Below are 120,474 nucleotides of genomic sequence, written 5' to 3' on the forward strand. Positions count from 1 at the left end.
ACTTGCATATTAAATGGAAAATTTCATCATTTTCTTGCTGAAAATATTTGTGGATTTGCTCTCGCAGCTCTATCTGTCTGACTAATTAATGGGGCTCGCATTGAGTCATTTCCTAGCTAATTTATAACTATTAGCGAAATTATGTGCTTTAGGCCAAACACTTAACAGCTCAGCGAAATGGCTGAAATCAGTTTAGGGCGTTTTTTTTTTGTGCTATTATTTTGTGGGTCTATTAGCTTAATGGGGTCTAATGTTGCCATGGTTAACATAAATGGAAGCTCAGAAAGGTCAAACGTTTTTTTGCCAACTAGATAATTAGACTAAGTTTTAATTCCAAATTTAAAGACACCCAAAACTATGCAAATCTAAATTTTAAATTCCTAAAAGTATGCTCACATAAGTTTTTAATATTCTAATATTTATATATTTATATAAAATACAAATTCACTTTTATTTATTTATTTTACATTAAAATTTTTACCATTTATATATATACTTTTTTAATATATATTCTTATGTATTTTATTTAATTTTTTAATTGGACTGAATTTCAATTTAATTTTAAATACAATTTAAATTTATATTGTTTATAGACATTTTGCTTACTTTATTATTTTGAAAAACATTAGCTGGTAAAATGTTGTTTAGATAAATGAAACAAATTTTATCTGATAAATTTAAATTAATAAATAATATAATTAATAAATAAAATAACAAATAATAATAATATCATAATTATTCCAAGTTGTTAAATTTATAGTTTAGTACAAAATATATATTTTCACTATTATTCTCAGTATTTCGGTTAAAACGAATTGAAATGAATTTGTGAAATACTTGGAAAGCACGCGAGTTGCCTTATTATTCATTCAGCAAGAACTCTCGTTGGGAGACCACGTAATCAGTAAGTTGAGATTTCTTATGACTAAACGATTTATTTTTGTACATAAATAAATATATATGTTAACAGAATATACATACGTGTATGCCTACTTCTTTGTATGCGCTACGTCATTACACCCTTTATTTTACCATAACGACTTTTATTGCACAAAAGTCTTGCGGCTTGCCAATGAATGTGGAGATTCCCATTGAATCATGATCTTTCCCAATGCATCGAGAATTCGCCAAGTAGCTGAGCAGCGATATATAGGCGCGTGCTTGAAGTGCGCTTAAATTTACATACACATTCATATATTCATATATGTATGTATGTATGTGTGCTTATTGAGTGAATCAGCTTGCTTAAACTATTCTGTAAGCTTTCGAGCTGAAAAGCTGCACTTTTCCTTTCAGCTGTTAAACAGCTGTTAACTGTGATTACGCATGTTAAAGTGTTTCGGCTGCTTCTGTTTACATGATAGCGTCACACTGTTAGCAGAAAGCAAAGACACAAAAAACAGCTGTAGTTCGCTGCCGGCCGATCTTGCTCTCCGCTCTGCGCGCTCTTACTCTTCCGCTCTCACACTCCCTCTCTCTCGCGCTAGTGCTAAGCTTTGTTTAAAGCTTGTGCATTGTCTAGACTTTCAACTTGCCGTTCAGTTGGTTTCTTGTCGCGCGCGACGATAAGCGTGAGTGCTGGCCAGTAAGTTAGTCTCCCACACGAATTACACAAGAATATTTCCCCTTTGGGAAAATACATGAACCAGACCGTGCGCGCACAGCAGAGTAGAGCAGAGCAGACGTAGCGTCGGTTTAAAAGCGCTTGCATCGCAACAACAGGGCTTCATTTTAGGCAAGGTCAAGCACGGCGCAACAACATATCGAATGAAAGAAGAAAAATAAATATATATATGTATATAAAATCAGTAGCATCAGCAAGTGATAAAGTGAAAAACACAGCGACTAGCTCAAGTGTGTTTGCGAGCTGTTGGCCACTGTGCAAAGGAAGCAAACAAAGCGGAATAAACGACACAGCGCAAAGAGGCGGCTGACAACAACTAAAACAAGCAACAGCAGCTTTGACACCAACTACAATAATAAAAAGAAGAAGCAAAGAAAAAAAAACAGCCAAAACAAAAACAACAACAGCAGGCAAATAAAACCCGGCAATAATTTTTAGTCGTGCCAGTTTGTTTATTAAATATACTACGTAAAGCGCATAAGGAAAAGAAATCAGTAACGTGTCGACTCTCAGTTACCCTGTAAAAAGTTTACATTTATTGTGTATATATAACAAATTATAAAAATATTACTACAAAACTACTGATAAACTAAAAAAATTTACAAATTTTAAACAAAACAACTATAAAAAAAATGCCGCCAATGTGGTGGAAAATGATCAAAATTATGTTGCTGCTCTTCGCGCTCTTCGCTACGGTAAGTTTTTATTTCTAATATAGAAATTTTCATAATTATTATGATTTTGCTAAATTTTAAATAAAAAAAAAAACATTTTGGGAATTGGCTAACATTTATAATATATTAAAATCATTGCATTTGTATTTGCACTAGCATTTAGCGTATATAACAATCAATCAATCACTGCATTACAATCTACAGGGTATTCAAGTCAAATTAAACAACTCTCTAAATACCTCTAAACGCCTGTTTAATATGCACGTTGCTATAATATTTTCCATATCCGACAGACAGCACACGATTCATATAGTTTATTGATTTATGCAGCAAATCATGTTCCAACTGGAAACCTAAGTTTATTAAAGTCGAGTCTGGGAACTGTTCTCGAGTCTACGTAGTATATCAGTTCGCGCTTCGAGCCAAAGGGCTGTTAATTAAGCATCTATAGATCATACACTGTGTCTGGAAGGAAGTTAAAACAACACCAATCAGATAAAAAACTAATTGCTGACATTTCTCAGCACAATATAAAATGAAAAATCTAAGCAGAGACAAAAGCATTCATTTGTGGCTTATCTTGAGCCGAGGCTAAAGGGGAGTGGGTCTGATTTCTAACAATCCGAATCCCAACTCAAATTGTATAATAATCAAAAATGTTGTGTACGTGATCTGTGTCTCTCGAAAACATATGTTTTTCAATAGTGTTAGTAATTCTTTTCAGATTATTATTATTTTTTCTCTCTATTTGACATAAGCAAAGCAGCTGAAATATAATTATTAATTTAGAAACGTTCAAGAATTGAAGTAGACGCAACGAATATGGAATACGCTTGCTGAAAGAGGCAAACAGAATTAAAAAATTGAACATGAAATTTAAAATATTAATTTAACTTTAAATAAATATTGAACTTATTTGTTGAAAAATATTAAGAGGCATGCGAGGGTTGCCTTGAGTAGCTATTAAAGTCCTTGAGTAGCTCGCTTTGCAGGTACCAAAACTGTTTTGACAACTGGTTTAGCGAATGCAGATGTTCACTGACTTTTAAGCAGAATATTTTGAATAACAATTGCGAACTTGTAAATATTGTTTTACTGTTTTTTCCTTAATGCTCACAATCGAATAATGTATGCCCTAGAAGCATAGAAAAATTTGATAGCTTTTGTCGAATGCTTTTTGTCTAAAAAGATTTCTCAAATTTTATATAAATATCATATTAAATTATATAAAAAATATATTAAATTGTGTAACAAAATTATAATACCTTTTATAGGGTATACGAAATTGAGAAACTTTTTTATTGCACTTTGTGATGTAAATAGTGTTTCATTCGACTATTTTAGATTGTGGACTTATAGCATCAAAACTATAAACTTGTGCTAATGGATTGATATGAGATGCGCATCACTTTGTAGAATGAGGTGTGACCTAGCTCAATAATCGACTTTGGCTTCAAGGCCTCTAATTTTCTTCTTAATATACAATATTTTATATTTCTTAGCAAATAAGTTGCTTATATAATATAGACGTTACATGCTTCTTCACAAAATTTCAATGCCTCATGGCCAGAGTATTTTTCCAAGTTATTTATAAAAATTTCTATTCAGCTAGAGATCAACCCAGACAGCTGTACAGCTGTTGCAGATTTCTCTATCAAACTGAAATACTCTTTGCTAATTATAAAACTAAGTGGTTTAAAAGGGATTATATAATTATAGATCAAACAATTACATATAACAGTAACTGAGCCCAGTCTAGCATAGCCTTACACAAAATTCAAATAACTTATGTATAGGGTATATATGTGAGTGCTGTATATAGATATGCCAGAGAGGTGTCTATGCATATAAATATGAAAATTTGGTTAAGTAGTGCTGCCCCCCGGCTCTCTTTTATTTACTCGTATACCCTGTACTTGATATGTATATATATAGTATCATATATATCATAAGCTATGTTCACTCTGGCACATTCACACCCATACACACATACACACACACGCTGATTACACAAGCGCGGCTCGGCGGCTGGCAGCTGTTGTTGTTGCTGTAATTGGCAAACGAAATAATGTTTTGGGAAACGATTAGCAGCTCGTTGCGACAATCATCGCTATTTAATACCCTATCCTGTGCGCGTGCGCATTCTCTATCCTCTCTATCCTCTGGGCTTTGTCGATCTCAAAACGCAAAAAAAAAAAAACAAAATGTTCCACATGTATCTTTCAGATAGTTTGTATCAATAGCGAAATGTCGAAGCGACGCAGCGAGGCAGCTGCAGCAGTAGCTGTAGAAACGAACAGCAGCCAGACGGATACGACGTCCTTTCTCTCCCATCAACTAGTGAACGTGGCCTTCAAGGAGCAGCAGGAGGAGCCGCAGCAGCCGCAGCGGGACATCAAAGAGGTGGAGGTGTGCCAAGTTGTGCTTAGTCCAGTTAATGAATGTTAAATGCTCGATTAATAATTATGTTGAATGTTCTTTTCTGTTCTCTTCATTGTTCTTTGGGCTTTTCTTGCTTTTGTTGATAAATTGAAAAATTTATGCGTTTCCCAACTTTTTCGTTTCGACACTTTCGCTGCAGCTGCCCGCCGAGGATATTGACGAGCGCGTTCGTTCCATATTCAAAGTGCACGATGGCCATGGTGTGATGCTTTTCAATGTAAGTCAGAGGATGCACCATGACAGCCAATGCTCTAATATAGTCCTCAATCATCCACATCAATACATTCATCAATCCATCCACTAACAACCCACTCTGTGTTTGTGTGTGCTTCGTTTGTGATTTGGCTTTAAAGATAGTAAAGAGAGAAAAACTAATGCAAAATTTACACACACAGACGACGGCCATGAATGATGATGCATCTCTCATGCCCATATCCACAGTGCTTGGCCAACAGCCAGCAGCCGACCAGTTTACCACCACCAACATAACTCACACCCAAACTTCAATGCAAATTCAAACTCAAACTCAAAGTGAAACTCAGTCTCAGTCGGCGTCTCAGGCCAAGCCCAAGCACTATCATCAATATCAAAGCTTGAATCATCAGCAACAGTCCTTCAAAGTGCAGCGCTCACCGGATGGCAAGCTGAATCTCGTCTTTAATGAACCGATCGTCTCTTTACAGACCACCATACAGCAGCCAACGCAGCAGCAGCAGCCATTGACGCCGCCGCAGCAGCAACCACAGCAGCCACGTCGTCCCATCTCGGATGGTAAGTTGACTAAGTGAAATGCCTGCATATTGCAGTCAGCTGTAGGCGACTGTTAAATGCACTGTTCACAACTGTAAGATAAAGGGCCTGGGTGGTTGTCAAACTTCAAAGCCAAAACAATTGCTTAGATAATGTTCGAATCTGAAGAGCTCAATTTTAATTAATATGACCTCTTCGGCTTCTAAATTGTGTAAATTGTAAATAAAAAAAGAGCTGCTGTATTTAAATATTTATAGCTTCAATTTCGTTGAAGATCAATCCAACTCGCTTAAACTCTATATACAAAATTTGAAGACTTTTACCTGAGCAAAAATTTTTAAATGATCAAAGTCTTCTAATGGATCAACGATTTCTAAAAGTTTAAGTAGACAAGTTGATCCTTTCTCTTTTAGCGTGGTCTTTTAAAAAGGCAAATATATTCTTATACTGGAAAACTGGTGATCAACTGATGTCCCTCTAAAACCAAGCTAGTCCAGCTCTAAATCGTACAATCAGTATATCAATCAATCAATATCTCATGAGTGGCCGTTTACTACTTCAATTACATAACCAATATACCCCTCTAAGCAGCCTGTGAACAGTGTATTAATGTACGTTTTAATTATCCACCCTTATGTATAGCTACAACAAACAGAAAAAAACATTTCTCTAATACAATAATACAATTAACAAATACTAAATCGATATCATGCTGACACAACACGTTCAACTCCCTTGGCGCTTGCCTAACATCCAGTTATCGTGTTTCCCGACTCAATAGATAAATATCGACCCACCCGGCCGACGCCTATCGATACGGGCGATCTGTGCGTGGATGGCTTCAATCAGAGTCGCTCCTTCTGCACCAAGGTCAACAACTATCCGGATCTATCCGGCCTGAAGGGCATTCTATCGCGTCGCTTCGCCAACTTCTTCAGCGACGAGCCGCAGCCCACGGACTTTGGTCTGCGCATGAACGATGATGAGATGTATCTGTGCAACAGTCACGTGAGGTACTTGTACCCTAAGCTGGGCCAGAGGCTGGATCTGTCATGGCAGTATATAGTCAATACGGACGAGTTCAAGCAGGGCATACTTATCGAGGAGTGCGAGTAAGTAGCACGGACAATTTACTGCAGAACATATCTCTAACTCCCTTTCAACTTGCAGTCACGAGGGCGAGAGCTGTCAGTTCTTGGATAGTTTTCCCAACAACTATGTGCCCGTGTGCAAGCAGCACTATGTGATACGGCACTTGGCCACGATTAACAATGCCAGCAGCGGGCAGCCTGAGGTGGCCAACGAGCCCTTCAAGATACCCTCCTGCTGCAAGTGTGTGATCAAGAGCAAATACTCCGTGGAGAGCAAGCCCTAAACAAGACTAAGCCAACGCAAAGAGCCGGATACTACGTACGACAAACTAACGAAAGCGAAACGAAAACAAACCAATGCCAATTTCTGCACATGTGATTTTGATGTAAGCAATATAATTGTTTCATAACACACCAAATTTATTAAATTTATTAGCGATACAGGTCCATTTATTTGAGAAGTTTCCTAAGCGTCCATCCCATCGCATAGAATCCTAGCAGCTTAATGGCCATGCGTTTACCCTCTACATTTTTCAGCTGCTTGAATCGTCCATTCAGATTTCCCAACATACCATCCATTATATAAAATAAGACTTTATTCTTCCAAGTATATATATAAGCATATATACGGAGTATATACAGTTAACAGAGGCAAACAAATATAAAAAAACCAGACCAAATTGATCGGAAACTGACAATAGAAGTTGTTTATTGTTTTCGATAATTTTAACTGACTTTTTCCGAAAATTCTTTTTGTTTGCTTTTATTCATCACAAATATTTACGCTGACTGCTACTACGTTTTAATTTTATAAGCACTGTGGGTACTGCCAATACAAAGCCAACTAGATCGAGCAATTTCTAATTTTTCTTCATTATTTATAATTCTGCAACTACTTGACTAAATTCTTGTCTTAAATAGAGGCGTAACAAGTCTATAAAAGCTGAGCTGGGATCATCAAATATTGCTGTTGGATCATTGATCTATATAATTAAATATTATATATTCGTAACTATTGATATGAAAAGTTTTAAAGTTAAGATCATTATGTTTTGTAGTTGGATCATTGTTGAGCTGCTCTTTAGTTAGATCTGTATTAAGTCTACCCCAATCTTTGATCCCGAAAATGTTTATGCATGCTTATATTTAGCTGTTTTTCATTAATATTCATATATATTATAAGACTCAGCTTGTTTTGCTTAGTAAACTAGTATAAGTCGATGAAAAAGCTTTCTTTAGCATTTATTGAAGCTCAATTTGTTGTTTATAAAACTTGTATACAACAACAATATATATATATATAAATATATAAATATATAAATATATAAATAAATAAATATATATTTAAATATTTTTATAGATTTAAATTTCAAAAATTTAATTAAATTCATTAGTTTTTTGTTTTACTTCGCAGCGACACGTTTCACCCACCACAGAATGGCAGGCCAAACTGTCTAGGGTTTTAATTGTTTATTTTTATTTTATTTCCTTTGTACACTTTGTAGACTAGCTGTTTTATATGCACATAAAACACATTTTAATGTTTAAGTACTAATAATCAATATATATTTTATGTAACTATTGCTAAAGTTATTTGCAAACACTCATCGAATAGCCATAAATGTAAGTCAATTGTTTAGCATTTACAACAAATAATATTTACTGACGCTGCGTTTATGCTCACAAAAACAAAAAAAAATTAAAAAAGAAAAGTAAAGATAAAAATATAAATCATTTGTTTTTCCACTTAATTTTCATGTAAAGTCTAGTATAAGTGCATGTAATTAGTCTAAGTTAAACAAAAAAATAAAATAAATAAAGTAAAAACTTTAAAAGCTATGTTAAAATATCATGCACAAATTAAAATGTTTTCACTAGCTGCAAACGACTACGCAATACTCTGTAAGTGTGATGCAACTTTGTAGAGCTGTATTTTGAAAGATGTTGAAGTTATAGAACAAATTTTGTCATTGAAGTATTTTATGTAACTTGGTTGGGATTAATTAAACTGCATTTATTTATGTATATAAAATTAAATTGATTAGGCTGTATATAAAATTAAATTGATTAGGCTTGACATGGCAATAAGATATGTAGAAAAATCTGAAATCACTTTTATTTGGTTATTCTTATATGTTCTTATATTAATATTCTTCTTAGAAGCAGACTTATCTCTACTCCCCGATCATGTTGTATGCTAGGTATGGTATGGTATGATAAAGAGAACCGAATGAGGTGACCATCAATGCCATGTTTATACTTGAACATTTTTCCGAGTTTCACAAACATCACTGGAGGAATTTCCCTTCTCACTTGAGCTTTTGATTTTAGCATGGAATATCTAGTTCAATGCCTGTTGAAATGTAAGTTAAATTTAATTTTGCCTGAAGAAAATTTTGTTATTTCTATAAACTATTTCTATTGACTCCCATTTAACAGCTGCTCAAAGTCCATAAGTTCATTTTTTTGAACAGAGTATTAGAAATAAGTACACAAAATATAATCGTGCTTCAAGTTACAACAATGGAAACCCATATACTCCTATTAAAATTAAACTAAGCAGAGTATTTAACATGTATTTCTAAAAAATGTGTGCCTCTGTGTCTGTGGGCATAAAGTAAAGCAAAGTTCTTTGAACTCGCATATCAAATGAGCACTAGAACACGATGTCGAAAGTAAACTTTTCTTTTTGGCCAACAAGGCAAATGGCCAATAGTGTGCAGCATGTAAACATGCATTTGCTTATTAATAACAATTCTGTGCGCACGCTGTGTAAACTAATTACAGCTGATGTGTGTAAATACACACAGATACACACACACACACACACACACACGTAGACACAGCCATTCATGGGTCTGGCGCATGGGGCGTATGCGCGTTTTGCCTGTCGACTGCATTCATATAGTTTGGTGTTTGTTAGCTGTGGGCTGTGTCTGTTGCCTGGCGCGCGGCAAATCGATAATATTTATTGATTCCAGGCGCACCATATAGCCCACAAACTATGTCAAAGTTAGGTCGAGTCATGCGAATGCCTTGGCCAAATATCGTTAAGTATTACAAGAATATATATATATATATGTATATATGTATTTCTGGGTACTGAAGTTGGCTTTTAATTATTATTATTTTGTGCTTGAAGGCCAGCTCAAATAGGGTTTGGGGTATTGCCCGCACATTAATCATGGCGCTTACATATATTGGCCATATATCCATATACATACGTTTATCAATTATATGTAGTTGGCCGACCCAAAGTTACAATTCTAATGGACTTTTTCCCCCCGGATTACGAAACTTCGGCCTGGACATTATTTTGATTTGTGCCCACCCCCAGCTTGGCCAACCTAAGCAGCCATAAACTATTGGAAAAATACAAGTTTATATAGTAACGAATTTGAAATACCCTTTGGCTAAGTTATGCATATCGATGCAAATGAATATTAATGGAAAAAATAAATTGTTCCAACCGGTTGGTCGGAAAATTCAAATACTATATGCCTAGTATATATATATTATTTATCTAAGCTCAAAATATTTTTATAAGTTTATTTTTATGCAAAAATACATTTTTTCATTTTTAAATTGTTTGCAGGTTTTTTTTTAATTCTTGATATTTAGGTAATTTAAATTAAATTTAAAATATATTTAGTTTTTTGTAGGAAAGGAAAATTTTGTATGGAGAATGTGTAATATATGCGATTTATAATATATAAATTTTAAATATTTATTAGGCCTTAGGTTCAAGCTAGCCATAACAGGCACTGCTCTATGCTCAATGGCTTTGGCCAACTATCCATAAGAGGCGTTAGTAGTGTCTAGGGCTAACCTTTAACTGTCAATAGTTAGCTATACGGCTTTAGCCAACTATCTATAACAGGCAATAACTTTAGCAGGCAATAGTTCTACGGCTCAAGCCAACTATTTATTCCAGACAATAGCTATAATATTCAATAGCTTTACAGCTTAAGCCAACTATCTATAAAAGGCGTTCGTAGTATATATAGTTTTAGCCAACTATCTATAACAGGCAACAGTTAAGTTAACAATCTATTCCAGAGAATAGCTATAATAGGCAACAGCTCTGTGGCCTAAGCCAACAGGTAAAGTTTATCGCTACAGCTGAAGCCAACTATCTATGTCTTAAAAATAGTAAGTTCTTAAAGCTTTTTAACAAAGTTTGCCCAAATTTAATATCGAAAATTTCATATATTATTGAACGCATTTATAAGTGAGCTACGAATTTGGACTTTGGCAGCCTTCAACTTGTAGCTGGAGCTCATGCACATACTCTACCCGACTGTGCCAATAGCATGCGGAAGCATTCATGCCTCATGTCCTGCGAGTATATTATATTCAGCTGGACAGTCAGACAATCGCATTGTTGCTGTCAGTTGTTGTTGTCGGTTGTTGTTGCCTTGTAATTGCCGCAGCACATTTGCATGGCAAAAGGAGTTAATGGTGGTTGCCTGATTTGTTGTTGCTATTGTCGAATAGTTGTTGCTGTTGTTTGTTATTTGTTTGTTGCTGTGTCGCGCTGGCTCGACGCGGCCTTATAAAAACCTTTGGCTGGCGTCAACACGGCTTCAATACGCCGGCAGTCGGTAGCTCAGTCGTGTACAGGTGTTGCCAGTCCGTGGTTCCTCTTCTAGTTATCCAATGGCTTGTCGGTGGCTTATTTTTCAATTTTACATTATGCACACTTATGCAACGGCCTGAATAGGTCAGAGCTCAAAGAATTTCAAGAATTGAAGCGCTTAGGCATTTGATATAAAGTCTGCGTTAAATCGACTTAATTTGTATGCGCAACATGTGGTGCGCATCCATGTGAACCACATTCAGCGATAGCCAACGCATATTAATAAAACACTTAGCAATTTAACACGACTCGACACGAGAATTAATTACAAAATATAAATAACAAAAAAATCACACGGAAAAAATGAATATACGTTTTAAGATCAACTAAGCGCTGAACGTGTGCTTCGCATTCCAATATGGATGCTGCACCGCCCAATACACGGAATCGCATCTGGACAACCGCCAGCAACCACAATGTCTACTTTGATGAGAATCTGCAGCAGCAGCGACTCCAAACGCCAGGTGAGTCTAGCCGTAGATACCTAAACGAACTCCAATAAGAAAAGAAATTAAATAGAAATCTTAATTGATTTATAACTAAGTATTTATACATAGTTCTTAATGGGTAAAGTTGTATATTAAATTAGATATATATATTTGCTTCTGGTGAGTGTAATTTGGAAACTTGTGAGTTTCAATCAGTTCACTGAATCATTAACTAACCGCATTGCAAATGGCCCGACTGAAAATCTGAGTTCGATTTAACCACAGCGATGCAATTGATTATTCACTGAATGACGAATCTGACTCATTATAATATCGAGTAATAACACTTTAGCTTTCTTCACTCTGACTGGTTATACTTAAAAAATAATCTGAACATTTTTATCAAGTAGCAGATCATATATCTATCCCCTGACTAGCTCCTTAGTTCGACTGGAGCTGTATCATTATCGGGATGAAGTGTCCTAGCATCCTCCTCAGATTTCCGGTCTGGTTTTTGTCCCTCCACAGCATCTTCTGGCAATGGCTCTGCCAATAGCTGTTTATCATCTTGTCTTTTAGTGCGATTTCGCCATTCCGATTTCCCATTGATAATGAGACTTATCAAAAAAATGAGTATAGCTATGGACAGAAAGGCCGCCCAAATTTGCATAATCACTTCCCATGGATTCAATATTAATTTCTTAAGGGACTCAGCATCTTTCATTAAGTCCGATATCTCATGTACGTCCTCAGCCATGGCATAAATATTCACCTCCAGATCAAATGTGTCATAGCCAAATAATGATAGAATTTGGGACATTGTGAAGCTAACGAAAAAAATTTATAAAATTGTATATACATTGACATATAAATGAAAGCCATTTGTTGGCCTAAATTAATTAAGTGGGAATATAGTACAAACTCTGGCCACTAGTGTCTATGGCTGAGATTGAACATGGTATTCGAATTGGGCATGCCTTAGAGTGACTTGAGCTGCTTGAGAATCAATTATAATTTTCAATATATTTTTAATTTATAATGTCTCTATATCTATCTAGAATCGTTGCCTAAGCGTAAAATATAATATAATATAAATAGAAAATTTATAATTTATATAATACGAATACTCTTCTCTGTTTTTTTTAGAGTTACATATGTTTAAATTATAATATAGTAAATAAATATATTTTTAATATCTATGAAACGATTTGACGAGATAGTTAATTTAATGGAATTAATGACTAAATATAGTTTTGGTCATGTGGCCATCAGTGCTGGCGCCAGGCGCTGTCTGGAACACACAATCATCGCCATCAGCGTTTTTGAAGACAGCTCATAAAGCGCAACAACTATTAATTTGCTTTGAATGTAATGGTTTTTAGCTGTCTAAACAGTTTGTAGATTATTTTCACTCTACATGCGACAATTCTGATTCTTTACGTGGCCATTCAACAAAAATTGGTCTTGGACGCAGATCGCTACGAGCTTGACGAATAGAACTATTATTTTGATATAAAATTTCAACAAGTTTCAAGTAAATATATTCATAATAAAAAGTCAAGCCAGTGACTACAAAACTCAACTATCATCTATTAAATATGTCATTAAACAAAGCAGTGTTGCCAACTCAGACTTGTAAGCCTCTAAAAAGATTGCACTATATAATATTTATTTATTATAAAACTTTGTTTTATATACAGGATTATTTCTAAGAATTTTTCTTTCTATCTATATCTATATCCATATCTATATCTATATCTATATATAGTGTTAGATATGTTTGTTTGGTATATAAACATATCGAGGTACGCTTTAAAATTAGTTTAATGTGCCTGGACACGCAAAACATTTGCAGTGCATTGAACCAATGCATAGTTAATGCATGTTGCATTTGGATGTGACAGGTGAATGCATTATGGCACACAATTCTTCGTATAGTCCAGCTCGCCTGACAGCTTGAGGTTGGGGCAGGGGCGACGCATAGCGAGCCAAATGGATCAAGATTAGGCAGCAATATATGGGTAAAGAGCATGACAAATGATGGACATCTAAATAGACAACAGCAAACTAATTAGTTTTAATAAATTTCGTACAAAAAATAAGGCTTAAAGGCTAGAAAAATATTTCCTAAGCTATATTGCAGTCGATTCATATAACTAATGAGCACGTAATGTCTGTCTATTACAGCTAATCGAAATCTTTTGTCTGGCCAACTGGCACCGGTGCGTGCTTTTAGCGAAAACGGCCATGGGGACAGTGCTCAGAGCAAGCAGCTGCCCTACGAGGCCATCAACTCCAATCTAATTGGCGTGCAATCCAAGTAGGTGCTCACTCGAGTGGCGAAATATGTTTTAATCGTTCGCCTTTTGCAGATTTCGGCGCAGATATTATCACAAAGTTGTGCTGGGCGTGTTGGTAGCGCTCGTAGTCATTCTGCTAATAACAATCATAGTCTTAAGCGTAACATGTAAGTAGCTGGGCTGAGCATCAATCGTCAGCAATCATTGAAGCTTCAATCGTGATTTTCAGTTAAGAAATCTAGTCATATATGCCGGAGCAAGGAGTGCATCCGCACAGCGGCTAGCCTCATCTATGCCATGGACGAACAGACTGATCCCTGCGAGGACTTTTACAAATTCACCTGCGGTCGCTGGGCCAACGAGCATCCGCGTCCCGATTCGGCCACATCGAACGATTGGTTTCGCGAGCGGCAGGCGCATATAATGCGCTTGGTTCGCTCCTTTCTGCAGTCGAATATCAGCAGCGCCGAGCCAGCTGCCGTGGGCATGGCCAAGACCATGTACCGGAGCTGCATGGACACGGATCTGCTGGATGAGCGTGATCTGGAGCCGCTTGTTAACTATTTGCAACGCTTCAAGCTGCCGCTGCTGCCCTCAGCCCTGAACCTAACATTTAGCAGTGGCTCGAAATATGCTACAGAGACGAGCAACTATACTTACAACTGGCTGGACACGGTGGTGGCTATAAAGCGCCATCTGAGCCTGGACCTGATAGTGGGCTTCGACGTCTTTCCCGATCCCTTGAATCGAACACTCAATCGCATTGCACTGGGCACGCCCGAAACGGAGTCCGCATTTCCCTTGTGAGTGGCGGAGGCTTAGCTTTAGTTCTAGTTAATAAATGCTCCAATTTGCTTTTAGTAACAATGATGATTCGCATAAGATGCTGCGCAAGATCCATAGACGTACCATCTACTTGCAGTATATGGATGAGAGCGATGACAACGACAATCACGAGACGGAAGAGGAGGAGGAGGAGGCCAGCAAGCAGACCAGTGCAGGCATGTCCGCCTATGTGATGTACGTGCGCAAGGTAATCGAGAAGTACTTGCTCTATGTGGATCCCGATGTCAATCAGGAGGAGGCCACGCTGGGCATTAAGGAGCTGGTGATGCAGGCCGTCAAGGTGGCACGCAAGATTCATACGGTTTGTGGCATGTGTCCCATAAATTGTAGCCAGTAAAGAGATTTGTTTTGCAGCTGAAAGAGGAGGCAGAGAACATAACGAAGCCCTCTAGTAATCCCGTCGAGGATATCATGTACATTTCATTAATGAAACTTCAGAATCAGACAGATAAAAACATTGCGCCGCAAACGATGCCCATTTGGGTGCGCTACATGCAGCTATTGCTCGAGGGCACGAAACACGCATCCACAATGGATATCAAGAATACGACTATAATAACCAGCCAGGCGGATATATACTATCTGCAGAACATCGTCGCATATCTGCACGAAACGCCCGCCATGCACATCGAATCCTATTTGTGGCTAAGTGCACTCGAGGAGCTGGTGCTGCACACGACCAGCGACATGCGTCTGCTGCACGGGGAGTACATGCGCCTTGTCATCGGCACCGAGGGCAGCACTCCGCGCTCCCTTTATTGTGCACACGGCGTGAATACGTTGTTTGGCATGGCCGTGAGCTATGTGCTGGCTGATGAGCGTTTCACGAAGGAGACCTTGCCACGCGTCGAGCGCATGCTGAGCGATATACGACGCTCCTTTGATCGCCTGGTGCGCTCCACTAACTGGATGGATGCGGCCACTAAACGTCAGACCATCCAGAAGTCAGCTGAAATGAAGAGCTTCATTGGCTTTCCCCACTGGCTGACCAATGCGACTGCCCTCAATGCCTACTACGAGGGCGTCAAGGTCAATGTGAGCACTCATCTGGAGAATCTAATGGGCTTTGTGCACTGGCAAATGCTGGCCAAAATCAATGATATGGACAAGCCAGAGCCCATCGGCTGGGCGACTTCGCCGTCAAATGTGAACGCTTTCCATACGTTTCAATCGAATGCCATTAGTAAGTTGAATACATTCGTGCGGTCATTTTAATCATTTCATTGCATTACACTGCGTCCATTAAACATGGTTAATATCGAGTGTAATTGGCCTGTGGAAGTATGTCTGACAGACACATGAAAGTTGAATCTAAAAAAATAAAAAGTCCCATTAGTTTAATCAGTGAACTTTCAACTCTAATTGCAATTGATAATTATCGATTATTTTCACGTTTTTTTGCTTTTGCATTGAATACGTCTGGCAAAAATGTAGAGAGAGTTTCTTAAATATATTTAAAATTAATAATAATTGTCAACTTAATAATTATCGATCATTAATCGTTTTTTATCGATATTTGCATATATGTTTTTTATGGTTACATCGATAGATTAAATGAAATTCAGTATATAGTTCAAGCATCATTTATTGCACCCTTTGACACCAGATACAGGCTATTTAGCAATCAGTCAATACCACATAAAAACTCTTAGTGGTTTCCTGAAACTTTTTACAGCGTATCTACCAATCTGGTAATCTCACATAATTAATTCTGATGCAATTTATAGGATTAAATAATGTCAGATAATTTATTGTAGTTCCTTTTTAAACTATAAATAGGGCATCAACTGGTTAGTCAATATACATTCCAGCTACTTTTATGCATCATTTACAGGATAACTAGCAGTCGGGCAGTGTCGCGCTTCAAGGTGTAATCTCTTTACTGTTTTTCATTGCAGCTGTGCCCATTGCCATTCTGCAATATCCGTTCTACGACCTTGGCCTCGAGTAAGTTGGAGCAGCCACGCCCCTAATCAAGCACGCACTCTCAAGCACTGGTTTCATTTGTCTGCACTTCGCACTTTGCACTCCGCACTCGCCACTGACCGCTGTCCATTCTGCACTCAATCTTGGCGCTTTAATCCCTTAAGATACAAACTCAATTACATTTGTTCAAACGCATCCTTGTTAGAGCTTTGAATTACGGCTCGATTGGTACGATACTGGGGCATGAGCTGACGCATGGCTTCGACGACAGCGGCCGGCGATTCGACAAGGAGGGCAACATGGTCGAGTGGTGGTCGAACCAGACAATCAATGAGTACGTCAATCGCACCGAATGTTTCGTGGAACAATACAGCCGATACTATCTGCCGGATATTGGGGAATACGTAAGCATGGCAACGGATGCGGAGGCGGAGTGCTCCAATCAGTACACACATTTCGGTCTGCTTGCAGATTGATGGCGAGCTAACTCTGGGCGAGAACATTGCGGACAATGGCGGCATGCGGGAGGCCTATCTGGCGTATCGGCTCTATGTGAAGGAGGTGGGCCGCGAGCGTCTAAAGCTGCCCGGGCTGGAGCATTATACGCACGAACAACTCTTCTTCATCGCGTTTGGCAATCTGTGGTGCGAGACCTATACGCCAGCCGCATCGCGGTATGCGCTCGAGGATTCGCACTGTCCCGGTCAGATGCGCCTGAAGGGCGTACTGTCCAACTCCGAGGAGTTTGCGCGCACATTCAAATGCGGCCGTGGCACAGCCATGAACCCAGATCAGCCTAAATGCCGCATCTGGTGATGAGTACACAGCAGACAAGTGATGATTTTTCTACATTGATTTGTATACGTATTACGCATAGACTAGGAGCTAATGCAACTCTGGCGTTTTTTTGATAATGGTATTAGGCCAATAAATGGAATTTTCTGATGTAGTCACAAATTCTGGTAATGCATATTGGCAGCCAGGCGAATTCAATTAAGACCAACATTGCGTATGCGTAATATATAATGAATGCTGCGCTCAAAAGCAGGCAACACATTTTGCGCCTGCATCGTTTGTATTGTTAAAAAGTGCAGCATACTTTTGTGCGTCAAAACAAATTAAATTTAACGTCGCATCGGCCAATCTGTGAGGGACAGAAATTCGAGTCGCTGACAGTTGTTTAATTTATATATCTCTATTTATGTATTTTTGTTTTATATTTTTAATTTTTAATTATTATTTAAATTAGTCAATTTTCAATAATGATTGGAATTTCTATGCACATTTATTTATGATTATTTGTAAATTACATAATTTTTATACATTTACATTGAGTTAACATTTATACAGGAATACACTTAGTCATAGAAGTATGTAGACACTCAACTAGCTTGTTGTTTTTCGAGACGCTTGCACTAGAAATCAATGGAGATTCAGCACATCTTTGGTTTGCAACTTAGTTCAGAACTGTGTGGAGCTCAGGTAGCTGGTGCTGTTCAGGTGAAACGCACCAGCGGGTCGGCGCGGCTGGAGCCGGGGTTGTGGCATCTGTGCGACATCGGGAGCTACCGTAACACTGTGGTCTCCGCACATGAAAATTGGCTCTAAAAAGGAGTTCATTAAATATCAAATAGGTTTGTTGACTGCCAAAGACAACGAAGAGAACAAGCTGAACTCACCATTTGCATAGAATTTGTGCGTAGCTTTCGCCTGGTGCTGATGTAGGTGGTGCAGGTGTTCACACGATGTAGGTGGAATGCATCTTCCGTTCCTTTTCAAGTGGCGTGGAATACACAAAATACAGCAACAACAACAGCAGCAATTAACAAACATTTAATAGAAAGTCTTGTTAAAGTATTTGAAATAAATTTGATATGTAACTTCATTAGCTATGTGCCTACGCATGCGGTTCTGGGATTGTTGTGCGCTGTGTGTGTGCAACATGCTTTAACATTTGCCTGGGATGAAGGAGAAGTTAAGGAACTAACTACTCAGAATGGTAACTATCTAACGAAGTATGCCGTATTATAGTTGTGTGTATAGACTTGTCTCTGCCTAAGATGGTATTCGAGTTATGCCAGCAGGAAGTGAGAGCAGTGACTGAAATAGCTGTGAGCCAATCGGACTACATCGTGATAATAATTATTGGAGCAATTTGTGGCTTATGAAGTCTTGACTCGATTTGAGGTGAGACTTAAGTCATAGTAACTAAATATATATTTATAAATATTATTCTACTATTTTTAATGGAAAAAGTTATGCTTAGTATCAGAAGAATAATAAGCTTTGTAAACTTTGTCTCTTATTCATAATGACTTTAACTTGTGAGCTTATAAGCTTAAGGCATATTTTATATAGAAATAAAATTTAGATAACATCGGACTAGGATATCATAAAGCTTTAAATAAAAGAATAAATCCATATAAAATTTTACTGCAAACAGATTTGCTAATTTTTAAGAAATTTAAGGAACAAAAGCAAGTTAAACTCTTGTAACATAACTTTAATTGTAACTATAACTCCACTTTGTTTACAAGGGTATACACGCTTCGGCTTGCCAAAGCTAATTTGTATATTTTTTATTAATTTTTTTTTATATATTTTTTTGTTTTATGGCATTGAAACGTGAAGACAAACAGATTTGAATAGAAATATTTAGAGTTGTAGAGAATTAGAGAAGGGAGGTGGCACCTAATGCGTATTTTAGGTTTCCTTACTAGACCATCGCCATTTCGGCGATTGTATTTGAAGGTCATCTCACCGGTAGCTTCATAGCTGCGCTCGCCGCGACTGCGCAGATAGCGATGCAGGCAGCAGCAGCGCCGCAGTCCCGGCACTCGGTACATGATCTGTAGGAATCCGCCACGGAAACGGGCGTTCATATAGCAGTAGATGATGGGATTGTAGCAGCTGTGCGACATGGCCAGCCAGTGGAAGGCGAACCAAACATACGGCAAGGGTTTCCAGTTGGCAAACTCCTCATCGTTAAGCATGAGCTGCAAGACAGACAAAGATAGAGAGAGAGAGTAGAATAAAGGGAGACTCCAGCAATTTAAGTAAGATTTGTATGCCCCGTGGCTAAGTTGCTGTCAGAGCAACCGCCGCAGTGTACCCACCTGTAGTATGTTGAACGGTAGCCAGCAGCTTGTGAATACAATTACAACCGTCAGCATCATTTTAATCATCTGTAAGAGCAGAGCATAGAGGGAATTAGAGTGCGACGCCATAAAACCCGTATTTTTATATTAAGGATGCCCTGCTTGAAGGGATGCTTTGACATTAGCTGCGGTTCAAAGTTCATGCACCCACATCCAGCCACATCCTTTTTGTCTTTGCACGCCATTTCAGTGTGCGGCAACAATGGCTACACGTGTGGCAGCATGGCGTCTGTCCATTAAAACGGGGTCAACGCCTAACCTGATTTATGCGCAACGGAAGCACAGGCCAGACGTACACCCAATTTATCAACAACGACGGCTGCAACTTTAATCCACTGCGCACTAAATGTGGCTTAAAGAGTTGCCCCTAGCTGCGTGGCGTGGCTGAGTCGCACACATGCTGGGAGCTCGTCTCATTATGAGTTCATAAAGAAGTTGTATTAGGCACAGCTGATTTCAGTTTGTGACAACTTAAATAAATACTAAATTAAGCACAGTCCACAGGCGGCAGCTAAAGTACCTCGGTGTGTGCATGTCCTTGAGCCGCGTAACTTTTGGCCAGTAAAAGCAATTTTTATGCGATTTTTCATTAGGTAGTTGGTTGACTTTATTTTCTGCACTCCATAAAATTATGATCCATTAAGTGGTTAAACGCTCCTCGCCAAAGTTATGCGTATAAATCTTTTGGCAGTGAATTTGGCTTGAACTTGGGTTAACTGCCTGGCTCGGTCTGCTGCTGTCTACCTAACATTGTCCACTCTTTGGCCAGCAATAAGCGTCGCTGACCTCTGAGCCACTTCAATGCGAGCCTCGATGCGCTTCATTAAGAACCCATAACTCAAATTAGATTATCGCCCTCGATTTTCTTTGCTACGCTTTCAGTCTTTCAACTCAAGCCAAACAATTCGAACATGTAAAAACTTTCGGATCTGCAAGTCCTTAAACTTGCATAAATTTGCTAAAACTTTCTTATCTTAGCTGGTTTCCATTTGTTGTGTGCTTAGCATAGCATGATAGCATGATAGAACTTTATTTTTATAGATTTTAGAACGAGATTTGTATTCTTCACTTATTTTTCTAAGAAATCTTTTACTCAAACTCAATCGGGAGGGTATTTTCTTATCTAAGAAATATTTTGCAATCTACCTAAAATATTTTAAATTTATATTGAAAAAATATATTTTTTTTTTAATTTTGTTGAACAATTTTCATTTCTTGCTTACTGGACAGGTTTTTAAATAATTTTTATTCTCAAAATTTTTTAATTTTTTCAATTTTTTACTTTTAAATTTTTTCTCAAAATTTTTTAATTTTTTATTCATTTTAATCGATTTTCGATATCAACATAAGTAAAAAAATAATTTTTAAAAGTAACTCAAATTGTCTTTTTACATAATTTCATCAAGTAAAGCTTCGACTGTATCAAATTTGACTTAGTTCTTGGCTTAATCAAAGCTAAATTGAAGTTTGTGTCATTTATGATTTCCTTAATACTTTGTTCTCTACACGATTGCTGCATGCAACATTCAGTCGTTGTTGCCCAGCTAATAGAACACTTAAGTGTTCTTAGCCAATTTTGGCCTTTAGCTAATTTCCATTTTAGCAAAGTGCACAAACTTTCGGCCCGAATGGCAGATGATGTAATAAGCCACGTCGACTATAGCAGCTCGTTTCAGCTCAGTTCAGTTCAGTATTATGATGTGCTCATCAAGTGGGGCACATTTGACGTGTTTGTGCGTGTGTGTGTGTGGCAAACCGCTGGCACGACACGGCTGTTAAAGCACATTTGCCAATCAGCTGGCAACAGTTGCAAGCAAATGTGGCAGCCACCAAATGCCCTGGGTAGAGGCGAAGCGCGTGTCACGCTAAACGGCAATAATCGATTCATATGCGAGATTCAATTCAGATGCTGCCCGAATGGCGCACTAAATGTTTATCGCATTATTCCAGCAAATATTACGTCCACATTTACATATGTAACTTGCCAACTGTTTTTGCAGCAACATATGAGCCAACTTGGCAGATGCATAAAAATCTTAGGCCAAATGTTGCCAGAGTCAAGAGTTCATTTGAAATTTGAGCGGATTATTACACTGTTCACATGCAATGTGCCAGCAAAGGGTATTTCATGATTATGTAAGAGCCAGCTGAAGACATAAACACAATATATATTCCGCTACAGCATATGTTTCATATTTGTTTTTATATAGATATAAAATTATATTATTTATAAGCTATATGAATTTCTTATTTTAAGTGAGACTCTGTAAGCGAGGTGAACAGACTTCGTATATAGATTCCAAATTTATATTTGTTTGTCTATGTTGAATCTTGATGCCTGCAAGTGCCTCAAGTATCTTGATCCCATTATAAATATAAATATATTTAATAGAATAAATAACAATAACAATAACATTGACAAAGGTTTGCCAAAAATTATAAAATAAATGTTTATGATAATTTTCTCTCTTTAAAAAAATATCTAAAATAATTAAACAAAATAGTAAAATGTCAAAAAAATACAAAAAAATAAAACAATTTATTTATTATTCTGTGCAGCTATATCTATATGCCTATAAGCCTATATGCCTCTATAGGCATATATACTATATATTTATACCTATGTTTAATGTCCTTCAAGAACTGAACTGAACTGCCTAAAAGTCGTAAATAAAAATTCGAGATACTTTTTGAGCACACCTCGACTACAAATTTATGTTTGTTTACCACTTTCTCTAGAACTCATATATCTTAATATATTTCCTATCACATTTATACACATCACATGTCATACATCAGCTAATCAAGCTCTTGCCTTAGGCTCATTATCAGTTTCTTTTGGTCGATCTCAGCGTAATGGATAATGAATCAGATTCCATGACGACATTCATAACTTTTTATTTAATTAGTTGCTTAGATTTTCATAGAGCTCGCATTGTGTTATTTGCTGCCATTGCACGCGTGTCAAAAATGAGTGCTTAGTTCTGTCTTGCCTTGCGCTGCATTTACAGTTGCGTGCGCAATGCCAACATTAATCATACGCCGCAATGTACACACATTAATATATATATTGCTGTTGCTGGGGCAACTGTGGCGTGTAAATAAAATTGGGTTGAACTATAAATACCTATCAATAGCCATCGACAGCATTTGGACTTACGAATAGGAAATGGTTTTATAGCTCAGACAAAGTTAATAGTTTAGTGTGGCAAATTGTGTTTAATGAAAGTATAATCATGCAACGCCTGGTGGCGAGTTCATTTGCTTTGGCTTAAAGGCTTGGCTCACTCTGCTGTGGAATGTCAGTGGCTTTGTGGTACGTTAAGATAGTTTGCTTCAGATTTAACTTTTGGCAGCAGTTTAATTGTCAGCAGCTGCAACGGCAGCAGCAGCAGCATCAGCAAATCGCATCAACTATTTGACACTTTGACTTTTAGCGCGGTCACCTGAACCGGTTACGTTTAGGTTTACGTTTACGGTTACGGTTATGTTTACGTTTATGCTCACTGTTTGCCATTAGGTCCAGCCATAAAGCTAAATGCCGCGTCTGGCGCTTACATAAAAAAATAAGTTCATTTGTTGCATGTTGTAATTCATTAAAAATTAAGCCCGAAATACGCGCGTCGCACACTCAACAGAGCCCAGAGGTCAGACTGACAAATGACTTGCAATTGCTTGAGCATTGAGAAATGCGAACGGAAAATCTGAGACTGATTTCGATTCTGATGCGATGCGATGTGATGCGAAGGCGCAAAACGTTTGTGTCAAAAATTGTTCGCTAATTAAATTTCTTGGCACGTCGCACAGTTGTAAATGGACTCGACGTCGCGACCTCTTTGCCCGACTTGCCATTCAGCTTTTTTGTTTAATTAATGTGCTGAGTGACGGCTGCCCAGCTTGATTGATATTTAAGTGTTTGCCAATTTGATTATGGACCCTAAGTGTGCACTCTAAGAAATAGAGAAGATTCAACTTAAATCAAGTTAGAAATTTTATTACAGACTTTGATTTGATAGTTTATTTTTGACAAAATTTTATTCTTGGGAATCTTTAAGTATTTATAGTTCATATTCATTAGACAAGTTGACTTTGACAGCAGCATTGAATTGAAGTATGAGGTATGAATTCTGTATTTGATTATGACAGTTTTTATATTTATAAAAATAATTCTTATATAATATTTACTCTAATGCAGTCACGCTCCCATTTATAAAGGAATGTTTTTCGGCGTGTGTGGGTGTTCTGGCCAATTTGTGCGCTGTAAGCTCTTTGGTAAGCCTATTAAATCATGTAAATTGAACGCACTGCATAACCATTGACCATGTGGGCTGGATATCTGCGGTAATCATCGGATAAATGTCAAATTCAAACTATGACGAAACATAGACAATAGGCCGCAACTTTCTTCTTTCCAAAAAATTCAGCGAAAAACAAAACAGTTTCAAATGATTTTGTTATTATTTTTGTACTTTTTTCTGACATTTTTCAGAGGCTTAATTTCTTTGGTCGGCCAACGGGGCAGACATCAAAACTGTCCAATCAGCGAAACGTGAGCCCAACAGCGGCTTCAGCTTCCGCAACGGCTAGCAAAACACTTCGGGTTGGGCTGGAAAGGCGAGCTAAGCGCATTAAGATGCTTGATTGCAATTTTTTATATATTTTTTTGGCAACTGCCGTAAGCTATTGTACGGCTATTATTATTGTTCACGCCGTTTTTGAAGATTTACTTTTTATTTATTTACTGCCTGCGACTGGGAAACTGAGGCTATTGAGAGCGAACAGGTCCAAGACAAACAGTTACAATTAAATTATATTAAGAGCGAGGCAGATCTACAGTTGGCAATAAGTCGACGTTTGAATGCGCTTGTAGTAATGGGGGACATATATTATAGTTTGATCAGGTAAATATCGGGAAGGTTAAATCCTTGGACAGCTTAGAAGCTGATAAAAAATACAAATAAATATATATTCGAATTTTACTCCATTTTATTTTAAAGTAAAATAAAATAGCTTTAAAATTAATAGATTCATTTATTTTTAAATTACAAGAAAAATAAAATGTTTTAAAAAAATATTTATTAAAAATATAGTATTAAAAAAAATTTAGTTATAAATGAAAAGAGTAAATTAAAAAAGTATATTCAAATTTCTATAATAATTATGTGAAAAAATATTTATAAAATTCGCAATTTTTTTTTTATTTAACAACAAAATTCAGAGAAATAAAAAAAAAATATTTCTTAAGATTTAAACTTTAAAAAAAATCATGAAATTAATATTCATTATAACTTATTATTCATAAAAGAACTAATATGCATAAAAAATATTGTTGATAAATGTGAAATATTTACCAAATTTATTTTCTGATATAAATCGAAGCAAATCATTGATTAGTGCCCTAGCTAATGGTAACCCACATATCTGATTTACTAACATTTCGCACGAAAATCAATTTAGTTATGCTAAGAATCAGTTATAATGGGAAAACATGGGAGAGTGTAGATATTTGTAGCTTTGCAGCTTTCTATGTCCGAAGCGAAGAAGAAAACGCTTAATCAAGTCGCAAATTGGTTTATGGAAATGGAGTAAAAAAATAGAGAAATAGTTGCATTAAACAGTTAATCACTGTCAAAATTGGTATCGAAAGCCATTAATCAATTCATTGGACTATCGATTAGCGCGTGCTCCCGGGTCACCCGTTGCCCATGGCACCAAGTAACTTTCTTGTTGAGCTGCGGACACGTCCCACAGGGCACTGAAATGGAGCGCAGTGTTAATTGCCAAACAATTACGAAAGTGTTGCGCCGACGAAATGTGAAAACTTTGCTGGCTTTGATCCACTTAGCAAGGCTTTCCATAAAGTGGTCTAAACGAATTGCAGCCGAGCGTTAAACAATGCCTTTAACTAATCAGCAACTAATTTGAGCTGTGCCAATTTATGGGCAAACTTTGCGGGCCGAATTAACTGTAAAATTCACACAGGTAAGCCCAATGAAAATATTAAGAAATAACAAAATGTGTGGGCAACGCTCGTAAACATCCAAAAGTCATAAAAATAATCATGGAGCAGCAGGAGCTGCAGGAGCAGCGAGAATAAGGAGCAGCAGGGCGCCCATCCTCGTTGCGATGCCAGCAAAGCCTGCATCGTGTCGGTAAACCATATTGGACGATAAAGCCGAATAAAATTAAAGCCAAGTGTGTGCTATATATTTATTTTTTTACTTTCTTGTTGTTGGTGGGCGTGGCAGCGGGAAGTTTGACGAATGTTTGCGCTCCTTGCGGGTCTTCAATGGACGTGACGCGACTTTTACTTTTACGACAAACATACATTATAATTAAGGTTCTCGTGTCTGGGCAGGGCGTGGCCACGCCGCCACGAAAGGGGCTCAAGGAAAACGCGCGCAATTAATTATAACGCCGAAAGTGTCATAAACCTGATGGGAAGCCGGCCAAGAGCCAAGAGCCAAGAGCAATGAGCAAGGAGGCAGGAGCCAGGAGCCAGGCGCTAGCCTGCCAATTTAATTGCCTCAAATCGAAGCCGAAAATCCAGCGCCGATGCTGGGTCTTAGTTGCCACCCAGTGTAAAATAAAAACAGAAGAGAGGCGAACCTCAAGGAATAACCCACTTAAATAAGGGTCAAACACATTTTCATCCATCACGCGATATTTTGCGCACGTTTCGGGTTTCTGTTTGGGCAAAAGCTTCGCTACAAATTTTCCTTATGCACTTGCTCGCGGCATCTCAACTGCGCCATTGACCGTGTCATTGAGTTTTTACTGTAGAAATTTGAAGAAAATATGTGAAATAACAAGTTTGCGCGCTGATTGATGGACTGAATGATAATCGACGTAATCTCCACTCAATGTCTGTCAGGGCATCTACTCTTCGGCTACTTATAGCCATTGATTTCCTATTGTCCTTTCCACATTCATGTTGTCTTTTATCTAACCGCAAATTGAATTTTAAGTATTCCCTTTAAAATTTGTAAATTGCTCGTGCTATTTTATTTCGAATCTTGATTGATTACACCGAGAAGTGTCCAGGCTGGCGGGGCTGCTTTTCGATTCATTTAATGGCACTTGTTATATATTTGAAACTCAATTGTTAGGGCTTAGTCTCAAGCAGCTGGCTGCATATCGAGGCCAAAGGCATGCCAACAGTCTGCTAAATGATTGCGAGTGGCCAGCAAGGTCTCAGGGGGGAACATATAAATTACGAGCACGTGCAGTACAACTATCTATATGCGTTTGGGGCACAGAGGGGCAGAGGAAGAGATAGAAGCACAACATTTTCAAGTGCCAAAAGCATGTAAAGCACTTGCCACAAGTCGAAAAATCGCCTGAGTTATTTGCTGCTGCCGCCCCTATGGAAAAGGCCATATCCATGTATATTGGCCAAGTGCAGACGCTGCTCTGTTGCCAAATGCCACAACAGAGCGTTTGGGAAAGGGCTCCAACGGCGACAACGTTGCGGTCGAAACTTGCCAAATATAGCAGATAGCTAAGCGCGTGGGTGGCCCACTACGTGTGGCCCACACAGGCACCGCTGCATATACAAAGAAGTGCCACCCGTATCTGATTAATGTACGTCCGACTATCTAGCTGCATGCCACCACATGAGCAAGTACCCAAAAATAGTTTGTCCCTTCTCATACTGCTTTACATAAGGAGGGGTATATTGGCTTTTATGTAGTGTACTCTTGCAGCTGAACTGAAATTTGTATTTGTGTTTGTCTGAGGGAAACTTGCATTCGTCTTGCCCTTGGGCAAGCCGCCAAAATTGATAAAGCTTAGCATTTGCCAGGTTTAGCTACATTATTTTGTAGCTAAGCTGAGCTCCTAAATAAATTCTCCCAGCATTTGCGTGCCTCACATATTAGAGTGACCAAATTCTGCAAAAGGAGATCAGCTATGGTCCTCCCATATCTGTGCAAGCTTTTTGCACTATGGGGAAAGAAAGCCTTGATGGCTTCGATAGATTCGAATATACTTAAAACTAGATTTGGTAGATATACTAATATTCTCCTAAAAAAGCGAATATTTCTCTTCTCTTATATTTTGGAGGGAACAAATACTAGATACTGCACATTTTACATTCTTAAGTATAGAACCCAAAGCTGAAAGCCTTTAAGTATCAGAGCTTTATTCTTAGAGCAACCTAATTCTGTAAAAGTATGTGAGATAAGTTAATCTAAGTAAATTTTATGCCCGTTTTCATTAGCATATTAATATTAATTTATAAGTCGAACAGCAAACGAGTATTACACAGTTGTCTGCACCCGTTTGGGCTTGTTTTTTGCTTGCAACTTTATGGCCAGGCGAGGAATACTTGAATTAAAGTGCGGCTGCTGTTATCAATTTAATTGTTGCGTTGTTTTTTTGCCACACTTTACGAGCGTCGCAAGTGTAATTAAAAATGTGTAGCGCATAGTCGACGGGCGCCCACAACAAAACGAATTGAGCTGTGTGTATGACTGATGGCCCATTGATTAGACGTAAAGTTAAAGCAACAACAATAACAGCTTGATTGCTTAGGTCAACATTTAAGGCGTCAACTGAACAGAGAGAAAGAGCTGAAGACAGTGAGAGCGAGTGCGGGAGAGATAGAGTGGAGGAGAGGAAGAGAGATCCGGAAGCCAGGCATGAGTAAGACTACAAAATATATATGTAAATGTGACTGGGAACAGCAGCTCATGGCCCGGGGGCCACCTACAACAACTGCTGATGCCAAAGGTAACAACAACAGCCACACAGGCAAAAGTGAAAGCGACAAAGTGGAGCTCGGAGAAGGAAACTGAAATTCGAGCGACAATGACAATGCGAATCGACGGCGGACAACGCTGTGTATCCAAAGCATTAAAAAGATTACAACAAAAATAAAAATAAAAAGCAAGCAAAATAAACGACGATTGCAATGTTTAAAAAGTGAAACAACAAACCAAACGAAACGTGATAAATGATAAAAAAATAGTCAGCAAAAGTATCTAGAAAGTCCGTTAAGCGACGAAGTTGGAACACCCTTGACTGGGTCGCCAGTTCAGAGTTTCAAATGTGGCTTACCACAGTCATAAATGAAATACCTTTGCTCACAATTTATTAGCAGAACGAACTATATTATTGGCTTTGCAAGTTATATAAATCTGCAGGTCAAACTTTGACTGCAAATTGAAACAGGTCAAGTTTTGACAGTACCTGAGGACGACAAAGTTACCTGAAATTAATATTTGTTGCAACTGGTGTGGCTTTGCGCTAGGTTGCATGTGTCACAAGAGAATATGGCTTGGCTTCGTTTTATATTTCCATGCCAAGAGTCCACTGACTAAATGACTTCACAGTAACACGTTTCACTGTCAATTTAACTTGTAGTCAAATTATTAACAGGCATTCTTTAAAAAACAGTTCATATATATTTATATAAATTCTATTTAAGCAGCTGCCTTTGTGTGATTTACATGAGATGAGAACTAACGCTCTGTTAGGGTATTAAAATGTAAAATTCATGTAAAAAGTTGGTCGACTTGCTAAGTTGGCTTTGCTTTTGGCCTAGAAAAGTGTTTTGCGTCGAGCCAACGGCGGCAGCAGAGATGCGGGCGCCTGCCGCAACTTTGGCTCTAGTTGCGGCTTGTTGCCAGTTGCCATTTGCCAGTTTTTTCCCATTTACCATTTCACAGCACTTTGGCTGGGGCTTCCCCGACCTGGCCTGTCGGGACGGTAAGCGTGGCAAGCGTGGCAATCGTGGTTTGCCCTCTGGGCGACCCCCTCAGCGCTCTGTCTGGCCAAGTTGAGTTCAAACGGAAAACTTTGGGAAAATCATTCACACAAGTCAACTTAATTAAAATGGACTTTTCCGCCTCCCAGCCGCAGCTTAGCCTTGGCTGTGCTGATTTTTTTTCATTTGTTGTCTTCCTGCTTAAGTGGCGAAAACCGTTAATTTGCTCTCCTATGCAAAAGATTAAGAAACGGAAAAAAGATGCCCAAAGACAAATAACTGACTGAGAGAAAAAGCGAAAAAATAACAAACTATAGAATGAACTTGCCGAAGGTTTCCTCAAGTTAAACTTAATGTAAAAATTATGAGACTAATGCTGAGAAATTGCTTTTTAATTTGTTTCCAGTGGGTCTCCAGAACTGGCCCAGGTTCCCGGCACAACATTTTTGCTCGGTTTTGAGTATTTAATTAATTTTGTATTTTTTTTTTTTTTGGCATGCTAAGCAAGTAGGCCAAGTGAATTACGTGAGGATATAGAGGCTGCAGAGGTGGGGCCAAAATGTGACGCGCTTTGTGTAGGAAAAGCCAGTCAGCCGGGAATTGCCTATTGCCGAGTGCCATGCAGAGCTGAGCCCTTAGCTGGCTGCACGTTCTTATCGCCTGGCTGGCAGAGTGAACTCTATTGACGTCAGTAATCCGTATATGGAAGCCAATAGATAGATATTGAGAGGACATACGCACAATCAAAGTGCAAAGGGACGAAAAGCACAAAAATCAATTAGGCTCAGGCTCAGGCATGTGGCGAAACCTGAAAAATTCTGAACTCAACAAAAATTAAATTTAACATTTTGTTGTTTTTTTTTGTAATTTTGTCACCGTTGTTTTTTTTTTATTGTGCATAAAGTACTTAGAGCTAATGATATAATTAAAGTATATTTATATTTATATGTATTATGTATTATGAATGGAGTTATATATCAACTTTCGCATTATCATCATCTACTAGCTTCTTCTTCTTCTTCTTCTTCTTCTTCTTCTTCTTCTTCTTCTTCTTCTTCAATTCTTTTTCTTTTCCTTTGCTCGGATGCCAAGTGGAGTTCCCTACACGGAGAACCCAGCACTTGTCATCTATTAGCTAAATGGATTTGGGTTAGGCAAGTGTGAGAGGAGTAGAGAAACAGACGAGATAGACAGAGATAGAGAGAGAGAGAGAGAGCGAGTGAGTGGAAGAGTTGGAAATGGTGATGTATCAAATGATGTTTGATGAGTGCGGAAAGTCGGAAACATTTTTATATACAAAAGTGTTGGACGACAGTGGCGTCCATTCATGAGGGACTGGAGCGGATGTTGGGTACGTCTTCTCGTCCAGAGTTTTGGGTCAAGTCGCACTTGCAGTGTTGAGTGTGGGCGTGTTTGTTGGAAATAGTTGAGTATTAGCGCGTCAACGACAGGACTAGTCAGCAGCTTGAACCGAGTTTGTGAGTGTCTGTTTGTCCGATTGTGGTTAGATCGAGGTGCGTGTTCTTCGAGTTCTATTCCGGGCTGCTGCTTAGTATGGGCCAGACTTGCCGGGTGGGCCGTAGTTGCTGGATGGCGACGAGATGCCACCACCTGAGATATCACTGCCAGAGAAACCGCCATCGCCTCCGCCAGTTGAGTAGCCGCCGCCAGTGTTGGTCTGGGTGAAGCCACCGCTGCCGCCAGAGATGCCACCGCCGCCGCCGCCTTCCTTCTGGGTCTTGTACTTGATGAAGTAGACTTCGGGCTTGGAGGGCTGCGTGGGTGCTGGCGTGGGAATGACAATGTCTTGCTGATCCTCGGGCTTCTTGACCAACACGTAGACCAGGGTCTTCTCTTCGTTCTGGGGCTGCAGAGGGATGACTGGAGCCTGGTACGAGGGTGGAGATGGCGCCTTAATGAAGATGATTTTGTAGTGCTTCTGGGACTGGCCAATTGGCAGGTTGGGACGCTGACGCACTTCCTCCTGCTCTGGTGGTGGCACATGCACATAGATGTGTTTCTGCACCAGGGTGGTGCCACCGCCGCCGCCGCCGCCGCCTCCGAAACCACCACCGATGCCTGTAAAATTCTCCAAGATTAACTTTGAACTTAATTTAGTTGGGAGATCGACGCACCTCCTCCGAAACCACCGCCGGATCCGCCGCCGAAGCCGCCGCCGCCGCCTCCACCGGAACCGCCGCCGAAGCCGCCTCCTAATCCACCACCGGAACCGCCGCCAAAGCCGCCACCTGAGCCGCCGCCGAATCCACCACCGAAGCCGCTGGAGCCGCCGCCAAATCCACCACCGGAGCTACCGCCAAATCCGCCACCGGAGCTGCCTCCGAATCCACCGCCACCGCCACCGCCAATGCTGCCTCCGTGAGAGCCGCCGCCGCCACCGGGACGATTGTAGTTGTAGCCAGCTTCAGGGCGCGCCGCGGCCAGGGCCAGGCAGGACATTAAGATGAAGGTTTTCATGGCGCGTTCTTCGATTTGGGTATACGTATATGGAGGTGTTTATTCACGGATTGGCACGCACACACTTGCACTGTCACAGTAATCCCGGGTCTGTGCCGTGTATTGGTGTGGGAGTGACAGATGTGGATAGATAGATGTGGGAGAGAGATACGTTGGTTAGGTTGCCTGCCGGGCTAGATGTGGCTAAGGTTCTCACGTTTTGATTTTTTCTTTAACTATTTACAGTTATCCTCGGACTCGGTTCACCGATGTTTATTAGACCAAATCAAATGCTTCACTGACGAACCAATGCAGCCGCATCATCAATTTATACAAAAAATCCAAGCAGCATAGATGCCACAGTCGCACAGCCGAAAACTCAGTCGGCCAGCGGCACACACAGACTCACACACACACACATACACACGCACGCCGAGCTTAGCGATCATGATGATGCGACTGCGCGCATGTGTGGCCCAGGCCCCTAGCTGGCCAGCGAGCTGGCCAATAATGAGCAGCTCCCCTCCCTCTCTCTCGCATCTCTCACGCTCTCGCTCTCGCTCTCGCTCTCGCTCTGGCTCTCGCTCTGTCTCTCACTCTTTCTCTCTTTCTTTGCTGTCTGTGATTTTCGTAGCCAAGTCTCTCGAAGTGTAGGACAGGCGCAAGTGAAACCGAAATTACAGCACAATCAACTTATTACAGCACAGGCAGCGGCAGAGCCACAGAGCTTTACGATTTCCCGCCTGTCGGATGTGGCGCTGAGACCTCTGCCTCAGCTGCTGCTGCTGCTGTTGCTGCATCATCATCATCATCAGCAACGGCGGCTGCCGCAGCAGCTGCTCTCACTCTCCAGGTTGAACCCAATGTCGTGCACTTTCGCTCTCGCTGGCCAAGCAACTAACAGCCAAGAGCTCCCAGCGCCCATCGGCGAGCTGGCACTTGAGCTGCGGCAGGCCGAGCGTACGGCTGCGGCTTTCCTCGGGGGCAATTCGAATTCAAAATGAAAATGAAAATGCGCTCACGATCGTCGGCGTACAAAAGTGAAATTCGTTAGAAAATGCCCTGGAAAACGCTGAACAAAGTCGCAGCCTGAATCACTTCGTTGTTTAACAATGGCAATTTGAATAATTTCGTGCGCGTGTTGTGGATTTTCCTACAATTCGAAACTGGGCTGCCATTGTGCGGCAATTTCTATATAGGTACATACATGCATATATATATGTCTATATATATATATGTTCACATACTTGTATGATAAATGAGAACATGTGCAAATGAGATTTACAATTGGAGCAAGTGTTGTGTGTTTAAATGGAACTCATTGTGATACCTAGCGCGTACTACTCGGAAATATACAGTAGACATTGACTAAAGGCCATTTAAAAAAATATAAAAATATAATTAAATTAACTTATTTTAAAAAAAGAACTAAACTATATATTTGTTTTTAATTTTCAAAATTATTTTTTAAATAAAATATATATCTCAACTTAAGGCTGTCATTTGATCATTTTTAAGTTTTGTTTTTCAAGTTGTCAACAAGATTTTTTTATGCTCTTCATAAAAGTTTTGTTTTACAAATGCTAAAAGATAAAATTTGTCAGTTCTTTTATATATATTTACTTTTATTTATAGCGAATAAAATGAAATATTTTCTTAGTATTCCATTTACTTTTACCCAATAGCTACTGTACCTACATATGCTTGAGCTATAAATCCTATCATCAAACTTGCATAATATATAAGCGTAATCCCTTCCAGCCAGTATTTACTGTAGCATGCCTCAAACTGTTTTAAAGATGCGCAACGCGTCTTACAGATTTTGCAGCCCAGATAGCGAGAGTTCAAGCTCAGTTTCATCAAGAGGCACTTGTGAAATGCAGCTAAAGGGCCTGTTCACAGATTAATCGATAAGTATTTAGTTAAGGGCATTCCCTCATCATAAAAACTTCATATTCTCATCGTTTGATGCGTTTTACAACTTTAGTTTACGCTTTACATGCTTTTATGATCTGTCGAAGCTCACGCTTACGCATCGGAAATTAGCTCATTGCGTAATTTTGTCATAAAAAAAGAAAAAAAAAAAGTAAGTTAAATAAAGCAACAAAAAACATTTCGCAAATTGTCGCCTCTGCGAGCGAATTCACGTAAAATGCATTTTTATTGTGATTGTTGATTGCTTTGCTCCAGCTCCAGCTCCACCTCCACCTCCACTTCCAGCTGCTCCAGCACCATCTTCTCCCGTTGTTAACGATATTAAATCTGTGTTTTTACTTGATTTTTGCGCTTTGCTGTTTGTTGTTTTTACATTTCGCTTTTGTTAATTGCGCTGGGCACTTAGCCGCATAATGAAATGGTTCAATCGATGGTTCGTTCATCGAACTGCGCCGCAGCAAAGGAAATTGTGCAAAGTGACCAAAACGCTCTTTTTTTCAATTTGTCGGCAATTTGGCTGCTCAACGAATTCAATTGTTACTTTTTATCAAAGCGATTCGCTGCGATTTTTAATTTTATTAAATGTTGCTCAATGTAACTCGATTTATATTGTAGCTTGTGGCTTTTCGCAAAAGGTTAACAACAGCTCGTTGAAAATAAATATTAATTGAATATGAGAGCTAACTAAAAATATCACAACAGAACATTTGTTGTGGATAAACCTACTTTACAAATATCATTCCGTTCTAGATAGTTGTTCGTTCAATATTTAAGTGGCAGTTTGCTTCACAAATCAGTTTGAGATTCTTCTTTTTTTTGTCAAATATTTATTATATTTTTCATATAATATTTTATAAAGTTACACAAGTTTAAGTGGGAGTAAAATAAAAAATATATTTTTTGTATTCATAAAGTGGATTTTAACGAATAGAAAATTTGATAACATTAATGTTTAAACATAATTTTGATTGCCAAATCTGGAAGAGCAATTTTCACAGTCATCCCAATCATGACCATTATTGCTTGTTAAGCAATGACTCCGTCAGCCCCAGCCCCAGCCCCAACTCAAACAGTTATTTTTGTGGATGTAATGGTGTTTTTACAAAAGCTTGTGGATTTCCCCCACTCGACAATTTTGCTCCTTTATGTAGCTATTGAACATAAAATGGGTTGCAGCATTAAAGATAAGTTTGACGAACAGAATCAATATTGATATTGATAACAAACTTCAATAAGATGAAATTGCTGCATTTGTAAGTATGTACACAATGAGATGTCAGACTAAAATTAACAAAAAGTAACTATCAGTTATTCAACTTTTCGTCAAGATGTGTTACTAAAGCAAAGATGTGCAATACTAAAAAAAAAATTAATGCTTAAAGAGTGATCCGCTTGCCCATCTAAAGTTCAATTTAAAATATCAAGGCATCAAAGTCAAGATATATAGGGGTAGGTTTATATATATATATATATATATATGTATAAATATATATATATATATAATATAATATAATATAAATTGAAAAAGCTTTTTACAAAACTTCAGCAAGTTGCTTTGCCAAGTGTTAATATGAAATCAATTGTAAGCGCATTAGCGGCATTCCCTGAGCCTTAACTATAGTTCAATAAAAAGTATTATGTAAGCAGTTAGTTATACGCCAGGTAAATGTTAATTATATGCCTGAAATCTATATTAGATATTGCCATACAAATTCAAGTATAACTTGATTGGAAAACACAATTGTTGCCAGAGTCAAGTTTTGTCCATGTTTTGATAGTTTTTATATTATTTATTCATATTTAAAGTCGAGTCGTGACTACACAAATCGCTTTGGGCGTTTGTTTTAATTAATGGGTTAACAGTAAGTGTTTAGTGTATGATAGAGCGGCAGTTAGAGTTATATGTGCTATGATGATAAAAACTAAATGCGTTTGCCATAAACTGTCAATGAAATTTCAATAGTTGTTAACGTGGCAGCTGCATTTCCGGCCTTTTAGCAAAGCCCCCGGCGATTTCACCTTGAAATGCGCTTGCATAACCAGACTCCATGTCCAGTCAGTAGCGAGCTGCTCCTCCTGGCCGAAACCTATGCAAAAAGAAATGCAAACAAACATTTGCTAACGAACATCGAACATTGAGCGAGTTATCGACTTTTTGTCTTTTTTCTTCGTCTTTAAGTGCTTTTGTTGTACGACAATAAATTGTGTTCACATGTGGGAAATGCTGAATTGAATTGAATTTGAATGCCCAACTGCCTGGGAGTAGAGTAGACCAAGTGCAGCCTTGCAGCCATGCAGGCCACCGGGAGATGCAATCGCCGAGGCAACCAGCGACACCTCCAAATGAGCCGCAGTAGCATTCCGATTCAGATTGCGATCGCGATTGCAATTGCGATTTGTGGGGCCATCGAATTTACATTTGCAATTTGCATTCAAGTTCACAGACAACGGCCTAAAATTGCTTGCATTTTTCATGAGCCTAAACGGTTCACGTTCAACTTCCGACCAGACTAAAGCTGGCCGCACTTGAATTTGCTAATAGATGAAACTGATAGTTGCTTGAAGTACAAGAAGAAGTATGGAATAGTTACGGAGGGAATTTTAATTGCTGAAATTTAGTCGAAGGTATATTAAATAAGTGTTGAAGTTTATAACTTTCTAAAGAGCAATTCCTTAGGTCTTTTTTTAAGAAAAAACTTTCTTTAATCTTTTCTTGAGTTATTGTAATTTGGGAATACTTGAAGCATTGTAAGCCAGGTCCTGGGAGTATATAGTTTTCTAGCGTTTGCAATTCACTCCATCAGTTCAACATGTCTGTTAGTTTCATATTTACAATATCTTAATACCCTGAACTCTTTAATAATGAAGCTTGCAGCTAAATGATTTAGTGCATTTGTATGTAACAGTATCCATAAAGTATACATATTTGGAAGGACGATGAGCTGAGTCAATCGCGTCATGCCTCTGTGCGTCCGTCCGTCCGTTCGTTCGTTCGAGCGTCCGTCTGTGCGGCCATGCGTCTGGCTGCCTGTCCGTCCATCCGCATTAGCGCAGCAATTTCATTAGCTACAAAAGCAACAGGCTTGGAATTTTAAATGCATATTCTTGTACACACTACGCAGTAAGAGCTTATCACTTTTTCACTAGATAAATCATCTCATCTTATCTTATCAATAATTTGTCTAAGCTTAGCTTGAAATCCACAAATGCTAGGGACTATACTATTTACTACGTACTATTTACTATATAGATATATGTGCATACTTCGAACATTTCATATTGAGGGCATTCCTTTTTCATTTAGTAAATACTTCTGCTTAGGCTTATGCATACATCTATAAGTCAATTTAACGCTCAGCTATTTCCATTAAAAAAGTGCATCTCGAACAAGTTGAGCAATATTTATTCAACAACAAATTTCTTATAGTAAAGCGCTAGGTTCAAGGTATCCCCCAGTTGATCACTTTCGACCAGACCTCTCTGACTATTTAATACACTGATTTTCAATAACTAATACAAAGTGTTTGCAGCTCATAAAATTTCTGATTATTTAACATAATTTTCATCTTGAAGCATCTCATCGATGTTTATTCTCATTTACATTTTAATATCATGTCAACTTCTGAGAAACTTAATTAGCCAAAGTTGTCTTATCTTAACTTGCAGTTGCTGCATATGCAAATTGCTTGACTAATCTCTCTTGTATTTAATGCATCGCATGACATTTAGTTTACGCCCAAGCCGCTTAGCTTAACTTCTCTCTATAGCCAGTCAATTAGTTGTTAATCCTTAGCCGGGGTGAGCGCAGCTCGCAAATTGCATAAGAAATAAGAGGAAGGCGCCTGAATGCGGCATCCTTTGACACTGAAAGATGAAGATTGCAGCGGCTCACGCAATCAGCGGGTGGCTGGGTTGGCTGCTGGCACAGCCAGCCAGCTGTGGTGGAGTGGGTGCTCTGCAGTAGGAAGTTGCTGGCAATGAAGACGATGACGACGACGACGACAACGACAACGACGACAGCATTTGTTGCTTCCTGCATCTTTTTTGTCGCTGCTTATTGTTGCCCCTGTGTGCGTGAGCGTGTGTGTGTGTGATGAGGCAGTCGCATCTCCAGCAGCCGCGGCGCCACTTCCTGCTTGTTAGGCAAACACAGCGTGCAAATTTTTGAATTGTTGAAGACAGCAAATTTTTCGTATTTCTTTTTCTTTCATTTCTGCAATATTTTTTCGTCGATTTCAGCTTTGCTTTAAAGCTTAAAGCGCGAGCTGTGTTGGTCTCTTGGTCTGTTTCGCTTTTACATTTGACATTTTTGTAGCCCTCCATTGGTGATGCGCGTCGACAGCCCGCCATGCTCCATTCATAGACTCGTTATTTATTGCACTTGACAGCATGTTTGTTATGTTCGAATGTGCTGCACAGTTGCAAGTTGCAGTTGCAGCGCCAACTAAATGCTAATTAGTGTCAACGACTTTTTGCCGCAAAGTCCAAATCGAAATACGAAACGAACACGAAGAAGCAGATGCGAATTCTACAGCGTTTTGGCCATTTGGCAATTGGTAAGAAACCTAAACGCTTATACGGCTCAACATTTACGAATTGAAGTTTTTTATTTTGACTGCAACATTTTGTTGCTGGCAATTAAAAGTTGTTGCCTGCTTGCATTTGCAACATGTTTGCAGCTTTCGACAAACATTTGAATTCTCTCTCGCAGAGTCTTTAACACTACCAAGTTACGGCAATCGATATCCATAGTTAGTTAACAGTTAACACCCTCGCCAAGCGACATTCGATATGCAACAACCACTCAAATCACTCTCAATTTCAGAACTTTTCGCTCGGATTTGCACTGCTTACACGTTGGAGAGTCGAGCGTTTATTTATAAAGCTTCCATCATAAAGTAACTTGATGCTAGTGAATCCTTTTTTCATTTTGAATTTAGCGTTTCCTTACATTTCGCTTTCCTTTGAATTTGACTTCCAGGAACTACACGCAGCTGCCTCGTTAGCTGACAGCCCTAGTAGTTGCTAGCGATGGGCGTGAGTCCAACTAAGTTTAAGCTGTGCTTTACTCAAAATCGGGGCACAAGTTCGCATCGTGAGACGTATTAATAGAAATATTTTATTTACTAATTTGATCTGAGGAAAGCACCTATGACTGCGGCAGTTACACTTAGCCTTTAAACTGCTGACATTAATAAGATATTCGGCAAATGCAGCTTAGCTTGTTGTGACTCAGCTATTGGCTTAGCAAGGAAACTTATTGATTGAGGCTTCTGCTGATGCTCAGGCCTTGGCTTAGCAAGCAAACTCATTCATTGTGGCTGATGCTGATGCTCTGGTCTGGGCCTGACAAGGGAACTTATTGCTTGTGGCTCCTTCTTTCCCTGATCAAGGAATTCTTTTCGTTTAGCTGGCATTTACATTCTTCATATAAATCTTTTTATTAAAATGGATAATAAATATTATATTGTCAACGAATATATATCTCACATGTTGCACACGAAATATGTTTTTGATTTAACATTTATCAAACAGAAATAAATGTGTGTGGCTAAGTTTTTGGCTTGAATCAACTCAGCTGTTCTTGGCTTTGGCTTGTAAATGTAATTTCTTATGAGCAATATGTTCGCTATCCAAAAGAAATATATACAAAATATACTTAAATCATTATTCTTCATGCTTTTTAGCTAAAATCAAATATTGAACTAAAGAAATTTTAGCACAAAGTAAGATTTGAGAAGAAGCTTAGAGACTAGAGTCAAAACAGTTAAGCTCAATACTTTTCGCAAACTTGCCATATTATATCAATCATATATATAACACAGTTACATATTTCTATTTATTTACTTATTTATAGCTGAATTATTTAAGCCTTATATCTCAATTAACTTAAATCAAAAATAGTAACTAAATTAATCCTACTCAAATATCGTTTCATGACAAAGCAAAAGCTTAAAACGCTTCTTATTTTTGATAAACTGTACTGATTCCAAGTCAAGTGGATCCCAAAAGAATATTTTCATATTTTTGCAGCTATTTGATTTGCAGGTGCAAGTGCGAATTAGATCTGTGGCAGGCACGAAATGGGACTTGTTAAAATGCACACTCTGTATATAATTGGTTTTATTAAATGGAAACACGAGCCGCGCCCAGCTCCATGGCTGGCAGCCTGCAACGCTCGCTAACGGCTGTCGGCAGTCGTCCTTTTTAATTTAATTGCAGGAACGTTTCACATTTGTTGCCTCTCGACATGTGCAAATTGTGCATTAAGCTGCTATGACGTTGACATTTAGCAGCAGCAGCAGCAGCAGCAGCTGTGTGGGCGTGGGCCACAAGTACTTATAATCCGCATTTGCATATTAATGTTATTCAACTGTTTCCAAGTATTTCAATTTGCCAAAAGCCCTGCGGTCTATTTAGCATCTAGCCTAATTGTAAAGATGTTCGCTTAACATCTTCCTTGAAGTATTTATGTTGCGGAAGCAGTTTGAGCTCGTGAATGCACGCATTTAACATCAGACAAACTTTCAGCTGCGTTTATTTTTTTTTTAGTTTATTTTTTATCACCCCATTTTAAGTTTGTGTTTTTTTGCTTTGGTTTCTGGCAAACGCACTTTGGTGCAGCTCTTTGTGAAGTCGAAAGTAAATAAATTTCGTACAGCTAAATTGAGGAAGTGAAGAGCTGTGGGTGCAAAAGTGCAAGGCGTTCGCTGGGCCACAGCTGGCTGTGCAACTTTTGACAGGCTGGGAATTGAAGCTGGGTGGGTAGAAACACGTTTTGTGTGCTCCAAATCCAAGAGCGGGCGCTGAATGTGGGCCATGCGTTGTGTTCGCTTGGTTTCAGTTGTCGTCCACGCCGCAACGCTTCCAACTTCAATTAAACGAATTACCAGCCAGTGCAGCGTGTCTGTCAAGGCAACAACAACAGCTACATCAGTAACAAACAGCAGCAAATAACAAACAAAAAACAAAAACAACTGCAAGTGACATAAAACGAGCGAATTACTTGTTCGCGCACAACGCGTCGTATGCGTAATTTTTATAAATGAAGTGCAAAGCGAATGTGAAGTCAGCCCGCATTTGCCTATCGTGTGTGTGACCCGCTCTCTACCAAAAACAAAGAAGAAAGAAAAAAACAGTCTTAACGCCTCTAACAATTGCTGCCTGACTTTACCATTTATTTTTTTTATTCAAATCGTAAAAGTTGATGTAATGAACGCGTAAAAGTCAACGTCGCCTTCAAACATTAAAGTGCTCGAGCGACTGCCGCTTGAGAAACGATGCGAAATCAACGGAAATGTCCAACCTAATGGAAGGCTAATTTAAAATGACGAACCCATTAAGAAGAAGAACAAGGCAGAAAAAACGAAGGACACGCCCGGACAGCAGCTTAAGCAGACGCATTTTTTTACGGCTCCTCCTGAGGCTATCATAAATGTTGTGCGTCAGACATTTTTAATGCCAATTATACACGTATATACTTCGCCCTTAGTATTTCTAGCTGGGCTTTAAAGTGACACGACAGGAAATTTGTTTACTTTGCATTTGAATTTGATCTCAAGTGAACTCAATTTCTTTTTCTAGAAAATATTTTCTTTGAATTTCTGCAGCTTAGCTGGACATAAACAAGCATATTTCAGGCAGAGATAAAAGCACGGCTTATCATATTAATTAAAGAAATGTAAATTAACAGAAGCTCAGAATTTAGAGATTGATGTGCAAAGAAGGTCGACGGCGATTCAACTGCAAATCTTGGCAACTTTAGTTGGGCAACCAGGGAAGGTGGAGCTAGCCAAGCCCCCAGTGGACTTAGTTATACATATATTAATACTCTGAAGCCAATGGCAATATAGGGTATATTGATTTGGTGTATTTTTTTGTGACATACATTCTCTCTATCTATCTTCCGTTAAATGTATATTCAACTAATTAGGCATAGTAAAGCTCATACTGCAGTTCACTTTGCTGCACATACTGAAGCCTAAGCACAGTCGGGTATCTTCTAGTCGGACACTGCCGACTAGAGCACTCTTACTTGATTTATTTATCAATCTGCTTTCTTTCTCTCTCTCTCTCTCTCATTTTCTCTCGTTCTCTCTCTCAATCTCTCTCCCTTACTCTCGCTCCCCGTCTCCGTTAACACTTTTGCCTGCTCTTTATATCCCAAAGTATTGTTGACAAGTTCCAAGTCTTCAGTTTCATTTATATTGTGAAATATATAATAAAACTCAATTTTCCAGCACATCTTCAAATGAAATCAAACAGGTTTTTAAAAAAAAGCAGACTAAACATATTTATGATGGACGTCCAGCACAATCGATTGCACTTAACCAATGCAGTCTTTCCCCTCTCATGACTATAAGTCTAAAGAAATGCACTCAAAATGGATGGGCACTAAGCTGACAATTTCGATTTACTTTTAAAATATATTTATTTTAGCAACCAGAGCGGACTGTTTGCCATTCAGTATTAATAACTCTTTTGTGTGCTTTCAGTTCGCGTGGCAACTGGCATTGGCAGCTTGGCTTCAACCTGGCATCGCCTGCTCTCGACGATTTGGCAAGTTGCTCGGGTTTTCGTTTGTCAAAATTTTATTGCACTTAAAAGTGAATTTTTATTTGTTTTTTTTTCTTTTGGTATTTATTTTTTATTTTTTTCTCTTTTCTCAATTTTTTTGCCCATTGTCGTGCGATTCGTGGTGCAGTTGGTTGGTTTTGGCGTAGCCGTTGGGAATTTTAAATATGTATGTTTCACAGCTGTTGCTTTGGCACTCAATCGAGGCGAGTCAGCGCCGCATCCGCCCCCGTCCGCCGAGTTACGCCCCCTTTTTGGTGCACGTTGCAAATGCTGCGAACAGCAGTGAATAATAAAAGTCGAAGGCAAAGTGAAATCGCGGAATTGGATTTATGCATATATATCTTATACATATAGACATATCGCTGTGTATATAGAGTCAAGCAGTCGTATAATTTATATTTACTGTGGGAATGCAAGAGATGATGAGCCCAGCTAAACTTCATGGAATCGCGGTCACGGAGGCGTTGCCTCCAATCAAAAGTACAAATGCCAAGTGCCAAATGCTAAGTAGAGCTAAGATCAAAACGATTGTGCATATATATATAAACATATAGCATATATATGTATATATTTATATATATAAATAAATTCTCTTTTTTTCGTAACCTAAATATGATTGCAGCACGCACAGTAAAGCTGCACTCATAGCGTATATGTTTTCTTGATTGGAAGCAAAGCACAAATCCATCTGACAGTGTGCATCTATCCATTCACCTATGAACGAGTGGTTTGCCCAGAGCTTTTGCATTATAAATTTGCTTCAAATCATGTTCATGATATGGCTAAGAATTGTTATCAAATTTAAGTTATTTAAAGATATCTCGCATGCTAAATTAGCTTGATAAATATAAATCGAATTATATCGAAGTCTTGATATGTAGCATTCTGCGCTTTGAATGCGTTCTCTGATTACTTTCAAAATGTTCAAAATTTAGGCTCAAAGTGGCGTTAAGGGTATCTCACAGGAACACTGATGAAAAACATTTTAACATTCAAATCAGTTGAGAAGAAATAGAAGTTTCCCTAGGTACATATTTTAATGGATATCAGCTTATCCGCTATAGAGCTATAATCCTATATCATATGTGTGCATAAAAGAAATACTTGTTGTATCATACTGTTACCAAACTAACATAATAATTCATGTACATCAGCACTACTATGCCTACATCTAGAGAGTAATGATATTATGATCAGACACTAGATAACTTTTCTAAGATATATGATGATTACTTTCAAATCATCTCTGGCATAAGAACAATTGCTTAAGTACTAAACCTTTCACTTTTCAAGTCCCTAAATCATAAAGAGTATTTACTGTTCGACGTATTTTAAAGCCCATTCTTCTCCTATAAAATCGCATTTGAATCTTTCGCAAGAGGCCGCATTCATCTTTCGCATAATTGTGGCATTATTTTCACATTTCCTCTGCCCATTTCTTTGAAATTATCTGGTAATTTTTGAGGTGTTTCGTCGTTTGCACGTGCCCAGCGAACGACAGCCAACAACAATGACAATGGCAACAAACATTAACAAAAAATCGACAACATTTGCATATCTGACGAAACAAGTTGTCAAGACAACATCAAGCGCCAGCCCAATCCCCGCTGGTCTACAGTCTGACTACGCTTTAGCGAACAGCCCGCATCCCTCGAGTAGTCGCCGAGCTTTGTGAATATTTCGTGCAATTTGAAGAACTGGCAACAGATGAGCAGCAAGAAGAAGAGGCAACAGATAATGCAAATGGTCATTAGACACAAAGCGAACGTTGCACCAGCAGCCCCCTCTGCGCCGCTCCCCCCATCACGTTATTGTCCAGCGATTGTGTAATCGCATCTGTTGGGGGGCTAGAAGAAACCACAATTATTTACATAAATTGCGTGGCTTGAAGACCTCTTACTTTTTGATTTTTTGCCCAACTGAGCAAAACGTCAATTTGTATCTGTATCTATGCATTTGTATCTTTTATCGGCTGTGCGTGCGCCTTGACATCTGACCGAGCGCTGCGCACAAGAATGACATTTCTGTAAGGCCTCTTTGTAGTTAAGTACTTAATTTATATATATATATATATATATATATATATATTTATATAAATACATATGTATTCCCACTTAACGTAATCTTCTTTGCAATAGCATGCTTTGTCTTATGAAGCTTGTAATTGAATTTGTCCAAGTGAAGTACTTCCGCTTGGTAATAGAAATAAGATTCAATTAGGGACAGCTTCAAAAATCTAAAGGCCACAGACTCTCGGCTCCACTTGATAGTTGTCAAGGAAAGTTTCACAAATTTCATTCGAACTTCAATTGCAGCTAAATTACGTGCCAACTTAATAAATTGCTGTCCAATGAGAAAGATTTCTTCAGGGCTGTTGTTGTAGTTGCTTACATTTTACCAGCTGTGCGAAACGACATTATAATTTACATAAAGACTCAAGAGTTGGGCTACAAATGAGCTCGGGCAGGCGTCTGGCACAACAACGTTCCACAACTTGAGGTCAGAAGATTGATGGTGCATGAAAAGGGTCCAAAACAGCCAACCGAATGGAAAGCTTGACAGCTGGTGTTCAAGGCCATGTAAGATTCGCACGAAATTGGAACCAAAAACGAAAAAAGAACCGGACACGGCAGAAACAAAAGAACAGGAAAAGAGAGTAGGCTAAGAGTGATGGACTAGCAGATGCTCTGTAATTGCATTGTCAATGCAAACGAGAACTTGTCAGGGGCAAACTAAGAACAAAGAGATCGAAGTAAGACTGCTAAGCAAAGAAATACCCTGTAGTTAAAAGGAAAGTGTTGATGTAAGCCTTAGACTTAGCACTGACATCATTCATCATTTGAAATTCATTCTGTAATTATTTCTATTGGTTCTTACGACCTAAGGTGTATACCCAAAAGGATGAGAAGCAACTACCTTATGAGAAGCAACTACATGTCGACACAGGTAAACTCCAGATTGATTGGTTTCCCTTGTGAAATATATACCCTACATAATTGAAATCTCAATATTTACAGGGTATTAAAACATGTGAAAATGAGAAACTTATTAAATTCAATTAGGGTCAACGCCAATGAAATGTGAAGTCAAGATATGACAGTTGGTCACATCAATAGCCAGACTTAGCTCCTCGTCGTGGTCAATCTGTGGTTACGTAAGCCTTGCGGCATGCAAATAAAAGCAGCTGCAGATCAATGTAAGACCGCGTGCGATAATCAATGCAATTTATGGTGTCTGCATGAGAAAAAACGGCAAAAAAATAAAACACGCGTGGCAAACACGTCACAAGGATGCGCACTTACGATGCCGCCCGCAACTAGTTGCCAAGAGCCACTTTCCACTTGGTCCGTACGCCGCAACAATCTTTGATTAGGTAAGCGCAAATTGAGCCAAAAGATAAATGGCCATTCGACGGGCAGATATTCGAGATTCAAGATTCCCAGCACTGTCGAAACGGGCTAAGAAACTTTCGCTTTTTTCAAGCTGCGCAGCGAAGATGTTGCGGTTGCGGCTGGCATGCTCATCCCTCCCCCACCCACACGTCTTCCCCTGCCTCATTGCCTGCAGCTTAAGCCGTTGTCCAAGATTAATTTAAATGTTCGGCACAGGATCCGCTGTCAGCCCAAAGCAAAGCAAATGAGCTGTGACTCTGCTGTGACAGCCGTACGCGATTTATGTTGTTGCCTGGGCCTAAACACTTAACCATGTCTGTCAATGGGGATTTACCAGGCCTGAACAACTTTACTGTCAAAAGCTTATTTATGACACTCTATATCTATATCTATATATATCTATATCTATATCTATATCTATATCTATATCTATATCTATATCTATATCTATATCTATATCTATATCTATATCTATATCTATATCTATATCTATATCTATATCTATATCTATATCTATATCTATATCTATATCTATATCTATATCTATATCTATATCTATATCTATATCTATATCTATATCTATATCTATATCTATATCTATATCTATATCTATATCTATATCTATATATATATATCTATATCTATATATATCTATATCTATATATATCTATATCTATATCTATATCTATATCTATATCTATATCTATATCTATATCTATATCTATATCTATATCTATATCTATATCTATATCTATATCTATATCTATATCTATATCTATATCTATATCTATATCTATATCTATATCTATATCTATATCTATATCTATATCTATATCTATATCTATATCTATATCTATATCTATATCTATATCTATATCTATATCTATATCTATATCTATATCTATATCTATATCTATATCTATATCTATATCTATATCTATATCTATATCTATATCTATATCTATATCTATATCTATATCTATATCTATATCTATATCTATATCTATATCTATATCTATATCTATATCTATATCTATATCTATATCTATATCTATATCTATATCAAGGGTATTTCCAACTCGTTTTACTGCTGCATAAAATGCTTTTTAACTGCCGCAACAGGACCTGTGCTGTGACAAAGGCAACAACAGGTGAAATGCGATATTTGATTTCGTTTTTGTTGCAGCTCATTTCGTATGCAAAATACACACAGTTGTGGTCGTTGTTGTCGTTGTTGCTGCTGTTGTCAACTGCAACTGCAACTGCATCAATTGGCAGCGTAAATATTAATGAGCGAACGTGTTTGAGTTGCAGTAACTGCTGTTGGCCCAACCAAACGAGGCATCTAGTTGGAGTCGTGTGTGTTAAATACAGACGTTGGCTGGCTGGACGGATGGGGTGATAATTATGGCTTAACGAAACGGAGTTCATTAAGTGCCGGAAGAGCGCTGCTTCAATTGACCCGGGCGCCAAAAGGGAAAACGTTCGAGTCACGCCATTAACATGCCAGCTGTGGCAACAAAGCTGTGTGGCAAGGTCGTGCTGTAAACTTTTGCAAAGTTTCAATTTTTCGATTTTTGCATTTATAGAAAATTCACTAAGTTTAGATATTGATAGCTCTGGCTACGCCTCCATAGACGCACGCACCTGACACACGGCTCGATTGCTGCTTTTCGCAACGGATTATGAAAATTGTGTGCATGCTGCACACGAAAAGGTCACTGGCTAAACTGGTTTGCCATCGCACATTTGGCCACAGCTTGCAGTTGTTCACCCTCGCCGGACCAACTCGCTCCTGTGCCTTGCCCCTCCCTCTCAGTCTCTGTCCACTTGACACCCTCCCTGGCCGCAAATAAAACTAAAACAGCAACCACAAGTCGTTGCCGTAACTAGCCGCTTGGCCAACACCAACACACTTAACCTTGTAGGCCTTGCCACAGTTGCAAATGCAACGCAAGCCACATAGAAACAACAAAAACTGCAGCCAGAGCAGATATTGGCAGGCCAAGGCAAAGGAAGGCAATGAAAGCCGCTTGCCGTTTGGCACTTAACCTTTAGACAGGCGCCATGTACATAACATGCCAGGAAATGCACAAATCAAGACGCAAGGCCCAAGGCAAACCCAACTCGAACTCCAACTGAAGCTGGGCAAACTTGGCCAACAGATGCATTTCTGTTTGCCTCGATATAAGATGAAAATGTATCTATAAAATGTAGGAGCACTGGAAATAAAATATATGTACATAATTTATCCACATATAAAACGTATTATCGTTAGCAATCATGTGCGTTTAACAGCTCAGAAATGTATATATGCTTAAGCTAGATGATGTATTCTGAGACTCAGCTACAAGCCAATACTGGCAAGCAGCAATCGGTGTATCTGAAAGATACATTTAAGCGGGATTGGCTGTGACAATGTAAGATATGAAATATCTTACGAAAAAACGTTGCCTCTTGGACAAAATGAACTATTTTTGATATTTAAAATATTAAACAAAAAAATAGCTATAAAATATAAAAAGATCTTTAAGATACTTTTCACAACTCACTTGAAACACTTATTGCTTAAAATATTTGGCACAAAAATATAAATGTTTACTAAATAAAAGTCAGTTTCTTATATATTATTAAGTTGCATTCAAAATGTAAAAGTATCTTAAAGATAGTTGCAATTAAAAAATTGACAAAATTATAATCAAGTAATTTTAAGAATCTTAAGATAAATCTAACAATAAAATGTAATATTTGTTATAATTTATTTTTAATGAAGCGTAGCCTTCTTAGGCTGCCAGAAACGAGGATATATAAGATATATATAGACATAAGATGTCAAAAAAATATCAATAATATTAATAAGTTGTCCGGGATCACAAATTTGTTACTCCAAATCATTAAGATATAAACATATTAAAGAGAGCTATTACTTATTTCTGCAGGCCTCTTAATGATCAAAATATCTTTAAGATACTTGGCAGTTCACCTCAACTAAAACCACAAAGTGGTAAATTTATTTGGAATTTAATGTTACGTCTTTACTTTGCAGTTAGTTAAGTCTTCAAGCTAACGTTTATAAGTATCTTAGAGATATTTCAAGCAAAAAATCAGCTTAGTACGTTGCGTGTGATCTGAGCCAAACTAGGCATAGATGCGTATCTTTAAGACACTTGTAAGCTACAATTGAGGTCTCAATGTCGCTGGCGTAGAATTCGTTTCGGCTGCGCTTTCATGCTGTAACGGAACTTCCTCATTAAGTAAATAAAAAAGGGGCCAAACAAAGCCATTGTCGTGGACGTTACGCAATCTTGGCGGCAACATATTTGTTTTTAAGTCACACAGAAAATGTATCTCATGGATGCAATGGACGCAATGGATGCAGTGGATGGACACAGCATAGTAGCAGCTTATGCAAGTCGACTTATGGCAAGGGACTCGTTGGCATTTCACACAATTATGCTAAATGCTAAGTTTGTTGATGTCGTTAGGGATCCTGGTCTAATTGGCGCCACGAATGCAACAGCCGGGCTCATGGCCGCTCACTGGGGTCATGCGTGCGCATCTACTCCAGCTGCTACCCGTGTTAATTGCAACTCATGCTCGCCTCGACTGCAACACCTTTAATCAGACGTGCAACTCATTACAGCAATTGTTCACAATTTAATTAAATCATTTGCCAGCGAAGGGCTTTGTATCACATGACCATTAAAAATATAAAATGCTTAGCTACGTGTGGAGAAAACAAAATGACAATAATGCAGCAGCAACAATTGAACTAAAAAGCTGTAAGAGTTTATGTCTTTTAAGCTTTTGAATTCATGCTTACAAAAACTTAGATTGTATAGGAAAATTATGAAGTTTACGCATTATGCTCGAATCTACTAGATTATTAAGTGCTTTCGGTGCCTCTATAGATACTAGCAAAACTCTTGAAAATATTCAATATTCAAAGATTAGAAACATATTTTGTACTGTGAAATGAAATAGAAAAGTCCGTTTACGGTTTCTTAATTCTGTACAATTTTGTTGTGATTGCCAGCTATTGCTGCAGTTGTATTGTATGAGGGGGAGGCTGAGAGCATGTATCGAGTACAAATATTAAGCGAGTGATTTCGCCCTTAGTTAAGAGAGAGGGAGAGAGACAAATATAGCTGTTGCTGAACGTTGTCTCGTGTGTTGTTGAGTGAGAGCGAGATGGCTACCTAGGCCCTTCGCACAGGTTCGTTATGCTTGTCAGTGAACATGGTGCAAGGCAGAGCATTCTGAAAAAGCAAAAGTTGGGCACAATTGCACAACAATTAAAATAGCATAAAATGTGAGCAAATATAAACATATATATACATATATATGTTTATATAAACTAATATATAAATTTTACAAAAATATTGAACACATTTGATGTTGAAACACCTTCAACACACGCACATCTTTTGCCTGTGGTGAAAATAAACAGTCGCTGTCAAAATATTAGACACAGTGCGTGGAACGCCATTTCTCTGCAGCTAGGAATGAATAACAATATCTAGTATAATTTTTGCCCAATTCTAGTATAATGTTAATCAAAATGAAATCAATTTCAACCAAGCTTATATTTAGTACATTTAAATCCAAAGCAATCCAGCTATTTGCGTGGCCAAACTGAAAGCCATTTCTAGTTATAGTTGCGCTGCCTGCGTGTTTGGGTATTCAATAGATATACAACTTAAGAGCCAAGTCACTTTAATAGCTCTAATAAAACGTGCCAGCGACAATGCTGGCAAGAAGTGTGACACACACAGATGCAGAAAAAAAGCCAGAAGCTAACAGAGGATGCAAGTTGTTCTGGCGCCGGTAACAATAAAAGGCAAGTGGAACGTCTTGAGGCAGGCAGCGCAGCGATTCGATGCGAGAAAGGTAAAGTTGAGTGAAAGAAAGAGAGGGAGCAAAGGGGAGGAGGGACATTCAAAAGGGCAATAATGATGGCACAATATTATTTCCGTCTGGAGAGCCACTAGCATACCGACACATAGGGCAGGCAGATAATGGAATCGGGGGACGTGTGAGCAGCAGCTGCTAAGGAAACTGCAAACTGAAGCACCCAGAGGGGCAGAGCCATATTTATGCTTTTATATCTAAGGCAAGAAATTATTTTTACTGTTACGTTTAGTTGAAAATAACGTGACGGCTGCGACATTTAATACCGACTTGCGGCCCCAACTCTGACTCTGACTCTCGCTCGGGCTCATTGCTAGTTGCTAGTTGCCTTCACGTTGGGGCCACAAATCATTTTGACTGGAATAAAGTTGCTGCAGTTGGGCGTCTGCATTTCATGTTGGCCAAAGGGACGAGCGAGGTAAATATAACTGTGTCTGTGTGTGTGTTAACTAAAACAAAAAGTCAACACATTAAGTGCCATACTTCTCTTTGTATATGTGTGTGGCTGTGTGTGTATTTGTAGCTGTTTGAGCCTTTAAGAGTATTACGACACATTGCAGCTGAAGATTTATGCCGCAATTACCGCAAGTGTAAACTAATTACGGCTTTCAAGTGGTTGCGGCTTAAATAACAAAACAAAACGAACTCACCTGAGCGTTAACTAAAAACCAATCTTGCGGCTCTTGCTTAACAAGCCCAAAATTAACTTCACAGTTAGATATGCTGTACTGTGCTCTATATAATTTTGCATTACAATTTATGTTTCAATAAACAAATAATAAAATAAATGAACTACTAAAATGTTAACTCTTATTAAGCGTAAGGCTAAGCCTTGGCGTTAGCTCAGATTTAATTTAAAATTTAATCTCAATTTGGTATATGAAATGATGCTTTATAGACGCAGTTGGAATATCGATTTTTATCGATAATGGAACATGAAATATGTTATCGATAAAATATAATAAAGTGCCAATAGAGTCTAAGCAATTGTATATATTTTGAAGTCTATATAATGAAAGACACAAAGTTGAACATACAGACAAATAGGGAGAGAGAAAGATAGACAGAGACAATAGAGAGATGGACAAACAGATCGTTTAACAGGCAGACAGATACATGTATCGACATACAGACATACAGACATACAGACGGCACAGACAGGCATCGATATAGCTACTCAGTTAGCTAGCTTGTATTCTCAACAGCCACGCTTTCTTCCACTTTACACACTCAGCTCCTTACCCTGATCAACAATATATATTCCATATGACATCAGCCACGCCTCCTTCTCTTACATGCAAACAAATTATATCTTCAATCAACATTTTCAAAGGCCACAAACTAATGAGAATTTCAGCCTAGAACTGCTTTGTGGTTTTCTACATATTTCGTTGCAGTTTGATGTTTAATTACAGCTTTCCTTTTGGCTTGGATTAGGCCTTTTATAACAATTCTGAACAAGCTGAATTTGCCATAAATTGTGCAACTTTTTAAGCTTTACTCAAGAAATGAAGCGTGAATTTAGCTGACAAAATTCTTTAATCGCAGCCTAGGCAGACACACGACTGCGCCCAGGAGAGTCTATCAAAGCATGCAACGGCCCAGGTGAGTCCCGCGCGGGCCACGCCCACTGTTTCGACTGCTCTCAATTTAAAAAGTACAGCGATTCGGTAGCCTTTTGTTCATTTCATGGTGTTGTAAACATTTTAATTACAACAACTTTGACCCGGCGCGGCGCGACGTTCGCTGCTATGAATCTCTTGCTATTTCTCTCTCTCTCTCTCTAGCTGTCTCTCGCTTGCTCTTTTCATTGTTTTCTGGGTTTCCTGGGTGTAACGCCCCGAAAAACGAGTTGGCGCCATTTAAGCTGTAACAGCCTTGTCCATAGAGCTAAATCAACAATATAAGCTCTGCTTTATATTGGGCCAAGATGTATTGTTGTATCTTTTTTTGCCGCAACCGCAAAAGTGTAAAAACTTTTGATTACACTTTTAATCAGTTTTTTTCGGTTGCCTCTGATGGCGTTTTAATTGTATGTACTTAAAGTAATAAATTATATATATATTGTGAATTATGCAAGTGAAGATGTTGCAGCTAGAGAAATTTCATAAAAGTCTGAAGATTTATGTAGCTGTCATTTGTTTATATATTTTTGATGACTTAAGATGTGGTCGTCACTGTGCATAGAAACAATGCAAAAACTACTTTTATATGGAATATTTTTATTTATGGAAAATTATCTCTAGGCGAATCGAGTTAGCTTTAAGAATATTCATTAGTTGTATCTCAAGTCTGGCCTGTTGCTCGGCTGTTTAGTGAGTCTATCTGTTGAGCAGTTGCAGTTGTGATGATCAGCGTACAGCAGACAGCAGACAGCAGACAGCGGACTACACACTGAGCATATTTTAGTGCGTCACTGACCCGAATTTGGCAAAGTTACAATCGAAAAAGCTCAGCTGCTAGGCCAAAGCCTTTCACTTTTCGCTGTATGTAGAATAAACTTGTTCGGGCGTCCAAGCGAACAGCACTCAAGATGTTTCTTTATGTAATACAAACAACAACAGCAGCAACAATGAGCAGATGAAACAACAAATGCATCGACAGCTGCCGGACCAAATGCAGCTACCGAAGCTGTCTTTGTCCGTTATGTCAGCTCGCAGGAGCGGCTTCTTTTTTTCAAAAGGAGCCAACTCATGCTGATGACAAAGTGAAATTATTATATATAAGAAGACAAAGAAGAAGAAGAGGAAGAAGTAGTAGCAGTAGCTGACACAGTTATATACCTGTATTTGTCAGGCACTGATGTCAGCTGCGCTGCTTGACTGACTGCAGCCAGTGTTTGAGTTGGGCCCATTAATCGACTAATTTATGGGCCATGGCCTAAGTTTTTATTTATTAGCACACACATTTGTCAAATGCTAACAACAATTTAATTACACCTGTTCGAATATTAAATAAAATAAATGGCAAAAATTAATTTGCTTGCGCCTCTTTATCAAATATAATTATAGCAATTGGTGGCATATATCAAATGACTAGCCTTAGAAATATATTTATTATGCACACATTGACCCATTCCAGCTATGCTAGAACTGATATTTATTGCTTATGTTTTAGTAAAATTTCAATAAATATTTTAGCAAATTTTTGAATTTTTTTTTCTTACTTTCAAGCCATGAAGCAAAGTCCGCAAATTGCTCAAAGCAAGTGACTGAACTCTTCAATATGCCAAAGCTTATTGAATCTTATACATATTGGTGCATGTATGTGTCTGTGAGTGTGTGTGTGTGTGCTTATGTCTTGCTGCAATATCCTCTGTAAGTCAATAGCTTAGCCCATCTCTCAGCTTGTCACGTAGCCCTTTGGCGATTTGAATGGATTGCAATAATAGCGCAGCGACGTTGCTGGAGTCAGTATTGAGATATTTGCCGTCATATTTTGGATACAGGAGACAAATTCTTGTTGTGAAATGTTTTACAAACGAGACAAATTTCGAATTGGATTCGACGCAAACAAATTGCAACGAAATAAATCAGTCAAAAGCCAAGTGCAGCAGCAGCAGCAGTCGAGAGGAAACTGGAATGCCGGAAAGTTGTGCTGCGAGAATCAGCAGCAGATGCCACAAAGATACAAATATGCTGATAAATCTGCATGTGTGTGTGTGTGTGGAGAGGGGAAAGATGGCAGCTAATTGCGGACTGTGTAACTGTTGTCTGTTGTCTGCCGCAGCTCGTCTGCGATATCTTTTAATTTGCCACAAAAAGCACCAAATGCGCAAGCCATACGAGTGTGTGTGTGGGAGAGTCACTGTGTGTGTGGGTGTGGATGCGGGCAGTCAGCAGCCAAGCAGCCAAGCAGCCAAACCGCTAAGCAGCTGGCAGCCCTGGCCAAGCCTGGGAATCCTCTCACTTTTTTCCCAAGCACTAGTCATTGTCTCTCTCTTTCTCTGTGTGTGTGCAACGATGATGAAGATGATGCGACTTGGAAGTGCTGCAGAGACCCGGCTGCAATGCCCTGGCTGCCCGGCTGCCCGGCTGGATATGACACAGATTACGTAACGCGAAATTAACATTTTAACACAATTCAACAGACGAGATTGCAACTGCAGCCGAAAGAAACGAAACTGCTGCAGAGAATGACAAAGGGCGAGAGAGAGAGAGAGAGAGAGAGCCAAAGACAGAGAGAGCGAGCCAATGTTTGGCCATTTGGCCATTTGCCCATGTCTCCGACTGATCATCAGTCTTTGTTGTGGCGTGGTGTGGTCAGCAGACACCTAGTAGCCCTCGCTCACTCCGAGGCAGACAAACAGCAGCCGGTTACGCCTCTTGCAGTCAATTATGCAATTAAAGCTTTACATGCGAACAAGTAGCAATTGCAGCCAAATGAGGCAAATTTCCAATGCGCTGGCATCGATTTGACAATGCGTCAGTTGCTCCAACCCCCGCCTCTATCTGTGCAGCCTGTGAGTGAGTGGCCTGCGGGCAGCAATTTGCAACTCGCAGTCATTTTATCTTGCTTCGTTGCCTTGTATATATGACTGTCAACTGTGACGTGTCATCGCCGTAAGTCAGCAGTTTTATGATTCCTTTTAGCCGCCTGTCGCCGCTGCTTTTCCCATGGCCAATAAGCGCAGCTCGCGCAGTTAGTTAGTCTGTGATTTGCAAGCTAGAACTGTTAAGTGTGGCAAGCCGAAGCTGAAATACCCTCAAAGAGTTCTGAACTTAATGTGAAAGCAACGCTTGTGATTCTTTAGTGATTGCTCAGGCATAATTCAGCAATCTCCACATTTACAGATTAAGTTTATCGTAGTCTCAGCTTCATTTAACTCATTTATATACATGCATTTAGTATATATAACTCTGCCTTCTCTTCTCTAGAAGGGCTGAAGCTTGTTGATTATTTGCCATATTACGTATACGCCGCACAGACCAGCAGAAACTTTGTCAATTTAGCTGAAATGAAGTGGCAAAATTGTTTTTTGCTTGCAATTTTTATACATTGGCTTTTGATAGACGAGACGCGCCGAGAGCTGTCATCATTATTATCATTTTGAACATCATGATCGCGCTTGGTTCGGCTGTAATTTGCTAATCATTTCAACTGCCACTTGGCCAGCAATTTGAGCGCAGCAACAAGGAAGAAATTGTCAACCATTTGAAGCCATGAGAAAATGCCAACATAATCTTCAGCGCTGGCTATTTATTTGGTGCCAGCAAAAGGATGGTCCCCAGATTGACCAACTGTCGACAGACAAGCCAAAAGTGAATGGCAGATGCTTTTGCCAGCGCCTCCGAAATTGGGCAATGCCAATCGCAGTGGGCGCCCAACTGTCCAGCATTGTTATGGAGGAATCTGTCGCTCTACTGTGCTTAATCAGCAGATGCACACATGCCTGACTGAGCTGACTGAGAGGACAACAGAGAACGCACTGATGAATACACTTCACAGCAGACATGACTTAATAAAGCATCAGCGAATTGTTAATTAAAATCTGCCAACAATACACACACACACATATATATATATATATATATATATATATATATATTGAAATTGGGCAGCAGCTGCTTGGATGACTCGCAGAGGTCATGCAGAGATAAAATTGTTGCCACAACTGGCTGTAGCTGTCGCTTTCTTCTATGGAAATTCCACAATTCGATTGGCCATAAAGCGCAAAGGCTCGTTTAGCAACTGGTTACGTGGTCGTCACCCGCCGCCAAACGCTTCCTGGAAACCACAAAACTGATCGCCGTCGCGACAAAGGTGGCATCTGCCTGCCGCAGCTGCCTCGACCGCCTTAGCTGGCGTCTCAGCTGTTAGGCGTCTCACGTTCGTTGCCGCTGCCCAGACAAGCGTTGCATGTGCCGCATAAATCTTCAGCTCATTTATTTATTTTGAATACAATATACTGCAAGTGCTTGGGCTGGGTGTCTGCGCCCAGCCACTTGGCTATACCCGAGGTATATGTCTGTGCATCTCATGTGATTTGTACCGCAGCTTCGCCTTCACTCGAAATGTTAAGACGCGCGCCTGGGGGCTGCAGCGTGCTGAACTCTTCAGGATATAATTGTGCAGCAATTGACTTAATGTCTAGCATTGACTTTTGACTAAACAATGGCAGTTCAGGCCTGCAATTGTTATCATTAGCGCTTAAATCTATTGGTATTAACCTTTTCAAAAGATAACTAAACGTGTATGCTGTTGCAATGTATGAAATAAGTTAACTTTGTCGCTTGCTGGCATTAGTTATGTAAATACTTTTATTTTACAATATTAGTGAAAACATTGGCTGAGTGGGCTTCAGTGAATGAGAGTTTATTGAAGAGCTGAATATGAATTTTAATTTTATTTCGCTTTCGACGTGTTCCCTGCCTGAGCTCACTAAGTTTATATTATGTAGCTGAATCACTTTAGATAAATATATATATGTATCAAAATGTTTTTTTTAGTAATCTTTGAGGCTCCATAAATCTGAGACACAATTTATTTTGCTGCTAAACTCCTCTGTAATAGCTAAGCAAACAAATTTTTTTGTTCTTAAGCACAAATGAAATTGATAAACAAACGCAGCAAATGCTTTGCTTACTCAACTCTAGCAACAGACTTTTCATTTCATTTTAATTAAAAATACTTCAATTTGAAGAGCTGGAATACAAGTCTACGGCATCGCATCACAATATATCTACCAGCCCACACAGGCCAACTTACTCAGACGTGATGCATACGCCACACTGAACTAACAAGCGCTTTCAACGTATCCTTAGCAGGAGTCATAATAACATATCACTACAAACGCTGCTTCGCCACAGAAAGAGGCGCAACAGACTCAAGAGAATATACCCATCAGCTCGCTTCATGTCATTTTCATTAAAATAAACCCCACACCTCGACTAAAGGCCAAGTCGAACTTTACACCTCATTATCCAATGCTCTAATAAAACTTGCTAAAGAGCAACAGAAAACTTGCAAAGCATTTGTATTTGTGCTCAGGCAGAAACAGGGCATTGACGGCCACATCATTCGACTGTCTTTGCTTATAATTGAGACGCCTTCGCGTGGGCTGCGGGAGCGACTAATTACAACCAATATACAAAGCCATTGAGCATAGGAATATGAGAAAAACATTTGTGCCCTATGCTCAAATTACGCGCTGTGGGAAACCATGCTAATAGATAGACTATATTTCAGAAAAGATATTTCTATTTGTCAGTATGTTGCTATTGGATAAGATTAGAATTTAATAGAAATAAAACATGTTGGTTTCTAGAAACGATGACGTTTGGTATAAGACAAGTTTTTCTAGCTCATCAAGTTATTGTAAAGCCAATTATAAATACATTTTAATTAAAAAAAAAAGGGTTCTTAAATTCTACAAAAGTCGAGATGTTAGCTGTTGAAAAAAGCCTATATTAAATTCTAATAATTATCATTATATTAAATATTAATATTATATTAAATTCTAATTTTATCATTTGCTCTTACTTCACTTGCAGCTTAACTCAACTAAAGATTTTTGAAGAACTTAGTGAGATCTATGGCAGAACATGTGAGGTACTTTCAGTTGCACAAATAATTTTGTTTAAAAATAAAATTTATATTTATGTTTTACGACAGCAAATATGCCCAAGTTTTGCTACTTATTAATTAAAAGAGCTACTTAAATTAACTTAGCACAAGATAGTGCAGATGACGACTCAAAGAGTACAGCCTCAAATTTATTAGAAATATAAAGAATTTAAGATATATTGACATAGAGATATATTTATTTTTATTTATATATTATTATTTATATATTATATTTATATATATTTATTTATTTATATAGACTTAAACTAGTTATTTATATATTATATTTATATATATTTATTTATTTATATAGACTTAAACTAGTTAAGGCTTAAAGGAAAAGAAACATTTATAAATTCTTGCCTTAGCATATCAAATCCTTGCACTCTGATATCTAGTTACAAACTACATTAAATCAGGCTCAACTTTCTGCTTATCTGCTTAACTGAAGTTTAAACTGCCCAAAATATAAATTTCATAGCATTTCCAAATTTAGTCATCAGCGAAGACATTAAAGAAATGTTTCCCAAATCTGAAAACATTTGCAATGCAAAGTGCTGAAAGCTCTTTAATTTCCATTTGAAATGAGCTACGCTTTCAGTAATTGTTTTGAAGTCATCGTCGTTCCGACTTAAAGAATTTAAAATATTTGCTTCAATAATCTGAACTATTTTCATCTCACGCAATGTTTGCTGCGAACAACAGAGAATGTTGTTTAGTCCTGCAAATATTTTGCATTTGAATGAAAGGGGCAAATGCAAATATATTCAGATAATCTCAGAGGCGCATTCAGCTGGAAAATGCGCAATGCGCTGGGCGAGCAGGCGAGGAATGCTAAATACATATATAAAACAGATTTGAACAAGGAAATTGCGTATGTGGTAGGAGCAAGGACTAAAAGGATTGCGAGCGGGCATTTGCATTTGCCATTTACCTAATACGATTTTTGTTTGCGCTCTAGCCTCGAGTCTAATGACCAAATCCATTTGGCCGCAAATTAGTTTTTGTGGTTGCTAGTCAGGCAGCTAGCCAGCCAGTCAGAGAGTGGTTTTTGGATTGACTTACCTTGCGCTTGGAGCGTGCCATGCGCTGGTCGCGCGAGTTCTCCGCCTCGCCCGGCGGGCGCTTGCCCCACACGGCGATGGCGATTCGCGTGTAGGTGAATATCAGCACCAGCAGCGGCACGATGAACTGCAGCGTGAACAGGGTGAGCGTGTAATAGTAGCCCTGCTCGGCCGAGGGCCAGACCTCGCGACAGATGTATCTGATGTGGCCAAGAACGCGGCACGAGCACGATGCAGCGCGCATGTTGTTGTGGCATGCAAAACAAAAGAGCAAAAGCCGCAGAGCGGCATAAGAGTGAGTTAGTTTAATGGCATGTGGGTTTAAGGTAAGCGGGTGGGGGCGTGGCATAAATGCTGTCAGCTTGTGCTGGCCATAAAAGCTGTCAAATGCACGCCCACACACAAACACACACACACACACACACAAGGGCAAACACACAATGTTAAGTCTCTCAACTGGAATGGCAAAAAAAAGCTCAAAAGTAAATTCGCTAGCATTTCGCCAACAGTTTGCTTTGATTTATTGCAACTGCTCGCTATGCAAATATGAGCAATAAAATATATTTGTGTAAAGTGCTTCGTCTGCATAATGAACGCAGTGTCATTTTTTTCCGTTGGCTTCATTTCATGCAGTTGATTGCATTTTCTGCCCACGGTGCCTGTTTTTGATAGGTTCACAAAATGAAAATTTTCATCTGCCAGCTGATGTTGCGGTAATTAGGCACGTTCCCTTACAGCACACAGTTGCCACAGACACACACACACACACTCACTCGCACACACACACACACATGCATGTTGTTGTTGTCCAAAAATGTGCTCTAATTGAATGCCAAAGAAGTTGCATTTAAAGTCAGGCTCAGTCTCATTTGCAATATTTGCAATTCACTCGAGGGCGTGCCGCAAATTGTGGCAAGTATCTTAGGCAAGCAGCTGTAAAGCTATTCTAAGCCAAAATGACATTTCGAGCGTATGGCAAGCCTTGTCAATGAGCTATCGATTTCAGCATGCGGCAGCCTCTGTTGCATGCCACGCGCTGCTTACGACTCGACACATACATTCAGCTCAAGTGGCACTCGTTAGACAATGCCACGGCCATATCGGGCATGTTACACTTCAAGCACGCATACACGCTCTTATATATTGGCGCTGCTAATGGGTTTCTACTCACTTTTCGCACTTCTCGTGCCATATGGAGCTGGGCACCTCCAGCCGGGAGACGACGGGTATGGGAAAGGCAGTTGCCAGCGCAATAAACCAGACGCCGGCTATAATAAATTTGGCATAGCTGGAAAGAGCGAAGAAAATACACAAATAAATAACGGTAAAGAGTTGTCTTCAAATGGACACAGCAACGCCAGAGCGAACGCTGACGCACGCATTACGCATACGCAGCGTACGACGGATGGCAGGCGATCTCGTGAGTGAGTGCGTGCGCGCGTGAGTGAATTACAGCAAGGCAGGATAATTATAAAGCTTATTTATTTTGGGGCCCACAAATATTTACGCATGCCACGAAAGCCTCGCTCCTTAGCACGCACTCATTGACAGGGCGTGACAGAAATGCCAGAGCCCTACGCCCACCCAGCTAAACAAGTTGCTGGGCCCAGGGATATCCGGCATATTTTGTTACAAAGCAAATTGACGTTCAATGGAAGGCGGGCGAGCGGCGTGGGCTCGCCGGATTTTGCAGCAGCTGCCGTCAGCTGTGTCTTGGGTTACTATTTAAACCAATTAACACGGCACAGTTGGTCGGCCCATGCCTAGCGGGCATACGTGCTGGCATTGCGTGTTTTGGGTCCCACGGGGCGACGCCTTTGCCGCTGGTCAAGTGCGGCTGGCAGCCAAATGCCTAACGCGTCAAGCAATGCAAATACGCCAGCGGCCACTTAACGGCGCCAATGCCCCAAATACAAGGCGAGCAAGGGCGGGCCCCCAATTAGTTTTTATGCGCCTTCAATTAAGCTAAATGCTACTAAAAGCCAGCTTTGCATACTTGAGACAGGCTCGAATAAAATACGGAATATAATTGCTAATTCTTAACAGTTTAGCTTTAAGATATTTCAGATATAACACAGCTCTCAGCTGAATGAGATTTTACTTGAAGATATTTCAGATATTCCACAACTTTCTCTCTTTAGCTGATTGAGATTTTATTTGAAATTTCAGCATGGATTATTACCAGCAACTGTCAACTGTATCTATAACTTAGGTCTCTCTCTGTTTTGTGTATTTATATTATGCTTAATAGTCCAAATTAGTAAACAGCTCATCGCTCACGGTCTGTGTTTCGCTTTGCTTAAAGCACTCCATACGTGAGCTGACCAGACTAGAGTGATGCTATTATCGATAACTATATTTCAGCAGCTATTCAGCTTATCGATAACATCTACCTATCTAAATATTTATTAACATTTGCCATTTAATTTTAAAATATTTAAAATATTTAAACGTAATAAATTAATAATAAATTCTAAGAAACTACAGCTCAGTTTTTAAGCTATCTGAATTTTGAGTTGCAAATGTTGGCATGAGTAAAGTCTTTTGATTCTTAACCCCACTTGAGACGTATGTTGAGATGAAGTTAAGCTACAAGTAAAGCTGAGCCAAGTTAAGCATCTTATGCTTAAGCCACTGCCAGCAAAGCTGAGGCGCTTATTTATATGAAAGGCTATGGCGTCGGAATGACATGAATGGAGTCAAGCTTTTGCCTTTTCTTTAGCTGCTTTTTCAGTCAGATAGATTTACATGCCTAATATTTACATACTTAAAATATACAGCTTTACAGATCAATTGATTGCTATACGCACCGCTTTGTGATGCGCGGCCGCAGCGGCCACATGATGGCTATGTAGCGATCGATGCTGATGGCCACCAGGGTGTAGGCGCTGACCAGGACGGAGACCACTTGCGAGTAGTTGACAAAGTGGCACAGGACAATGCCGAACGGCCAGTAGTTGAGGATGTACTGCGAGATGAAGGAGGAGGGCACGCAGAAGAGGGACATGAGTATGTCGCCCAGTGCCAGATTGGCTATGAAATAGTTGGTGACTGTGCGCATGCGCGGCGTTGATTGCACTATGTAGCAGACGATGCCGTTGCCGAGCAGAGCAAATATGAAGATGGGTATGTAGAGCAAGTAGACGACGCTCTTGAAGTAGTCGCTGGACCACAGGTCGTCCGAATGGGAGCTGGAATCGGTGCAGCTAAAGTTAAGCAAAACGGTCACATTGAAGGCTGGCGTGGTCGATGGATAGGCGGCTTCCTCGGCCAGCAACGGCTGCTCTGTGGAGCTGCCGTTGTACAGCAGCGACTCGGCTGCGTCCGCATAGTCCTCCTCGTTCCGCAACAGCGGCTGCTGTGCCGCTATGTAGTACAAGCGCTCCTCACTCCGCACCGAGCGTTCCATGTCCATGCGACTGCGTTGCCAGGCCAAATTTTTAAACTCCATCCGCAAGCTGAGTCAGTTTCTTACTTCTTACCCTTTTGGTAAGCAAAGTTTGGTGAGTGTAACTTAATCTAAACACACTTTGGGCTAAGCAAATTCTAATTGCAGCCTGTTTACATGGCGTTCGCTTTGCGTTGTGAATTTAGTTGATGAAGCCTGAAAGTATACGAAGAATTTTACGGAATTCGTTATTATTATTATTAAAATTTGCACGCTTGGTTAGCTTTGAAAGTTGCATAAATAAGTTACTCGACCGTGGCTAAATGACTACAAAAAAGTTACAGCAACCTTAAGTTTCACTGCATGCCTTGAGGCCTCGCTTTTAAGACAACTCAAGGGAATTCAAGCTAAACTGTTGCATATTTTTGTGCTGTCTGCAAATCAACTTGGCTTTAGACTCTGCAGCACAGAGAGTCCGAACTTATGAGCGGCCAAAGAATGCAACTTAAATCTAGTTTGATTAATTTCATATTTTATTCAGAGGTTCAGAGTATGTATTCTTTGCAGCATTTGCCTGTTCTTTTTGCCGGTCTGCTTAGATGCGAGCTGGCTTAAGTCCACTGCCAGCTTAGCAGCGCATCTAGAGCTGTGTGACTGACTCCTTTGTTATATTATATATAAGAAATGGTGAATTGTTGATTTGAATTAGACTTATTGCTATCACAAATCATTCTTCGTTTCACCATCCGCCCAATCAAGCGAACATATTTATAGGAACCTTTTTCAGCTATGCACTCTGCGGAGCAACTTCCAGGAATTAAAGACTGAGGGACAATTTGTGCATATTTAGTGAAACACAAAGGTTCATATATGTATATTCCAAACAGCCTAATAAATATATATTCATTTATATCTCTACATTGCCAAATTTGATTTTGAATTGCATATTCAGCGAATCGAAATAAGCTTAGCCAATGGGCCAAAAGCAAACACATTTCAGCAGAAATTACTTCAAATTCTTTTAATTTTTATTTTTGTTGTTTTTAGAGGCACTTTCGTTGACTTCCCCAAAACGCACTTCTGTGTATTAACGAGCCGACCAAATCAATATTGAATCTTCTAACTCTCATTAGTTATTCTACTAAGACCTTTCGTTCCTTTCGTTACTCACTTAGTCTAGGTGCCAGAAATTCTCTGCAAGCTGCATATTTTATTTATTTATTCATTTAATTTTTTATTTAAAATTATTCTTAAAATAAGACCCTCTTATAAATACAAAAGAAAACAAAACACAACTGAATTAACATTTAAGGCCAGGTTAATTTGAATATAAAAGCTGTTTTACACGGCAAGCTTAGAGCAGAGGTGAGCAGAAGGAGATGCTGGAATGGAATTAGTAAAACTTATGGATAGAAAAGAAAATTTGAAACTATGAAAATTTGAAACAACTATGAACTATCAATCAATGAAGAAATAATATTAGTACATGCTAAGCAAAAGTATTTATAAATCTATTAAAGTCAATAAAAGGCAGTTGAAAAGCGAAAAGAAAGCTCGAGTCGAGAACATCCTGTATGAGCTCACTTTGCATTGATCAAAGCATCATCCATACGACAAACTGTTGCATACACTTGTGCGCAGTCCGTATAAGACTCTGTGTCAACGAGCAGAGCTGAGTGTATAAATCAGAATGACAAACCAGCAACCAGAGACCATTAAAAATGCCAAAATAGAAATACACAGAAATCGCTTAGGGCTAAGCAAAAAAAATGAGACGAAACGAAAAGAAAAGAAGAGCAGGCTGCAATGATAAATTGGTCGCAATTGAAAGGCATTTTACGCTGAGCAATGGCTGAGCAAATGAAAGGGAAACCTTTTAGTAGCGAAAGAGTGAAAAATGTCGATAAATGTATTTATTTCTTGACTGAGCACTTTGTAAACGAGAAATTGTAAAGTCGAAAGGCTAAAGGCGTTCCGAGCAGCATTTTCGCCAAAGCAGATGGAAATGCTGCCAAGAAAAACACAAAATAATAACAATTTATTTAATAAATATACAAACAGCTCGAGGCAAACATGAGAGAAAACAAAATGCAGAAGAGCTCACGACTTCCGTTCAGCTTCAGCTGAAAAAGTGGCTTTAATGGGCCGCAGGCAGCAGGAAAATCTGTCAATTGAAATGCACAGCCATAAGGCCGACTCTGTGTAGACATATATATATATATATATATATATATATAGTCTCATACATGTAAGAGCATTAAGACAATTTCTATTTGTGGCCTGGCATTAGGCAAATGAAAATGATAAGCTGAATGTACGAACGCAAGCAATTAAAGCCTGGCAACAAAGGACAATTGTTAAAGATAATATGAGAGCTGAAATTTGATTGCCAAAGGCTGTGTGCACATGTGTGTCTGGGTGTGTATGTGTGCGTGTGTTTAAGGACGTCATTTCAACTTTTACTGGTCGCGTCGGTTTAATGTGCCGCTAAATAAACTCCGACACCGTCTAGCTGACAGTGCCTCGTGTATGTGAGCGCCTGCTGTAAAAGACGGATAAGGATATCAGGCAAGTAAATTGCTTATCTCAGCGCAATAATGAGGTACTTGCTGAGCTTCAGCCCGTATGTTCGTTGAGCGTGGGTGTGTGCGTGACTTGAGTTTTCTGTGACAGTCTAACGTCGACTGTGTATGCTATACTTTATCAATTATCTACACAAATTCCAAAATCCCTGCCAAGCTTCATCAAATTTCAACAGACGATTGCGTGCCTAAGGATTTGTTATTGGAATTTTTGTCAGGCATTCGGCAAAAGAAAGAAGACATTTTTATATTTTTTCTCCTACTGTTATATGTAATTTATATACAAAAACATTTTTAATTTAAAATATATTAATTTTTAATTTACACTGCAAGCTGAGGAAAAAGGGAGGCCAAAAATGTAAATTAAAAATATATGAGACATGTCAGGGTTCAATTGCAGGCACATTAGACTTGATTTGTATTTCATAATGAAAGAGAGAAGTCGCGTTTCAATCACTTTTGAAGAGGGCACCCGAAAGTACGGCAAACTTCTGCCATTCGACTCGTATTGAAATCGTTAAGCAGGGTCGAGTGTATTAATGAAAAGTCATCAATATTATATTAGGGGCGCAGTGTGAAGCTGAAGTATGTGCACGGCATGCCAAAGCCAATAATTAACACGGTCTAGCTCAATCTCCATATAGAGCCAATGCATGGAATTTTCTTGAGTGGAAATAGAAGTCTCTTAAAATAAGAGTAAAAGTAATATATGGCCAAAGTGAAGTAGGAAAACGGCAAGAAATCACGTAGCAAAATGTAATCAGAGCACGTGATTTAGCCGACGCGTCGGCTTCACTGAGCAGCGCAAAAAAAAAGAAAAAATATATAAATAAAATACGGTAGCCCATGGCAAATAAGATATATTTACATAGAGCATGCATAGAGGCTTTCAGCGGGCAATAAAAAAGGGCCACAAATCAGATTTGCTCGGCTTAGTTGCTTGTAAATTCATTTAGCGCCTTTTTAGGCTGAGCGCGTAAATAGCAGTCGACAAAAGGCAGTCGAAAGTCGACCCCCCACCCCACCCTAAAATCAGGTGCTTCGAGCATAAATTCAATTTGCTGTGCCAAAAATATGACTAAAGCTGCAAAGCGAAAAAAGAATGAATCTCATGGTAAATCTTCAAAGTGAGCCATAGCTCATATTTCCATTTGCGTTCATTGTGTTTGGGGCTTATGCCGTGGGATTAACAGTCGTTTTATGTCCAGCTACATTCTGCGTAAAGCGCCAGTTGCCTTAAAAAGCAAAAGCAAACAATGCCAGAATGCAGCGGCCCCAGCTCAACCAGAGTGGAGGTCAGTCCAACTGTTCAAGCTACAGAGAAATGACGTTTGCTTTGCCAACAGGCACAGAATAAAACAAAAATATACTAAAAGTTCCAGCCCAGAGGCGTTTCACGCACTGTGGCTAATATTTTGACTTCGACTGTTTGTTTTCACCATAGGCAAGAGATGTGCGTGTGGTGAAGGTGATGCAATATTAAATGTTGAAGATATTTTTACAATATATATATATATATAAATATATATTGGTTCGTTTATATTTGTACTTATATAAATCAGTAGTCAATTTGAACGGCTTTCATGCTAATTTATTACTTTTACAATTCTGCTCAACTTTAGCTTTTTAAGCTGCTCTTGCCTTGCACCATGTGTTATCCCAGTCTCTCCTGTCATAATGCATTTCGTCCACTGACAATCAAAACGAACCTGTGCATAGTGCCTTACTAGCCATCTCGCTCTCACTCAACAACACACGAGCCTACATTCAGCAACAGCTATCTTTGTCTCTCTCTCTCTCGACTAAGGGCAATCTCATTCACTTAATATTTTTACATAGCGCATAAACATATGCATTTACTTTTATATAAATATATTTCTGTATTTCTGTATTTGGAATATGGCCTTTACTGTTTATAATATATATTTATATTTTCTGCTTAGTCCGTCAGTTATCTCTACCTGTCTCTTATAAGCAACACTACCAAGAAATCATCTTAGTGAAATATTGAGTTCTAGCTAAATTCAGCTTAATCTGCTTATTATGGATTATAAATGTTAACAAAAGATGCCTTGCTCTGTATATAATCAACATTTTCAGGCATCCTATAAGCTTGTAATATTATTTTTAACTAAAATTCAAAGTCTTGCCAAATTCTTTTTAATCGCATTATTATGGTTTTTGTATACCAAGAAATTTCATATTAGCTGCCTTATATCAAATATTAGCAAACCTTTTTATAGTAGATAACATTCTGCTATAATTGTAGACACTTGAGTTAGGTGGTTATTGATATGGAATGAAAACCAACAGAAGAAATCACAAAGTCGGTGATTGGATTTTAAACTTTGCATATATTGGCAATATTTTGAACACACTCCAAATTTCTACTTAATTCTTGATAAAAGATAATATTTTTGAATATCAAAGCTGCATTAATGAACTGCGCATATTTGTTTTGCCTAGAAAGCAGAAGCTTCAAGTTAAGTAATCACATCTTCTATCTAAGAGCACGAATCCCTTGGGAACTTCCTCTAGTTCTATTGTTGCTGCTCAGCTGTTTCCTCTTCTTCTGACGTATTTCCTGCCATCGAGTGAATGTATCTCAAGTAAAACAAGTTGACATACCTATGCCCATCTCTAGTCGCTGTCTGCTAGTCATAAAGAAGACTGCCTGTAGCTAACCGCAATGTCGTTGTCGTTGTCTTTGTCGATGTTGTTGTTGTTGTTGTAGTCGTTGCTGTTGTTGTTTTAAGCAGGCATACCACTTTTTCCATTAGCAGCACCCACAACCGAGTGGAGTCATTCGTTGGGTTCTTTTTTCCGAGTGCTTGTAATTATAATTAATGAGCTATGTCAAGCGCACTTGACTCAGCCAGCGTTGAGTCAAAGGACGAAGGACAAAAAGGCAAAGGCAAAGGTAATGTGGTAGGCCTAGGCGTGGTCGTGGGCGTGAAACATATTTGTGATAGTTTTTCCCCTTCGACCAGCCCACGCAGCAGGCAGTCAACGTATTTATGCGATAATTAGCCAGGCCAACTGCTTGTATTTGTGTCTCACTTAGCCAGGCTAATGCCTTATTTATTCCTTATTGGACTTGTAATATTTGAGTACTTATGTAAGGAAGAAATACTCGAAAGCTCTCCTGTAAAACATAAAATTGAATTTTATTGCGAACACAAACAGCAGAGCGGATAGAAGGGAAATTCCCGGCTTAGCGCTTTCAAAATGTTTTGTGAAATTTTCGGTTTAAACTCGTTGCTGGCCCTCGGCTGCTGCTACCCATATCAAATTTTGTGCTGACTTCATGCGCATCTCTCACGCTTAAGCATATTAATTCAATTAAGTCCACTTCGAGTGTGAGCACTTAATGTAAATGTATCACATGTAAATGGCCAACCCTTGCTGGCCGATTAATTTGGTTAATCAGTTCCCTCCACCTCCCACTCCTTCACTACCCCCACGTACCCAACTCCAGCACCCTATGAAATGTGACACTTTCGAAAATGCGATTAATTTGAATTTCATTGAATTCTGTGGCACATGCCCCACTACTCCGAGCCGCTACTCTTCTCTACCTTAACCGACTCCATAAAATTTATTTCACATAATTAAACGAACAGGCCTTCGGACTTCAAGGACTTCGCAGCTCATATTTTAATTGAGTTATATTATTTTTACTGAATGCCGACGAACAATAGGTGCAAATTGAAGCGAAATGTGTTAATTAAATGCACCGAGCATATTTAATTAACGTCTGCCACTCAGAGCCAGCTGCCAGCAGCTGCTGTTGTAAAATTCATACTGCATTTTCCATGTCAGTGCAATATTTCCTTAAAGTTTACATTGCGTTTGACAGGACTTCTTTGTGCTCGAACAGTTCTTGGAAACTCGAGTTTCATATTGCTTCCAGGTTAATCTCATAAGTTTTCTTACATTTGCAATTGCAGCATTTTCTTTGAATTTTTATTGCAACTTAATATGAGTGCGCTTGCGAGAGTAGCCGACTAACAAATACCCTAACTTTAACTAACTATTGAACTGAACTCAGATATCAAAGTCATCAACTGTAGTAACTAGATCTAGGTTGTCTTATGTAATATATATACTTATTTTATATATAATATGTTTTATATTAATATTAAGATTTCAGATACTATATGTTTTATGCATTCATTCATAAAGATGTACGCAAAGACAGACAAACACAGTTAGATTGACTTTTTTTGCTGCTCAAGAGTTTGGTTGGGGCACGCCTCTTTTTGTCTCCTATACACGATATAATGTAATTAACAATGTGTTCAACGAATGCAAATTAAACAAAAATTAATTTTTAAAATAATTTAATTATTTTTAATTGAATAAAAACTCAATCAATATACATAGAAAGAAAGCTAAGTCATAATATACATAAAATTAAATATTAAATGATTTTATAAATCAATTTCAATGTTTTTTAAATAATTTCTTATGAAATTTCACTAAGCTTAAATTTAATTTGTTCTTTGAAAACTAATATAAAAACATTTCGACAATTTAAATATTTGCTAATTTCATCTGCGTTGCTCAGCAGCACGTTTTAAGGTGACCATATTCGTTTTACGGCGCCGCCTAAAAGTATGCAATAAATTCGTGTATTTCTATCCATCTATCGTAATTGTTGCCATGCTTTCTGCAAGTCATTTAATTCATGCGCTCAGCCAGCGACCAATTAACACGAACAGGATAATCAGCCATGGAAAACTCATTAGCGCCATAATGCAAGTACAAGCCAGAGAGGTAAACACCAAAAGCGAGCGGATAAACAAGGGCAGTGGGCGTCGGAGCGGAAGTGTCTAACCAAATTGAGTCACAGTTAATCGGCTTGTGTTGGGCCAGCCGAGCAATTGTTTACAGTGCGCATTGACACCTTGCAAATAAAGATTTAACTTGGGCTTTAAGCCACTGATTGAGCTTGTTCTGTTCAATAACAATTGAGAGTCAGGCTGCTCTCTCTCTCTCTCTCTCTCTCTGTTCAGCTAGTCTCCACTTTCAGTATGCTCCTAATAGAGCATGCAATATCATATAATCCATTTGCCATGCTTCTTGCTATGCCTAAACTAATTATTGAGAGCATGACAAAGTCATTGCTATACAAAATATCGTTGTTGGTCCCCAGGCCTCGACAATCGTGCAGCAAAATGAAGTTAGTTTGGCTCTTGGTTTTATGCTCAACAATGAGCAAATGTGAGTAAAAAGGAAAACAGAATCTTTAATAGCTACCTTAAACAGTATACAGCTAACACTTACGCGCAGAATTTGTCCGAGCATGTGAACGGAAAGAATGGCTGGTATATGCCCAACGACGAGGGCAACCTTCAATGGACAGACGAGAAGGAGGCAGAGGCAATGATTGAACCCCTGACGAGAGGCAACAACCTAGAGACGATTCTTAAGCTCGTCAAATACTATTTACTAGCTAAAGTACCAACAACCAAGAGAGGCAAAGGCACAAAGAACACATGAAACCAACTTGTTGATAGATGTATGAAATATATATGTTGCTCTTTGATTTTTTCCATGGAGTAGGGCGATATGAACTGTTCAAGTGCATTAAAGGGTCTGTCGAGAGGGTTACTTACAGCAGATTAACAGAAGTGAGAACGAGTGTAATCGATTTAGATAGGGCTGAGGCACGGGCCCACAGCCAGACCACACCCAGACCAGGTACGCAGCGCCACTGATAAAAAAGAGCTCTTGTGGCTTAAAAGCTGTTTCCGTCGATTCCAAAACACTGACAAGAATATTTAATCACAGTTATGGCATATTTAAGTATGTGCAGTTTGCATATATTCTAATCAGGCTGAAGTACTTGAGTGGGTTTATTTTTGGCACCAAATGTACCCCAACCGAGTCCGCATGAATTACTGTTCGGCATGAAATGACAATTAAAAGATAAATCAAATATTTTAAGCACTTGGACAATGCCTATCAGATGCTAATTTCTTTGCCTAAGCTAGTTATCGTATGCCTGATTATATGGCTGCCCATGCGATAACTGCTTGGGCTTGGCCTATAAAAGGCCACTGCTGGGCGAAAGGCCTTATCAGTCGAAAGACCCCACAAACAATATGAAAACTTTTTGGCTCTTGGCTTTCTGCGCACTGGCGGGTTAGTGTAATTATTAGTACTCCGAAGACTCTCAATTAACGACTTTCCATTCCCACAGCTTCGGCCTATGCTCTGGACGAGTCTGACCGCGTCAATGGAGAGAATGGCTGGTACGTGCCTAAGTTGGATGGCAGCTTCGAGTGGATCGATATGGACGTGGCAGAGGATTGGCTTGACCAGCAGGAGATGTTCGAAGCTCGTCTGAGCACAACACCCGTCAAATTCTACCTGTACACCAAATCCAACCCCACCAAGGGCACCAAGATCACGGCCACCAGCAAGTCCATCAGTGGATCCAACTTCAATAGCAACAACCCAACCAGGTTAGTATTATATGCACAGTTGAAAGACTCTGAATTGGGCTAACAACTTAATATTTCACAGAGTTGTCATCCACGGCTGGACCCAGAGCAGCTCATCGGGCATGAACAAGAACATTCGTGACGCCTGGCTGAGCAATGGCGATTTCAACGTTATTGTCGTGGACTGGGCTCGTGCACGTTCGGTCGAATATGCTTCCTCTGTTTTGGCTGTGCCCAAGGTGGGCAAGAAGGTCGCCAGCATGATCAACTACCTTGTCTCCGACCATGGCTTACGTCTGGACGATCTGTACATCATCGGCCACAGCCTGGGCGCCCATGTGGCGGGCTATGCTGGCAAGAACACCAACGGACAGGTGCACACCATCATCGGACTGGACCCTGCCCTGCCCCTGTTCAACTACAACAAGCCGAACAAACGTCTCAGCTCCACCGATGCCTGGTACGTGGAGTCCATTCAGACCAACGGCGGCAAGCTGGGCTTCCTCAAGCCCATTGGCAAGGGCGCCTTCTACCCCAACGGTGGCCAGAACCAGCCGGGCTGCACTCTGGATGTGACTGGTGCCTGCTCCCACGGACGCTCTGTGACCTACTATGCTGAGGCCGTCTCCCAAGACAACTTCGGCACCATCAAGTGCGGCGACTACGAGTCAGCCGTCAAGAAAGACTGCGGCAGCACCTACAGCGGCGTGCGCATGGGCGCTGATACCAACGCCTACATGGTCGAAGGTGACTTCTACGTGCCCGTGAACAGCAAGGCTCCATACGGCAATATCCAATGAATTACTGTGACGCAATAAAACAATTTTTTGTCGAAAACCATCAAAAGCCGTTTAGCTTTAGGAAGTATTATGCGCCTAATCAATAACTACAGTAGCTAATCTTGTTGGGTTTACAACGCTAGCCATATACCTGAATGACACGCCTTGAGTTTCTAATCCATTCCACTATATGGGTTTATGGCTAGCGATATAGCTATCATTCAAGTAAGTGCTTAGAATGAAATTTAGAAGCAACAATATCTGAATTTGTCGCTTCCCACGCAGTACATAAAACATCTGACATCAATGTATGCCTTCATTGATAAAGATTTATTATCAGTTAGAGAGCCTCAGAGAGAAGTGGGATTTTTAATCAAGACACTCAGCTTTATCTAACCAATTTTAATCGCCTTTCAAGAGCTATTGAACCGACACAGAATGAAGATTGGCTCCAGCAATTTGACTATAAATAAGCAGGAGCTGCCGATGATGAATTACTTGTTCTTCTGATCCCACTATGAAAACAGTTTGTCTAATTGGACTAGTAGCAGTACTAGGCGCAGGTAGTTTAATTATTAGTTCCATGCCTAATCACAGTGTCTAACCAGCTCTCTTGGCTTGCAGTGAGCGCCCTGCCCGTCGACGATCGCGTTAATGGCGAGAACGGCTGGTACGTGCCTCAGGCGGATGGCTCCTTTGAGTGGATCGACTTAGACGATGCTGAGGATCTGTTGGCGAAGGGCGAGGCGATGGAGGGTCGCATCAGCACAAATGCTGTTTCCTTCTATCTGTATACCCGTTCCAATCCTACCAAGGGTCAGGAAATTTCGACCAAGGGCTCGTCCGTTGCCGATTCGCATTTCAACAAGGATCATGGCACTCGCTTTGTTATTCACGGCTGGACCCAGAGCTACAAGGACTCCATGAACACTGAAATCACCAAGGCCTGGCTAGCGCGCGGTGAATACAATGTCATCGCTGTCGACTGGTCCCGTGCTCGCTCCATAGACTACGCTTCCTCTGTGGTGGCTGTTCCCGGTGCCGGTGCCAAGGTTGGAGACATGATCAAGTACCTGAACGAACACCACCAACTGTCCCTGGATAGCCTGTACGTAATTGGACACAGCTTGGGTGCCCAAGTTGCTGGCTACGCTGGCAAGACCGTGGGTGAAGGCAAAATCCACACCATCATCGGACTGGACCCTGCCCTGCCCCTGTTCAGCTACAACAAGCCCCACAAACGTCTCTCCTCTGACGATGCCTGGTATGTTGAGTCCATTCAGACCAACGGCGGCAAGCTGGGCTTCCTCAAGCCCATTGGCAAGGGCGCCTTCTACCCCAACGGCGGCCAGAAGCAGCCTGGCTGTGGACTGGATGCCACCGGCTCCTGCTCCCACGGACGCTCTGTGACCTACTATGCTGAGGCTGTCACCCAGGACAACTTCGGCACCATCAAGTGCGGCGACTACGAGGCAGCCGTCAAAAAGGACTGCGGCAGCACCTACAGCGGCGTTCGCCTCGGTGCCGATACCAATGCCTACATGGTCGAGGGCGACTTCTATGTGCCCGTCAACAGCAAGGCTCCCTACGGCAATATCCACTAAGTTTTTGTTTTCAATAAATATATAGCTCTCACGCGCTCATCAAACTTTTAAAGGCTTTGAATGACACGAGACTAGCAACTTTTTTGGAAAATAAATCAAATTATGTAATTATTATCTAGGGAGATCAGCATAAGAGACAGTTACTCTTGGTTGGACTTGCTATTATATCAAGCAAGAAAATCAGAGCTCTGAGCAACTACATTAGTTAAGAATAGGAGAATTGTATTCCATGCTTACTGATCATGCAGATATCATCGGTTGAGCACATTGCTAAAGTGGGGAAGGGAAAATGAGTGGATTTCCTATCATAAACACGCGAATTATATGATTAAATGTAGCAGGTGCTTAGCAGCTTATCAGATGCCAGAACTGATAAGTGTTTCGGACTATAAGAAGGCAAGAAATCCTAACCACATAGCAAAACTACTTGAGTGACCGGAATGAAAGTATTTCTCGTACTAGCAGCACTGTTGACCTTGGGTAAGTCACAATTTGATAGCTTTGAGCCCAATGGCTACGTAATACTTCTGTTCAGTCAGCGCCCTGCCCATTCAGGAGCGCATTCATGGCGAGACGGGCTGGTATGTACCACAAATTGATGGCACCTCCGAGTGGTTGGATCTGGACGAGGCCGAGCAGCTGTTGGCCAACGCCGAGCAAATGGAGGGACGCATGAGCTCCAATGCAGTGTCCTTCTACCTCTACACCAGATCAAACCCCCACGAGGGCAAGGAACTTAGCGCCAAGGAAGCAGCCCTTCGCGACTCACACTTCAACAAGGATCATGCCACACGCTTTGTCATTCACGGCTGGACTGGCCATCACTCGGACCCAATGATCTCCGAAATTACCAATGCCTGGCTATCCCGTGGCGACTACAACGTTATTATTGTTGACTGGGCAAGGGCTCGCTCCGCTGACTATGCCTCCTCGGTGGTGGCTGTACCCGGCGTCGGCACCCAAGTGGGCGAAATGATCAGCTACCTGCACGAGCATCACGGCATGTCCCTGGACCGCTTGACGGTCATTGGCCACAGCCTGGGCGCCCATGTAGCCGGATATGCTGGCAAAGCCATTGGCGAGGGTCGCATTCATACCATTATTGGCCTGGACCCTGCTCTGCCTTTGTTCAGCTATGACAAGCCGGACAAGCGTCTAAATTCCGAAGATGCCTTCTACGTGGAGTCCATTCAGACCAACGGCGGCAAGCTGGGCTTCCTTAAGCCTATTGGCAAGAGCGCCTTCTACCCCAACGGCGGCAAGGAGCAACCCGGCTGTGATGTAGACACCTGTTCCCACCGCCGCTCTGTGACCTACTATGCTGAGGCTGTGACCGAGAATAACTTTGGCGCTCTCAAATGCCCCGACTATGAGGCGGCAGTGGACAACATGTGCGCCAGCACCTACAGCGGCATTCGCATGGGCGCCGATTACAACGCTTACATGTCGGGGGGTAGTTTCTATGTGCCTGTTAACAGCGCAGCGCCCTATGGCAAAATTGAATAAGTTGTGCTATCTGTAGATCTGAATAAAGTATAAAAGCAAACAATTGTCGTTCGATAGTGTAGGCACTCCTTGCCCTATCTCCATCAAGATACAATGGGCCAAAAGAGCACTTGGGGTCCGTACGCCGGGAATCAATTGCACGAGCACACGTCAGAGATTAGTGGGAGCGTCACGAAAGAGAGGCGTAAGTGGAGATTGCTTTGTTTTTCTGTTCGCCTTTCTATAAATACAACGGCAATGGCAGAAGAGTTGTTTACGCTGCTCGAGCTGTCAGGTGAATTAATTGATTTGAAATTCATCATGATGACATTTCTGATTGCCAATATGTGGCAAAAACAATCTGCTCTGCGTGGAGACTAATGGGAAATGAAACATTACCGGACATGCACAGCAAAACGATAATTCCGAGAAGAGGTCAGCCCAGCATGGGACAACAATTAGCAGCTCTCATTGTCTTGTGCACGATGCACGATTAGCCAGTGAACAAACGCCCACACAGCGCACTAGATGAGCATAGACCCAGGCATAGGCATGCTGTATGCAGCCGGACAAGTGCACATAATTGTGGGCTTAGAGCAGATCAAACAGTTTGGTCAGCCTGCCTGCTGCTGGTCGAGGGAGCTTAGTTGGCCTCGTTACTAATGCCCATATGATTAAGGTCTCATGCCTATGGCTCCCTTTGGCATAATAGTTGAGCTGGCCAAATAAATCAATCTTGGCATTACACAGCTATCTGCAAAAATGTTTTCGCCACCTATCAGCGCAGGGGCGTAGTAGGTAAGTAGAGCTTCTTAGGAGGCTTCTGCAGCTATCGGGCATGTGCCAGCTAGCGCACTGTGTGTGAGACTAAGAGATGCCCTGTAATTGCCACAAATATTTGCCTTGGCATTCAGGGATATAAAATTTATTTTACTCTGGTAAATTCATATGAAATGCTTATGAACTCCAAAATTGAAAAATCGATATTTATCGATTCATATTAAATGTGTAACTCTTCTTTCTTCATTTTCTCTATTCTTCTTCTGTCTTCTTCTTTTCTCAGTACGCATCGAATTCACTGCTAAAGGCTAAAGGGTATACTCTTTGACAGCACTAAATATCATTGATCACACGACGTTGATGATTTTAAATATTTAATATTTAATATTATCAACAGCAAGAGTAGGGGTGGGGTAGGTATTGGCGAGATTGCCTATCTATTGGCCAAATCTCAAGTGGGTCTGCAGAGCTTAGGCGTGATTTGATAAGATGCGTCTATATAAAGCTTCAGCCTGGGGCAGGTCCGAACATCAGTTGAAAGTGTCTTTTGCTGAACGTTATGAAACTGTTTTTGCTTTTCGCAGTCTGCGTCTTTGCGGGTAAAGTTCTAAATATGCTTTCTGCTTTCGTTAACCAGTCCTAATTCACTTCAACTATTTTATTCAGCAGCCAGCGCCGTGGAGCACAAGATTAATGGTGAGAACGGCTGGTATGTGCCCCAGGCCGATGGTAGCTTCGAGTGGGTCGATATGGATATGGCCGATGCCTATCTGGAAGCCCATGCTGCAAGGGAGCGCAGCCTGCTGAATCCCGTTACCTTCTACCTGTACACCAAGTCGAACCAGAACTCGGCACAGGAAATCAAGGCTAACAAGGCTAGCATCTCCGGCTCCAACTTCAACCCCAACAATCCCACTCGCCTAACCATCCACGGCTGGACCTCCAGCGCCGATGACTACGTCAACTATGGCGTGCGCAATGCATGGTTCACGCACGGCGACATGAACATGATTACCGTCGACTGGGGTCGTGCCCGCTCTGTTGACTATGCTTCCTCCGTCTTGGCTGTGCCCGGCGTCGGTGAGCAGGTTGCCGACCTGATCAACTTCTTGCGCACGAACTTCGGTCTGTCCCTGGACAACACCATGATCATTGGCCACAGCCTGGGCGCCCATGTGTCCGGCTTCGCTGGCAAGAACATCAAGAACGGTCAGGTGCACACCATCATTGGTCTGGACCCTGCCCTGCCCCTTTACAGCTACGACTCGCCCAACAAGCGTCTCAGCTCTACCGATGCTTACTATGTGGAGTCCATTCAGACCAACGGCGGTACCTTGGGCTTCCTCAAGCCCATTGGCAAGGGCGCTTTCTATCCCAACGGCGGCAAGTCGCAGCCTGGCTGCGGTGTTGATTTGACCGGCTCCTGCGCGCACAGCCGCTCCGTGATCTACTATGCCGAGTCCGTCAGCCAGGACAACTTCCCCACCATGCGCTGCGGCGACTACGAGCAGGCCGTCGCCAAGAGCTGCGGCAGCACCTACAGCAGCGTGAAAATGGGCGCCGTCACCAATGCCTACATGGTTGCCGGCGACTACTACGTGCCCGTCAACAGCCAGTATCCCTACGGCTATGGCAACTAGACTGACTTATGACTGTTTAACAATAAAATTGTCTTGCGAGAAGTACAGTTTGAGCTGAATTGAAAGGCTGGGGTAAGGGGTCAGAGGAATAGCATAAATTACTTCTCTCAATTTACTGTGTGCAACTTAAGAGAGAGAAAAAAGTTCTTGCGTAATATTGATGTAAGGTATAACAATTGTCGGCGCTCTTCTTTAAAAATTTTAGATGTTAATTTAACCAACTACTTCTAGCACTATAGGGTATTCTCTAGTCGAGCATAACTTCGCTACTGTACTAATTTTGCTAGTCATCATGGAAGCTTTCACTGAGTTATTTGCCGGAACTCAGGCAATATGATTTACACTCATAGCGCCATGGCTACACAGTAAGAAATCGGGGTAAAGTGCTTTGGTAAAAGTGTGTGTAACAGGCAGTTGAAGGCGTGGCAGACTACATAAAGTATATATACTCTTGATCAGCACAACAAGCTGAGTCGATCTAAGCAAGTCCGTTCGTCCGTCTGAGTGTTCGTCCGTCCGTCTGAGCGTTCGTCCGTTCGTCCGTCTGAGTGTTCGTCCGTCCGTCTGAGCGTTCGACCGTCTGAGTGTTCGTCCGTCCGTCTGAACGTTCGTCCGTTCGTCCGTTCGTCCGTCCGTTTGAACGTTCGTCCGTTCGTCCGTTCGTCCGTCCGTCTGAACGTTCGTCCGTTCGTCCGTCTGAGTGTTCGTCCGTCCGTTTGAGCGTTCGTCCGTTTGAGCGTTCGTCCGTTCGTCCGTCTGAGTGTTCGTCCGTCCGTCTGAACGTTCGTCCGTTCGTCCGTCTGAGTGTTCGTCCGTCCGTCTGAGCGTTCGTCCGTTCGTCCGTCTGAACGTTCGTCCGTTCTTCCGTCTGAGTGTTCGTCCGTCCGTCTGAGCGTTCGACTGTCTGAGTGTTCGTCCGTCCGTCTGAACGTTCGTCCGTTCGTCCGTTCGTCCGTCCGTTTGAGCGTTCGTCCGTTCGTCCGTCTGAGTGTTCGTCCGTTCGTCCGTCCGTCTGAACGTTCGTCCGTTCGTCCGTCTGAGTGTTCGTCCGTCCGTTTGAGCGTTCGTCCGTTCGTCCGTTCGTCCGTCTGAGTGTTCGTCCGTCCGTCTGAATGTTCGTCCGTTCGTCCGTCTGAGTGTTCCTCCGTCCGTCTGAACGTTCGTCCGTCTGAGTGTTCGTCCGTCCGTCTGAACGTTCGTCCGTCTGAGTGTTCGTCCGTCCGTCTGAACGTTCGTCCGTCTGAATGTTCGTCCGTCCGTCTGAGCGTTCGTCCGTCTGAGCGTTCGTCCATCCTTATGTAGCTAGCTAAAGCAACTATCTCTTAAGCCGCAAGAGAAAGAGACTTCATATTTGAAACGCATCGTCTCTAACCCCGCACTTTAACTTTTTTTAAGCATTTCATATTTTCAACAATTTTTATATATATATTTTTTTTTGATTTCCATACACAATTTTGCACAGTGTATTAGCTCTGAGGAATTTGCTGAATGATTTTTACAACTAATCTAATCGGTTTCCCAATATCTTGCTATTCGACGAATATTTGGATTTAATTTACACTAGCTGATCAGATTGGCAAAGAACTATATAAAGGCGTCAGCTGCGTCAATTGCCTCAATAGACCCCAGTCATGGTATTCATCGTGTTCCTCACATTTTGCTTGCTGGCAGGTGAGTACTTTGCACCTTTGCACCTTTGCGTTTGGAATACGAATTAAAGTTTTCCCTTGCAGTCAGCGCGCTGCCCATTGAGGAGCATGCGAGTCGCATTCACGGCGAGAACGGCTGGTTTGTGCCACAGGTGGGCGATGACTTCAAGTGGCTGACCTTGGGGGAGGCTCAAGGTCAATTGGCCGCCTATGAATCACTCAATAATATGGAGATCGCTGAGCATTTTTCCATTAACGCGGTTAGCTTCTACTTGTACACGCGACGCAATCCGAAGGAGGGACAGCTCATTACGGCCACAGCGGAATCCATTGATGCTTCCAACTTTGATGCCACTAATCCCACTAGGTAGACTTCTGTCCATAACATAGTTGCCTTTCATATTACCATTTTATTACTAGATTCACCATACACGGCTGGAACTCCAACTACAAGGATGGTCTCAACACCGGCGTGCGCGATGCCTGGTTCCTGTCCGGCGACTATAACATGATTGCTGTGGATTGGGCACGTGGACGTTCACTGGAATATGCTTCTTCCGTGGCAGCGGCGTCGGGAGCGGGCCAGAAAATTGCCCGCATGGTGGACTTTTTGGTCAGAGACTATGCGATGTCCCTGGAGACACTCGAAGTGGTGGGCTTCAGTCTAGGTGCACATGTTGCCGGCTATGCCGCCAAGCAGGTGTCGACTGGCAACGTATATAAGGTGGTGGGTCTCGACCCCGCCTCCGCGCTGATCAGCTATGACAAGCCAGAAAAACGCTTGTCCAGCAATGATGCCTATTACGTGGAGACGATTCAAACCAATGGCGGCACTTTGGGCTTCAACAAGCCCATTGGACGCGCCACTTTCTATCCGAATGGTGGCAAATCACAGCCAGGCTGTGCTTTGGACTTAACCGGCAGCTGCTCCCACAAACGCTCCGTGACCTACTATGTGGAGTCGCTGCGCATGAATAACTTCCCGACCATCAAGTGTGCTTCGTATCAGCAGGCACACAAGAAGGATTGCGGCAGCACCTACAGCTCCGTGAAGATGGGCGCCAACGAAAATATACATGTGGCCGTGGGCGACTTCTATGTGCCCATTAACAAGCAGTCGCCATATGGCTTGGGCGAACCCATTGAAGAAGGTGGAGAGACAACAACACTGCAGCCCACAACAATTGTTGAGGAAAATAAAACATCGACTTCTCCCAGCGAGGAGGAGACTGAAACATCAACTTCTTCCAGCGAGGAGGAGACTGAAACATCACCTACGCCCAGCGAAGAGGTAAACGACAGCTCCAGCACCGCCACGCCGCCAGGAATTGTAACGACCCCCGCGCCCGAGGACGACAAAGACAAAGGTTGTAAGACGAACATTTATATCCTGAATTTAATATTCGTCAATGCGCAAATTAACAAGAGTCAGGACTAAGCCCACAAATGGGCTGTAGCAAAGACTTCCAAGTTGATCAATAAAGCGAACATGAAATCGAACCAAGCTTAATTGCAGCTGATGTTCTTTGATGTGCGCGCGTGCCACGCCCTGAGCCAAATCTTGTTTAGCATTGAGAGTGGGCCAAAAAGGGTCCGTTGTGCTTTGAAGCCATAGGACACAATATATTTTTATATTGTGTCTGCTTATCATTACAAGGTATTTTCTGAGTCATTGAAACTCTCCCTCTCCCACTCCTCTCTTACCTGCTATCGAAAATTTGTGTCCGGCTTTAATTACAATCGAAATACTTTGATGTCTCCTATTGCAAGCTCAGAGCTGGCAATTGGGCTGATTGTGCACTGCGGGAGTACTCTTAATTAAGAGTAGACTTAATCTGTAGCCCAGGGACTGCATGTTACTAGTCACGTATTGCTTGTTCTCTGCTCTCGTTCCACTCGAATGCGAGCCTCGAATCTTATTATTCCTAATTAGAGCACAGACGCATCCATTCGCTGCTAGCTAATGCGCCCAAAATAAAGGCATTGCTTCCAGACGAAAGTTAGGTTTATATGCTAACAGCTCATTAAAGCCAGTCAATTAGGAACAAATGTTATAATTCTTTTATTCCATTAACCAAAACCGGCGCAGCTGTTCCAAATGCACAGCCAGCGAAAACTTTGCCCCTAGCTCAATGGAGCATATGATACCACAAGTTTCTGTTAACAATGCCCAGGGACGCGCTTAGGACTGCTGTGTGTGCGTGTATGAATAATCTGCTTAGGCAATATATTATTTATTTAATAGAATTTATAGTTTAAGGCTACAGAATAGTTTCATCTAAGCTATGCAGACCCCATACTCGTCCACCAGGCAGTCTTTAATGCCCGCATCGAAGTAGCTGCCACTGACACAATTCTGTGGCACGAAGTCTCCATCGACGCACTCCAGATAGGAGGCACAGTCGTCAGGGTCAGTCTCCCGTTCCCCTTCCTCACAACGATCCGACAGCGGAGTGCATACACCATCGTCATCCACGACGCAGCTGAGCATCGTTCTGTGATAGTAGCTGCCATGAGAGCAGAGCCGTTTAACCAGTTTCCCATCGATACACTGCAAGTAGCCAGCACAGTCGTCCGGATCGATTCTTAGCTCATTATTTTCACATTGCCCAGCTCCAGCGCAGACTCCATTCTCATCGAGCACACAGGTTTCTAAAGTCGAATTGTAATACCTACCACCAGCGCAAATGAATTCCTCAAAGTTCCCATTGGCACACCTTAGGTATCCACATTTATTTTCGGGGTTCGCTTCAACCTCATTCTCAAAGCATTTATCCCGCATACGAATACAAAATCCACTCGCATCAATCTCGCAGATCTTTAGGTCAGTATTGAAAAAGCTGCCCTTGGCACACTTCTCTTCGACGAACCTTTCATTAACGCATTTCAGATACCCAGCACAATCCTCAGGATCCTCTTCTAAAGAACCTTCCGTACACTTGTCGTCCTTAGGAATACAAATCCCGTTATCATCGATCTCGCATATCTTTAGGTCAGCATTGAAGAAGCTGCCTTTAGCACACCTTTCTTCAATAAGGTTTCCTTTAACACATTTCAGGTAACCAGCACAATCCTCTGGATCTTCTTCTAAAGAACCTTCCTCACACTTCTCGTCCGAAGGAACGCAAATCCCATTCTCATCAATCTCGCAGATCTTTATGTCGATATTGAAGAAACTACCCTTCGCACACTTCTCTTCAATAAAGTTTCCTTTAACGCATTTAAGATAACCAGCACAATCTTTAGGATCCTCTTCTAAAGAACCGTCCGTACACTTCACGTCCTTCGGATTACAAATCCCGTCCTCATCGATCTCGCAGATCTTCAAGTCAGCATTGAAGAGGCTGCCTTTGGCACACTTCTCTTCGATCAGACGGCCATTCACACATCTGAGATACCCAGAGCAATCGTCAGGATCCTCTTCTAAAGAACCTTCCGTGCATTTCGCTTTTTTAGATATACAAATTCCGTCCTCATCGATCTCGCAGATCTTCAAGTCCGTATTGAAGAAGCTACCTTTGGCACACTGCTCTTCGACGAACCTTTCATTAACGCATTTCAGATACCCAGCACAATTCTCAGGATCCTCTTTTATGGAACCTTCCACACACTTCTCGTCTTTAGGAACACAAATCCCGTTCTCATCGATCTCGCATATCTTTAGATCAGCATTGAAGAAGCTGCCTTTGGCACACTTTTCTTCAATAAGGTTTCCTTTAACACATTTCAGGTAACCAGCACAATCCTCAGGATCCTCTTTTAAGGAACCTTCCTCACACTTCTCGTCCGTAGGAACACAAATCCAGTTCTCATCAATCTCGCAGATCTTCAAGTCAGCATTGAAGAAACTTCCCTTCGCACACTTCTGTTCAGTAATGTTTCCATCCACACATCTGAAATACCCAGCGCAGTCCTTGGGATCCTCCTCTAGTTCACCCTCCACACATTTTCCAAAAGGAACTGAACATATTCCGTATTCGTCGATCTCACAGATCTTTTGAGTGGGATTAAAGTAGCTGCCCAGTTGACACTTTACCTCCTTAAATCGGCCATTAACGCATAGGGCGTAGCCGCAACTATTTCCAGGAATCACATCAATCTGACTTTCCGTACATTGTGTAGCTGCTGCCCCACAAATGCCAGTCAAATCGATGACACACACCTCCCACGCTGGATCAAAATAGCTTTCCGTGGGGCAGCTTTGTGTTAGAATCCTCCCGTTGAGGCATTGAAAATACCTAGAGCAGTCTTGGGGATAGGACACAACAGTCCCCTCAACGCACGCCTTGGACTCACTAAGATCGAGGCTCGCGGCGAATAATGGATACACAAAATAGAGTATGAGCCCTGTAGTGAGTGCTATTCCACGATGAATATTGTTAGACATTTTGCAACAAAAGCCAACGGTAATTTAGCCTCACCAAAGTAATTTATTCCAACTGGCGCTGTCAACATTTTCAAGAACTGAGCTGCGACTCAGCTTGGCAGCTGTTTTTATATTCTCAAAAGCTATTAAAATAATGAATTTCCTTCTTATCTAGCACTGTTTTGTGTGCTGATAGCAAAATGCTTAAATACAATATTTGTACCACTCTTGATGTAACATGTGTCCAGTCATTCCAAAAGTAAACAGACCCATTCAAACTTGTGCAGCAACCCGGAAATGCTAGAACAAAAATTCGCAATAAATCATGAGCTTAAATAGCTCGAGCTGCTATCAGAAAACTTTTGACGAATTAAATACTATTTACAGAAAACAGAAAACACTTCAGGCTTAAAGTCAAAATATATCTATGTACTCAGAGAACGCTTCCAGGTGACAAACAGGTGGCTCTAGCTGTGAAATATTTGCAACAGATTTCATGGCACAGAGGCGAAAGGTAAAAGGTCTCTTCACATTTATTATGAACGTCTCGGACTTGCATGATGACTGTGTTCTTTTTGCTGAAAAATTCATTTGAGTGGCAATTCAAATTGTGTGGAATGCCAGAAATTCGTGTCGAGTGATTTGCATATTTCGTTAAGTTTTATTTTATTTTTATTTTCACTTAAGCTGCGTTGAGGTCCTTCGCTTGAAATGCCTCACATTCATATTGTTTCACATCGCTTTGGGGCGGGCCATCAATAATGCAGGGCACAATATTAACATGCCTAACGGCACCACTGAGCCACCAAAAAAAAACGGAAGAACATAAAGACGAAGCAGAGAACACACAATATGCGAAAAGGTCAGACAGCTTAACGGCCAGAAAGGAGTTCCGTGCATTGCCACTGCAGGCCCAGTTCAACGTTCATTATTCAACATTGCCAGAAGTCACACGTGTGGCAAACGGTTCTGTGTGCCCAGGGCCTCTTTAAAGCCTTTGAGGTCACACAAACACGCATAATTGTGTGTGAAAATCATTTATCATAATCGTTGCATAACTAAAAGGCCTCCGTGTCACTTGCTGTGACAAACTACAAGATATTTGAGCGATAAAATCAGGCGAAAGGCTTCACTAAATGTCTAACTAGATATAAATAAATATAAATATATATATATGTATATATTTGTTAGTATCAAAAGTTCAGCATCAAAAAGTCAACATAAATTCTAAGTCTAAAACCATATAATTTATTTATATTTTAAGTAATTCTAATAAATCGCATTTCAAATCAAAATATGACTCATAATGAATGGCAAAGCAATTTAAAAAAAATTTGCTTTGTTTACAAGCAGACTCTGCCCTGCACAGAGTATTCCCCACACGACCAGAGTCGGTTATATATAGCATATATTAGAGAGTCGCCCACGTATAGACAACTAAATACTGGTAATAAATATTAATGCTGTTTGTGCTGATTTCAAGAAAAGATGAAGGTGAAGCTGAAGAAGAAAGGAAATTGTTTGACCATTTTGAGAGTTTTGAGAGTTCTGCGACGTTTGCCTCGAGGGGCGGCTAATGAGGGTCGCCAGTGCCGCAAGTAACCGAAATGTGTCAACTGTCCATTGTTCTGTGGTCCCTGGTGATTGAGCCTGGAGACGTGTTCGAGGTCCATGTGAAAGGACATTTGCAGCACATCAAACTGGCAGCCGTTAGAGCGAAGCTGGCCATAAGCACAGGTTGCACTGCAGCAACAAAGTATCTAGATTTGTTTGTGTTAGAACGCTTGGACAATCTTTTAGGGTCGTTGAGCTTGTTCAATAGGCAAGCGTGAGCACCCAATAAAACGAAAAGCGAGCGCAGACCGTGTGTGTGGGTTCAGCTTGGTTGAAGCTCAATGGAAACTAAGCGCAATAATAAAAGCCCAACTACTGAAAAGGTCCTGCCAGGCATAAAGCTGCTACATTACCAATTTTATTTGAATTAATTTATGATTATGTTTTATTATATTGTAGAGTCATCGCAAATCCAGTTTGGCCAGTCAAGTGTGCAGATCAGCCGGCATGTGTTGCATGCCTCACTGCACTTAAGCTCGGGCTATGTAAATATTTATGATGCATTGGCAAAAACGCTGAAATGTCTGAGAACAAATATAAATTTGATTTATAGCCAAGCGGCCTTTAAGTGAAAGCTGCCATAAAATACGCGCACAGCAAGCGATATGTGTAAGTGAATATAGACAAAAGCTGTCCTTCTTCTAGGTATATTTCTCAGGCTAGACAGTTGCGAGGCTTACTAAGAGTTATCTGTTTTGAAGTAGTTTTTCATGACATTTGTCTGGCTGCGCGTAGAAAAAACTCGACGAATGCAAGCTTCGATAGCCTTGAATACATCGGTACAAAAGTTACACAAATAATTGGATTGGATTATGTTGGCCGCTGGTCGTGCATGATAAACATATGAAACACAATATAAAAAGAAATTTCGCATACAAAGATGTTTCCATAAGACGGCAAAAACACGATTAGCTTGAGGCAAGCAGCTGCGACACAGATCATGGCATATTCCACATACGCCATGTTGGCCCCATTTACCTGCCAAAGATGTTTTGTACTTCGCTCTGCTTCACTCTGCTCTACTCTCTTCCTCCTTTGCACATCATTTTTGCATCTAATCACATTCATTTCGGTATATTGCCCTCCAGTATGACCACGAAAAATGTTGAGTATACAAAGTAGTCGAAAGAGATGGAGATAGGAATCGCAAAAGGCAGAGACAAAACTTTTGGCCAAACAAAGCCGCAATAAGGAGCAAAGTAAAGAGTAAACTTTGTCAAGGAATTTTTAATATGGCTGCTCGAAACTTGTCTCATTTCAAGGTTCAGGTTTCCTTCTTTTTATCCTTGCTGCAGCTGAATATATCAAAAGCCAGCTGCTTGCATCTGGCCAGATTGTTATCATGGATTAGTTTTTCTTAAAGCTTCATAAAATATGCAAAGCAAAGCAACTAACTACAAAGGAGGTGACTCTCGGCTAGATGCTTGAGCACTTTCTTTTTCTATGGCAACAAATTGAATTTTATAAACATTCAAGACGCTTTATTATCACAACTTGCCAACTGTATGCTCAAGTTCTTTGTGTGTGTGTTTGTGTGTAAACAAATTCAATTTGTTGCTGTCGCTCTTCTAGCTCAGTTCCGAAAGGTGTTGTAGTTGAGTGCTTTCAAAAAAACACAGCAAAATAGCAAAATAGCTAAATAACTAAAATCAAGCAAAGCAAAAATACCCAAAGACAATAGCAAAGGCATGTGTAGAGTAAACAAATTTTTTGTCAAGTCAAAAGTCAAAGTGAATTCTGCCTGCAATGCTAATGAAATGCGCCTGCAAATGAGTTTTTCACATAGAGAACACATATTTAATTGAAATGTAGAAGACTGCACTAGATTATATTTTTCTTCTTCTAGGCATTGCGTCATATATAGTAAATATTTTTATTTAAGTGCATTAAAATTGAGGTTAATTCGAGTTATATATATTCACATTTGGGTTGCCACTCTCATATATTATTCAAGATTGAACATAGAAACAAGATCCTGAAGCATCGCTAAGAACCAACACAATATAAGGCTAGAAGTGTTTATGTATATGAGTGCCCAGGCAGCACCTGTTAGGTATCCAGAAACTGGACACAATTCTCATGTGAGCTATTTCAGACTAGATTTTGGTAACCGTAAGAAATATATAATTGTATACTTATATATATAATTGTATATACTTATATACATATATTATATATATACTGAAGCCACATATAAATATTTCACGCTTCTTACGGGAAGCCCTTAAAATTATATGTTAAACTGTGTCTTCTTTAGCAAACTAGTTACTATTTATAATTTTAAAAGATTGACTAAATATTTAAACATTTAATCAATAAAAACTATATCTAAAATAGATAAAATAATATATATATATATAGATAAATCTATATAGATAAAATAATATATATTTAAAGAAATATATATAGTAATATATGCACAAAGTCCTACTCTGCTCTTAAACAACGACAAATTTGATTTACAGTGAAGAAGAAAAAGTATTGTAATTTGTTATAAGAAAAATAATTGTACTTTGTTTAAATAAAGAATATATCTTTTTGCAACTATAACTTAAAACATATAATTATATATGTGTATTTAGAAATATGCCTAATAAACAGAAAATAAACATTTGCCTTATTGCTGAGCTCGAGTTATATATATAAATATATTTTATGGTATATCTAGCAAAACATTAACTTTTATAAAACAAGAGAAATGTATTTTTGCTTTCAAATATTTGGCGCTAAGCTGAAATAAAATTCTGCACCTAATTATATGTTAATTGCTGCGTGAACTGATTTCAATTGATTTATAAACAGATTATTAAGTCGAATAGCAGAAACGTGAATTTTGTGCCAACAAAAGCAAAAACATTAAAATAGTCAAATAATTAAAGCAGCCTCTGTATCGCTCTCCCACTCTCTCTGTCTGTCTCTTGCTCCTCTATTTGCATTGTAAATGTAAACAATATTTATAATTAGGCCTGAATGGCAATCAAAACATTAATTAAAATGTAACTACTTTGAATGGAAATCAATTTGAATTGCTGTTTTATATCACCTGCTGGACAATGCAGGTGCCAAATGAAATTTAGCTTTCACCCATTTGAGCGATTTGTCACGATCGCAATGGATAAACCACCAAAAGCGGAAACTCAGCCGCAATTCGATTTGATTATTAATAATATTTTTTGCGCCATTTCAAATGTTTATTTATAATGATGATGCCCAAAAAGCGCCAAACGTGATGCCACCGGAAGCGTTTCAGCATTGATGGACTCTTTTATTGATTGAAATATTGATTAAAGTAACGACTGAGTTTTTCTACTCCCTCTCGCTATCTCTTCCTCTCTTCTTCTTTATTTTTTATTTACTTATGAATATTTACAAGCATAAAATAATATATAGTCAGCCATTGTAAATTTAAGCGCTGCAACAGCAACTGAACTCACACGCATTTATTACAGCAAATGAAGTACACTTGGAGAAAGTGGCAAATTTAAATTTATATAACATAAAATTGCTTAAAAATTCCATTTTCCTTAAATAAATTAACATAAATATTTGAATCATATTTCGTGGAAGTTTTGAATTCGTAGAGCTGACTCTATATCTAGAAGAGTTGCCTAGAACTTGCCTTATAGCTTGCTATCTAAGAATTTCTTCACTTTTGACTAAATTCGCCCACTGTATGCCACCTCCTGAAACCAGAAGCGCCTAGCCGTAAAAGCTGAGGCCAACTGATGTTCGCCCTCATGACATGCTTTGACATTAAACACGCCGCCATAAACCGAGCCAAGTGTTTATTTGGGCCAAGTCAAACAAAGGAACTGCTTAAAGCCAAAAGGCATTGCCCAAAAAGACAAAGAAAGGAAGCAACACGCTGCAGGCTCTTAAGCCAAGCGGATTCAACTGTTAATTGCTGATAAAATATGCGCTCACCTGCAGCAGTAGCAGCAAAGCAAACATATGTGTCTGGCTCTGGCCAACATAATGGGCGCTAAATAATTCCTAGGCGGCGGCACACTTTCATGTGTCGCCAGCGCCCCCTGCGCTCATAATTTATAATTAACTAACTGCTCGCATAGCTGGCAGCCGGCAGCTGGCAGCAGGCAGCTGTCTGCGCACAAAATTGGCCAAAGGCAGGGCTCAAAAAAAGCTTTTCCTTTTTTTCTGCATGTGGCACAATGCGGCGTATGCGTAATAAATCAGATGTTATTTTTGCTATGGCACTTCCGTTGCTCCACCCACACACAGAGGTAGAGTCAAATGCAACAATAACTGTAAATTGAGCAGAGCTGATTTATCAGCTAGCAATCGAGGCAAATATCCGGTTGACCAATAAGCCAACTCCCCCCCACCTTCAGGGACTCTTCTATGCAATCAATAAAGAAATACAACTAAATAAAAGCATAATAAATGTCTTTTGCATCATCGGCAGATAGCAACTGGCAAAGAATTGAATTCAAATGGAATAAATTGTGATAATAATTAATGACTGAGAGAATTAATAAAAAGAAAATAAATAATTGGATACGAATTTGCAGCATTTCACACAAATTTAGAATCAAAAAAAAAAAACAAATTTTGACAACTAACTTTAGCTATTAACTGCTGCAGTGACAAGGGTTGGCCACAAGAATGTCAATTATAGTTGCTCCCTCGGGGCGGGGGCCTATGATTCGGTACATTGGAAGAGGAACACGGCACGTGTTAACGTCTGACAGCAAACAAGCTGACAGCTGCCAACTGAAGCCGCACGTGAGGTAACACAAAAGTTTCACTTGAAAATATATTTCAAATACTTTGGCATTGTTACAGTACTGTACAGTGAAGCCTTTGCCTGGCTGGCTGGCTGCCGAGTACTCAGTGTTAAGTCCTCTGGCAAGTACTCAATGCAAAGTCTACTGTGGATAGCAAACAGTTTGCAAAAGTTATTCAAACAATGCAAACGCAAACAATGGTCAAATGCCATCTGAAAGGAACTAACCAAGTGCAAGGCAGGTCTAAACGGAGGCTCATTAAATTGTCTTTCAACAAGTGCAGTAGCATGCAGCATAGAAAAACACAAGAAAGAAACAAATAAAAGTCAGAACAGCAGTGTAGCCGACTATGCAATACCCTGCAATGGTGAAAAGATGGCAGAAAATTTAAGTTTTAAATTTTTCTTGAGAAAAACTAAATTTTAATCAAATTAATTCTAAAAAAAAAATTAAATAATGTTTTAGACATGTAACAAATATTAAAATAAATAAATATTATTAATTATATTTTAAACAAAACAAAATTATTTTATCAAAGTTAAATGTGTGATTTAATGAAATATTAAAACTATTGACCAAGTTTTAAAATTCTTAAAATTATCCGTTTTGACTTTTTTTTTTTTGAAGACATTTTTTATTTATATTTTTTATAATTTTTTTACCGCCTATCTAGTCTTAAACTTACTTTTACTTAAAATAAGCTCAACATTGACTCAAAGCCAATATACTCTTTGGCGCTATGTGAGCAGCGTATGAAAAGCTACATTGAGTTTAGCACAAGGAGCAACAGCTAGCAGAGAAGCTTGCATGTGACAGGGCAGCAAGTTAGGAATTTATATATACAGCTGTGTTCATGAAAATAGTAGTGCGACTGAGCTCTAAATATTGGAGAACAAAATGTTTATATATATTTGGTTGGGATATACTTACAAAAAGTTTAGCGACTCGGTCTGGCGACTCGTGGTGTCGAGCTCCCAGGTGATGAAATTAGCATTTAACGGGATAATAGCAATGGCAAATACAAACAGTTAACAGACCCGACGACATTCACTAATGTGCACAATTTTTTTCACATTTGCATTTGCAGCACTTCTTCAAGCACACACGCACGCAGGCTAAACAAATTGTTGGTATAGCACGCATACGACGACTCATTGGCCGTCTCGCAGCTTTATTAATTGCAGAAAGCGTCTTGATAAGCAGTTAATTAATTGCTGCGTTTATAGTGCGCATTGTTCGCGTGCTGGGCACATTCAAATTGGCATTTCAAATAAACAAATCGTTTCAGTTGCGTAAATGATGTGCCCAAATAATATCAATTGATGCGATTCGCGTTATAAAGCGCGCGCAAGAAACGGTAAACGGACGGCGGCCGTCGCTGTCGGTCAGTTGAAACTGAAAGCGCGAAATGGCGAAATGACGCCAAAGCCTCAAGCAACAAATTGCTCAGAACCAAAAGCAACAGCCGCTGCCGCCATTACGTTGCGTCGTGCACGAACACTAAAACCGAACTGAATTGCGGGATTCCGTGACTGGTGTCAGTGGACGACTGAATGGAGATCAGCCGGCAAGCAAAAGTTCTATTCGACACGAAGCTCATGCACGAACGGACGGCAGAACTTCGGCTGCATTTGTTGCATACTCTGCGCAATAGCTAGGACTTTGGCGCCAAAAGCATGCCAGCTTCGCAACATGTTGCCAAGCACATGCTGCTGGCGCACTTAGAATGTTGCCAGGCATTGCCTGAGAGGCTTGTTGAACAAGCTGACTACATTCTTTTTATTTTGAGTACATTTTAAAATAAAATAAACAGTAAATGCATAAAAAACGGTTGTGCATTTTAATCAACTGTTTATTAATTTAATCTATTTGTTGAGTTCGATGTAGAAACAGTGGCAATTGAGGTTTGCTGGGAACATGCTGCTGGCAACAAGTGTGAGCTTAAAATGTTGCAGCTTATTTTTGTTTTTGTTGCCCTTAGGCATCTGTATGTAAGAATATTAAGAAGTCTCTCTTTTAATTAGCATATTAATTTGTTAATATATATGTGTATATAAATTGCATTTTATGTCGTTTTTATCACACGCACAATCTTTCAATTTCGAAATATAAATTCCTACGCGGAAAATCGTTCAAGACTTAACAAAACGTAACCAATTAAAAAGAGAAAAAATGAGCTGTTAACGACGCGACGTCAAGGCCTCAAGGTCAAGCTTTAAAGAGCCAAGACAGGGCCAATTGTCGTTGACTTTCAATAACGTGTTAACAAAAGCCTTAAACAAACTCGATTTTTATGCAATTGCAAAAAGCAAAAAATAATCATAAATTAATAAAACATATTTAACTTTAGTAAATTCGAATTTTATTGTCTACAAACAGTTTAACAAACAATTTAACAATTTTTTTATGGAAAGGCAACAAGCGAGTGCAGCTCTGTAAATGTGTGAGTCTCTATGTGTGAGTGTGTGTGTGAGCTTGTGGGCGTGTCACGCCATTTAGACTAAGTAGAAGATGCGCTGCAGCATTTACTTGATCTTCTTCAGGAAGTAGCGGCTGGGCGGGCCGTAGTTGGCAGCGGGCAGATGGCCGGATGTGGGTGCAGCTGCATCGAGAGGTTGACGCTGCTCGGTGTCCTCGACAATGATGGGCGCCATGGAGGGCTCCTCGTTGCCGGCTGCCGTGGCTGGGGGCAAATACTGATGGGCAGGTGCGGCCAGCGTCGTCTGCACTTCCTCGCCCGTGTAGGCGGGTGCTGTGGGCGGGCCATAAATGGATGAGGGCAGGGCAGCGGGCTGCTCGGGCTGCTCCAGCTCGGGTGCGCTGGTCGTGGGCAGAACATCGGACACATCGGCAATGGGTGCAAAGTCATCGGCGGTGGCCTGACGTGGTTCCATCTCAGCTGGAGGCGGTCCATAGACGGGCACCTCATCCTTCTTGGTCTTGTACTTGATGAAGTAGACCTCGGGCTTGGACGGCTTGGTGGGTGGCGGTGAGGGAATGACAATATCCTGCTCCTGATCGGGCTTCTTGTGCAGCACATAGATCAGCGTCTTCTCTTCGTTCTGTGGTGGTGGTGGCACGATTGGCGGGCGCAGCGCCGGAGCCGATGGCGCCTTGATGAACACAATCTTGTAATGCTTCTGCTTGGGTCCCAGCTCATGGTGCACGCGTGGCTGCACGGCGTCCTCCTGCTCGAAATCCTTGGGCGGCACATGCACATAGATGTGCTTGTGCACGCGCGTCTCCTGTGGCGCATTGTTATAGCCGCTGGCATGTTGCACTCCCGACAAACGATGCGCCATGTTGTATGAGTCATCGTATGAGTTGAGTGACTCTGCGGCAGGCGCCAGCTGCTCCTCCAGCTGCTGATTGGGTGCCAGGTAGTTCATTTGAGGCTGAGCCGACGTCGGGGCAAAGTTGGCAAACGATTGCTCCTGGGGCAGACCTTGGTAGATGTGTGACGGCGCATTATGCACTGAGATATAGAAAAGAAAGGGAGTTGGAGTTGGAGATAGAGTCGAGCTCCAGTGCAGCATTAAGACACTCACCATTCAAAGGCAGCGCACGCTGGCTCTGCTGCTGTGGTAATCCATAGTAGGGCGATGGCGGCTCAGGACGTGCCTGGACGGCGCCCAGCAGGGCGACACAGCCAATGAGGAGCGAGAAGGCGCGCATGGCAAACACTTTGAGTCTTTGGGTCTCTTTCACACTAAGCTTAGTACACGTAATCCTTGAATTGCTGAACTGTTGATCGACTGGACAGTTGCTGATGCTTGCTTTAGTTTCGACTGCGGCTAGTGGTTCGATTGGAAAGCGCAAATCTCAACTGATGCCCCACTGAACTCGACGACGAGCATTTATATGATTCGATTGGGAGAGCGAAGCGGAGAAGCAGTCAGCAAAAGCAAAGACAGCAACACGCTGAGCAGCTGAACTGGCCAAAATCTCATTACAAAAGGCCACAGCCAAAAATGAATTTAATTAAACATCAAAAGCCGCTAACACACACACACACGCACACGCACGCACGCACACCTGCACAGAGAGCGCGCTGCCTAAAAGAGTTCGTAGCTGGGCAGGAGCTTAACTCTCGAGCTGCCAATGCTGTCCGCTCGTCTTTTGATGTCTCCAAGCGAGAAATTGTACCAAGTTGCAAGCCAAATGCACAGCAACAAAATAACTGGAAAAATACATTTATTTACCGCTAATCGAATGATTGTAAGTGTGTGTGTGTGCGAGTTTGTTGCCAGGGTGGCCTCTTGAATGTTGCCTGGGGCCTGTCGGCGTGGCAACGACACCATCAGCTACGGCTTCCACCAGCCTCAAACTCTGGCCTTAAGGTCGTTTAAAAACGTGCCACTTTTTTTTTGCCACATACACTGAGCGAACATTTTCCATGGCATTTTGTAACTTAACCGAGTTGAAGAATTTAAAATATTCTCAAAACAGAAAATTCTTGTTTTTAGAACAATTTTTAGTAAAATAATTTATAGTAAAAAATAAAAATATTTGTACTTTCATTAAGCATAACATTAATTTTTCCAGAATATAATAAAGCATCAAGTTGCTAGAATATGAAGACCGAAAATGAATACATATACATTTATTTAATTTCAATTACATTTTATTTATTTAAATATTTTTTTGTAATTTTTAAAATTAATTCTTAACAATTTTATAAGCTCTTAAGCTTTTGAATAAAAATATATAAAATACATGACTAAAAGATCTGTTGTATAAGAAATTTTTAATATTTATAAATACTTAAATATTTATATAAAAATGTATAAATTATTAGGTAAAGTATTTTGTTTAAATAAATATTTTCAAGTTCATCAATAATTTCCAGATTTTTCAAACAGCAAAATTTACCAGAAACAGTAAGCAATAGATGCTTCAGCACAATCGTTGCTCAATTTTCTCTGAGTGTAATTTCCAAAATATATCTTACGGATGCGCAAATAGAGAGAAATACACACACAACAACCTTCGTTTGAGTGTGCCAAGTGTTATTTTCACAATTGGAGCACACACTCGAAAATGTTGTGTTGAAAACGAAAGTGACCCACGATTACAAACTTGGACTTGGATGTTCCTACGACCCCGCGCCCCTTCCCATCGCCAAGTTGGTTCCATTGATGGTTCTTCATTCATGACCCGCTGTGGTTGGCTAGCATTGTCGGGGATTTACTTCAGCTGAAGCTGAAGCCCTCGATGCCCAGCCAAAACCATTAAGCAAATATTTATGTCTAACAGCAGTTGGTCCCATTTCAGCTGAACAGGAAATAGCCGCTTAGACAAGGCCGTTGCGTATACGCCAAGTGGGCCGGGCGCGCGCGCATCATCAAAACTGTCAACTGGCAACACTTTCAACACCTACAACACACACAAACAAGCGCGTGAGCCACGAGCTTTTAAACAATTACGAAACAATGAAAAGAAAATCAAATCAAATCAAATCAAAAAGTTTTATAATTGCAGCCAAATAAAATTAAGCAGGTAAAAGTGCTTCCTACGTGAGAGTAATTGACTGCCAAATACCCTGCTTAACTAGTTTAAGAGTTTTAAGTTGAGTTCTACATAGAGAAATATATAAAAACTAAATTTTCCTTTAGTTTCTCTAGTGTAGTGCAGCACTACTATTTTTATGAACAGGTAATATGAATAGGTAACTTGAGCTACATATCACATGTGTTTCATATAGAGATATACTATATGATGCCCGATATCAATAGCTATATGCCCATACATCTATAATTTTAGCTAAGCTCGTTCTTGAATTTCAAAGACCCTTCTTGCGGCTGCCCTGTTTCCAGGGTATCAAGAAAGCTATGAAGCTACCAAAACAAACACTAATTGATGAAATTGTATAAAGAAAGAGATAGATTGAGAGGGAGTAAGCAGCATAAAAATGAGTTTAAGCACTCGAATCTACGTTGGCCACAAATTATCAAACGTAATTGAAGCGCGTCTGCGAGAGAAATTGTATTTAGGTATTTAAAAGGTGAGACGGCGACAGGCAACAGGTCGGCGGCTGCTTCTGCTGCTGCTTTACGTCATCGTCAGCAACAGCAACAACAGCAATTGAAATTGGTGCACTTGGACATGCTGAGGAAGCCAAGTGCCGACAGCGAGCTGTAGCAGAGGGCGCAAAAGGTAACAAAGCAGCTGCAACACGAGGCGATCGCGTTGCGACATCACCTCAAAAAGGCGCTGTGCAGGGGGCGGGGCAGTTGTCTGCTCAAAATCAGGTCACCTGTGCAGTAGCTGCCGCCAAGTGGCAGCCAGCGAGGCGACTTTTTTACTTTTGTCTTTGCCTTTGTCTTCGGGTCTCCACATTGGCATTGCCTGCACTTAGCGCGACTTATTGGCATTTGCGTTTGCCCTTCGTACGATTTGGGCTGTGAACGTGTGTGCCAGGTCATCTTATTTTATTTTTTGGTGGGTATTTCCACAACGCATTTCTGGCAGCTTATAAATAGACTGATGCTCTGAAGAATGCACTTGAGCCGGCGTTGTTGCCACTTGTTGCACTCAAGTGCCACCTGACTGTTCACAAAAAAATTGTTGTCTATCATTGCCACAGCGTTTCATCGACTCTGCTGCTATTGTGGTTGTTGTTGTTGTTCTTGTTGTTGTTTGTGAGGGAGCCAGGCGATGCTTTGGAGGCCCCGTCATTGAGATGCGACCCTACAAGTCGATTAGTTGGTCAATGCCTCCATAGCCAGCGCGTTCAACGCTGCTAAGACGAACTCTACTCAAAAAGTGGCCCAGTCTGCTGTCTGCTGTCGGCAGCTATTTTCAGCTAATAGAATCCAAAGAGGCCTTATCAAGGACTCCTTCGCTCAAGGTATGAGATCCATAGATATACTTCAATCAACAGTGTTACTTTAATTGCTTGTTAAACAATTTACAGAAAATTATAAAAAAAAAGTTTTCAATTTTTTTAAATACAAATTTAAATTTTTGAACAATATTAAAAAATTAAAAAAAATTGAAACAAAATTTTGTTCAATTATTATAAATAAAATTCAATACAAATTATTTTAGTTTACGTATTGCAATTAGTTTATATAACTGCGCTTTCTTATTTAAAAAAAAAATGTATATATTTTTATATTTTGTATACACTTTATATTATTTTCTATTTTATTTATTTGTTTTCTATATTTTATATTATTTTATTTTAACTATTTAGTTATTATTACTTATTTTGCCAATTTTAACATTTTGCAATTTTTTATTAAATATTTTTATCAAATCAAATAAAGTTATTTAATTTTTATGAATTTCACTTTTACCACAAAGAGCAAAAATAGAGTAAAAAGCATGAAAATCTTGGCAAAGTGTGTTACACATTTAAACGCTTCAACCTACATTAAACAAATTATGACAATTTGTAAATGAGTGTCATGAACGCCTTCAGCGCATCGCATTCCCCGCCGTTGCCATCGCAACCACTCGACACAGGAGGCTCAACTTGAGCCGACGCTTCGCGGCGTCGCGCCGATGCAAAGCTAAACCAAAATGTTTGTTGACAAACCGTTCGAGCAAATTACTTAATGGCTTAGCCAGATAATGGCGATAATGATGATTGAATATGATAATGATGGCACAGGTAGCAGCTCACCTGGAAGCTGTCTGCCTCTCTGTGTGTGTGTGCGTAGCCCAGTTTAAATTTATTTAAGTGTTCCATTTAAAGCACATTCATTTGAACATTTGATATTTATTTCTTTATGTTTTTGCTAGTTTCTGCAGACATTAGGCCTGAAAATGAAAACAAGAGTGATCTAATCGGGAGTGCCCGACTAGAAGATACTCTGTATCCCGCGCAGATCTGCTTCTCCAATCAATCTTCCTTATTGTCACTTTAATAATAATTAAGTAGAAATATAAATAGGTTTTTTATAAATATTTATATATATATATACATCTATTTTAATTGATAATATATTTTTTTCTAGTTTTTCTTTACCCAGTAGAATGTAAATAAATGGAAATTCCAATAAATTTCAATCAGTAAATTGTAACATAATTAATTACATCGAAAATGTTATGTTTTTTTATTTAATTTACTAGTGTTATTTATTGTTTTCTAGTTCTTACTTGGAGCACTACTATTTCTATGAACAACAGATTTTTAATGCATCTTTCTAACAGCATCAAAAGCAAATGGATTCTCGCTGAAAGTAACGGGACTTTTTCTCATTTCTAGTTTTTGAATTCCACTCTAGACAAAAATTGGGAATCTTTTGATTTTTCAACGGAAAAAGTAAAGTTTCATTTGCTTATGTTTTGTATAGCCTAGCACTACTATTTTTATGAACAACACAACATTATGCTCTCTAACCCCTAATAAATCTTATTTTTAATCAATGTAATTTTCTTTTATTTTAATTAAGCTTAATTTATATTTTGAAAATTCAATTTGCTCCATTTTATTAATATTTCTTATTGCAATAACATTTGTTTTTCGTTTTATTTTGATATTTACAATTGTTAGTATATCTACATTATTTGCTTAACTTGATTTCTGTTTTCCAGCGGCCTTCAATCAGTGTGCGACGTCTCCAACGATTATCTTGTTAATTAACGCTCAACACTGAACGATTTGAGTCTCGTTTTTTTTTTTGTTTTTATTTTTATTTATATTTTGTTTCGTATTTTTTTTCTATTTGTGTCTATTCATGTGAAATACACATTTTGCCGAATGAAGCACAGTGGGCGGGTGGGCTGGCTAACCCACAGACCAAATGACTGTCGAGCTATGCACAAGGTCGTTTAATTTGACGCTAAGCGAGCGCCATCGCAATAGCAATCGCAATTATCGTGCTCTGTCTTATATAACGTATACGACCCGTAGGAAGTAATTTAAATTGGAGTTACACGAGTGCTTCTGCTTCAGGTTTTGGCTTCTTTTTCTTGTTTTCATTTTGTAACGCCCACCTGCCACATCAGTGCTTGGCAATTGGTGTGCAGATGGCCAGGTGGACAGGTGGGTGGCCAGGTGGACGGTTGGCATTTGCGTGGCTTGTTGTGGGTGCAGTGCTGATGTCATGTGAGGTATCCATGGCTCTTCAATTACAATGAATAATGAGCATTAATGGGCGCCGACAAAAGGGTCCTAGCCTTCGAATCGACCAGAAAACTCAAATGAAAGCTATGTCTACAAGCCTGTGTATGAGTAAGCCTATTTTTTACCCGAGCACGTCGCTAAAGTGGAAACAATCAAATGTTTTAATGGAGCTTAAGTGCTTGATAATTTCTAGGAATTGACACTTGAAAGAGAATAGAATGTATTCAATTAAGACTTAAATTTAATGTATATATTATTTTATAGTTTAATTTCACTATTATTTTTTATGAATTTATTTGAGAATTTGAAATTTGTGAAGTATTTTATCGCTAGTTAGAACCATTTGTTCACTGTGTACTTTCGTCTCAGATCAATAAACTTTAATGGCTAAAAGTGACGCATATCTTGGCTCGAAATGCCATTAAAAAGGCGAAAGTTCAGAAACCTTCTGCAAATAATTACAATAATTAAGGGAGGCGACACGAAAAATGTGGAATAGAAAGAGAAACATGACGTGATTAGAGAAAGAGAAAACATTGACATTGAATTATAATGCCGCGTGCAGGGCACACAAAAAATAATGAATAATTGTGGTTTGAATGCAATAAGTGCGTACATAAAGTGAAGTAGAGTCAAGTAAATAAAGATCAACAAACACGCACAAAGAGCTTTTTTATTTGCTGCCCACCATGACAGAGACATAAAAGTTCAAACTACGCAAAACCACAAAAATATAAAAGGAGTATGATAAGCACAGGTGGGCGGCGGGCGTAAGGTGAACCAAAGCACGGCAAATCAATGAATGCAACAAAAGGCAGCAATAGCAACAACAGTTAACGGTTAGGCGTACAAGGCGTGACACACACACACACACACGCACTCTTTGAGGGAGTCTAATGCCTACAAAGCCTGACACGCACTTACAAATCGATTTGTTTCGCTGACGTATCTCATGGATGCCGCCAATGCCAGTGCATGTATCTGCAACTCACTCTTGCTAGCTGTGTGTGCTTAAGTGCGAGTGTGTGTGTGTGTGTATGTGTGTGTCATGTTTCATTGAGTACAATGCCTAGTTAAATACTGTTGCCGCCGCAATTTGTATCTCGCACTTTGTTTATTTATGCTGTCATCTGCTATTGTTTGGCGCTAAGAGTGCACCGCTCGCTCGCCTTGGCCCCCCTCTATCAGCCACAATCTGCTTTTGGCCAGCGCACACAAGCACACACAGAGCATTTCGTTAGCCATTTGCAGTCAATCACAACATTTGCTGCCGCAAACTTTGCATTTGCCATTCAGTTTGTGGAGCCCCAAACGAATTCGCTTGTCAGCGCTTGTTTTGCGCTGGGCTCTTTGACTCGTTTTGGTTTTCGGGTTCGTTTTGACTCTCGACCATCATTTGTGTTTACCCTGGCGGCTTAACTGGCAATTAAACATGTATTTGCAGGCGCTCTGCCACTAAATCGCATGCGATGCCGTACCCTTCCCCCTTCCCCTTTTTTCGGCTGGAGGACTTAGTGGCATACGCCTAGTCGAGTGCGCAAAAAGATTTATGGGGGAATTTTATGTGCATTTAGCTTCAATTAAAAAGTTTGTTTTTTTTGGGCGCACTTGACGTATACGCAACATGGTCAAGCGTATATATAGACTAGATGTAGAGTATTTTTAAATGCTGCAGTGATAAGCAAATGCAGCACATATCATATTTGCTCAAATTGACATGCAATTTAACATGTAGTTAAATGTCAATGACTTCACTTTGACTATCAAAGCTATACTAAGTTTCCTACTATCAACAGTTAACAGTTGATATATCCAGCTGCTAAATGTTATATCATTTAATCTGTATATCAAAAAAGCTGTTAAAATAAAGTTTCTTCATCCAACTGTTAATATTAACAATTGGAACTTCTTTTAAATATTTTACAATATGTTTAATATATAATTTTTATATACTTTTTTTAGAGATATTTCTTTCGATTTACAGTGAAAATAATTATAAAAATATTTCACTATTCATGCAAAAACCCTTTTCAAGGTCAAGTACGACTCTGTAAAATTTGTAATGTGGCGCCATCTATGTGCCGTGTTTGTGCTGCTTATCAGTAACTCAGCTGTTCGCTTCGTCTTCTGCTCTTACTAACTACCTTGAGCAAGTTCAGCGCGAAAGCTTTGCCGTCGAACCTCAAAGAAGCCAAAGAAAATAAACAACGCAAAGACGAAGTGGAAAGATTAAACAACAAAAAATACAACACAATAATTCACAAATGCGGGCAGTTATCAACTGCAATTCCGCACGAGAAGATCCGCAACCAGACGTAGAGACCAGACTAGAGACTTGAACTAAATAGGTCTGTGGAAATATGGAAGTATTAGATGACGACGACAACTACAGCGAGCAGGTGAGTTTAATGCGTGCTTATCTCATCACATTCTCAAATGCAAACTCTGTGTATACCCTGTACACATAAGAAGAGAGAGAGTCTATTTAGTCATAATCAAATATTTGAGTGTTGAGTTCGAGTATTCCAAATTCAAAAACTGCTTAGCTAACACACTAAGTCACACTCTAAGAGCTCTGGAACAGAGCATGCTGCAACTGGTAACATTCGATCTGAATGAATTTTTCTATTTATATTTGTTCAGCTGATTCTGGTGCAACAAAACCTGCGCTCGATGCCCCCTGAAGTGGTGCAGCGCTATGCCGAGATTACGGAACACTTGGACTTGAGTAATAATTGCCTCAAGGATCTCTCCTGGCTGGCGGCGTTCGAGCAGCTGCGTTATCTGGTCCTGGATGGCAATCGCTTGCACGAGTCGCAGCTGCGCACGTTGGCTGTGCCGCTGCCACAGCTGGAGGTGCTGATGTTGAACAAAAACGAGGTGTGTGGCAAGTGCATATGCTCGCTAAGCTGTAATTATAGGGTATCTCAATTGCAGTTCAGTGATCTGGCAGCAACAATCCGGCTTATCAGACGACTCTTTCCCAACATACAGTACCTAAGTCTCCATGGCAATCCCATTTGCCCCGATGGCCTCCACTTGCAGCCGTTCTCCAGCTACTTAGATTATGATTACGCATACTACAGGTGGGCAAATCAATTAGCTATTCAACTCAATTCAATATACATTTTCTCTTTATTTTTAGCAATTTTATCGCACAATCGCTTGTTAAACTGAAATTTCTTGATCACGCACTGGTCAAACGTTCCTTCAGCTATGAGAGCTTTCCCCTCAAGCGATACGATAGAGCTGGCAATTCACCTGTAAGCACAACAAGACTCTGAAGATTTCCAGATATAAATTCCTTATTTACTTGACTTAACTGATAAAATCTCAATGATATAAATCATAAATACCTGTATTTTTATAACAGAAAAAACTGCTTTTAGCTACGACATGCACCCATTATTTGTGATAAAAGCTCAAATGTTGAAGCTTTTATTGGCAGGCGAACAAGCGCATAAAACATAAAGCGCAAAAATAAATTAAAGCACAACTTTAAAATACCACGTAAAATTTAGCAAAAACATATGAAACATATCTAGAAAATTTTTTGAAAATTTAAAAAATAAAATTTTAAATAAATATAAGAGCAAAAATCATATAACACAAAAACTATAATGTTTTAATAATTAGAAATATATGTATGCATAGAAAACATAAAAAAATTGAACGAAAAATAGAAAAATATATTTAAAAACACTGAAATGAAAATATAAACAAATATACTATTTTTTAGCTATAGCAACAAATAATCTGTTTTTATTTCAATTAACAAATATATGTATTTATTTATTTTTAAGAATATTTCCTTTATTTTCTCTATTTTGTAAGTATCATAAAAAACAAGCATTTGGAATCAAGTCAGGTACAAAATGATTACGCAAAAGCAAACCTCCTCTTGCTTTTGGCTTTACAGGGTATATGAATATATAAACATTAGACAGCTTCACAGACATATTTTCAGTTCGCCTTTCGCCGGCCGGCAGAACAGATAGAGAAGGACAGCAGCAAAGAGTGATAGCGATAAAGGCGAACCATATGGGAACAGCCGCTATATAAAGAATATAGAAAACAAGATCAGCTTCAGTTTATTGCGAACGCTCAAGAAGTTAACTGGCGGCTCAATCAATCAGTCTCAATATGGCAAATTCCACGGCACAGCCCAAATACACAAAGGTAAGTAAACAGCCGTATGAGTGTATAGAACGTATCTATTGCTGATATAGTATATATATATATATATATATATATATATATATATATATAGTATATATGTATATAACAAACAAATATAATGAGTGCAGAATATCAATTGCATGACTAGAGTTAGCAACAGACTGCGCCAAGTAGTTGGCAGAAACTTGGCTCCTTGAACTGCATATATTATAGTTGAACAAAAAAGTGTTTTCATTAGTTATTAAATTTACAAAATGAAATAAGTGCAACTCGAAATCGTTATCGTATAATTCAGTTTGTTTTGAGTTTGCAAAGCCTGTTAAAAACAAACGTAATGAAAACTGGTTTTGTGTCGCAACATTCAAGAATTTCAACCCCTTCATGTCTGTATATATAATCATATAACGTATATATTTTATATGTGAGTGAACGACCAAAGCGCGATATGTTTTAAATAATTGTGTTGATATACTTAATTTGTTGATAAACCTAATTCGTTGTGCTCCCGCCCATCTGGCGCTTTATCAGCTGACAATGACAAGCACTCTTCAAACATAACTAAGAGGGTATAGTAGACTCAATATATATATAGGTATATATATACTTTTATGCCTGATATGCAAAGTTTATAACTGTAGAAAAGCTAACAAAACAAAATTGAAGATAAGCTGCATGGAAATTGTGATATATATTATAAAGACTAAGTCTGTAGCTTTGACTATCCATGGAAGCCATATAATATGGTAGTTAGAAGAGGTATAACTATTATTATATTATATCTATCTATATATATAAATTTCTGAAAAATTCTTATAAAACTTGAAATATTATTTATTATATTTATAAATATTTATTACAATCTTTAAATAGAATTTAAATTGCATTAGTCGCTGAGCTCTTCGACTGGCTACGTTTATAATCTGAAGCAAGTTTTTCTTTTTGTAAATTCTAAAATATTTAAGGACAGACGATGAAGTAGTGGATGTGATGGGCTGAGAGATAAAAAATATAGCCTGATCTTTTGCAGGCAGAAGTCTTGAAAATAGTGTAGGTGTATATATAATATATAGATAGTATATAGTATAATAATATATATATACAAATTGTGTGTCTTATATAGAATATGTATATATATATATATATATATTATATAGTATACATAAAGTATGATATATAAGTATATAGATGCTGGTTCGTGTCCTGTTGTATGTCTGGATGAGATGAGAGATGTGCAATAATGGGCAGATTCTATATCTTTATTCTATATATATATATATATATATATCTCAACTGGTTGGTAGACCAAGAAGATATATCTATATTCTATATCTATATATATCCCTCTATATCTATGCCTACTTAGATGTTCAACATCATTAAGTATATATTGAGCTAAAGACAGACTAAAGAATCCAAATGCCTTGCTCTGGGAACCGCCCAAGCTTCATTATAACAAAAGTATATACATTTATAAATAGCACAGGCATCTATAGTCCCGTTCTTGATCTGTTGAACTCTTTATAAAGTATTATCTCAATTTTCATTGCATACACAACTTCAACAACAAATAATCATATAATTATTATATTGCCTGCGTGGGCTCTGGTAATCACCGAGTTGATAAGGAACCAACACAATATGAGACTAGTTGCGCTCGCGTCAACAAGTCAAGTGGGTAGTTGGATACCCTGTTTAGCGCAGTTTAAATATTTTAATCACATGTCTTTTGTGAATTATTATGGATGCGTTAAGTGAACATTAAATGACTCAAAAACTGCACTTTAGCAAATTGCCTCTGACAATGTCATCAAATGCTGATGCTCAATTTATGAAGTCTGTTTTGAATTGAGATTGGAATTTCAATTGTATTTACATTGAGCAAAACTGTCGCGTGTTTAGCCTGACTGACAACTCGTTAAGATCGTAATAAGTAAGCAAGGGGCAGAGGTCGCTGATGAAGTGGCGCAAATTAGTCACGCGGCAGGTGGTGCAGCTGGCTTGCTACAGCTCCGGCTATGAGCGCTGCCCTCCTGCCTACAGTGAGGTAACACTTTGACAGCCACTGAGAATTTACATATGCCATCCCCACTTGCAGCTCTTCATCAACAATGAGTTCGTTGACGCGGTATCCGGCAAGACTTTTGCCACCCAAAATCCGGCCACAGGCAAGGAGATCGTCCAGGTGGCCGAGGGCAGCAAGGTGAGCCAGCAAGTCGAATGCAAATTACTTTTCTTATCTTATGTGCATGCCCTTCCTTGGCCTAGGCTGATGTGGATCTAGCTGTGGCTGCTGCCAAGAAGGCCTTCCATCGTGGCTCCGCCTGGCGTCAAATGAGTCCGTTGCAGCGCACAAACCTGATGAACAAGTGAGTGGCTTTGCCTTCCGTTCTCTTTCCTATTAACGGCCAAACCTTTGCAGATTGTGTGAGCTCATGGAGCGCGACAAGCACTTCCTGGCCAGCATTGAGACCCAGGACAATGGCAAGCCGTATGCGGAGGCACTCTTCGACGTTACCATCTCGATCATGACGCTGCAGTACTATGCTGGCTGGACGGACAAGTTCTTTGGCGATACCATACCCGCTGGTGGCTTCATTGCAATGACTCGCAAGGAGCCTGTGGGTGTGGTGGGTCAGATTATACCCTGGAACTATCCATTGCTGATGCTGGCCTGGAAGTGGGGACCCGCTCTGGCCGTCGGCTGCACCATCGTCATGAAGCCTGCGGAGCAAACACCGCTCACAGCCCTCCATATGGCTGCGCTTGCCAAGGAAGCTGGCTTCCCGGCGGGTGTCATCAATGTGATAAACGGCTTTGGACCCACTGCAGGTGCTGCTATCAGCGAGCATCCGGACATTGCCAAGGTGGCGTTCACCGGCTCCGTGGACATTGGACGCGTCGTGATGCAGGCGGCAGCCACCTCCAATCTGAAACGCGTCTCCCTGGAGCTGGGCGGCAAGAGTCCAGTCGTTGTATTCGAGGACGCAGATAGTGAGTATGGCATGAGCCAACTTTGAGAACTTCCATTGCATTGGTTTGCCCTGCAGTTGACTATGCTGTGGACACCACCCACGAGGCGCTGTTCTCCAATCACGGCCAGAGCTGCTGCGCAGGCAGTCGCACCTATGTGCACGAGAAGATCTACGACAAGTTCGTGGAGAAGGCTGCTGCCAAGGCCAAGGCGCGCACCGTGGGCAATCCCTTCGACGAGAAGGTGCTGCAGGGCCCTCAAATCGATGAGGAAATGATGACCAAAGTGCTGGGCTACATTGAGAGCGGCAAGCAGCAGGGCGCCAAGCTGCAGGCGGGCGGCAAACGTATTGGCAATGTGGGCTACTTCATTGAGCCCACCGTCTTCTCCGACGTCAAGGATGATATGCGCATTGCCCAGGAGGAGGTATAGCTAAACTGAATACTTATCCTTTCAACAATTGTAAATACAATCGCCTTTCAGATCTTTGGACCCGTTCAGTCCATCTTCAAGTTCAGTTCCATTGACGAGATGATCGATCGGGCCAACAATGTGCAGTACGGCCTGGCCGCCGGCATCATCACCAACGACATCAACAAGGCCATGAAGTTCGCCAACAGCGTGGACGCCGGCTCCGTGTGGATCAACTGCTATGATGCCGTTCTGCCGCAAACACCATTCGGTGGCTACAAGCACTCCGGCATAGGTCGCGAACTGGGCAAGGATGGCCTGGACAACTATTTGGAGACCAAGACCATCACAATGAAGCTGCTCTAAGAAGGTGGGCTCCACTTTGTATTTGGAATATTTGTATTTTATTTGCACCTTTCGGCTTTGTGGTTAGACTATTGCATTTCAATTAAAATCTACACTTCGAAAACTAAACACGATTAAATTATTTTTATATAAATTAAAACGAGGCACGAGTTTACTTAGCTTAGGCTTAGTTAATATCATTGAATTGTTCGAAACCTTTTTTGATTTTTTCTTTTTTTTTGTGGTATTTTAGCAGACAGAGAAGCGGAAATTTGAAATATCCTTGAAGAAGTAGAGAAAAATATGTAAATCTGAATTATTAAACAATATATTTGTGCTTGAGCAGCATACAAGTTGAGGTCTGACGCGATCGGAAGTAATTTTCTTTTTTAGCTAAAGTGAACTTTCTTTTTGTAAATAATATAATTTAAGTAAAATCTTTTTGAAGTTCGCGCAGCTTCATTCAAGCTAGTCCGAGTTCTGTAATAAGTTCTAAAACTCCAATTTGCTAAACTGGCCAGCGAAAATGTTTACTATTTATTACCTGATACATGGCATTAGCCGTGTAAACAATTCCTTTGTTTACCAATCACATATGCCTCAAGATTTAAGCAGCAATGGAATTCTATATAATATACGTAAAACAAAGTCAATCGCTTCAATTTAAAGCTCTATATCAATTTAAAATTAGGAACTGATTACTGCTATGGCAACAATAAAATGTTGATAAGCTGCTCATGAGGGTTGGCGTGATAAAGCTTATCGCATTTTGCCAGTTAAGTAGGGCAATTGATATTTTTGTATAGTTTCCAAATGGGTCAAATAAGAAACTGCTACAACTGCAAGGATATTTCAACTTCGGCATGCCGAAGTCAACTCTTCCATTTGTTCAGCTTGTTTGCTTTTAGGTTCTGCTTTGTGCTCTAAAAGAATTGTATAAAAATAAACCTGAGATTTCTGATGTGCTTTAACTTGTGGCAAAGTCAAGACTTAGGCCACAGTTGTTAAGTGTGTTTGTTGCTGTTGTTGCTCTTGGCCTTTAGAGTCGAGCAGCGGCATGGCCATTTCGCTGAGCCGTGACTTGGCGCTCTGGAAATCATCCTCGGACCTGGGTCTCAACTGCTGCGTGTGCTGTGGACTGCTCTGCTGCACCTCCGTATAGACGGGCTGTATGGGCTGCGGCCGATCGAACATATCGTCAATGTCGACCAGCTGGAAATCTATGGCAAATATATAGCGCAGCATCATGATCAACAGCGCCAAGAACCACAGAACCATGCTGATGTTATAGCTGCAGCGAAAGAGATCCAGATAGGCATCATGTGCGACGCTGTGCTCGTGTATGCGCGGACGCAGCAGGGCGATGGCATCTCCGCAACTAAAGTGAGCGGTTGGATAATCAGTTAACTCAAGCAAATCTTGTCTTGAAACTCACCTAATGGCCCAGGGATTGGTGAGACCCTGCCGCAGCTGCCCGCACAGTCGTCGCAGATAGCCATTGGTCAGTATCGTATAGGCAACGCTGCCCAGACTCATCAGCGCGAAGATCGCTATGGAGGGCACGACTATGCGCCACGGCTTGGGCAGCACTCTGCAAGCAATTGGAATAGATATATGAAAGTTGGATAGAGCTGACTAGTTGGAAGTATGCGACTATAAGATACCCTGAACCCTGTGTCAATGGAACCATTTTTTTAGCTTTTGGTTCTCAATTTATGGGAATACAAAAGGAGAATTATATATCAAGATCAAATATCATTTATGAAAGACAAAGCCAATATACCTTATTTACCATGCTAAAAGGTATACGTTCTAAATATCTGCCAGGCAGTTCTTGCTTCTTTTGTTCAGGTCTAGACTCACACGCTACACTTATATACTTATGTATATACCCTTATGTAGAGCCTATTTATATTGAGACCTCTAGTAAATATGCAATCTTACGATGTTTTCTTGCTGCCCGTTTGATAGATGAGACACATGGCCGTCCAGATAATGGCCACGATTTCCGATATCAGTGGAAAGGCATAAACAAATTGTGCGCCAATGCCGCGACTCCAGCGTGTGGCATGTGTATCGACAGACTCTGCAATAAACATAAACATTAGAGACTCAAGTACTCTGCGCTCGGTTTTCTCTCCTCTTACGGCTAGCCAGAAATTTGAGATCCGCTTCAGCGTTCGGCACAACCTTGGGCGGAGCATTTGTTGTGGTTGTCGCATCCTCCTGGGCTCGCTCCTGATCGCTGACCAAACGCGCTAGCAGCGGCGCATTGTCCTTCGTCTCGTAGATATGTTCAAATTTGTATTTTGGCCTTTTGGTTTCTGTTGAAGATCAATTTCATATTTACTTCTGTGAGGCGAGACGCGTTTCTACTTACGGCTGTCACTCTTCAGCGGTTGCGGCGTCTCATTGAATTCATACGGCAGTCGACCCAGCTGCTGTAGATCGTGTTCGATAATCCCTTTGCTTTTCTCATTCATTTGGCCATAGTCGCGATCCTTAAACATTATTTTGGCACTGATGATTCCCTCATTGAAATCGCCGGACAACATGTGCAAGGAAACGCTCCACAGAATGGAAAAGATCGCCACAAGCACCATGAGACATATAACGATATCTGGAAAGACAAAATAGAAGCAAATTGTTAAAAAAATAATAGGTAAAAGAAGCTATGGGAATAATACACTACAAAGCTACTAGAGCTTAGTATGGTAAAATTAAATAAAATTCATATAATTTCAAATATTTTTTATCTAAACAAAAACTCAACAAAATTTTATATACATTTTTTTCTTTAAATTTGAAATTTAACATTTTTTCTATCACTTAGAAAAATTGAGATATTTGAATTAAATTTTATAATATCATATTACTATAAGTGAATACTGATAAAAATCACATCTCTGAACTCGAACTGTTTCTATATTAATTGCTTAATCATGAACAAAGAGCCAAATAGATCTTTCAATATATGCATCATTATTTCATATTACGATCTATGTATACTTAATATTCAATGATATATATTCCATTACAACTATATTAAGGCGAGTGTGATTTATTTCTGAAATATTGTGAGCATAGCTGATATTTTTGGTAAGGCTTAACGGAAGATGATAAATTGTTGCGCGTAGCTGGCGAAGCATCACGAACAGCATCGTTTACAATAGAAGAAGGTGGAGCTGCGAATAGACGTGGCGGCGTCTCTCTTTGTATACAAGTTCGTAAATTTACTAGAAGACATTGTGAAAACATACGCACACACACACACACGCAGTCCATAAACTAGCTGGCCAGAGTTTATATTGGAGGCATGATATCATGGCAGATGTTGTATGGCTTGGTTAACGAGCCACGAAAACAATCAATGATATAATAAATATGCGCTAGCCGAAAGATACCCTATGACAGACAGGTGAAATCGATATTTATCGATTTGAGGGAAATAGACATAGGTATAGTATCTTGTTCGTGAGTTAGCCATGCATTATTACGTGGATTTTCATTGTAACTAATTAAGAATCGAATTCGATATTTATCGATATTATAAAAATCGACTTTTAATTTTAAGAAACTTATTTATATTAGCTGATTTATGAACTATGAACGCAATATTAAGAAAATGTCACCCGAATGATGGGTGCGTGCCTTAAAAAACGATATTTATCGACATTTCTGAAATGTACGCATATGTAAAAAAATATATGGAGCGTTGCTACTTAACTGACCAATAAAATAATAAGTACTATGCCTTAGACGTATAATAATTTTCGACCAGTTTAGAGATGCTTTTCAGAGCTCTTTTTAAATTCGATATTTATCGATATTATAAAACTCAAAATATTTACTAGCTTCTGCATCAACAAATCGATAATGAGTGAGTCGAATAGTATCCAGTACTCAGCTCAGAGCTGCTTTATAATCGATACTTATCGATATTATGAAAATTTATCTTAGACTGCTGTTGTGTTAACTCAATGAGTCTCCAGAGTAATAACAACAATTTCAACTGATTGAGTCAAAAAGTAAGATATTCCGATTAAGAATATATATTAGTTTTTGAGATCAACAACGAACTCCTTTGCCCGTTACATTCGGATATTCCGCTTACTATCACATATTCAAGGGGTATTTTAATGGCAACAACAACATGACAACATTGGCCGATGACGTCGAAATTAGCGACGGAGCTGCTCAATAAAATCCATTTCAATTGATGCTAAATTTCCGACACGCCGAGTTCACAGACAAATGTTAAAACGCCGAGCGAAATAAATTAAATGAAACGAAATGTTCAAGCAGTCAAATGAGAAATGCATTGTGGCTAAAAGTCAACAAACATATTTACGAATTGAAATATGTGTGCGATCATAAAAGTCCAAATGAAAATGCTGTTTTATTTTTCTGGTATGCCCGTTCACAAATGTGAAAGAGAGTATATGGGTTTGGTCACTGAAATGTTGAATAGATATTGGAATATACTTAAAAGAGGAGAAGTTGATTTAAGACCTTAAGCAAACTTATTTTAAATGCTGAAGATCGATTAAATGTTAAAAAACCGATAACTTTAACTTAAGAGCTAAGGAGCTCAAATCTTTAAATGAATGCAGCTCGAGTTGTTTTTCGTGATTCATCTGATAATATATTGCCATCACTCTGAGCGAGTATCAAGCAGTCAGTTTTAGGCCAATTCAATTTATTCGTTTTGTTGTCTCACCATAAGTGGAAATTTTTTTTAATTTCATACTTGAAACGATTTTTATGATTTGCAAGGATTAATACAAAATCATAAACTCAATAGCAAAGTGACTGATAATATATGCAAGTGCGCAGATGACGAATGAATAACGAATAATGAGTAGGCTTCATGCACAATTGAACGCATAAATTATTGCTGAAAAGTTTGCATCATTCTTTCTTAATTCTAATACATATGGTCTCTGTTGTAGCTAGGTTGGGCTTGTGCGTTGCAGCAAATGACATCATGCCCCAGCTCCAGAACTGGCGGCCGGCAAGCAACTGCCGAGGGACCGGGCATTTGGCCATTTAGTCACAATGTTAGCCCAGAGTCTCATTAGCACCGCGGGCAACTATTTTCGGTCAGTCAAATTGCCGATTTGTGTAACTGAATATGGCTCATGGGGGCCAGACGATGGCGTAATTCTATAAAACGAGTTATAAATAAATATTACGGCTCGAAACGCGATATGAAACAAACAGAATCCAAATCAAGTATTGCTTGACTTCATGAGATGCCAGCTGTGCGCCTTATAAGCACAGAACTAACAAAGAAACTACATAATCTCCGACAGAACCCCAAGCAGTCTGGAGTATATTCAGTTCAGTTTATAGAGCTAGACTAGCTTCGACGTTGCCATCTCAGCCGGAAGCTACTTCATGTTATTTGCAGTTGCCTTTATTTTATTGACTTGAACCACATGGCGTATGCGCATTTATCTGCCATGAACTGCGCCCACACAGCACTTGGCGCCGTTGGCTGCACAAGTTAATTGTTTATTAATATTTCAGCAAGCCCAAACAAATATAGCCCAACGTCAGAGCCACCAAAATGCTGTGTGAACAGCCGGCAGCCGGAGGCAGGTGCAGGGGCTGGGAGATAGCTTCAGGTGCTACCGTTCACTACCCAATTAGCGTGCAAAAGAAGAAAAATTAACACATTTGCCAAAGCCTTTAGGCCAATTTAGCACCTGGAACTATTTGCTTACGCAAATTGTAGGACTTGTAGTGTGAGCTAAGAGCGTTTTTATGTAAGTCTCACTTCTGCCCTTTATGATTGAGGCAGCAAGTGTCAATTTGTGTACAAATTGCACTCTGATTTTATATATATATGATTTTATATATATATATATATATATATATATATATGTATATATTAATGTCTGCATATGTGTATATTTATTGCGGAGTTTATTAAAAAAAGTTTCTGATGCCAGACTTTATTCAAATGTCTTCTAGTCTTTATTCAGTCTCATATACAAGTCGCTGCAGCAGACGTCAAGTGCATCACATTGGATATACCTACATCTACACACATACATATATACATACTTATATCAAATGTCTATCAAATTTGATATCTAATGCATTTGGAGTGCTCATATCGTACTCACTTCTGAGTTGGGTTCTTCTCACTCGCCTTATACCATTCATAATAATAAAAGCTATAATAAGAATATAAATTTCTTTTATTTTTGCCTCACAGCTAAGCTGTGTGTCTTCTTGTTTTAATGTCAAAGTCATTCATCAACATTCGTTTGCACATTTTCGAAAAAGCATTATTGATGAAAGGCGCATTCCACACACACTCAGACAGACCTAATGACAGGCGCGACAGACGAACAAGTTGCCATAATTGATAAAAATATTTTTGCTGTCAATTTGGTAACCAATGAAGGCGCCTTCCAAAAAATTCTCTCAGCTATGCCACACATATATTTAGATATATATATATATTTACATATATATATATGTCTAATGAAATTATACATATGCAGTCGAAGGTTGCTTCTTTTGTACACCAACAGCCCTTTGTAGGCGAAGGTCTTCGAAATGAAAAACTTAGGTATAAAAATATACATAAAAAAATATATATATTTATATATATATATATATATAAACAGATATATATGTGTGTATGTAACTTATATAGGGTCGTATAACAATATGCAAAAATATATATAATTGTAATGGAACAAACATACGATTTAGATTGCGCACATCGCCCGTTGTTAACTTTCCCTGTTTGTATTTTCTTATCAGCTCCATGTTGGCATTTTATTTAGTACTCGTATAATGCTGTTTACACGATATATATATGCTCGATAAAACACTTTTTGTACAGAATTTCTGTATAAATTTTTAACATTTGTTTCACGCACTATAACAATTGCCTGGAATTACACTCGTGAAGCACCAGAAATATATGATTTATCTTGAATTTTCATCAATTCACGAATTTTATATAGCGCATTCGATTATTTTTATGCGATTTTTATGGCAGCTAATCCAGAGATGCCGAATCGAAAATTTATAAACAAAGTAATCAACAAATTATGTATGTGTGTGTGTGTATGTGAAATGCAATAAATATTAACGAAAGTCATAAATAGAGTGAAATTCGCGCAAGTTCGATTTGTAGAGTCAAAAGGTTAATCAGTTGGGAAAGGGAGAACATTTGACTGACTAAATGGGCTGATTGATTGACTGAAAGGCTGAGAAGCAAAACTGATTGATTGAGTGACTGACTGAGTCCATCAGTCTGATTAGCTGACTGATTGACCAACTAATTGACTGACTGATTTACTGAGTGATTGATTGACTGATTGACTGAATGACCGAATCACTGATTGACTGATTTACTGATTGACTGACTGACTGATTGACTGATTGACAGATTGATTGACTGACTGACTGATTGAATAACCGACTCACTGATTGACTGACTGACTGATTGACAGATAGATTGACTGACTGATTGACAGTTTAATTGACTGACTGATTGACAGATTGATTGACTGACTGATTGACTGACTGACTGATTAAATAACCGACTCACTGATTGACTGATTGACAGATTAATTGACTGACTGATTGACTGACTGATTAACTGACTGATTGACTGACTGATTGACTGACTGAAAGAATGACTGATTGATTGACTGATCTACTGACTAATTGACTGACTGATTGATAGCCTAATTCATTAACAGGCTGATTGAGTGACTGATAGTATAAGTGACTAACTGACTGATTGAGTAACGGATTGAGATACTTTGACTTACTGAATGTGCCCAACTCATTGATTGAATGATTGATTGATTAACTGATATATATTTAAGTAATTGGTTGGTAATAAATGTACTGAGTGTGAGCAAATAACTGACTCACAGAGAGACCGACTAACTGAATGTTGTTGGACTGACTGTATAATAGCTACGCAACTTTCTCTAACAACAAGAGCCTGATTGACTGATTAATGTAATTGGCTTTACTTAGAAAAGTGCTGTCTAAAATTAGAATATACCCAATATTCGGCGCAGTTAAGGCAGAGAAAGGCCCACAAGTATTTAGTACAGTTCAAAGACTGAAATTCCTAATGAAGATAATTTGCGTATTTCTTTTCTTGTATATTTTGATGACATTCAATTTGTGTGACGTTTGCGTCGTTAAATTAACACCTTTTGTTAGTTTTCTTGGACGCGTGCCCTCGGACTCCTTACTGACTATGCCATGCTATTAGCTCTATAAATAGAAGTTTGTTTAGCACAGACAATCAAGACGCCCAACTCCCGGCGTGCATGTCACAGTTCAGGGTCAGTCGAATAACCCCGCAACAGTCAGGCCCAAAAAAAAGAGAAGCAATTTCATTGAATATTTATGCTATTTACATAATTGTTGTTTGTTTCATTTGCATAGACGCGCTCAAGCGTTGGAAAACCGAAACCGATTCGAAATGTCGTATCGAAACAATAAATAAAACGAAAATCACGCGTGGCACGAGGAACGCGAACCGCAGCTCGAGGCAGTTGCTCAGACACTGAGGCGGCGGCAAGCGTTCGTAAAAACATATTTCTCCAGCGTTTCACTCAAACAGCAGGCAAACAGAGAGACAGAGAGAGAGAGAGAGATAGGTAGAGCGAGATAGCAAGTGTGTGTGTGAGCGCGTAGCTTTTGAGTTTTGTTTTGATTTTGTCAGCCTGCAACTGGTTATTCGAGTTGTTGTTTCTTGCCTTTTTGTTTTGCTGTTGTTCTCTCATTCTTGTTTGTTTTTGTTTTGTGTTGTTTGTTTTTCTTCGCGATGCTCGAATAACATTTCGGCGCGCTGATGCGGGCGTATGCGTAATATTTCAGTTGTCACACAAATCTATGCTAAATGCTAAATTTCTTGCATATTTTCTTTGTTTTTTTTTTTTAAATTTAATCAAAGTTGTAAGTATTTGCTTTCTGCATACTAAAATTCCTTGCGGTTGATATTGAATTTTTGTGAGTTAGTTTCTCTTTTATGGGCGCAATTGTCGGCGATGACCTTGAGAATGAAAGCCGCTTACTCTGCTCAAGGTGAGCTTAATTAACAACCACAATGGGCCAATTCCCATGTGTGTGTGAGCCCCAGAGGAATATGCATTTCCATCGCGTGTTAGGCGCACGTCTCGTTTTTTATTTTCCTTCTTCTTCTTGCTTTACAAAAAACTTCATCTGGCCGCTGATAAATATTTCACTAAGGTTTCAAGCAACTCATTTTCGCATTTCATTTGTTTTTTCTTAGGCTAATGTACATTTTAAGCTCTGCCTTATCGAATGCAATTTGTTCGAGCTGAATTGCAATTACTAAGTGCTAAGTAGTTGGAATATAAAAATAAGCTGATTAAAACCGACTGCACAATACTCGTTCACGGTACAAAGACAGCTAAGAAATGGGTTTAATTTAATACCGTTAGACCATGGAAGTTATATTTTTAGCTGTAAAAGGTGCCAAGAAATATTCAATTGGAAAACGTACTCATTCCGTGTTACATATTCAGATATAGAATACGGCAAGGGCAAGCCATTTGCAATATTCCATGTCATATTAATAGCTCTATAAGATACCAACAGCAATCCAATTGGAAACAACATTATCGCAGGTTACATATGTAGATTATAAGAGATTGTAGCTATAAACCAATTGGAAAACTGACTATTTTAATTCCAATTGGATGGATGGATTCTAACTCATATATTGAGCTCTAGAAGTTTTCAATACCAATCCCAGTGGAAAACTTATTGATCCTAAACACTATATCTAAATTATATGTATAAGATATCAACTGATATCCAGCTAGAAAAATTATTGATTAAAAATTTCAGATCTAGATATAGAAGTCAACTGCAATTCAATTGAAAATTTATTGATTATAAGTTATAGATCTGGATATAGAAGATGTCAACAACAAAAACTGTAAATGCTATAGCTTTTGTGGCATAAATACACTAAAATTTCAGATTAATTTATAGATTATGTGCACAGTTACTAATATGCCAACATAGGCCTAACATTGTTACGTTAGGTTATGTGTATAAGACGGCATATAAATATATATATATATATGAACCCTCTACTTAATATAGTTCACTTCGTGAACGTGTATATGTACGATTACAGAGCATACAATTTAACACTTGAATAGTTACTTAGCAATGTTTATGGTCTAATGTAATATCAAGTTTCTTGGCATACACATAATTGTATATACCATATATACTCTATATCTTATATATACATACATTCGACCACACAAGCATTTTGTTGACATGATAAGCAATGTTTTTTTTTAGCACGAAATTTAATCTCTAAGACCATATCTATGTTTAAGTGTCAACAGGAAGCATTTCCTGAACTAATTTTTTTTTTCATTTTAAAAGTGCTTTAAAACGCGATTATTAAAGTTTCATGCCACATTTTTGTGAATCTATATTTTTACAAGGCTCAAATTTGTTTTGTCATCTTGCTAATGGAAAATTCTAAGCAAAACATGCATACTTTCAAATAAACATACGTATCACATAAATATAAACAGCCATTTATTATTTACCTTCCTTTGAACATGTGTGAAAATAGAAACGTGGCTTTCAAATTGGCGATGACGTTGCCAGCTTATGCAAATTAGCTACGGCTATGACTACATTTCATGGATTTATTACAGCGTTACAGGCAACACAGAGACAGATACAGAAACAAAAACAACACAAAAGTATTGGTAGATTAAGATATTTTGTACTATGCATAAGTAACATTTGATAATCAATCATATTGACATGATTTAATGCAAATGCTACAGCAGACGGACATCAGCAACATTGAATCAGTTACAAAAACACATCATTAATTGACTCATAGTTCACATGACGTATACTTAACATTTTTATTTTTTAAATTTTCACTTTAAATAAGACTTTACAAAATTGCTTAAGAAAAATGTTAAAAAATTTTGAAAAAAAGCTTAAAGAAATATTTGAACTAAAAATATTTTTTTATAAATTCATATGAAAATACTTTATACAAATTTATCCTGAGGATAAAATTTAACGCTCTCAACTTTAAACTTAAAAGAGAGTTTTATGATATATGACATATTTTGAAACTTCAGAAAATTATTTTAATTTTGTCTTAACTTTCCAATTTTGCTTTTAAATTTTATCCTGAGCATAACCTACATACGTTCGCAAATTAAAACTTAAAAATAATTTTAATAACATTGTTGACATACTCAAACTTTTATTTAGAACTTTACTATGATTTTGGCTTTTTTTTACAATTCTACAATTGAGCCACTAAATTTTATCCTGAGGATAAAGCACTTACATTCATAGCGCACAACTGTGCGTCGCGCCTCCTGGCTCAGCATCTGCAGACTTTCGCCTATCCGACGAATCCTTTGCGGCGTGCTCTTCAGCGTATTTGCTGTCATACTGTGCGCTCCGATATAATAAAACTGTGCCAGGCATAATTATTATTTACGTGCTGGAAGTGCCTTCTACATGAGGCAGACAATTAACAAAATTGCAATGCAAAAACTTAGCACTTGGCTGCGCATTTTTATTTTTATTTTTATTTTTCGTCTTTCGCTTTTCGTTTGTAACTTGAAGAGCCCTCAAAATCCAGCCAAGTCGATGTTTAGCAGAAGCGAGCGCGTTTCGAATGAACGTTCAAACGTAGCGAATGCTCGACGTGAACTGTGAAAACGGCACAAGAAACGCGACTAAGCGTATGAGTGTGTGTGTAAGTGTGTGCCTGCCTGTGTGTGTGTGTATGTTTTTGTGTGTGGCAAATTCAAATTTGTTGGCGTCACTAGTCGGTGGTAAGAAACTGAGCATAGATGCCAGACTCGGTCAGACAGTCAGACAGTCAGACAGTCAGCTAGTCTTCTGTCTAGGCAGAGCAGCTGTCTATGGGTTGTGTGTGCGCTTGTGTGTTTGTGTGTGTTAGCCAAAAGTCACCCTTAAATGAAGGACCTGCACGCACCAATGCCAATGACCGACCCAGTCCGCGTTTTGGGACACATTTCAGACCCCTGTGCTGGGTATTACGTATGCGTGCCTGGCTAAGTTTTACACCGTTAATTAGTAGAGTCCTGACAAAAAACCCAACACCTGGCATTTGTTTACAACAAAAAACAAGTAAGAGCTGTACTCAACTAGAAGTTACCCTTACTAAAGTCTCAAGAAGCCTCGATATCTTATACTAAATGATATCATATGCATATCATTACAGAATCAACAAGTACAGCTTAGAGGGCAATACTCAACTAGAAGTTACCCTTACTATAGCCTCTATATCTTATACTAAATAATATCATATCATCACAGAATCAATATGCTCTAGAAGTAAAGAATGAACTTATTGAATTGAATTGCATTTTTATTTTATGAAAAATACTCGTTTGTTTCTTAAATAAATTAGTTTAGTTCAGATTTGATGTTTTCTTTTTAGTTTTGTATAATGCGTGGTGTACTTGGTGTTAGTTACAAAGAATTGTCGTTTGCATTTTGCTTAGGTTACGATATTTTCTTATTGTTTTTTTTGTTTTTATTATTATTATTATTATTGGTTTTGTTTTATACAAAAAATTCTTACACACATAGATAATTGCTAAATATTGGTGTTACATTAGACTAAAAGTTTCATAAAACATTTGTGCAACAAAAACGCATTGCAATTAAATTTCTTCTTTTTGTTTACTTGCCCGCTCTATAAATAAATATAAAATTAACGTACTCTGTATACATATACATATATATTTTTGTGTATATATATTTATATCAATTTGATCAATTTGTTGAAATTATTTGCCGAACAATATAATAAAAAAGTGCTCGCATTTCTGTTTTAACAATTTGTTTGCAATTTAATATTACA

At 39.6% G+C, this 120,474-nt stretch overlaps 15 protein-coding genes across 28 annotated transcripts; 9 read left to right on the top strand and 6 right to left on the bottom strand.

Moving 5' to 3' along the window:
* The first annotated feature begins 1,547 nt into the window (after positions 1-1,547).
* LOC111603287 (protein spaetzle) lies at positions 1,548-8,218 on the top strand. 8 transcript variants are annotated; one of them, XM_023320800.2, is made up of 7 exons: positions 1,548-2,319; positions 4,525-4,707; positions 4,880-4,957; positions 5,136-5,511; positions 6,248-6,602; positions 6,661-6,967; positions 7,996-8,218. In XM_023320800.2, exons 1-6 carry the CDS (start codon positions 2,257-2,259, stop codon positions 6,863-6,865), a joined length of 1,260 nt encoding a protein of 419 aa, XP_023176568.2. In that variant the 5' UTR covers positions 1,548-2,256; the 3' UTR covers positions 6,866-6,967; positions 7,996-8,218. The 8 variants fall into 8 exon arrangements, with proteins under 8 accessions (XP_023176568.2, XP_023176570.2, XP_023176575.1 ...); XM_023320802.2 differs by having other exon boundaries at positions 6,272-6,602; XM_023320807.2 differs by having other exon boundaries at positions 5,424-5,511.
* On the bottom strand, positions 6,981-7,340 carry LOC111603288. Its single transcript, XM_023320809.2, has one exon. It carries the CDS (start codon positions 7,158-7,160, stop codon positions 7,032-7,034), a length of 129 nt encoding a protein of 42 aa, XP_023176577.1. The 5' UTR covers positions 7,161-7,340; the 3' UTR covers positions 6,981-7,031.
* A 3,360-nt stretch (positions 8,219-11,578) lies between the features above and the next one.
* Positions 11,579-17,544, top strand: LOC111603282 (endothelin-converting enzyme 2). Its single transcript, XM_023320795.2, has 9 exons — positions 11,579-11,684; positions 13,836-13,968; positions 14,021-14,115; positions 14,178-14,751; positions 14,810-15,095; positions 15,149-15,977; positions 16,693-16,741; positions 16,926-17,124; positions 17,192-17,544. The coding sequence occupies exons 1-9, from the start codon at positions 11,579-11,581 to the stop codon at positions 17,534-17,536; spliced, it is 2,616 nt and encodes an 871-aa protein (XP_023176563.2). The 3' UTR covers positions 17,537-17,544.
* A 575-nt stretch (positions 17,545-18,119) lies between these two features.
* Positions 18,120-62,953, bottom strand: LOC111603273 (RYamide receptor). The gene is made up of 7 exons (XM_023320786.2): positions 62,300-62,953; positions 60,661-60,777; positions 59,491-59,689; positions 19,837-19,905; positions 19,482-19,716; positions 18,400-18,491; positions 18,120-18,324 (listed from the first exon to the last, which is right to left on the bottom strand). The coding sequence occupies exons 1-7, from the start codon at positions 62,938-62,940 to the stop codon at positions 18,286-18,288; spliced, it is 1,392 nt and encodes a 463-aa protein (XP_023176554.2). The 5' UTR covers positions 62,941-62,953; the 3' UTR covers positions 18,120-18,285.
* LOC111603274 (putative glycine-rich cell wall structural protein 1) lies at positions 30,734-32,374 on the bottom strand. 3 transcript variants are annotated; one of them, XM_030224845.1, is made up of 3 exons: positions 32,262-32,374; positions 31,723-32,155; positions 30,734-31,666 (listed from the first exon to the last, which is right to left on the bottom strand). In XM_030224845.1, the coding sequence occupies exons 2-3, from the start codon at positions 32,063-32,065 to the stop codon at positions 31,137-31,139; spliced, it is 873 nt and encodes a 290-aa protein (XP_030080705.1). In that variant the 5' UTR covers positions 32,066-32,155; positions 32,262-32,374; the 3' UTR covers positions 30,734-31,136. The 3 variants fall into 3 exon arrangements, with proteins under 3 accessions (XP_030080705.1, XP_030080706.1, XP_023176555.2); XM_030224846.1 differs by having other exon boundaries at positions 31,723-32,230; positions 32,289-32,351; XM_023320787.2 differs by having other exon boundaries at positions 30,734-31,668; positions 31,746-32,374.
* An 8,592-nt stretch (positions 62,954-71,545) lies between the features above and the next one.
* Positions 71,546-72,759, top strand: LOC111598923 (phospholipase A1-like). The gene is made up of 3 exons (XM_023314394.2): positions 71,546-71,609; positions 71,668-71,932; positions 71,994-72,759. The coding sequence occupies exons 1-3, from the start codon at positions 71,570-71,572 to the stop codon at positions 72,709-72,711; spliced, it is 1,023 nt and encodes a 340-aa protein (XP_023170162.2). The 5' UTR covers positions 71,546-71,569; the 3' UTR covers positions 72,712-72,759.
* Positions 72,760-73,189: 430 nt separating this feature from the next.
* On the top strand, positions 73,190-74,338 carry LOC111598921 (phospholipase A1-like). The gene is made up of 2 exons (XM_023314391.2): positions 73,190-73,253; positions 73,315-74,338. Exons 1-2 carry the CDS (start codon positions 73,208-73,210, stop codon positions 74,292-74,294), a joined length of 1,026 nt encoding a protein of 341 aa, XP_023170159.1. The 5' UTR covers positions 73,190-73,207; the 3' UTR covers positions 74,295-74,338.
* Positions 74,339-74,714: 376 nt separating this feature from the next.
* LOC111603256 (phospholipase A1-like) lies at positions 74,715-75,840 on the top strand. Its single transcript, XM_023320763.2, has 2 exons — positions 74,715-74,774; positions 74,830-75,840. Exons 1-2 carry the CDS (start codon positions 74,735-74,737, stop codon positions 75,798-75,800), a joined length of 1,011 nt encoding a protein of 336 aa, XP_023176531.2. The 5' UTR covers positions 74,715-74,734; the 3' UTR covers positions 75,801-75,840.
* Positions 75,841-77,079: 1,239 nt separating this feature from the next.
* LOC111603248 (phospholipase A1) lies at positions 77,080-78,241 on the top strand. 2 transcript variants are annotated; one of them, XM_023320756.2, is made up of 2 exons: positions 77,080-77,158; positions 77,229-78,241. In XM_023320756.2, the coding sequence occupies exons 1-2, from the start codon at positions 77,119-77,121 to the stop codon at positions 78,197-78,199; spliced, it is 1,011 nt and encodes a 336-aa protein (XP_023176524.1). In that variant the 5' UTR covers positions 77,080-77,118; the 3' UTR covers positions 78,200-78,241. The 2 variants fall into 2 exon arrangements, with proteins under 2 accessions (XP_023176524.1, XP_023176523.1); XM_023320755.2 differs by having other exon boundaries at positions 77,102-77,158; positions 77,226-78,241.
* A 1,541-nt stretch (positions 78,242-79,782) lies between these two features.
* On the top strand, positions 79,783-81,348 carry LOC111598920 (phospholipase A1-like). The gene is made up of 3 exons (XM_023314390.2): positions 79,783-79,870; positions 79,933-80,215; positions 80,269-81,348. Exons 1-3 carry the CDS (start codon positions 79,831-79,833, stop codon positions 81,284-81,286), a joined length of 1,341 nt encoding a protein of 446 aa, XP_023170158.2. The 5' UTR covers positions 79,783-79,830; the 3' UTR covers positions 81,287-81,348.
* A 675-nt stretch (positions 81,349-82,023) lies between these two features.
* Positions 82,024-84,364, bottom strand: LOC111598919 (tenascin). Its single transcript, XM_023314389.2, has 2 exons — positions 84,270-84,364; positions 82,024-84,207 (listed from the first exon to the last, which is right to left on the bottom strand). The coding sequence occupies exons 1-2, from the start codon at positions 84,301-84,303 to the stop codon at positions 82,127-82,129; spliced, it is 2,115 nt and encodes a 704-aa protein (XP_023170157.2). The 5' UTR covers positions 84,304-84,364; the 3' UTR covers positions 82,024-82,126.
* An 8,734-nt stretch (positions 84,365-93,098) lies between these two features.
* Positions 93,099-94,248, bottom strand: LOC111597767 (proline-rich extensin-like protein EPR1). The gene is made up of 2 exons (XM_023312625.2): positions 94,122-94,248; positions 93,099-94,048 (listed from the first exon to the last, which is right to left on the bottom strand). Exons 1-2 carry the CDS (start codon positions 94,246-94,248, stop codon positions 93,099-93,101), a joined length of 1,077 nt encoding a protein of 358 aa, XP_023168393.2.
* A 7,728-nt stretch (positions 94,249-101,976) lies between these two features.
* LOC111597766 (leucine-rich melanocyte differentiation-associated protein) lies at positions 101,977-103,102 on the top strand. Its single transcript, XM_023312624.2, has 4 exons — positions 101,977-102,048; positions 102,293-102,529; positions 102,587-102,735; positions 102,795-103,102. Exons 1-4 carry the CDS (start codon positions 102,010-102,012, stop codon positions 102,931-102,933), a joined length of 564 nt encoding a protein of 187 aa, XP_023168392.2. The 5' UTR covers positions 101,977-102,009; the 3' UTR covers positions 102,934-103,102.
* Positions 103,103-103,627: 525 nt separating this feature from the next.
* On the top strand, positions 103,628-107,719 carry LOC111597763 (aldehyde dehydrogenase, mitochondrial). 2 transcript variants are annotated; one of them, XM_023312619.2, is made up of 6 exons: positions 103,628-103,828; positions 105,924-106,028; positions 106,094-106,194; positions 106,248-106,819; positions 106,876-107,225; positions 107,283-107,713. In XM_023312619.2, the coding sequence occupies exons 1-6, from the start codon at positions 103,793-103,795 to the stop codon at positions 107,574-107,576; spliced, it is 1,458 nt and encodes a 485-aa protein (XP_023168387.2). In that variant the 5' UTR covers positions 103,628-103,792; the 3' UTR covers positions 107,577-107,713. The 2 variants fall into 2 exon arrangements, with proteins under 2 accessions (XP_023168387.2, XP_023168386.2); XM_023312618.2 differs by lacking the exon at positions 103,628-103,828 and adding an exon at positions 105,732-105,872 and having other exon boundaries at positions 107,283-107,719.
* A 341-nt stretch (positions 107,720-108,060) lies between these two features.
* Positions 108,061-119,280, bottom strand: LOC111597764. Of its 3 annotated transcripts, XM_023312621.2 has the most exons (7): positions 115,967-116,114; positions 114,281-114,480; positions 109,936-110,175; positions 109,703-109,879; positions 109,500-109,641; positions 108,991-109,146; positions 108,062-108,933 (listed from the first exon to the last, which is right to left on the bottom strand). In XM_023312621.2, exons 2-7 carry the CDS (start codon positions 114,342-114,344, stop codon positions 108,546-108,548), a joined length of 1,167 nt encoding a protein of 388 aa, XP_023168389.2. In that variant the 5' UTR covers positions 114,345-114,480; positions 115,967-116,114; the 3' UTR covers positions 108,062-108,545. The 3 variants fall into 3 exon arrangements, with proteins under 3 accessions (XP_023168388.2, XP_023168389.2, XP_030080654.1); XM_023312620.2 differs by lacking the exons at positions 114,281-114,480; positions 115,967-116,114 and adding an exon at positions 118,921-119,280 and having other exon boundaries at positions 108,061-108,933; XM_030224794.1 differs by lacking the exon at positions 115,967-116,114 and having other exon boundaries at positions 114,281-114,529.
* Between the last annotated feature and the right edge of the window lie 1,194 nt (positions 119,281-120,474).

Source organism: Drosophila hydei, unplaced genomic scaffold (assembly GCF_003285905.1).
Source record: "Drosophila hydei strain 15085-1641.00,03,60 unplaced genomic scaffold, DhydRS2 tig00008119-arrow-pilon, whole genome shotgun sequence".
NCBI classification, from domain to species: Eukaryota; Metazoa; Arthropoda; class Insecta; order Diptera; family Drosophilidae; genus Drosophila; species Drosophila hydei.

What these genes read in the sequence shown, in the direction of transcription:
- LOC111603287 (XM_023320800.2), top strand. Translation starts at nt 2,257, where the DNA reads ATGCCGCCAATGTGGTGGAAAATGATCAAAATTATGTTGCTGCTCTTC. An exon ending in TCTTCGCGCTCTTCGCTACG is followed by an intron (nt 2,320 to 4,524) that starts GTAAGTTTTTAT and finishes TGTATCTTTCAG; the next exon opens with ATAGTTTGTATCAATAGCGA. An exon ending in ACGTCGTCCCATCTCGGATG is followed by an intron (nt 5,512 to 6,247) that starts GTAAGTTGACTA and finishes CCTAACATCCAG; the next exon opens with TTATCGTGTTTCCCGACTCA.
- LOC111603288 (XM_023320809.2), bottom strand. Translation starts at nt 7,160, where the DNA reads ATGGATGGTATGTTGGGAAATCTGAATGGACGATTCAAGCAGCTGAAA.
- LOC111603282 (XM_023320795.2), top strand. Translation starts at nt 11,579, where the DNA reads ATGGATGCTGCACCGCCCAATACACGGAATCGCATCTGGACAACCGCC. An exon ending in GCAGCGACTCCAAACGCCAG is followed by an intron (nt 11,685 to 13,835) that starts GTGAGTCTAGCC and finishes TGTCTATTACAG; the next exon opens with CTAATCGAAATCTTTTGTCT. An exon ending in ACGGAGTCCGCATTTCCCTT is followed by an intron (nt 14,752 to 14,809) that starts GTGAGTGGCGGA and finishes ATTTGCTTTTAG; the next exon opens with TAACAATGATGATTCGCATA.
- LOC111603274 (XM_030224845.1), bottom strand. Translation starts at nt 32,065, where the DNA reads ATGAAAACCTTCATCTTAATGTCCTGCCTGGCCCTGGCCGCGGCGCGC. An exon ending in CGGCGGTGGTTTCGGAGGAG is followed by an intron (nt 31,667 to 31,722) that starts GTGCGTCGATCT and finishes AGAATTTTACAG; the next exon opens with GCATCGGTGGTGGTTTCGGA.
- LOC111603273 (XM_023320786.2), bottom strand. Translation starts at nt 62,940, where the DNA reads ATGGAGTTTAAAAATTTGGCCTGGCAACGCAGTCGCATGGACATGGAA. An exon ending in GCGCAGCTATGAAGCTACCG is followed by an intron (nt 18,492 to 19,481) that starts GTGAGATGACCT and finishes CCACTTGAAAAG; the next exon opens with GAACGGAAGATGCATTCCAC. An exon ending in GCACAAATTCTATGCAAATG is followed by an intron (nt 18,325 to 18,399) that starts GTGAGTTCAGCT and finishes ACTCCTTTTTAG; the next exon opens with AGCCAATTTTCATGTGCGGA.
- LOC111598923 (XM_023314394.2), top strand. Translation starts at nt 71,570, where the DNA reads ATGAAAACTTTTTGGCTCTTGGCTTTCTGCGCACTGGCGG. An exon ending in GGCTTTCTGCGCACTGGCGG is followed by an intron (nt 71,610 to 71,667) that starts GTTAGTGTAATT and finishes CCATTCCCACAG; the next exon opens with CTTCGGCCTATGCTCTGGAC. An exon ending in AATAGCAACAACCCAACCAG is followed by an intron (nt 71,933 to 71,993) that starts GTTAGTATTATA and finishes AATATTTCACAG; the next exon opens with AGTTGTCATCCACGGCTGGA.
- LOC111598921 (XM_023314391.2), top strand. Translation starts at nt 73,208, where the DNA reads ATGAAAACAGTTTGTCTAATTGGACTAGTAGCAGTACTAGGCGCAG. An exon ending in AGTAGCAGTACTAGGCGCAG is followed by an intron (nt 73,254 to 73,314) that starts GTAGTTTAATTA and finishes CTTGGCTTGCAG; the next exon opens with TGAGCGCCCTGCCCGTCGAC.
- LOC111603256 (XM_023320763.2), top strand. Translation starts at nt 74,735, where the DNA reads ATGAAAGTATTTCTCGTACTAGCAGCACTGTTGACCTTGG. An exon ending in AGCAGCACTGTTGACCTTGG is followed by an intron (nt 74,775 to 74,829) that starts GTAAGTCACAAT and finishes ACTTCTGTTCAG; the next exon opens with TCAGCGCCCTGCCCATTCAG.
- LOC111603248 (XM_023320755.2), top strand. Translation starts at nt 77,119, where the DNA reads ATGAAACTGTTTTTGCTTTTCGCAGTCTGCGTCTTTGCGG. An exon ending in CGCAGTCTGCGTCTTTGCGG is followed by an intron (nt 77,159 to 77,225) that starts GTAAAGTTCTAA and finishes TATTTTATTCAG; the next exon opens with CAGCCAGCGCCGTGGAGCAC.
- LOC111598920 (XM_023314390.2), top strand. Translation starts at nt 79,831, where the DNA reads ATGGTATTCATCGTGTTCCTCACATTTTGCTTGCTGGCAG. An exon ending in CACATTTTGCTTGCTGGCAG is followed by an intron (nt 79,871 to 79,932) that starts GTGAGTACTTTG and finishes TTTCCCTTGCAG; the next exon opens with TCAGCGCGCTGCCCATTGAG. An exon ending in GATGCCACTAATCCCACTAG is followed by an intron (nt 80,216 to 80,268) that starts GTAGACTTCTGT and finishes TTTTATTACTAG; the next exon opens with ATTCACCATACACGGCTGGA.
- LOC111598919 (XM_023314389.2), bottom strand. Translation starts at nt 84,303, where the DNA reads ATGTTGACAGCGCCAGTTGGAATAAATTACTTTG. An exon ending in AGTTGGAATAAATTACTTTG is followed by an intron (nt 84,208 to 84,269) that starts GTGAGGCTAAAT and finishes ATCGTGGAATAG; the next exon opens with CACTCACTACAGGGCTCATA.
- LOC111597767 (XM_023312625.2), bottom strand. Translation starts at nt 94,248, where the DNA reads ATGCGCGCCTTCTCGCTCCTCATTGGCTGTGTCGCCCTGCTGGGCGCC. An exon ending in GCGTGCGCTGCCTTTGAATG is followed by an intron (nt 94,049 to 94,121) that starts GTGAGTGTCTTA and finishes TCTATATCTCAG; the next exon opens with TGCATAATGCGCCGTCACAC.
- LOC111597766 (XM_023312624.2), top strand. Translation starts at nt 102,010, where the DNA reads ATGGAAGTATTAGATGACGACGACAACTACAGCGAGCAG. An exon ending in ACGACAACTACAGCGAGCAG is followed by an intron (nt 102,049 to 102,292) that starts GTGAGTTTAATG and finishes ATATTTGTTCAG; the next exon opens with CTGATTCTGGTGCAACAAAA. An exon ending in TATGATTACGCATACTACAG is followed by an intron (nt 102,736 to 102,794) that starts GTGGGCAAATCA and finishes CTTTATTTTTAG; the next exon opens with CAATTTTATCGCACAATCGC.
- LOC111597763 (XM_023312618.2), top strand. Translation starts at nt 105,783, where the DNA reads ATGAAGTGGCGCAAATTAGTCACGCGGCAGGTGGTGCAGCTGGCTTGC. An exon ending in CGCACAAACCTGATGAACAA is followed by an intron (nt 106,195 to 106,247) that starts GTGAGTGGCTTT and finishes AAACCTTTGCAG; the next exon opens with ATTGTGTGAGCTCATGGAGC. An exon ending in TGCGCATTGCCCAGGAGGAG is followed by an intron (nt 107,226 to 107,282) that starts GTATAGCTAAAC and finishes ATCGCCTTTCAG; the next exon opens with ATCTTTGGACCCGTTCAGTC.
- LOC111597764 (XM_023312620.2), bottom strand. Translation starts at nt 119,026, where the DNA reads ATGACAGCAAATACGCTGAAGAGCACGCCGCAAAGGATTCGTCGGATA. An exon ending in CACAGTTGTGCGCTATGAAT is followed by an intron (nt 110,176 to 118,920) that starts GTAAGTGCTTTA and finishes TTGTCTTTCCAG; the next exon opens with ATATCGTTATATGTCTCATG. An exon ending in TCTCAAATTTCTGGCTAGCC is followed by an intron (nt 109,642 to 109,702) that starts GTAAGAGGAGAG and finishes TGTTTATTGCAG; the next exon opens with AGTCTGTCGATACACATGCC.